The following is a 123,129-nucleotide window of genomic DNA, read 5'->3' on the forward strand; positions in this document are numbered from 1 at the left end:
ATAAAAATATATCGGATAAAAGGATAAGGTTCCTTTCCAATCGCCGCCCCATTTGCCAAGCAAAACCATGGGAGCAGCGCTAGCAGTTTTGGCTGGACAATGATGATTTTCGTATGTGCATCGCAAATATCGCGGAATTGCATTTTTTTTTTCATTTTCTTTTAAAAGAATTTTAAATATTTTTAATTATTAAAAAAAATTAAAAATTCTAAATTTATTAATAATTACTCCCTTAACTGTTAAGAAAAATGTAAAAAAAATTAAAATACATTTGGGAGTCACCCAATCATTTTCCGTTTTGGCCTCAACGGTCATAGTAATCTACCTAAAAGGCTAAAACGCCGAAAATATTGAGGAAGAGTTCTACTCAAAGTTTCACATCACACATCTGCTGAATAAAAATAGTGAGTGGTGTAGCTCTGTTGAATATAATTTTTTAATTTATAATTTGTATTATAAGGAATAAATTTATTTATTATCATCTTTTAATATATATTAATGTGTTATTAAATGATAGATTTATAAATAAAATATAATAAATAATTTTTAATTATTTAATATCACATCATAAATGATGAAAATAATGATAGAAAAAGATATGATGAGTACTATTATTCTATTTTTTTATTATAGAATTAGATTTTAAATTGAAGGTACTTATGTAAAACGATGATATTTTTATAAGTTATTTTATTAAAATACTCCTTACCACAAAATTGTATAATTATAAAAATAATTGTATGCATATAATTATTTAAGGAAAATGATATTTAAAGTTATAATTTTACTTTCATAATCATATGTGTTGGTGTATCAACTATTAAAAATTATGAAAATCTTGAAATTTTAAATTTTAAATTTTAAATTTTAAATTTAAATTAACAAATAAAACACAGATAAAATAAGACTGCTACTCAATATGTATAAAATTATACACATAATACTACTCTTTTCGAATTATTACATAATAACTAGACTCGATAGATTAACGTGAAGTTAGCTTCAAATTCAAGCCATTGGTTATTTTGAAAATTCAACAGTAAAATGAACATTACCAACTTTTTAAGTATTCTCTTTTTTTTTTCTGTAATAATTTATTAATTTGAGATAATTTGGATAATTCGATAAGAGAGATGTGAGATGTTTTGAGATATTCACATTTATGGGTAAGATTTTCGGAATATATATTAAGAAAAGAAAAATCTGAATTATTTAATTATAGGTAATAATTGTATATTTAAAAAATATTAATTTAAGACATTGGAGAAGGATATAGTTGCCATTTTACGGCGCGGTTTTTTTTTTTTTCGCCTATAAGGAGGGCTGGGGGAGACGGAAACTGAACGAAGTGCAGTGGGTGGAGACACTGGAGTGGAGGGTAGTGTCTTATTACGTGGCGGCTTCAACGGGGGGCAACGAAACAACGACGACTCCATTCTCTCTCTCTCTTTCTTCTTCTCGTTCATTGTTTTGCTTTCTCTGGTTTTCTTTTTCTTGGATGGGCTTTATTTTCCGGGAAAATACCCGGCCATGGGAAAGTCTTCGTTCAAGGATTCTCTGAAAGCGCTGGAAGCCGATATCCAGCACGCAAATACTCTGTAATCTCTCTCTTTCTTTTTGAGATACGAATTTTAAGATTTCTATTAACTGCTATTTTCTTTTGTTACCTCTGTGAATTGAAAGGGCTGCTTTTGCTCTTGTGCTGTTTGTATACATGGTGCGATTTTCAAAAGTAAATAGCAATGATCGAGTATTGAAAATTCAGATTCTGGCCTTCTTGGTTTGCGAAAGCAAAGCGCAGATTTTTCTTGTTTAGAGATAGAAATGGGACCTGATAAAGAATCTCATCTGTTTGTTGACTTGTTCTAATCCCAAGGAACCCATTCTTTCAGGTGGACCTTTATGGGCCCACTCTCTAATGCCTATAGGTGCGCGCAATTAAAGTAAACTTATTTACATATGCCATCGATGAGGATAATTTTCTCACTTTTTTTTTTTTTTTTAGCTTTTTAGCTTCACTTTTTGGACTTCGAAAATTGCAAGACTAGGCTGCTCATTGTGCTCAATTATTTTGCTCAATTATGTATAATGTGACATGGAACTTTTATAAAGAAGCTAAAACTTGATTGCTTTGGGTGTAACTTTTTGAAAGGACGATGGCATGAATCTATACTTTTTTGTTCTTATTTACTTTTCAAAATAACAATGAACGAGTATGAAAAATTTCACCAAGTTCATTTTCTCAGACTGGATAAAGGATGATTCAGTCCGATTGACAGCAAACTCGATTATTATGAAGCTTTGTTGAGTCGTATTTAGTATTCTTTATGGTATATGCAGAATAATATTCTGTCTGCACAGTTATGTTACACGTGTTTTTTAAGGTTGGTTTGTCATTTACCATATAAATTATGTAGTGGTTAAGCTGAACCGTAAGTTGCAAATATTACATATCCGTGCTATTCAAATAGTCTATGCCAAAGGCCTGTGCCTGATTGGCATAAATCTCCCGCCTCCAAAATGGAGGTCTGGCTTCGAAATCCACCCTCCCCAAATGTATTAAAAAAAAAAAAAAATAGTCTTTTAAACATTCCATATTAAATAAAGGCTCTAAATAACCTAGCTTATCTAGGATTCAAAATTGTATTCGGAATGTCGACAGTCCTAGGAGGAAAAACATGGTTACTAGAGAGGTACATTGGGAAGCGGCCTATATAGGGCCAAGTGGTGCAAAAGGATCCTTGTTCCCAACTCTAGTTAATAGTCATCAACTCAATGCCTATCTGTTTTTCTGATAATTGACTGCTTTAGAACTTTGCTGCTTGCATCAAAATCCTTCTGGTTTATGATTTGAAGAATCGGAACTCTCATGTATGATGGCAATGATGTTGAGATACTAGATCATCAATGCATTGTAAGGCTTCTGGTAGCTACATGATGATTGAAAAATTCTTTCTGCATTGTTAGCTTGTTTTTAGTCTGCATTATGGTCTTTAACAAGTTCTACTTGTTCAGTTCACGTACTTGAGTTTATATAATCTCCGATGATCGTTGCTGGATATCTGTTAATTGTGTGCTGTGCTGCCTTCTTTGCCTCTTGTTATTCCAGGGCTTTAGATTTTCCAAGGGAGAATGATGGAGCACTGGTTCAGATGAGACTGTCCTATAGTTCACTGGCTCACCTCTTTCTTTGCCTTGTTCAATGGACTGATTGTCACCTTGCTGGTGCACTTGGTTTACTTAGAATTCTTATATATATGGTATATTTCTCTGTTTATCCTTCTCGTTTCTGTTAGTTTCTGCTTTCATAGTTATGTGTACATACTCTCTTTCCTTCCCCCTTTTTGGTTCTTTGTCAGCTGTCCTTGTATTTGTCTGTGTTACTTTGCGCCCCATTCCCTTCAACGATGTAGTAATTCTATAATATGACTATGATTCCTTGTTGGTTGTGGCAATGTGATGGATTGGTGCAGACCCATGCAGATGGCAAGACCATTATGTCTGTTTATGAAAGGAAAGCAAGCATTAGAGAATTTTATGGTGAGTTTCACCTTCGCCAAATCTCTCTGTGTTGTTTTTTACCAATCAAAAAGAATTTGGAGGTGAAAATACTTAAATTTTGTGCATATATACATGTTCAACATTGATGTGACTAATTCTCTCTGGCGGAAAGACCTTATGAGGATGGCTTTCTGTCAACAGCGGTGATATTTCCTTCTTTGTTGCAACTTCAAAGAGGCATCACAGATTTAGAGGATCGGAAACAGAGAGAGGCATGCACTCTTAGATTCAGAAGAAATGATGAGTTGGAAAGGGGGAAACTCTCTGAAATTGACATAGAAAGAGAAGAGGAGTGTAGTATTTGCATGGAGGTGAACAGCAAGGTCGTATTGCCTAATTGCAGCCATTCTTTGTGTTTAAATTGTTATAGGAATTGGTAAGCCATCTTTCCTTCTCTGAGCTCATTCTGTATTATAAATATAAATGACATAAGCAGGAAACAAAAATATGACAATTGAAATTTGTAGCCTTTCATTCTTTTTTCTTGAAAAACTGGGCTTGGGAGGACCATTTTCTGAGTCCTCAAACATGGGGTCTTACCCCCCATTGGATAAGGCCATTTCTCCACCAATAAGTTGGTAGGCGATCTCTTTGGTCTCATGGATGAGATTTACATGGAAAGTTACATCCTTTGAAATTGGCAAATCCTTACCCGGTAATTAAATTTCTATTAATTAATACGTATTATGTCAGGCTCACGACTTGTTTTCTCTCTTTCTAACAATAATTGGGATCTAAATTCTAATATTGCATTTCCTTATTGTTTTCTCTAGGCATGGACGATCGCAGTCATGCCCCTTTTGTCGAGACAGCCTCAAAAGAGTAATGTCCGGTGACCTTTGGATCTATACAGATAAGTGTGATGTTGTTGACTTACCATCCATATTGAGAGAGAATAATAAGAGGCTGTTCATGTACATCGATAAATTGCCCCTTGTTATTCCTGATCCTGTGCTTGTTCAGTATGATCCTCATCTTAGGTGGGATGCAATGTATAGGCTTTGTGAACTGTATATATGATAAGCTTAAAGCTGGGTTGTATTTGTTTTCCGACCAAAATACAAATTGGAGATATTGATCCTTAAATTCAGTTCCAATTTCTCCAATACTATAGTAAGCACAACATTAAATGTACCTTATATTTACTAGTTTCATAATATTGTATGATTTTCCTATGTACTTCTCTTTCAAATCAAATTTCTGATTAAACAATAGAATTTGAACTCGTGCAGCATGAGAACTTTTTAACTATCCCTTATTTGCTGAGATGATTTTGTACAATAAATTAAAAATAAATAATAATTCATGGACCACATGCCAAATCACAAGCATACATGAGAATGGAATAGACACATGTACATGCAGCAGCAGATGAATCATGCCATTTGGGTCAGGACTGATCACTTTGGATACGTACGTAATCTGCGTAAAAGCGAGGTTGGTTTTCTTCTTGGTGAGCATAGGCATAGCCTCCATGGCTAGAGATATCAAGGCCTGCAACTTCCTCATCTATAGCGATTCTCAAAACCCTGAGCTTGTGTAAGGCATAGAAAAGAGGCCCCATTGTCAAACTAACCCAGGCCGCAATCACCAAAACCTCAACAACTTGGGCTCCAAGCAAGCCCCATCCTCCACCCATCAAGACGCCATAGGGCCTCTCCACGCCCGACTCACCGGAATTGTAGGCTTGGATTACAAATTCTTCTTTAGCAAACAAGCCGGTAAATATCAAACCCCAAGCACCACATCCACCGTGCAACTGGGTTGCCTCTAACGGGTCGTCAAACTTCAGTTTTAGGGCCAAAATATTGAGCCCAATCAAGACCCATGCAGCAAAGAACCCACACACGATAGCAGCCCATGGCTCAACAACTGAGCAGCCTGATGTGATTGCAACAAAACCACCAAGCACCCCATTACAAACATCCAATGCATCCCAATGGCCGATTAACAATCGTCGGCCGAATAGGGTTATGATTCCGGCGGTTGACCCCGCTAACGTAGTGGTGACTGCAGTCCGGCCCACTCCAGTCCAATTACCTTGGCCCGTTGTATTAGGATAAGCCACAAGAATCTTATCGAAAGAACCGGGATTGAAACCAAACCACCCAAACCACAGCAGAAATGTCCCAAGTACAACTAGAGTTGCATTGTGGCCTCGCATTTGTACGGGCCTGCCAAATGCATCGAACCGGCCTACTCTCGGACCTTCAATGAAAGAGCCCCAAAGCCCAGCAATCCCACCAACTAAATGCACGACACCGCTCCCAGCAAAGTCGATGGCACCTGACCCAAATAGCAACGCACTGGAACTGGCGCTGAGCCAACCACTCGACGACCAAACCCAGTGAGCAACGATTGGGTAAACGAACCCAGTGAGGAAAAAGGAGAAGATTAGGTAGGCAGTGAACTGAGTTCTTTCTGCTATTGAGCCACTGGTAATACCTGCGACGGCTATGGCGAAAGCCCATTGGTAAAGAAAGAAGCTGTAGTCGTATGTGTCGTTGGGTATGCTGAACAGCGCAAAGAAGCTCGTACCGATGAAAGGATTGGAATTGGAGCCTTCACCAAAGGCAAAAGCGAAGCCGAAGAGGTAGTAAGAGATGCTACCAACAACGGCATCGACAACGTTGGTGAGCATTATGTTCATGGCGTTCTTGGCTCGGACCGAGCCAGCACAGAGCATGGCAAAGCCAAGCTGCATTACAAAGACGAGATACGCTGAAAACAGGAGGTAAATGGTGTTGATTGAAGCCGTGACACTTTCTTCCCATGACGAGACCTCCATCTGTACCTTGAGAGAGAGAGAGAGAGAGAGAGAGAGAGAGAGAGAGAGAGGGGTTTTGGGGAGGGGAAATGGTTGGTGGTGGAGGGAGAGGGAAGATATAACTTCTCGTAGTTGTATCATCAATCATGGATGTAGATGCTAGGACGTTGAATGTTAGCTGTATTATTCGGGGTGGTGTAGCTTGGTCGTTCGGGTGTGCGGTGTTGACTAGTTGTGCATTCTACTTCAATGACTCCCGGTAGAATGGATAGGCTAAGAAGCCCGCCCGTCTTAATTCCCACTCAAGTCTTGGGGTCCTAAAGCGCTTGATATTTGGACGTTTCACTGCCCGATGGAGTTAAACCATACCGTTTTAGTGCCTTGCCAGCCTTTCTAAACAGAAAAAAATAAAAAAAAAAAATCAAGCCAAATAATGATAATACTTAGAAAATAAAAATTTTCACATCATATATTCACTATTCTAGACCCCCACGTCCTATAAAAAAATTATAAGTGTAGACCGAAAGAGTAAATAGTAACTAATGCATAATAAATCTCTACTTGAAAAATAAGTTGAGGGATATGAAGTTAGTTTTGTAGGTGCGGATGAGTTATAAGGCTAGAAACTGGACGTACTAGAAATTGGTACTGGGATTTGGTGGTTTTAGTCTAAATAGAGACTTTGATACAATTTGGATCCAGTTGGGGAATGCTAATTCGATGTGGGAAAGCAGCATATACTGCCCCAAAGAGTACTTGAATAATGAGTTGAATCTGATCCCAACCTTACTAAGAATGTAATGATACAGCAACACCTAGAATTACAACCAAAATGAAACCACTTATGGAGCCATTGCCGAATTAAAAACCTATGACAACTGAAATAAGTAGTTAAATATAATGCAGATTAATCACGACATTGGGTCAGGACCGATCATTTTGCATACGCACGTAATCTGCGTAAAACAAAAGTCGGTTTTCTTCGTAGTTAGAATAGGCATGGCGTCCATGCCTAGAGATATCAAGGCCTGCAATTTCCTCATCCACAGAGATTCTCAAAACCCCAACCTTGTGTAGGGCAAAGAAAAGAAGCCCCATTGTCAAACTAACCCAGATCACAATTGCCAAAACCTCGACCACTTGGGCTCCAAGCAAACCCCACCCTCCACCCATCAAGACACCATAGGATCTCACTATCAGAATAACACATAATCACCTTTGCTTTTAAGCGAATAGCTGGTGGGTGGAATATGCAACATTGTCAAAAACAAAACAACAACATCACGTTCCACGTCCGTTTACAACCAACAGCAAAATATTCTTTACAAATAACCGTAGAGAAATTTGTTGAGATTTTACCTCAAGTTATCAGATTTTATTTTCATTCTTTCATTCATTTTACTGTTGTGTATAAATGTAATCATATTCACTCAATGAGAAATAGACAAGTTTTTCACAAGTTTCTATTCTGCTAACTCGGTATCAGAGCCTTTGACTAAACATCAACCATGGCTACCATATCCTCTCCTTCTCCCTCCCTCTCTTCCTTCTCTCATATCATCACAACCAAATTAACCAATGAAAATTACCTCTTATGGAAAGTGATAATATCAGCTTATCTACGGGGTCAGGATCTGTACTCCTACGTTGATGGCACAAGTCTTCCTCCAACTGAAATTTTACTTGATTCATCTGGCTTAAATCCAAAAACCAACCCAGCTTATACCTTTTGGCAGCGGATTGATCAGCTCGTTCTGAGTATCATCTTCTCTTCTCTCTCAGACTCCTTGCTTGGTCATGTCCTGTCCTCTAAAACCGCTCGTGATCTCTGGTTTTTCTTGGCTTCCATGTTCGCATCTCACTCTTAGGCTAAGGAATTTCAAATCCAGTTTCAGCTCATAAATCTTTCCAAGGGTGACCAGGCCAAGACTGACTATTTCGACAAAGTTCGTTCTCTTTTGGAATCTTTAGTTGGCACATGTAACAATCTTCCTGATAAAGAGATAGTCACCTATCTTCTAAATGGGTTAGGCTCTTCTTATGACGCTTTTATCACTTCTGTTACCACACGGGCAGAGCCCATTTCATCTCATGAATTATACCAACTACTGTTAATTCATGAAAGTTGTGCATCTCACCAACGAAGGAGTACCAACTCCTCCCTTGAGCCTTCTGCTAATCTCAGTGTTGCTGGAAATCGTGATAATCATGGACGTGGTGTTTTTCTGAATGGACGTCAAGGACATGGCAGGGTTCGTCATTTTACAACAATCATGGGGGTCGTTCCTCTTCTCAGAACAACTCTTCACAGTAGCAGTACACCTCGCATCGACCAACCTGCCAAGTTTGCAACAAGTCAGGACACATAGCTCTCCAATGCAGATATAGATTTGATCATGCTTATCAGCTTGAAGCACCAAGATCTTTTTCTGCAAATTATACAGCTCCAGACTCACTATCTGATTCCTCTTGGTATCCTGACTCTGCTGCAACTCATCACATTACTAATGATTTTAATAACTTGAATGTTTCATCTGAACAGTATAGTGGTAGTGACTTAATTCGTGTTGGAGATGGTTCTGGCATACCCATCCAAAATTTCAGTGATTCCTGCCTCTCCTCTCCTTCTTCTTCTGTTTTTCTTCATAACTTACTCCATGTCCCAAATATTACCAAGAACTTAGTATTTGTTCTTCGTTTTTGCATTGACAACTCTTGCTACTTTGAATTTCATTCCTCTCATTTCAATGTGAAGGACAACAAGACCAACAAGGTGCTCCTCACAGGGCCAACACGTAATGGACTCTATGTTTTTCCCTTCAAGTCAGCACAGCCAAAAAATCCTACCACTCATCTTGGAGAAAGAACAACACTGGTCGAGTGGCATAGAAGACTAGGCCATTATTCCTTAGCTCGTCTCATGGATTCTACATGAAAAATGTCTACCAGTCTCTTCGTTTAAGTCAATTTTTTTTTGTTCCGAATGTCCACTTGCTAAGGCTCATCAATTACCCTTTTGTAATAGTCGGACCTCTTATTCTCAACCTCTTCAATTGCTGTGTGTTGATGTTTGGGGCCTAGCTCCATATGTTTCTCATTTGGGTTTCAAATACTATGTTTCATTTGTTGATCAATTCACGCATTACACTTGGCTATTACCACTCAAATTTAAATCAGATGTTGTTACTGTCTTTAACAATTTTTTGCCATATATTGAGAGGTTGTTTAATTCTAAACTTATCACTCTTCAAACAGATGGTGGGGGAGAATTTAAACCTTTAACTCAAATATGTTAAAAATTTGGTATTACACATCGATTTTCGTGTCCTCATACTCATCAACAAAATGGTCTTGTTAAGAGAAAACATCGACATATTGTCGAAACAGGCATTGCCTTGTTGGCTCACTCGTCCTTGCCATTTACTTATTGGGCCGATACTTTTGAAACAATTGTCTACTTGATTAACATGTTACCTTCTCCTACCATTAAAAATCAAACACCTTATTTTCTCGTTTACAATTGTGAACCTGATTATAAATTTCTAAAGGTGTTTGGTTGTGAATGTTGGCCACATATTCGGCCTTATCTTTCCAACAAGTTTAATTTTAAATTAGTTTCATGTTTGTTTCTTGGCTACAGCCTATGTTTGTTTCTGGGCTACAGCCCATCTCACAAAGGCTATAAATGTCTTAACTTAAACACAAATCGCCTCTACATTTCAAGGGACGTGATCTTTAATGAAGTCTCTTTTCCATGTTCAAAAACACGGATCACTTCATCTTCCAAGCCTCCACCCATTCAAACAGTTCCATTACCCATTTTTCAGCCTTCTATTCTTGGGCCTGGACCTGGATCCAGCCCATCTTCTTCAAGACATTTTTCTTCAACTCCATCATCTACCTCACGTCTACCCCCACCTTCCTTTGCAACTCCTTCATTTTCTGAATCCACCCAACCCGCTCCCTCTACTCAGCTCGCTCCTTCCACCCAACCTGCTCCTTTCACTCAACTTGCTCCCTCCACCCAACCCGCTCCCTCCACATCACTCATCCCGCCACGTTCACCCATTATAACTCGTGCTCAAACCCACTCTAAGAGACCACAAATATTTTCGGATGGCACCATACCATACTGCTCTAGGTATTGTTTTACTACTTCTCTTACAGTTCCTGATGAACCTTTGAGTTTTTCTGCAGCTGTAAAATTTCCTGAATGGTGGGATGCTATGCATCAAGAATTCACAGCACTGCAACAGAACCAGACCTGGAGTCTAGTTCTGTCCACACCCACGGCCAACATCCTTGGTTGTCGCTGGGTCTATCGCACTAAAACTCGTGCTGATGGATCATTTGAAAGAAGAAAAGCGAGATTAGTCGTAAAGGGTTATCACCAGCAGCATGGATTGGACTACACTGAGACTTTTAGTCCAGTAGTGAGCCGTCTACCATCAGATTAATCATCTCCATTGATGTTACACGTTCATGGCCACTAAGACAACTTGATATTCAAAATGCTTTCTTGCATGACTGTTTAACTGATGATGTTTTTATGCAGCAGGCTCAAGGTTTCGTGGATCCTGTCCATCCAAATTACATCTGTAAGCTCCACAAAGCCATTTACGGGCTCAAACAAGCCCCACGAGCATAGTTTGCTCAACTCTCTTCATGGCTACTGAATTATGGCTTCATGTCTTCCAAAGTAGATCCTTCTCTTAATTTTTATTCTACATCATTCTAACGTCCACATTTATTTTCTTGTGTATGTGGATGACATAGTCATCACCGCTTCCCAACAATCTGCTATTGATAATTTGATACATGACTTGGGTCGTGCCTTTCCAGTGAAGGATTTAGGAAGTCTCTCCTATTTTCTTGGCATTGAAGTTGATTATGCTCCTTCTGGCTTAATACTCTCTCAACGGAAGTATATCAAAGCTTTACTCACTCGAAGCAACATGCTCCTTGCTAAGCCCATTTCATCTCCCATGGCCGCCTCTCTCAAGCTGTCCAAATTTGATTCTCCTAAGTTTGAAGATGCAACTCTGTACTGAAGTATAGTTGGTGGTCTCTAGTACCTGTCACTAACAAGACCTAATATCTCCTTTGCTGTGAATAAAATCTGTCAATTTATTCACTCACCAAAGACTACTCACTGGAGTGTAGTTAAACGAGTGCTTCGATACCTCAAGGGCATTATTAATTTCGGTCTATTGTTCAAACCTCAACATGCTTTACATCTTCAGACTTATTGTGATGCCGACTGGGGGGGTTGTCCTGATGACCGAAGATCGACTAGTGGCTTCTATATTTATCTGGGCTCTCATTTGATCTCAGGAGCTCTAAAAAGCAGAGCACGGTTGCACGATCCTCTATTGAAGCAGAGTACAAGTCCCTTGCTTCCTCTGCAGCTGAAACAATTTGGCTTCAAACCGTGCTTCGTGAACTTGGCATCTCTCTCTCGCATGCTCCAACTCTGTGGTGCGACAACTTAGGAGCTAACTATCTCTCTGTAAATCCAGCTTTTCACTTCAAGACAAAGCATATGGACATAGACTTCCATTTCGTTAGGGACCGTGTAGCTGCCAAACTGTTACAAGTCTCCTTCTGCAGCACTCATGATCAAATTGCAAATGTCCTAACAAAGCCACTCGTGGCAGATAAGTTTCTTTGCTTTCGGTCGAGTCTCAACGTAGTGGACACTCTCTTGGACTCGAGGGGGCATATTAGAATAACAGAATCACCTTTGCTTTTAAGCAAATAGCTGGCGGGCGGAATATGCAACTTTGTCAAAAACAAAACAGCAACATCACGTTCCACGTCCGTTTACAACCAATAGCAGAATATTCTTTACAAATAACCGTAGAGAAATTTGTTGAGATTTTACCTCAAGTTATCAGATTTTATTTTCTTTCTTTCATTCATTTTACTGTTGTGTATAAATGTAATCGTATTCACTCAATGAGAAATAGACAAGTTTTTCACAAGTTTCTATTCTGCTAACTCACCCCTGACTCCCCTGAATCGTAGGTTTGAATCACAAATTCTTCTTTAGCAAACAATCCAGTGAACATCAAACCGCAAGCACCACAACTGGGCTGCCTCTAATGGGTCATCAAATCTCAATTTTAGAGCCAAGATATTGGGCCCAATCAAGACCCATGCAGCAAAAAATCCACACACAATTGCAGCCCATGGCTCAACAATCGAGCAACCCGATGTGATTGCAACAAACCCACCTAGCACCCCATTGCAAACATCCAATGCATCCCAATGACCGACGAGTAATCGGCGGATGAAGAGGATCACGATTCCCGCATTGAGCCGGCTATGGTAGTTGTGATTGCAGTTCTTCCCACAGCAGTCCAATTACCTTGGTCTGTTGTTGTTGGATAGGTGACAAGAATCTTAACAAACGAGCCGGGGTTGAACCCGTACCACCCAAACCACAACAAAAATGTCCCTAGAACAACCAGAGTTGCGTTGTGGCCTCGCGTTTGTACTGGCTTACCGGATGCATCAAAGCGGCCGAACCTCGGACCTTCGATGAAAGAGCCCCAGAGCCCTGCAATCCCACCAACTAAATGCACGACACCACTCCCAGCAAAGTCAATTGCACCTGAACCAAATAGCAACGAACTGGAACTAGGACTGAGCCAACCACTGGATGATCAAACCCAGTGAGCGACGATTAGGTACACAAATCCAGTGAGGAAAAAGAAGAAAATAAGGTCAGCAGTGAACTGGGTTCTTTCTGCTATGGAGCCACACTCGTAATAACTGCGGCGGCAATGGCGAAAGCCCATTGATAAAGAAAGAAGTTGTAGTCGTAAGAGCTATTGGGAATGCTGAACAGAGCAAAGAAGTTCGTACCAATGAAAGGGTTGGCACTGGAACCATCACCAAAGGCAAAAGCAAAGCCAAAGAGGTAATAAGAGATGCTACCAACAACCGCGTCAACTACGTTCGTAAGCATTATGTTCATCGTGTTCTAGGCCCGGACTGAGCCTGCATAGAGCATGGCAAAGCCAAGCTGCATCAAAAAGACGAGCTGACGAGGTACGCAGAAAACAGGAGGTAAACGATGTTGATAGAAGCCGTGACACTTTGTTCCCGTGAGGCCTCCATCTCCTTGCGTTATTTTTGGAGAGAGAGAGACGTTAATGGTGGTCAAGGGCGAGGCAAAATACATAGCTTTGGTAGAAGATATGTTGAACGGTAGCTGTAAGAAAAAGTAGCTGATGAATCTTTGGGTCACCTGTTCATGGAGCTCTACTTGAGCGATTCATGGTGAATGGGTAGACTTTCATGCCATTCATGCGCGGGTACTTGCTCTTACTATTTATAAAGGACGTACCGTAACGCACGCAATTCAAAATCGTACTTCTATATGAACTTCAACTGCAAGTCTGAATCTCGGTTTTAACTCTTATGGCTTGAAGTCTTCAAGGCTTCAAGCCGACTGCTAGTCTGCAACATATTTTTTTATTTATCAAATTAATGTTGAAGCATGTGCCTCACGAATTGATAGTGGGATGCACTAAGCATTTTTCTGGATAATGAAACTAATCGATTCCGATAAATTGGATCGGATTTTGTAGTTTTTTCTTCCGCAGTACCTCGACGTGACATGAGCGTGTAAGAGTATTAACATTGGTCTATGCACATACATATGCAAAGTTATATTTGCATAATATGGCCCTAAAATCATCCACATTAACTTATGCATATCCAAATATTTAGCTACTTATGAATAGTGCTTATCTAAATTTGGATAACCACTATTCACCCTACAAATCATATTTTAATAATTATTTATCTCTCCTCCCACTCTCTCTCACACAATCCTTTCATTTTCTCCTTCATTCAATAACAAAACAAACATTCACTTGCACATTCATTTTATTATTATAATATATTATTATTTTTTTTTCATTTTATTATATTTTTAATATATTATTATTAAAAAATTATATTTTTTATTATTACATTTGTATCATTAATGTCAAATGTATGTAGTGGATATTAATTGTAAAATATATAAAAAAAATTGATTTTAGCAAAAAAGTAATAATAACAAAATAATAATATTATTTTGTGTCAAATATGCATAAGCCAATGTGGGAATTTTACTTGAATGGCAAAGTGGATATGCAAAAGAGGTAATTTTGCATATGTATATGCATAAACCAATGCTAATGTTCTAAGGAGTTCAACAATCAGTTTTCTTTTTATAAGGGTTAAAATCATTTATTTTGACTTTTTGACCCCATATTATAGGATGGATCTCGAAAGATACGAAAGATCTCCCTCCAAACCGTACATACGACTTTCATCGAATATGATTTGGATTATTTAATTTATCTCATCTAATTATTATAATTTTTTAAAATTTTTAAATAAAATATAATAAATAATTTAATTTTTTTAAATTTTAAAATAAAAATAATATTTTATTTTATTTTTATTTCATCTTGCCTGACCGTTTAAATCCCTCCCAATTTTTCATTTGGTGGATTTTATTTTGGCAACCTATTATTGCCAGCGCTAAAGATCATCCCTAGTATAGGATTCGGTATATTACAGTAGTTGGTTCCCCCTCGAGAATCCTTTTAGGGAGCCCTCACCCCAATTTAATAATCCCTTTTGGCCGAATCATAAAATAATATTAATAATAATTAGCTTTTAAAAACTTTTAATTCCCTTACATAAAACGCTTTTTCATTCTAGAAAATTTAAAAGCTTTGAATTTGTTTTTTAAAAAGTGTTTTTCTTTGGTTCGGGTTTTAAATGATGTTATCGACAATTTCCCTATGCTAACGCTATTGAGAACTTCTTAAATCACCACTTTTAACTTTTAAGTATAGAGTTAAGATTTAAATTTAGAATTTCTATTGTGATAGTATATAAAATTATTACTTATTTAAAAGTTTAAACTATAGAAAAAATAGATTTAATTATTTGTATAATATTCTTAACATTCGACAAGATTCATTTGCGGGTTAATTATATTTTGTCTACTCGAACTTTCACTTAATTTACAATATGTCTAAAAAATTAATAATTGCATCAAAATAGACCCTTGAACTTTTAAAACTTCCCAATCTCTCCCTTTCGTCTACCAACAATGTTAAATCTAACAAAAATTCACTATACATGTTGTTCATGTGCATAACATTCACTGTAAAGATGTAATTTTCATATAATTTATTATCATTGATCATAAAAAATATAAAATAATATATGTTATCAATTAATAATAAATTCTTAATCATTAAATAATTTTTTTATTAATTTATATATAGTTAATGAATATCAAATAATTTTAACGTGTACATATAATATTTGTTCTTGCTTGCAAGTATAAAATAATTTTATATATGATTAATGATTTATTATTAATTGATAGCATATATTATTTTATCTTTTATATGATCAATAATAAAAAATTAAATAAAAATTACATATAATGAATTTCCGTTAGATTTAACGTTACTGATGGATGGAAGGGGAGGATTGAGAAATTTGAAAGTTCAAAAGTCTACTTTGATGTAATTATTAATTTCGAATGCACGTTATGAATTGAGTGAAAGTTCGAGAAAACAAAATTTATTAACCCTTCATTTGCTCTTTTTCCTTTGACAGATGGTCAAAACTTCGTCTCAATTCGAGTCAAAACTTCGTCTCAACTCAATCCTACTGCTGGGTTTCTTTAGAGATCAGAAATCGTTGAAGAAAGAGTATGTTTCTTTTGTAAAGCTTGTAGCTAAATGGGTTGGCGTCAATGTCATAGAGATAAAGATGTACGTGTATATATATATATATAGAAAGAGAGAGAGAGAGAGAGAGGGGGATTGTAACCCAAATTTTATACAACCGGCATTACTGAAGAAAAAACAATCAGTGGCTCCCTACGTAGAGACCATGGTCTCTAAGCATAACTCGGCTAGTCAGGGAAGGTCTCATTGTAACAATTGCAGACTCGTTGGCTCCAGCTTTAAGAGCAGCCTTTCCCGCTTCCAAGAACCTCTTGACTGCCTCTTCTGCGTACCGGTTGGCTTCACCCACTGTCATGCTTTTGCCGATATCTGGGTATGTATTCAGGACATAGTCACCATTGAGCTGGGATGCGAGCTGGATCAGTTCAACTTGAAATTCTGAGAGGCTAGCATCTTCTTTCGGTCCCCGTGGCCTCAGGGATATCTTAACCTCAGGAAGGGTTTCTGCAACCAGATTCCAAGATTGTTTTTTTTTTTTTCCTTCCTTTCAAAATAATCTATTGCGAGGAAGTAACTAAAACGTTCTAACGGTGCTAAAATTAAGTAAATGAATTGTATATCAGCTTATATTCCTCTACCATAAGTGAGAATTCCTAACAAAGGTAAGGGTTTCCGTCTGAAAAGGAAGCAAATAGATAGCATATAAGCTTTGGGTCCAATCCTTGGCTTCTTCAACTACAATAAGCAGCCACATGCTAGATTATATCTTTCATATCTCCTTGAGTTCTTATGAGCAGACCATGGTGGACCATCTGATGAACTTTTTCCAGACTTGCCATACCATTCAAAAGGACAGTTTTATACTCACAGTTCACTAAAGTGGTTGTTTTTTTTTTTTAACCAATAAAAAAAGCAACATTCTCGAAAGGGAATGTGCAGCTGCATACTCTTCTCTATAGGCACATCATACTACCCTCCCAACCCAAAGAAAAGGAAAGACAAATGATGATGGTCATGGCACGCTTTTTAGGTAATGGCACTGCCACACAATAATCATCATAAGTGTGGAAATCCAAGTAAAGATCTAGATCAACTTGTGAGAGGTAAGTTCCACCATTGTACTACAGAAAAGCCTTTTTTTTTTTTTTTTTTATATCTTTCACATTATGAAGTGTCAACTACTTAAAAGATGCAGTGAAAATGTGAGAATCAAAATCACTAAGCAAAAGTAACTTGATGCAATAAAGGACTGTGGTGCAAACCTGGACAATCATCACGGGGAGAATCAAGAATGTCAAAGTAATCCTCAAAAGTACCCGCCCATGCATCCCTTTTGGTCAGGAAGTTTGATTCCAAATTGAAAAGCTTCTTTACAGTTGCAGCGATAGAAGAATGCTCGTATTGCGAATGTTGTTTTGGTCCATCTGGCTCATGAATCACTGCAACAAACAATCAAGAGTCAGTGCAGGTCAAATGATTCAGACCCAATATGTAGTAAAAGATGGAAAGGTCAGAGGTGCATAATGGGTGCCGCTAGATAATGACAACTCTTTAGAATTAACCTCTGTTACTTGTACGCTGCGAAATAAAAAACTTATTACTTGTACAATATATACCTCCCTGAAAACTATAACTTCGACACAATGTATATCATAAAGAAGCTTCACAGAAGTATGGCAAAATGAAAATGCTGCACGTTTCATTTGCCAAGCATGACCAAAAAAAGATAACAATTAAAATCAGGCCATAGAGATAGATAATGCCTTTTGGCCAACTGTACATAAACCTAGAGTTCAAGGTCTTTCTGAACCCAGATATTTGGTTGGTTTGTCAGCCAATAAAAGACTGACAAAGAAGCCAATGTAGAGTTCAAGCTTGGTCTAAGCTACAAAGAGATGACACAAGCACTAAATCACAGCAGGACAAAGTTCTCCTTTTTGGATAGAGGGTAGGGGGATTAGTGGTAATATCTCAGCATGGCAGTTTTCATCTGTTTGACTCATTGCATGAATAACAAAGTAATCTTATTCACGACTCATCATCAGAAAGCATAAATTTCAAATCCATTTCATTTCACAATGTTTCTAAACCGTGTCTGTGTGTGACAGAGCATCTGTTGTTTGCCTATATATGATATGTCAGTCGGCAGTGAAGCAATTTATCCTCTGGCTTAGGATTTATCAAAAGCAGTGTTGCCATGAGAGTCTATGTTTTTTTTTTTTTTTTATCAGCAAATAAGAATTTTATTAAAATGGGCAAAGCCAAGTAAACAGGACATATACAAGAGCAACACATGCATGGCCACGAGAGCCATTGTTATGGCAGACTTGGAATTAAAATGACCGGGTTAGCTGGGAAAAGGATCTTACCGAACCCAAAGGTCATACATATATGGTTACAAATGCCCATAAAAAAAATTACATTTAGTTACATTGCAAATATCAAGATGTATGGGAGGTCTGGAAGTAAAATGCTGCCAAAACAGTTTCTTAATCTCCACATAATTCTACACGTCCGCCACAAATATTCAGAGCCAAATCACAATTACTCAGTATACCACAAGTTCTGAATCCTTCAAATTAGAAGTAAGTATAGGATGCCAATCCAACACAAGAAGCTGTAAAGTAACTAAAAAAAGCCATAGGAGGGTATATACAACAAACAAAATACCATATATAACATATACCATCTTAGAAACCAAAAACCCAACAACAATATCCTGCAACTTCGAAGCAAAATAATCTAATATGGGGGTCAGAAAAAGAAAAAACTCACCGGTGCCCTTCTCGACCCATGGTGAGACCAGAATGGTGGGAACCCGAACACCCAACCGGTCGAAACGGAAGTAATAGGGGTCAGGCCCAATTATCCCGTCAGGGTTAGGCACACCAGATACAGGTGTAGGCACGTGGTCATAGAACCCTCCATGCTCGTCGTAAGTTATCAACAAAGCCATCTCGTTCCACTGGGGGCTAGCCCTCAGAGTCTCGTACACCTCCTTCACGAACCTCTGCCCGATCGCCACGTCGTGAGACGGGTGGTCGTCGTTGGCCGGCATCAAATCCACGTCGAAGTACCTCTGCTCCAACACCACATAGTTGGGAAGCTTACCCAGCTTAGCATCGAGCTTAAACTTCAAGGAATAGCTATGGAAATTCGTCGCGTGCTTCAGCTTCCTCAAGCTTTTGAAGAAGAGAGTAGCGGGGATGTTTTGGTAATAAATACCGAAGGTAAGGCCGTTTTCGTCCAGAGAATCGAAGATCGTCCGCTGGGGGAACCCGTGGACAAGGTCCTTCCGTACGTTACTCATGGCGCCGTGTGAAGTCGCCGAATGGACGTAGAACCGGTTCGGCTGAGTCGACGCTGGGACCGAGGCGAACCACCGGTCGAACACTGCGAACTCGTTGGCCAACTCGGTGTAAACCGGTAGCACGGCCGGTTTGAACCCACTCATGACGGTTCTCGGCATGCTTTCACTCATGTTCTCCGCCTGCTGAACGAACCCGTTCATCAACGGCGGCTTCGAGCTATCGTCTGACCCGAATATCTGCTCACGGATCGCCTGAAACGAATGACCCGGATCCGAGTCCACGAACAGGGCGTCATCTGAGACGAAGACTTCCGGGGAGTCCGGGTCGGAGACTAGAATCCGGTTTGATTCTTCGCCTGTCAGGCCATCGATCTCGGGCCTGGTCGATTTGAGCCATCCTAGAACGTGGTCAAAGGAGCGGTTTTCCATGACCAGGACGACTAAGGTCTTGATGGGTCCGTCGATTTTGTGCTTCTCTTTGTGTGGCTTGAAGTCCAGAGATTGGGAAGAGACTATGAGGTAGAGGAAGAAAAACAAGGCTATGGGTGCTCGCCGGGAAGCCATTTCCCGGTGATCGGAAAAGGGTCAAGGTTGTTTCTCGTGGAAGACAGGTATCTATCAATCTCTCTATCAAAGGTTTTTGCTTTGAATCGGGACAACAAAAGTATTCTGATTTTGTAACTTTATATAAAATTGTAATGAAAAGTGACGGTAGATGTCTAAGAAATAAGGAATTAGAAGACAGTTATCAACTTTTTTTTTTTGGTTGAATTTGTGTGTTTTCTATATTATTAAGTGATTATTAGGTTGTGTCTTTTGTCTTTTTGCAAGAGCCAGAGGCGATTATCCACATGAATTTAAATTTTAAAGTGGTTTTTCCTGTTCAAGTGAGTCGGTTGGATTGCCCAGATAGCTCATGGATCATATATATCAAAGAAAGATTACTTTTTTTTATTTGCCGGAACCTCTTCAAGACAAGATCTTTTAGATTTATCGCTATAGAATAAATTTCAGCCTTGTACACCGTATTCTAAAAAAATTTTCATACATAAAGCTGGATAAATCACTGACTTCGTCAGAAAGTATAGTACCAAAAAATTATTTGCAGTTGTGAGATATCAATTTATTAGCTTGACCAAATTAAGAGGTTGGCTAAAATTTACATAATTGATGTAAAAACTATTTCATATTGAATTGGATAAATCTAAAATAATTTAGATTTTAGTTGTCAAATATGAAGAACTACAATTGATTTACCAAATATTAAAATATTAATTTCTCACTCTAAACAAATATTAAAATATTAACTTCTCACTCCAAGCAAAAATACTATTTGGTTTGTAATTAAAAAATTTAGATAGAATTTTAAATGAGTTTAATCAATTTTTTTTATTATCATTAAATGACTTTTGAAAATATGATTTTTTAATATTAATTTAATTAGAATATAATTATTATTAACATTTAATTGGTAGAGATACAAAATGTGATAAAAATAAATTAAATAAAAAATTATGAAATTAACAATATTTTATTATTATATAGAAAGTGAATGGATAATTCAATATGAGAGTTGAATTTAAATAGAATAGACAAATATAAAAAAATATGATATTGACTAAATTTTAAAAATGAATTTGGCCAAACCAATGAAGATGCGAACTATACCACAAAACCGAGGCTTCAACCACTCAGGCCAATCTCTCGAGGTTCAAAGAAAGATTATTATGTATTCATTATTGTCTTTACATCTTTTATCTCACTCTTTTACAAGATATTGTTTCGAAATTATTAATTTATTTTATTAAAATATATAAGTAAATAAAAAAATGATTTATGATATCTATTCTTAAGTCGATAATATATTATTTACATTATTTATTTATTTTTTAAATTTATCTTTTAAATTAAATTATATCATATAAATATTTTTTTTTAACAAAATGTAAGCATTTTACTAAAGGTGTTATCTATACCGACTTATAAAATATTTTCATAAATATTTTATAATATAAATATTATGTCATATATATATATACACATAGATATATCACATTTCGTATCTATAGAAGAAAAATGATATATATTAATATGGTTATAACATCACTCTTATTAAGATTGATTTTTGTTCACATACGTTTAACATTTTTCTTGCGTGGTCTTGGAATGCTATATCTTGGAAAATTTAGTGGAACTCATTATTACAATTTACAAATAAAAGGGTTACTTGCATATTAGTAAAAGTTTGAATATTACCCATCCTATGAAGTAATTACAATACGAATTAAGTTGCTCTCAAATTTTTATCCGAATTCAGTGTTTGAAGTGAGAGACATATACGTTGAATAAGCCTACAATATTTATTATTCATTGATATGGAGAACGATAAATGATGTAAATCTAGTTTGATATTATCTCTTACCCACCCTTTTTTTTTTTTTAATCTCTCACCCACTTAAAACCCACAAATTCCAATAAAATTTTGAGATTTTTTCTTTTGTCGCTGCCCACCCGCTTACACCACAATTCACATCTATTTTAATTTTATTTTTATTAAACTAATTAAATTCTTCTATTCATCGTCCTTATATCATATATTTGTTAAAAAATCAAAAATCAAAAGATAAAAAATCAAAATAAATATATGATATAAGAATTTCTATTAAACTAATTAAATTCTTTTATTCATAATCCTTATACCATATATTTATTAAAGGAAAAAAAAATCAAAAGATAAAAAATAAAAATAAATATATGATATAAGGCCGATGAGTATAATTTTTCGTTTTCCTCACTTTCACGTTCACTTATTGCTGTCATAATGTTACACTGCGGCTCACAGCACTGCGTTGAGGGTGGCATGCTGATCCTCCCAGCTTTGACACACATCTTAATTACTCGTCCCGCTGGGTGTTCCTTTTTTCATGCGCTTAAGGTGTAGAGCTTAGGCTAGCTAGTAGCAACCCAGCATTGAATTTCAGGCCGGTACTGAATAACATCAATCGAAAATAAAAATTCTATTCATGAGTCGGTATGAATTGTGTGATAATACATCTAGTGGGCTGGTAAAGTGCTTAATGACATAATTTAATTTAAAAAATAAATTTGAAAATTTAAATTTTATAAATTAAATACTATTTAATTTATGTAGATGATGTGTTCTAGATACCGACTTGATAATAGAATAACTGTAAAAAAAAATGACAAGAGAATGAGAGAGTGAGCAAATACTACAATCATGGATTTCTCAGCAGAACGGGGATTCAAGCTTACATCGGACATAAAGTAAGGCATTCATTGAACTTTGGGTTTGTAAAATTCCCATGGTCCAATCAGCATCTTGTTCTAGTCTCAACATAGCATGCCTAAAATAGATTAAGAGACATCTTGAGCTTGTTTTGTCTCCATTTAGGAAGCTCGTAGAAAGCTCCTTTTGTCATTCCAAATTTGCCTTGAAACTCTTCGTCTGATAAATATGCCTGAAGCCACAAGACAAGTGCAGATCTCCAGTTTAAAAGATTGATCGTAGAGTAGAGAGTGATGATATGAATGAATGTAAAATCCATGTAATCAAACTACAGATCATGGAAAAAAGAAGTAGACTTTCCGTAACAAAAAAGGGACCCTTGATCAAAATAATAAGCTGCTATAATATGCATCCTTTCTCGATTCTAGAACCTTAGGTAAGGTCATGCTGTGTCATTTTCCAACAATTATGTTACTGTCTATCCTAGAAGTGTGAAATGAAAGAATGAATCATAGATTTCACTGCCCTTCCATTATAATAAATACACATCAAATTTTCTATGAACAACATAGTTTCAGGGCAGTGATCTTAAGTTCAAATCCCAATTCTACTCCTATGGTTGCCATTATGCTGCAATCGCGTGATTCGTAGAAAAATAGAGAATTTTTTTCAATAGGTTTTCACGTGTTACTCGTTTGTTTTCGGAGATGAGATGAGATGAGATGCGATTAAAGTTAAAAAGTTGAATAAAATATTATTAGAGTATATTTTTTAATATTATTTTTGTTTTGGGATTTGAAAAAGTTGAATTGTTTATTTTATTTTGTATTGGAAGTTGGAAAAGTTGTAATGATTAGATGAGATGAAATGAGATGAGATGAAATGTTTTCTCAAAACAAACGAGAAGAAGGGACCAGATTTCTCTACGTAAAGAAGGAAGATGTATGTACCTCTCTTTTGGTCACATTTATGTCTGCTACCGGGTCATTAGACATCACTTTCAACCGTTCATATGGATATATCAAGAAATTTACACAATCCCCACTTCCATCAACTTGGATGTAACTCGCACTCTGAGAAGGTGACCTTTGCTCTGCTTCTGGAGAACCTGAAGACACCAGAGATTCATCTGCTCGGTGAAGTTGCAAGAAGAAAAAAGCAAGGTAATAAAACACGGAAAGGAAAGTCCCAGAAACTATTTACTGCAAAGGTAGCCCAAAAAGAAGCCATGCAACCCACCTTCCAATTCAAAGGCAGGGATGCACAACATCTTACACCACTTCAGATGTTCAAATTCAGCCTATGACTAATAGAAACAAATGGTTCAACTGGACAACCAAACCCAATATTTACACAGCTCTTACACCAATCATCTTATCTGTATCTTATTCATTGAACGCTACATATTGGGCTATTAAACTCATCCAATTTGTGCAGAAAAATATATTTAACTGGTTTTTGTATCGCTTCATGAGTAAATTTAAGAATTCTCCAATATGATCACTACCGTGAAGAGAAGATCCTGAAAAGAGCTTCCGGGCAATTGGGGCTGGTCTAGAAAACAGATGATTGCTTGAAGACATCGAATTTGAGCCTGAAACCCTTGTTGCAGGAGATGCACTGCTTCCCTGTCCATTGGAAATCACGGACTGGCTTCTCGAACTATCTGGTGTAGTCTCCCTGGAGTATGCCTTCCATGAGTTTCTTCTAGATACCTGAACGCTCATGCAAAGGAGTTAAAAAGAAAAAAGGGAAAAAATGTCCTTGAGTTGATCCAGTTAAAAAAAAAATCAGTTTTCTACACGAGATTGCTGGGCTTATTCATTTACATATTTAAAGAAAACCTGCAAATGAATCATCTGCCTGATGCAGAGGCAAGCTTCACTGTCCATGAAAGTACGACAATATTAGGTACCACATCAGTACTAATTCTGGCCAACCACTGAAGGTGATATAACCAATAAATTGATCACTCGATTGAAAATTAATCCAGTTGGTGAATTAGAGATCTTGGGTTTTTGTCCCGGACACTACTAGAGCAGTCACCAAAACTTAATTTTTTAGCATCAATGGAGCAACCCAAGCACATAGTACTTGAGCGGACTGTTGTGATACTTGGATATTGGCATTCAAAAAGATCAGAATATTACCTCATGCCAAAAGTCATAAATGTGTGCTAATAACAGTATTTATAGGCTATAAATGATAGACACCTCGAGTATTATGTAGATGCATGCCACATCACTCGACAATGTCGTGCTTAGACTATTCACTGAATCTGGCTCTACATTAACGTAATGGAAGTAACTGTAATTCCCATCAGTGACGGTGGCATGATGACTATATTACAGTGACATTCTTGTGGTTCAATGATATAATGTGCTTTCAGGAAATGGACAAAAGAAATTCATTGTCAAACCAATAGAACAGGATGATTAAACATAAAAGACTTAAAACGCCTCATATTACACGAAAGAAACCTTCAGTGGATTCACTCACTTCTAAATTCTGTGGTTTTCCCTTCAGAAGAGCAAGCTTCCGCTCAAATGAGTTCCCACGCATCTACAAGGAAACAATTCAGCTGAAATTGTTAACCAAACCTGATGGCACTACTACACTGCAAGCAGAAGTCAAGGTAATATCATAGATACCTTCCTCTATTTTACATGGACCCAGGACTCAACAAAGTAAGTCAGGTGCCAGGATATTTAATTTTACAATCATCCTCACATTCAGATGAACAAACATCCAAAACGGCTTTCAAGTTCCAGTTTTCCTTATTCAGTTTCATGATGACGTATCTACGACTATGTAACACAGGATGTTGAAAATTGGAAAAAAAATAATTATATGACCGTCTAGCAAATTGGGGATTCTCTCTCTCTCTCTCTCTCTGAACATGCTTGTTACATACATTTTCCAAGACATTTTCTAAGAAGAGTCAAGTTCAAAAATATTTGAAGGCATCTCATGCGTTAAAAGAGCACATGCCCAAAACATCTCAAACTCATGCATGTCCAAAACAAAGCCTGAATCAAGTAATTCATGAAATCTTTCTGCTGCCTCATGAAAGTAGTTGGCAAGATCATGAACAGTTGGCAAGATATATATACAAAAGAACTCAGTATGGGATCAACACGTATCATTTTAGGAAGGTTGTGATCTTACATTTGCCTTTGAGGAATCCCATTCAAAGAAGTGAGTGAAAAACGGTGGCTCATGCCCTTCCGTGACAATAAAGATAGGGGTCTCCAGAGATAGCCCTTCAACGAGAATGTCCATCTCAAGAAACTTCTGCCAAATTTGAGTGAGACTTTAATAAATGGGAACCTAGAGACAAATGAAGGGCATCAAGGCATTGTTAATTGAACTTTAAACTTTTACTTAGAGGCATAAGGGCTAACTAAATTTCCCGGCATACTAAATATATATATATATATATTTTTTGATAGGTAATCAAGAAGTTATATTCATAGAAATAGGCAAAGCCCAGGTACACAAGAAGTATACATGAGGAACACCTAGCTAGAGGTTACAATAGAAAGTAGAAGGACATGGACCCTTAGCCCATTACAAACTATGGCCCCCACCCATAAAAACAATGACTTGAGAAAGAAAACTTTTAGCTCATCCATAGTTCTCCCTTGATCTTCGAAACTTCTGGCATTTCTCACCCTCCAAATACACCAACATATACATATTGGGACCATTCTCCAAATTGCCGCTACCTTTGAATTGCCATGGAGTCCTCTCCAGCTTGCTAGGAAATCCACCAATCTAAGAGGCATGACCCAAAACAATCCGATTCTTGAGAAAAAATCATCCCACATGAACCTGGCCACCTCACAATGTAAAAGCATATGATCTATTGATTCCCCATGCTTCTTACACATACAACACCAATCAAGCACAATTACCCGTTGTTTTCTCAAATTATCTGTAGTAAGGATCTTATCCAAAGATGCTGTCCATACTAAATATATGGCACCCTTGCATTACAGGCATACCCTCTGAAACTATATGAGTAATCTGGATTCATATATATGCGAGTGTGGAGAAAAATACTTAAGTTGGGTGTTGGTAGCTGCATGGGCAGTTACATATTGTCCCAAGACAATGACCTTTAGTGCTGGAAAATTATATATAAATAGTTTAAAGCAAAAAATTTACCAGACCAAGAGTAAGAGCTTGTTGCTTTGATATAATATTTGAGTGGCATCCAATCCAGACGTATATTTCTCTGTGACAGTCCAGTACTAATACGTCTTCAGTAGTTAAATCATCCTGTGAAAAATTGTATATCTCTTTCACCTGAAAAAAGGAAAAAAAAAAAGAAAAAATCAGGCCACACTAAACATAGAATTTCTTAAACAGAACCAAAGGGGTATGGAGGAATATTTACTGACATCATAAAACCATATGAGAGTAATTGTCTGTAAGAACCATTACAGTTCCAATATACAAATAACAAAAATCTAGCCTAGATCCTGAACCCAGCTTCTTTATTTTTAGTTGGAATTTTCTGTGGGGGTAATGAATACAATACTAAATGAATTTTACAGAATAAACAGCCTGGAGAACCGTGCTTTCTTATTTGGTGTGGAGGATCTAGTTGGAGAAGAACGAGAGGCACTCAGAGGCAAAAAGTTCATAGGAGAGGTCAAAATGGATTTTCTCGAGGAATTATTAGTTGGGTTTGATTCATCCTCATATGGATAATTCATGTTCACCTTTAGAAGTATTGATCCTCTTAAATTCAAGGGCAGTTATTTCTACTTTTGTATTTATTTAGCTGGGGGGTCTTTTGTTACCTTGTGTAATTGGGTAGCAGTCTTTTTCTGTTTATGCTTCACTTATTCTATTTAGTTCCTAGAACTTTCTGAAAGGCCTTTAGACTGAATTTCACATCAAAGATTCTCCTAATAACATTCCTAGGGATTTGATGAAAGTCACTTTCCCAGAGAAGTATACTGGTCCTCGACTTCCTTGTAACTGGTTCTGAACTCCCAAGAATTTGATAAATCATACAATCAAATTTAAATTTCACTTCCAAGGAGAAATGAAATTTTTTTCCAGAAAGCATCTTGAAAAGTTTGTGTTAGCGGTGTATGAATGCTTATGAAGAGAATGTTAAGTGTACCTTGAATTCATCTGAAATGAGAAATTCCAACCATGTAGCAAAGGAACCAGAACCCGCCATTAGACATTTTTACATCTGAGATATTCTGAACCAAGGCAGAGTGACATTATCTCTGGACATGGGTGTTTTGCCTACCTTCACTGACGTTCACCACAAATAGATGTGGATCTTCTGTGTATCCTTTCATCTCTTTTTCCCTTGGATACTCTGCCTTCCCACCAAGTGCATTCCAGAAAATATCAGGTTCACTCCCTTCCCTCACAGAAGTGGGTTGCCATGTCGGCTGCAAACAGAAACAAGATAAATGAAGTTTCGATAAACAAATATCATAAAATCCATAAAGAAAAAAGTAGAGAAAATCTATCAAGCTCCAGATTAATCACGAGACAACTTTTCTTAATCACCTATGGAAGGCCAAGTCCTCCAATGAAAATAATTGCATTTCTTTTCATGGTCCTAATTCATAATTTTAATGTAAATAAAGATTGCAAAATCACATCCACGTTCAGACATGTCATTACATACATCTATCAGCTCCAGCATTCTGTCAAGGATATCATGGTCTTGGGTCGAAGAGAGATTCCCAATCCAAGTGAAGATAAATGTTTCAGTTTGCAGAATGTAACCATAGGATGAGTTCAGCGAGCTTGAAACCTGCAACAGCTTCACTCCGTAGTCAAAAGATACTCAAATCAAGGGGCTATGCATTTCTGGTACAGCGGTAATAAAGGACTAAGAGGAAAGAGACAAATGCACTATAGATTCTAATTCCATCATGGTAAGAGAAAACAGAGTTGCGCACGCCACATAACATCCAACGTTTGTATTAAAGATATAAATATGTCTAGGACACTTTTTGAGGGGGGGTCAGAAGTAGATAGAGGATCTAAAAAGAAGTGACCTACCCAACCGTGGGTAGCCCAAGTGGTAAGACAAGCTTGTGTGCATGAGCCCTATGTCACAGGTTCGATTCCCCCTGTGATCAAACTGCAATTTAAGTGGGAGTGTTAGGGACCCCGGTCTTGTCCCTAACACTGAGGTCCACAAGCTTGCCTTGGTGAAGATAACGACCGAGTGATCTTACCAACTTGTTTGGTCTTCCACAAAATGATGGTGTTTGAGTGATGGGATGATGATGTATTTGGGTAGGCTAAGTGTTTAGGCTAAGGGAAATCAATGTGGGCGGCTAGACTTGTTCTTGAGTGAAGTGTCAAGATGATAGAGGCTAGGGTTGAATAGGTGAGATGAGGTTAGGGTTCGGGTTGGAGGCAACTAGGGATGTTGTGGGTTATGGTAGAATTAGGGTTGGTGTGATCTTGGAAGATTGGCTTAGAATTATGGGTGTTTGATGCAGTGAGAATGGCTTAAGGGTTGCCCTTAATGCTTGGACAACTTGGATGGTGATTAGAGTAGGTATGGTGAAGCGTAGCTAGAGTTTTGTGGGGTGGCTAGGGTGGATTTCGAGATTTGCAAGAGTTGGCTTAGGGTTTGAGTTTACGATGATGCTAGGGTTTGGGAATGAGGTGGAAGAGTGAGACTATGGTTGCCGAAATGGTTAAGGTAGGATGAGGATTTTGGATGTTGGGTGGCTAAGATGAAGAGATTGGGTTGACTTGGTCTTTGGAAGGTTGGCTAGATTTTGGATGATTTGGAAATAGATATAGAAGTTTGAAAGATGAAGGGAATCTTTGAGGGAAGAAGAGAATTCGAATTTGGCTAGGATTTGTAGATAGAGATAATTGAGGAAAGATTCCTAAATGGTAGGAATCTTGAAGGAAATTGGAAATTCGAATTTGAATTGAGATGGTAAGTCAATAGTTGACTAGAGGGATTTTAGGAAGAGTGATTTAAGGAATTGAAGAGAATTTACAATTCCTTAAATTAAGGAATTTGAATTTGAATTTGAATTTGAATTAGAAGAAGTCAAGACTCCTAAAATGAATGGGTTTCCTTCTAGGGCTTGAGGTGGGCGGCTAGGGTTTATGGTGGATGACTTTAGGATGGCCGAATATGATAAGTGGATGGTGTGGCTAGGGTTTTATGACTATGATAGATGAAGAGAAATTATGGGAATGTGAGCTAATATGGAAAGTAGGGCAACACTAAGGTTGGCCGAATGGTATATGTGGGAGTGGAGGCTATGTGTATTTCGGCTAGGGCAAGGTGTATGGAGGGAACAATTTATAGAAAGTTGACAAACTTATGGAAAAGATGACAAAGACTATGGTGGTCAAGTATGTGGTATGGGATGGATCAAATGAGCAATGGAATGGATGAACACCAAGAACAAATGAAGAACACGATGAACAAGTGATAAATAATCAAGAACAAAGTGAACAAAAGATAGTCAATTCAACTATGATTCACGAATTGCACATAGATGAAATAAACCTCTTTATTGAGGAACTTGAAAATAACAAAGAGAACAACTTGAATTCACGAATTGCACCAAGTTGCAAGAACAAGATAGATTGAACCACACCTATTCACGAATTGCAAGGTGTGATCCTCTCTTAGGGGATTCACGTATTGCACCCCAAAGAGTCCAAGTGCCTTAGCACCGAATGGTGATCTCAAGAACAAAATAGTTTACCGACTAGGGAATTTGCCAAAAGATGTAAATGCAAAGCCTAAGAGTCCTATTTATAAGGATTACAACTTGAAAACCCTCATAAGGTCCCTTGGAAAATAAGTAATTAAATAAAAAAAATAATGAAAAATAACATAATTGACATGGGCCAAGTTGACCCATGACATGCATGAGCCCATGGGTGGACTAGGCTGGCCCATGGCCCATGGCTGGCATGGCTGTTGGCATGTGGCTGACATGCCCATGAGGCTGTTTTGGGGCTATCTAGCCTTGTCTCCACATGGCTAGTGACTTGGTCATGGGCCACAACACATGGGGTCCTATCAGGGAGGCCATGGTGATGGGTTGCTGTGCTAGTCTCCCCGGGGTTTTAGGTTCCATGGGTGGGTCCTAAGGGCTATACTGTGGGGTGGTTCCCCCATCATCCAAAAAATAAAAGTGACCTCAAAATAAATATCAACAAGTGTCATCACCCAAAAGGATGTTTAAGAATGCATGCATTAGCATGCGGGATGAGAGATCAAGATTGAAGTCTATAATTAGATAGATTGCACCTCGCTTATAAGTGAGTCAAAGGTGTCCCCATTAGGTACATTAATTTGTTCAAACTCACTGGATCAAGTTGGATGGCTTGCATATTGTGTGGACTTGTCCCTTGAACTCGGAAAAGAGCTGTTTTGTTTCCACCATAAGTTTCATCCGTCAAACCATTCTCTGCGATAAATTTCTTGTACCCTTTACTCATCCCTCCCTACAAAAAAGGAAAGATGGAAAAACCATCTCACACTTACAACAGATTATCTTGGGAAAAAAACTTTATCTGACTTAAAAAGTGAAAAATTAACCTTGAAAATGATCAATTTCTGGATAATCGAGAAAAATTGAACTGGCTCATTATCTCCAACCACTTGAGCCTGAATTATAACATTTGAGATAAATAAAAAATCTTTGTCCAAGCAATGGAAGATAGTCAATGTGTCAATAATCTACATGTGCAGCATATGGAAATGATCAAAACAAGCTAGCAAAGTCAAGAGATTATTATTATTATTATTATTGATAAGTAGCACAGCTGAGAGATTATTAATACTTGCACGTATCTTAATTCACATGTAGCACCAGGTTAGCCACTTAAATAAGCTACTATTATGTTTTTTGTGTTGGCAATTCAACAGATCATGCGCAAAACAATGCAAATTAGAACTAACCAAAACTGGATCCCCCTTGGTTGAATCAGCAATTGCATTCATATGGGAGATGGTGGCCTTTCTATCTTCCTGAAAGCATGACAAGAAACAAAATAATAGTAATGATGAGATGATGATGATATAATTCATATGCTTGTTAAGGGTTATTAGAAATGAAATTATTGACTCAGATGCATTATAGGGTTTTGCCAGAAAAAAGTCAGGAAAGAAAATTTAGAGCTAGTCTGGGTGAAGATATAGCTTGCAACTCAGACAGAAAATGTTTGCAAGACAAACCAGAGTTATGTCACTGGTCTTTCAAGTTGCAACCCATTAACACCAGTTATAATAGCCATTAGTTTCAATTGAACAAAAAAAACCTAGGAATAAATGATACACCATGTTTACCATTACACTGCTGCAACCAAGCCATGCAAAAAACAGATTCTCATCCCTATCGTTTCCAGCATACGTAAACTGCACTATATAGCAATCCCCACTGAAGAGTTTTGTCTGTTCTGGAACTGGAAGAAGGGATAACTCATCACCATTTACCCTCCAAACCTGAAATATTAAGACTAGATCAACACAACCTACAGGATCTCTTGAGCTGACATCCATAATTCAAAGAGAGCAGCACAGTTTTATTTGAGAAGCTACTTTTAGTGTGCCTCTGCAATTTATAAAAGGCTCGCAGTCTTCTTCAGGAAGTTCTTTCACATCATAACCCTGTTGCTTGAATATTGCTGCAAAAAATAAATTGAAGATTATAAATAATACAACTACAAAAATACTACTTTTTTGCAAATTGGCAAAAGGTACTAGACCTGCTACTTTCCCTCGACCTTCTTCATATAGCTTGGGTTCCACTTTTTGAGGCCAATCATCAAAGTATGACCTAAATATGGAACTTTCTAATCCTTCAGTTAGAAAGGTTAAATGGGTCCCAGTTGACCTGTTCTGATCTCTGAGGAAACCCTGCAAGGAATAAACCAGTAATCAGTAAGCATTCATTGAAAAGGAAGCCTTCGAGTGTATGCAACAAAATTTCCTTGTACCCAATGACATTACTTACAGATGCTCAACAATTTCACTTTTAAAGTGCTTTTAATTATTTCAACTGATTTTTGTTGCAGTTATTGTGCCATTGTATTGGTACAAAATTCTTTTTTACATCATGAAGCCTTGATGGAACCATATCATGATATAGGACAAGTGTAACCAGCCCCATCTGTTGTTAACAAGGTTGTGAACTTGCCTTCAAATTCTTAAGTTGCTGCCTAGACCAAAACAGTTATCTAAGCACAGGATATGTTAGTAATTTATGAAAAGACTAGAGTAGCGTATGAAATAGGTTAGGACAAAGTTGGCTCCACATGATCCAACTGAGGGCCAACTAATAGTTCCATGCCTCTCTTTAAAATTTCGATTCCCAATGAAACGGTTTCTTTTTTACTTCTTTTACTTTCCTCTCTTTTTTCGCCAATTAGCAGGGAAGACGAGATAACAAATTTTTTCATAATTCTCTTGACCGCTAACATATAACCAACAGTGACAACTTGAGCATTGCATCCAATGTGCAGATTGCTGACTTGGAAAAAAGATAAGGAAAGCTTTCTTTGATGATAAAGATAAATCCTTCTATTCCCAATCATTTCACAGATAAATTGTATGAATTCAAATAACATGTAATGTTAAACTACTGAACACAATGATGATAGCTAGTTGTAATTTAACAGTTTATATTAAAAATTTATTGGATGCAACGCCAAATTTGTTGGGCCAAAGTGTAAGATAAGCACAGAGCAGTTAATCAGATGACCATCATTATGAAAGCTTACGTGTGTTATGCAATGTGAGACGCATAATACATACATAACTATAATATGCGGAATGAAACATGATGAATGACATGCTTGCAAATATCATGACATGCATTAACGTAAACATTGGCTTCGAAAGAACTGGCTTTAATAATAATATATATAACTAGCTAACGTATGCTAATCTCAATTTATGATCAAGTTACTTACCTTGTAATATTGCTTCCTAAAATTTCCGACACAAAATTGATTACGGTGCTGGACTGGGAGATTTATGGTTTTTTTTCCAAATAACACACGGAAGAGAGAGATTTATAGAGAGATTTGGGAGAGGGTGATGACCAGTTTGAGTTGGACCCAGTTAAAGAGTTTTAACGTGAAGATGACTTGTAGAGTTGTATCCATTGAAATAGGATGCCGACAAGTTCGAATTCGAGTTGGACTCGGTCACGATCATTCAAGAAGAGAGTTTGAATTTAAAAACATGATCTAGTACTTCATTTAATATATTATTCGCAATGACTAAGACTGCATAGGGGACTTTAATCAGTGATATTTTAAATTGAAATAAATTTCTAATGACCGATCTTTAAATTCTAAAAGGAGTCTAACTCGTTTAATAAATAATAAATGAGATTTAATTAGTTATTGAGCCTAATTAAAATCCCTAATTAACATCAATAATTTATCGTTAGTGGGCTTATCCAATATGGCCCATTAAATATAATTTAGGCCCAATAAAAATTATTAATATCTCGACCTTAGAATTCTTGGGCCGAGTCGTTACACATTGTCCTTTCTGATAAGCTTTCCTCTCTGAGGTAAGCGCTGACTTTTCACAACAACTCAATGATCTGTCTTTCATGAGTGAAACTCCCATAAGAGGGGGAGAGGGATAGAGGGTGGAGAACTCATTCTTACCTCTGCTGCTGAGATTGATATCTTCCGTTCTGAAATCGAACTGTGTCTTCCCATCCAAACAAAAACCTCAGCACCACAGTCCAACAAGTAGCACTTGTCCGTCTCAAGCATTTTCTTATGCAATGAATCTGTTCCAGTTTGACATAGTTTGCCCTGTATGGTTATCCTGTAGATAAAAATACCTTAGAATATTACTCAGGAGCATGCTATTCTATGCAAAATCAATAAAGAGAAGACAAAGATGCACAAGAACAACTTTCTATCATCTGCAATCCAAACAAAACACATTTTCTGAGTCATGATTGATATTAGGAAAGTCCCGAGTCTGAAATACAAGGTATTTTGTATACTGTTTTTTCAGTATTCAAAGAATATACTATACATTCGCTTACTAGTATGAATATTTGCATCTCACTCCTCTTAGGCCTAAGTAAAATTGCTGGGTTTTTTAAATATCGAATTAAAAGAGATTGAACCAGCAAATGAATGTTGAAATGTTAAGGCAAACTCACCATGATAGTTTCACAGAAGGAGTATCAGACTGTTTCTGGAAAGAAGAAGGAGAATCCCGAGGAATGGGAGCAAAACCACCAAATAAACTCCAGAATTCACCCACATCAGAATCACCGACAAACTTTCCATCCTCTGCAGCATTTGAACAATTTGCAGCTGGAATATCTTTTCATTGAAAGGGGAAAAAAAGAAACGGAAAGAGGAAAAGGGACAAAAAGATCCCAACCTACAGTCGCCACCTCACATTTTCCGCCATGCTTATTCTCTTTGATATACTGAACAACCTCCAAACCTTTAGCCCTTTCTTGTATGGTAGAGTTGCACCCGCTGAAGAGGAAAACTTTTGATGCAGTGTCAAGAATGAATACATTATCATGGTTCAAAGATGACCTAGAAAAAGGCACCTGCGAACATGCATACCATGGAGAGTATACTCGTGACATTTTTCAACTAGACACATAGAATAAAGAAAACAGTCGGGATCTTTTAAGAAAATAAAATTGGAAAGTTAAACAATTTCGACAACTAGAACAGATTATTTAGACTTATCTTGATCACATAAATCGATTTCGTGCAAATTAACTAAATTACATGCATAATTAAAGTACATAACACACACAAACCATCACTTAATATAAAAAACATACCATAACAGTCACCAATGTTACGTCATATTGAATGATTAAAATGGTGATATAGAGCATCACAAACACTAAAGGATTTACTTTTAATGAGTTGGCCATGATAATGATTTGGCCCTTTTCCGGCACAGTAGGCTCTTTCAGCAAATAAATTATGATGGGTCATTCATTAGCTTCAAGTGAAGCTTACTTCTTTACTGTGAACAACATGGTCTCCCTTGTATGTTAACAAGCTAACTTTGTATGCATCATAACACAACTAAAGGATTTACTTCTAATGAGTTGGTCATGAGAATGATTTGGCCCTTTTAAGGCAAACAAGAAGGCTCCTTCAGTGAAAAAAATTATGACGGGTCATTCATTAGCTTCAAATAAAGCTTACTTCTTTAATGTGAACAACATGGTCTCCCTTGCAAGTTAACAAGCTAACTTTGTATGTATCACCGTTTAAGTGCGCTTCTTGCGAAGAGTATGCTCCTTCAAGAGGTATAATACAAGGTTTGAAGTATGACAAAAACTTTTCCGTTTCCAGGCCTTGAAGCTCCTTATATTGGACAGTGCAGGACCCAAGAGAAGCATCCAATTCGAGTGCCTTGTCAGATGCCATCGCTAAGTCTACCTGCCATTACAGCATGCAAGAGCAAAAGACTCAGAACCAATATCTGTCACCATATCCAAAGTATTTTCTGATTTTTCTCTACTGTTACTGCCTTTGAATTTATTGCCAAATACATATAATGTACATGAAGATCATCTGGACAACAACTGGCCAGTAAATTCTCACCAATCTCCTAGGTCAAATTCTTATCATATCGTGCGTGGGGTACTGTCCTTTTTTTCAGAAAAAATAATTCTCATGTATGCACCAACGTTTCTTAAAATTTAGGCAGTCTGCTTAGCAGATATTTCTTACACCCACGCTTGCTCTGCCTTCCCCTTTTATGTCTAAATGGGGAACAAAATTGATGGAATTAAATTCTGACTGTCGATTGATATTTTGTTTAACCTAATAAATTTCTTTAATATGACTCTGTGGTTCAGCAGAGCAGTATGTCCACCCAATTCTGTTAAATGTGCATCGATAGTCATAATATCTAAAGCTGGTTCACTGCTCGATAACTAAAAGTTGTAGGTGCAATGTTGAACTTTACCAAGTCAATGGATAAAGCGAGAGGATGGTGTGAATACCTCCTTTGTATCATTTCCCAGCCAATAATGCACGTCGTGCTGAGGAGGGCCATTTTTGCGCAAAATTGTCTGAATCAAGCACAAACAAGTGAAAAAGTCAAGTTCATTGCACACTAAATAAAGCAAAAGACTATTCTTGTCCACATATGCCAGCACTAAAGTTACAATACTCTGAAAAAGAATTCAATCACCAGCGGAATGAACTTTAACTTTTTTTTTATAAGTAATAATCTTTATTGATGTGAATGAAACTAAGCGATGCCTAAGTACACAGGAAGTATACAAAGTGAGACACCTAATTACATTCTAGTAGGCTAGAAAGAAGATAAAAACTCATGAACATTCCCTCCCTTCAATACGATAGCAGAAAACCACTGGAAAATAGAGAATACAAAAAAATTCCAGATTTCCCCCGCTGCGCGCTCCTTGTTATTAAAGCACCTGTCATTCCTTTCAGACCATAAACACCACATTAAGCACAACAGAATCATCCGCCACACGGCTGCTAGTTGGACACTACTATGAGATCTTTTCCAGCATGCTAATAGATCCACCACACTCTTGGGCATAGCCCAACTCAGCCCAGCTCTACTAAGAATACCAGCCCATAGCTCCCCAGCCACCTCACAATGTAAGAGCAAGTGATCTATCGATTCCCCACTCTTTTTACACATGTAGCACCACTCCGTGACCATCATACCCCGCTTTCTTAAATTATCAATCGTCAAAATCTTCCCATGAGCAGCTGTCCAAGTAAAAAAAGCAACTTTAGATGGAACTAATGCCTTCCATATACTCTTCCATGGAAAGAAAGTGGGTTGTAGGACTGTCAAGACCTTGTAGAAGGATTTAACAGTAAACTTTTCTTTCATCGTGTGAGTCCACAACATACGGTCACCCCCATTGGCCCCTAGCTTTGCTGAATACAAGTAACTGTAAAAATTTGCCAGCTCTTCAAGTTCTCAGTCTTGAGCATTTCTTGTAAAAGTGACATTCCAAGTGACCATCCCATTGGCACGACATAGAATTTCTGAAACTGGAACTTGCTGATTTCCAGCCAAGTTAAAAACAACTGGGAAAGCCATGCAAAGAGGACTCTCCCCACTCCATACATCGAACCAAAAGCGGTTATGTGTTCCATCACCCACCTCAAACTTGAGATGTTTTTCAAAGGTGTTCCACCCCTTATGAATTTCCACAGGCTTACTCCATAAGACCCCCTACCCTCTTTAAAGCACCATCCCCCCCACTCACAACCATACTTATGATCAATAATCTCTCTCCACAGTGAGTTCCCTTTCATTTGGTACCTCCACAACCATTTCCCTAATAGTGCCTTGTTAAATTCACACAAATTTCGCACCCCTAATCCCCCATTCGCAAACGGACAGCACACCCATTGCCAACTCACAAGGTGAAATTTGAATTCCTCCCCCATGCCACCCCACAAGAAAGCTCTAAACAACTTTTCTATCCGGTTTGCCACACCCACCGGTAATGGAAATAGAGAACGATAGTAAGTGGGAAGGTTGAAAAGAGTGCTTTTGATGAGGGTTAATCTCCCCCCTTTCGATAGATATAGCCGCTTCTAGCCTGATAGTCGTTGCTCAACCTTCTCTACCTCCATCCCAAATACTCTTTGCTTTGAAAGACGCCCCCAAGGAGAGTCCAAGATATTTCATAGGGAGAGAGGCAATTTTATAACCTAGTAACTCCACTAAGGAGGCTATATTATTCACCTCCCCCACCGGAACCAACTCCAACTTCCCCAAGTTCACCTTGAGTCCTGAAACAGCTTCAAAACACAACAAAACTCCCCTTAAAGCTTGAATCTGGCCACTGACAGTATCACAAAAAATGAGCGTATCATCTGCAAATAGTAGGTGAGAAATGGAGCTGGTATTACTATTGGAGCTGGTATTACTATTGCTGCCCACTGAAAAACCAGCAAGAAATCCCCCCCTTACGGCGGCCTCCACCATACGACTCAATGCCTTCATTACAATAACAAAAAGGAAAGGAGATAGCAGGTCCCCCCATCTCAAACCCCTTGAAGATTGAAAAAAACCACATGGTCTTCCATTGACTAGAACTGAGAACCGAGCGGTCGAGACGCAATGTTTAATCCATTCACACCACCTATCCCCGAAACCACATCTTCTAAGCATACAGAGGAGAAAATCCCAACACACATGGTCATAGGCTTTTTCCATGTCGAGCTTGCAAAGAACCCCCGGGGTGCCATCTCTTAACTGACTATCCAAGCACTCATTTGCTATCAAAACTGAATCCAAGATTTACTGACCCCTACAAATGCATTTTGAGGTTTGGAAATGAGTTTGTCCATCACCAAACTCATACGATTAGCTAACACCTTTGATATGATTTTATATATCCCACCTACCAAACTAATAGGCCGGAAGTCTTTCAATTCATACGCACCAACTATTTTCAGAATAAGAGCAATGAAAGTGGCGTTTAGTGACTTCTCAAACTTTTTGACTAGAATGAAAAGCATGAAAAATCTGCATCACTTCCTCCTTCATTATGTCGCAACTCTCTTGAAAGAAAGCCATAGAAAAACCTCAGAGGCTTTTCTCTACACATACTTCTCACCACGAGATGCACCTCCTCTTCGTCAAACGGCCTCTCCAACCAACCTGCTACATCCGAATCCAGCTGATCAAAGAGTAAATCATCTAGTTTGGGGCGCCATTCTTCTTTTTCAGCAAGGAGATCCTCATAATACTGCACTATGTGGTCTTGGATTTCTTCGAAAGAATGTAACACATTTGAACCAGAATGGAGGACTTCAATAACATTGTTGCGCCTATGTGAATTAGCCACCTTGTGAAAGAACTTAGTGCATTTATCCTCCTCCTTCAACCAAAGTGCTCTTTATTTTTGCCTCCAAGATATTTCTTCCAACAACAAAACTTTCTCAATTTCGGTCACCATCACTTTCTTCCTTAATAAAGAATCCGCATTAACTACCCCTTCCTCCAAAGTCTGCAACTCATCCCAAAGGATATTTTTCAGCACTTCCGTATGTCTAAATTCTTCTTCATTTCACTTCTTTAAATCATACTTAAGGGCTTTAAGTTTACCCGCCACTATGAAGCTAGGGTTACCATCAAAAAAATAATTGTCCCACCAAGCCCTTACCTTCTCCACAAATCCTTCAACTTCCAGCCACATATTCTCAAATTTGAAGGAACGTCTACTCCCACGAATACCACCACAATCAAGCAAAATTGAGAAATGATCGGAGCAAACACGTGACAGCCTTTTCTGACATAGGTCCGAAAATTGCATCTCCCAAGAAGAAGAGACAAGAAATCTGTCCAGCCGGGACCCCCCTCGGCTATTGGACCAAGTGTAGGCCCCCCCAACCAGCGGAAGATCCACAAGATTCAGGTCAAAGATCAACTCTGAAAAGGCTTCCATTGCACCTGACGACGTAGAAGCCCATACTCTCACTAGTGAACATAACAATATTAAAATCTCCACAAAAAACCCAAGGTAAATCCCCTAAGGAATGAAGACCCGCCAATTCCTCCCACAAAAAGCTTCTATCTCTATCTACATTGGGCCCATACACACCCGCTAATGCCCACAACTACCCATCCTCAATATTCTTAAAAGATACAGCCATTGAGAACACCCCCATACAATCCTCGACCATCTCCACCACTCTCTTATCCCACATCACCAACACACCTCTTGAAGCCCCCGATGAAGCTAAATAACACCACCCCACAAGCTAAGAATTATATATCTATTAACGCCACACAACTTAGTCTCTTGAAGGAAGACAATGTCAACCTTCCAACTACGGAGGAGGGATCTAATGCGGAGACGTTTATTCACATCACTGATCCCCCTTACATTCTAAAAAAGGATTTTAGGCTTCATTAAATGACGAAGTCCCCTTACCCTTCAACCTCTCCCTCCCCACACTTCCCTCCTTGTTATCGTAATTAATAGAGCTTTTGATATGTTTCAACTCCCGTACTCGTTTCACTGCTAATTTCAGAACTGTAGGTCTCCCTGCCTCCATCGCAATCAAAAGGACCTTAAACTGGTCTTCATACCCAGCAAACGATATTCCCACGCACTCTTGAACTTCCTCTACTTTTTTTAATAGCCAATCGGTTGTTAAATTGTACACTGGCTTTGGAGTGATAGTGCGTAAGAGCATTAGCATTGGTTTATGCATATGCATATGCAAAATTACCTCTTTTGCATATTCATTTTGCCATTCAAGCAAAATTCCCACATTGGCTTATGCATATTTGAGACAAAATAATAATAAAATATTATTATTTTATTATTATTACTTTTTTGCTAAAATCAATTTTTTATATATATTTTGCAATTAACATCCACTACATACATTTGAGATTAATAATACAAATGTAAAAATAAAAAATATAATTTTTTAATAATAATATATTAAAAATATAATAAAATGAAAAATATATATATAATATATTATAATAATAAAATGAATGTACAAGTGAAGGTTTGTTTTGTTGTTGAAGGAGGGAGAAAATGAAAAGATTGTGTGAGAGAGAGTGGGAGGAGAGAGAAATAATTATTTAAATATGATTTGTAGGGTGAATAGTGGTTATCCAAATTTGGATAAGCATTATTCATAAGTAACTAAATATTTAGATATGCATAAGCCAATGTGGAAGATTTTAGAGTCATATTATGCAAATATGACTTTGCATATGCATATGCATAGACCAATGCTAATGCTCTAATGGGATAGGGCTTTCCAACTCATCCTTATCACCCTCAATGTCGCTGACCATAAGCTGATCCACTGATTGAGCCATAGAGTCAACTGATGATGACCCAGGACCCCCATCAATCCCCCCTTCCATATCCACCACCCACAGCTCCAGAGTGATACACCCCTCATCCAACTCCCCATCCTCCAAAATCTTCCCAAAGGACCCACCTTTTTCAACCTCCAGTGCCTCCAAAACCCCCTCTGCCACTTCCGACGCCAGGGGCATTGCCTGATCTACACCTGGAGGTTCGACAGTGACCGGCGGCATGATCTATGCGCACCCTAACTTCCCCGACGAGAGAATGGTCTGCGATACATACTGGATTCGCAGCCATCTCCCCTGAAACTTCACTCCCCAATGGACAGAGCCGCTGCAATGACGTCAAGGGGACATCGGCGACCTCCGTCGCACCTTTCTGTGCATGTCCTGATGATTGGATAGCAGGTACACCATCGGCGACCTCCATCGAACCTTTCTGTGAGGGTTCATCGTCCACTGTAGATGGCGTCAACGGCATCGTGGTTGCCACCAAAGGAGCGACGGCCTGCGGCGAGGTCACCTGAGGCCTCGTCAGTGACGATGGGCCAACCACAGGCTGCAGCTTCCTACGCTAGACGTGGCCTCCATCTCCAGGCTGCATCCCTATGGGCTGAGGCCCATCGCCTAGGCCCACTTCCCCTTCCCCTCCAGACAAGACCTTTCCCTTCCCCTTCAGTGCCTCAAAGGGCTCTCTGGGTTGACCCTGGCCCATTTCACTAAAGGCCCCTGATTGATTAGAACTGAGGCCCACAAATTCCTGCCCCAAGACACATCGTTTCAGCCACTGAACTTTATCAGTCAGCTCACCCATCTGTCTTTCCATAACTGACAGGACATATATAATTTCCTTATACAAACCAACAACTCTGTCTTCCCCTTCGCGCCTCTGACCCCCTACCAGAAATGCAACACCGCCTGGCCTGGGCAAACCTGCCAGTTCAACCCTCTTCACGTCTCGAGGCCCCTCTAGTGCCTCCCTATACGAGGAACGATACTCCCCATATGACAGCAGAGTTAACTCAGACCTCACCTTCAGACCAGAACCACCACCTCCACCGACTTCCTGCAATGCTGCCATTAAGTTCCTCCAACCCACACCATTTCTATCTTCTGGGATGAAGATGAAGCTCCGCCGCCCTCCTCCTCCATATTCCACCAAGGCCAAGTATGCACCTCTGGGGTTGGAACATCATTGCGCAGTATAACCCCTGTCCCCATCCCTGTGGGCAGAATAATACCCCTTGCCTGCTGCCTTCAAACACCCTTCCAAACTCTGTGAAACCACCGAGCTGTTTCCAACCCCACTCTCATATTCTTCACCACTTTCCATCCTTTTTCACACAATAGAACATATTGACCATCCCTTCTCACCTCAAACAACTTAGACTCAATCACTACACGTTTCATGGAGAGCATTGACGAGGATGTAGATAACCCTTAGCAAAAATTACCAACGGCAAAAAAACAACATTTTTTCTCAAGTGTACGGAGAGCAAATGTACCATTACTATCCAAAATATTTATTGGTATGAACTTTAACTGAAGATAGAAGAAGTAATTTCTAGGAGAAAAACTTGAATCTCTAACTGTTGGGTAAAATATCGAGTTTTTTGAAGTTTTGAGTGTGTATGATTGAGGGATTTGACAGTTTGGGCAGAAACATCGTTGAGTATGAAAGCTAGACTTACTCCAAGGCGATACAAGTCTTGATTAAGCGGGCATGTTCCATATGATGGCTTCTAAAATATCTATAAAGAAATAAAATGGACAAAGCATGCAACGACTTACATTCAAAACTACATATGCATTTCCAGCATAAAACTTTCCATGAGAAGATTTTGGGACGCGAACAAGCCGAAGGTTCTCGATACACCAGATCTCTAAACCCCTAAAATAAGAAAGTCAAGGATACAGAAATAAACTTGAATGATGAAACATAATGCACAATCAGTTGGTAAAACATATTCCACGCCAATTTTCCTTTTCAAGAGCTCCAATGAAAATTTGTGAACTGAAGTTGTATCTGCATTGATTAGGAAGAAAGTGCCCATCTTTGATACATGTGCAAGTATTTTTTACAAATGCACAAGCTAAAAAATAATTGAAGTATTTATTGGCATCTTTTATAAGAGCAGAAAAGAAAAGTCACCATGTTGCACAATTCAAAAACTTTGATCAGAAACAAAGAAGTGTTATCAAAGTCAAGTCATGAATTCTATTATAACTAATAAAAGAAACGAATTTTATTATAAAGAAATGCAAAAATAAATTGCTTATAAGGATACGCCTTTGATCCTGCACCCTCGAATGCTGAGTCAATGTCTTTACTGAGAAGAGACATCGTCTTTCACAAAGACCTTGTTACTCCACAAAATGCCAACTGGAAACTTGCAATTAGTTCTGCAGTCCAGGCTTTGAGTTTCACTATTGCAAATGCAGATATGAGGTTCGCCTTTTTACATCAATAATATTTTTTATGAGAAAAACGTTAATGCTTTCTCATTTATAATCCAATCAAATGATATGCGTTAAGTCATCTTAGATGAGATGAAAATCAACTAAATTTGTCTCATATGGCAATTAGATTAAGACTATCTACGAGTTCGGAATTATACAAAAAAGATTCTGATATGTTGCCCAAGCATGATACAATCACTTGGACCCTGAAGTTCTTGGGTTTTATGGCTTTAATGTAGTATCAAAGCTAGATCATCATCTCGAGATTGGAAAATGTAGAAATGTAAAGTAGAGCAATGATAATACATCGTAATTGGCATCATAACCCCCCGTCTTAAACTTTGAATCTACTAAATACTTTTTGGGTTATCATCGTATATATGATAGCCCATATATCTGAAGTCATATGTTCTCTTAGCAACGTAGCTCCTATATTTTATACCTTGATATCACCCATCTTCGAAAAGAAACCTAAGCATCAATTAAGGAGTGCGAGCAGAACTAACATATCCCTACAAAAGGTCAGCCTGCAAAAAAAACTGTAACATATTCCTCCATATTCACAGAAGCAAGTTATAGAAACGGACAGAGACCCAATGTTTCAGCATGGAATTACTACCCTATCTCCATAAGCCATCATGCACAAACGAACAGGATTTGAAAGACAATACAGAAAACCCCAGTTTTGCCAACGCCAAAAATTTTCAAGGATCCGTGGAATGGTTGTGGGTCTGAATGAAAAGGTAGAGCACTGAAAGTCTGATCAAGTTCAAGATAAATTGAAAAAATAATAAGCAGAATTCAGTGAGTAAATCTTACCAATATCCTCTGTCATAAACAGGGAGGATCAAAACTAGGATATTCCCGTTTCTATTAGCCCTTTGAAAAAAAACAAAAAAAAAAAAAAGGAAAAATGTCGGGGGAATATGTATACTGCTTGAAAAAGTGGAGAATTGAAAATGTTAGTAACCGAAAGAAACAGAGGTCAGAGAGAGAGAGAGAGAGAGAGGCATGCTTGACTTTATCGTCCAGCTAACAAGAGGGGCCCACGAAAGACAAGCTTTTTTCTGTTCATGGCGTCTTGCTTTGTGCCCACTGCCCAGACTGTCGTGTCAAAACACTGTTTTCCCGCTCCTCTGGACCCCGACTTTGGTCAAACGAGCTAACGACTGGATAGTATCTAACCGGCGATGTAAGGAAAATGTAAGGTCTGTAACGTTTAATTGAGATAAAAATTAAAAATTAAATAAAATATTATTTTTTAATATTATTATTATTTAAAAATTAAAAAAATAAATTATTTATTATATTTTATATTATAATTTAAAAAAATTATAATAATTAAATAAAATAAATTGATATGAATTTAGGATCTAAACATACCTTAAATATTAATGGACCGATATTTGAAAAAAGTATATCGATGAGGGTAAATATATATTTTTTATTTTTATTTTTTTTAATTATTTTTTATACAATTTTAAATATTTTTTAATTATTAAGTAAAAAAATTAAAAATTAAAAATTAAAACTCAATCGATTATTTTTATCAGTTATTAACTTATTTTTATTGGTTCAATTAGTATTTTTTAAGAAAAATAAATATTATTTCTAATTGAATATCATAGTATGTCGTTTTAGTACTATTTATTTATAAAATATAATTTCTTAAAATACATCACTATATTATATTCTAAACTATCTGAAAGTCAAATTATTTTTAGTACGAACAATAATTAAAATAATGAAGAGTTTCTGGTATGATTATTTAATACATCTCTTTATCTCAAAGAGAAGACAACCTTTGCAGGATTGTTTATTATTAGATAAGAAAAAATCTACACAACTTTCACATAACATATTTTTTTTAATTTTTAATTTTTTTTTTTTTATAAAAATTTAATATATGAATATTAAATAAAAAAATTGAATTAATTTAAAAAAAATAAACTAAAAAAAATTTTAAAAACTTTTAAAAATTTTAAAAAATATAATGTATAGAAGTTAGGAGGTTGTGTAGCATTATCCATTAAATAATGACTATTTTTTATGCATTTCGATTATAAAAATTCACTCAACTCAATGTCAATCAGCCTATCACGCACCACATACCTGCTATTCATCAATTTGGTTCATCCCCACGTCACGGTCTGCCTTTCTCCCTCACTCCCTTCTCTGCGCAGCACTCCCTGATGAAGACCACCACCAAAGCCCTCAATCCTCACAGTGCTCATAAAGTAAAAAGATATGAGAAATGTTACACAACCTCTCATCTTTCATATATTATACTTTTTTAAAATTTAAAAATTTTTTAAAATTTTTTTTAAATTTTTTTTTAAGTTTATTTTTTTAAAACTAATTCAATTTTTCTATTCATTATTCATATATTAAATATTTGATAAAAGAAAAAAATAATAAAAATTTAAAAAAATATAGTGTGTAGAGGTTGTGTAAATTTTTTGAAAAGATTATATAACAAGAGATCAAACTTACTTCATATTCGAAATTTATCTCAATTCATCTCATCTCGTTATTATAATTTTTTTAAATTTTTATATAAAATATAATAAATAATTTAATTTTTTCAAAATTTAAAATAATAATAATATTTAAAATAATATTTTATTTAAAATTATCTCAACTCATCTTAAATCTAAACGGTCGAAAAAATAGACACTTGATTAGGGTCTACATATACAGAAACTGACATGACCAACATCACTCCAATGAAAGGAACAAAAAGAACAGAAGATTGCTGTCTAATTTTTTCTGAAAAGTTCATCACTCTATGAACACCGCCAGAGTATTTCTTCAATTTGAAGAAAGAAATTATGTTTAGAGGCTCCATCAGTATTTCCACAATTTCTTGGTATGTTACCGGTATTTGTCCTTCTAAACATTATGAGACTCCGCAAACGAGCTTTTGCATTCCTTGTGGGAAAAGATTTCCATGGAAGCACCTGGAAAGGGTCCAATTGGAAGATGCAACCACCTGCTTGAATGGATTTAATCCAAAAACAAAAATTGCATAAAGAACTATATACTGCAGACTGTGGGACGAAGTCGTACGGAAGAAAACCTGCAACTGGGATGAGAAAGATGGAGGGAGGGGGGAACGCAGGTGGAGGTTGTGCTATAAAAAAAATACCCGGTGTGTGGAGGTTGTTCTATAGTGGGAGGTTGTATAACAATACTCTTTTGATTGAAAAAATCTATTCATTATTTTAATTTTTATCATCCTCTCATTATTTCATAATGTAATATTAAATGATAGGTTCACAAATAAAATATAATAAATAATTTTCAATCATTTAATGCTATATCATAGGATGATGAGAGGATGATAGAAGTTGGGATGATGATTAGCATTACTCCGCGCGCACATATGTATCTAAATATTTATTAAATCATCTTTTTATCTCAATAACAAATATAGGATATATTTAACTGATATATATATTTAAGGATATTTAGAGAATGAGATGAGATAAAAAAAAATTTTGAATAACAGTAAAATAGTTTGTGAATATAAGTGAAATAGTTTAAGTTAATATATTTTATTAGATTCTAAAAAATAAGAGAGAAAAAATTGAATAATAATATTATAAAGTTAAAATATTATTAGACTATAATTTTTTAATATTATTTTTATTTTAAGATTTGAAAAATTATATTATTTTTTGTGTTTTATTTTGAAATTTAAAAAATTTGTAATAATTAGCTAATGATTATATACAAAATTTGAAAATTTGAAATTGAAAAGTAATTGTGTTTGAGTGATGTTTGTGAAGGAAATAAAATAAAAAATCTTGAGATGGGATGAGATGAAACATCTCTATTCCCAAACAATGGGAGATTTAGATGGTGAGTTTAGATGACAGTTGAATAAAATATTATTAGAATATTATTTATTAATATTATTATTATTTTAGTATTTGAAAAAATTAAATTATTTATTATATTTTGTGTGAAAATTTGTAAAAATTATAATGATTAAATGAGATGAATTGAGATGAGTTTGAGAAATTTTTATATCCAAATGGAGCTATTTCAAATTTATTTGAAAGTTGAATACTCAATAGTAAGATTTTGAATTTTGATTTATGTCAACAAAATTTAGTAGAAATTCGATTTTGCACTTGAATTTTCCCAACGAAGTTTGCAGCTCGTAATGGCGTAGTAAATGGTGCTGAGGGGACCGTGATCCCAAAATCTTGTTTGAAATTTTCCAAAATCAAGTCCACTGTTATTATTTTCCTTTTGAGGATTTGTTTCTACGTGTACAGGTTTTTCCCTTCTGCCTTTTGTATCTTTTTTTAGAGTCACCGAATGTTGTGTCCCGCTTCATCCCGACGAATATTTTTTTATTTAGTGATTAAAAAATATTTTTTTAATGATGTTGTGAATTTAAAAAATATATATTTTAAGAATATAAAAAAATCACACAAAATAAAAAAAACACTTTTTGTTCTTGTCGAGACAGGTCTCGTGCTAGCACTGCTCTTTCTTTTCTCCAAATATAATTTCCACAATATCTTTTAGACATACAAAAGCATGCATATTTTTAAATATTAAAGGGTTTAAACGGTTTCTTACAATCTCTCAGAAGGAAAAAGAACTCCAAAATCACTTCAAGAGTATGAGATGAGATCTTCACAGCAAATGCTTTCCATATTCACCAATAATCCATACATGAGCAATACCCTTCTCTAAAATGGTGAAATCGATAACGATCTCTCAGAAGTATCTCTCTACCGTAAAACATAGATACGAGCTTAGCAACTGAGTGGCAGTCCCCACAAATATGGAGATTCTTCACAACCCGAATTGGTGGAGATGGGACCATAGTAATAAGCCCAAAGGCAATTGCTAACTTCTCACTGTGAAGGTTTAGGGCTTGCTCCTTCATGTCTTCTTCTTCAACAAGTTGCAGGAGGTAAGATTTGTTTGGTACATAACCAATTGATTTCAATCTTGCTGAAATCTCATCCAACTTAGAGTAGATTTCCATGGATAATGGATGAGAACTATCACTTGCTAGAAACTCATGAACAATACCGTTGACTTCGATTGAGCTACAACCAGGTTCTTTCTTTAGACCAGAATCTCTCATGACCTTCCTTAATCCTGAAACTCTATCCCACTTCCCTATTTTAGCATAAATGTCTGATAAAAGCACATAGGCTCCATGATTTCTAGGGTCCAAATTAATTCAAGCAGATTGCTACAAGCCTTTTCAGCGAGCTCAAGATTCCCATGAAGTCTACAGGCCCCAAGCAGAGCCTCCCATACAGAAGCAGTACAAGCTATGGGCATTTTTTCTGTCAGTTTGACTACTTCATCCAGAAGGCCTGACCGGCCTAGAATATCAACCATGTAAGCATAGTGCTTTTCTCCAGGCACAACCCCATGAACTGACTGCATTTGATAGAATAAGGTTCGTCCCTCATTTACTAATCCTGTGTGGCTACAGGCGCATAACGCATTGGTAAAAGTCACAGCATTAGGCTGGACCTTAGCTTCTAACATTTTCGAGAACAAATCTACTGTAGCTCTCCCATGCCCATGCATTGCCAGACCAGCAATCATGCATGGCACTCCAAACAAATACATCTTTGCTTTCCGCTTAATAGAATACCTCGAGTGCCTTCTTTAGATCCCCACCCTTAGAATACATGTCAATGAGTGAGGTCGCGAGATGACAATTTAACTTAATCCCCCGCTTCTTTATATTCACGTGGATCCACCTGCCTAAATCCATGCATGGCTCCCAACTGAGCAGAAGTTGACAGAGCACACACAAGAGTGACCTCATCTGGTTTTGCATCCTTTCTTAGCTGTAATTCGCGGAAAATAGCCCAAGCCTCCTTTGGCTTACTATTCTGTTCATAAGCAGAAATGAGAGCATTCCATGTAGCAATATCTTGACAAGGCATTGCATCAAAAACACGACAAGCCTCGTCATACTCCCCTAACTTAGCATATCCATCAAGTATAGTTGTCCAAGTGAAAATATCTCTCTCTTGCATCCCATCAAACCATTTTTTTGCCTCTTCAACACTTCCACGTTTCATATACATATCAAGTATTGCATTACTCAAAGTCAAGCTCACACACTAAGGTATGGTAAGGTATAAAAAATAAAGCATTCTACTGGATGTGGGTACGGTAAGGTATTTAAAACAGTAGAACTTGCAAATGGGTACTCTGCTAAGGTCTCTATTAGCCTTTTTTACATGCATGATGCATTTATCACCTTGCTTCATACTTTACTTCAAAAGATATCAGATGCAAGTTTTATTTTATAAATATTAGGTTGAGCTGAAAATGGATTGACAACATTTATTATCTAGTCTTGGATGACCTTTTAGATGAATCATAATTTATAAAATATCATAAACATGAAAGAAATGATAGTGGAGTCTTACTTCCATCTCAAACATAGTTAATGGCTTTATTCAAGGAAAGGGCGCAAAAAAAAAAAAGAAAAAAAAAAACGTTTTATGCCATGCCAAGGGATAGGACAAGAAATTATACAGAAACATATTTAAATGATATTCTTTATACATAAACATATTTAAATGATATTCTTTTGTAGGTTTGGACAGTGAAGTGATCTCAAATATTTTATAAATATTAATAAATAAAAAAATAGTAAATCGTAGTTAATAATAATAAAAAGAAACGATAAAGTAATGAATAGTACCTATGACTGAGATATTAGATATTAGCCCCAAAAGACTGAGAAGCTAACATATTTTTGGTACCTATGACTAATATTTTTATTTTATTTTTTATTGATACGAAAATCAGGTATGAATCAAACTTAATTCATTGAAAAGATTGTTGAAGATGTTTCCAATAAAGTAAAGCCCGTTGACTTACTTATCTGTTGCTAAACACACAGTAGGAGTAAACTCTCGTGTTCAAGTGATGAAAACTTGGATAAATCTGGGAACAAATGATGTTCGTGCTGTGGGCATCTATGGAATTGGTGGTGTAGGGAAAACAACTATAGCAACAGCTGTCTATAACAAAATATATGATATAATGATAGATTTAAAGCTAGCAGTTATCTCTCAGACATTAAAGAAATTCACTACAAGAAATAAAACCTTTTTCAAGAAAAAAGATTGTCGTTAAAAATTGAATCTTCGTTGTAAATTGTTTTCTGCAAGGAAAAAAAAAATCGTCACACATTCGTCAGAAATATCTCGTTGTTGACAGTTATTAATGACGATAAAAGCATACCGTTGCAAAAGATACTGCATTTAGCGACGATATTTTTGTCGCAAGAATGGTCTAATACTTGCTCCCAAAAAGTCTCCATAAAACAAAAATCATTGCAAAAATTAACGCAATTGTGACGAAATATTTGTTCATCATTAATATTAGACAATTAATTCGTCGCAGATATGAACATTATAGCGATCAAAATAACTGTCACTAATAGAAAACTATTTGTGAGGAAGTATTGTCATCGCTAAGCTAATTTTTGCCATCAAAATTTATTTGTCACAAATAATACAATAAGAGCCAGGTGTCTAGCATAGGTAACGAGTTAAATTTGTCGCTATTGTTTACTATTGGTGACGACTAACTCTCGTCACTACACACTATGATTTAGAATTAGCCACAAATTTTTATCATCACAAATGGTGACATGCATCTAGAATTAGTGAAAAATATATTTCATCACATATGATTGCACACTTCTTCATTCTTTATAAATAGAATACCAAATAATCATTAATATTAAAAAATAATTAATAACAAATTCTAGTGCTACAACAAAATGCATAAAATTAAAGTCATCATTTAAATCTAATACCATTATTCATAAAAACACTCAAATAAAGTTTGTTATTTGCAAACTAAAATAGAAATGTGAAATTGTATGTCTCTTTAGGACTCTCTATGAATTTCTAATTGTGCCATAATTTCTAAGAGGCGACAATCATATTCACTTTGTTTCTCTATCATATTGTTGATATTTGATTGCATAGATTTTGCCCTTTGCATCGACTCCTCCCATTTCTCCTTATAAACCTCCATCTCATTCTTGTATTTCTCTACTTGTTGAGTGAGTTGGATGACTTTGGATGAACGTGAAGATGATGGAATAGATATGACATAATTTCCCAATCATTTGACATATCCAGATTTATGCCCCAAAACTTTGTTGAAAATATTTTCTGCAGTCCGTGATGACTCAGCAGCATTTCTCTCATTCCATAAATCTTTCATCCAATGCTGCATAAGCAAGAGCAAGTTTTTCTTAGAAAAGTAAGTTAGTATATATATGCATTGTGCTTGTCTAAGTCCAATGCATAACCCAAGTAAAATAATATCAATTAAGCTTAAGAAATCAAATATCACAAAAGAAAAAACAAACATCAGTAACATCTTAAAGTTGAAATTGACTTTTTATTTTTGTTCATTGTTGTACAGTATAGTTTACAACCATGGTTAATATAAGTGAGCAAGAGGTCTCATCTCAGGTTTCTAATACATTATTTTAAAATAATCATAATAATCAATAATGCAATAACATTCTAATTACATGGTGCCATAAAACACCAAATCTAAAAACTAAAAAACAACAATGTAAATATCAAACTCTTGCACATAAAAAATAATTCTGCATATAATGTTTAAGTTACCTGTATCAGTTCATTTATGAACTATAGTAAATAAATAATGCAAGATGGCATATTCTAACTCTAACTCAAAATGGAACTCTATATAATAACTTAGACAAAGAAAATGACAAAAAGAATATTAGATTCCTTAGACCAATAAAAAAAAAAAACTAGAAATATAACGTCTACATGGTATTATAGTTACGATAAAAAATCAAGACTCAAGTTGAAGTAAGGTATTTCACTAAGAAAAATGTATTACTTACATAATTTTCTTATGCTATAGGAGTTGTGAAAGAGTCATTTTTCGAGTGTGTGAGTTTATAAAAATCAATCAGAGTAATATCCTCCCCACACTTCAACAGATTAAAAAAAATTAAAAAAACTCTCTAATATTAAAAATCACAATGTATAAATGACAATTAAAAAATACATTTTCTCCGAGAAGTCGAGCAAATGATTTTGATCCAGCCACGTGATTAATTTTCAAGTTGCTTCTATTCAAAGCATTTTGATCACACAATTTCCATATATATATGTAGAGGAAAAAAAAAAACCAAAAAATGCAAGTTAATTTTAGGAGTAAAAATATAAAGAAAAAAAAAAGAATTGCAAGGTTTATGAGTAGGTAACAACTAGCCTCTTTGTCCATCCTAACTCAATATTTATTTTATTTAGAAATAGAACTAGTACCAACCAACTAGTTCTACCGTTAACATATATACACATTTTTAAACTCCAATTCCATCACAAGCCTACTATATATACAACACCCACCATAAATTTCAAGTTTACATTATTTGTAAATAATATAGACATCAATTTACATTTATTTTCTCATGAAGAAAACAATTTTTTATGCATGTTTGTTATTGACGAAATTTATACTAACTAATACAATAGCTTATGAATATATACGTAACAAACTTTAACATTGAGATACCTTCTATTTTGGGTCTGCCCATCGATCGTGGTTGATCCGTAGAAGCATCTCTTGAAGTCAATCGGGATGATTGTCCTCCATGTCCTCTAAATAGTAATTGGAGCCATAATTACTAAAAAAATATACATACAAAAGCTTCATGATATTGATTCAATAGAGATATTAGTGTTAAACAATTAGAAAGTAAGAATTAGAACAATTTATAGAGATTTACCTGGAAATGATAAAGTGATCGATGGAGTGTAGTAGTAATTAAGATAGAAAAAGACAAAGAAAGGTTAATGAATACATAAAAAAAAATGCAATGAGAATTGGTAGAGAAAGAAACTAAAGGTAAGGAATACGTACAAAAAGGCAAATGAATAAGCTCTGAAAATGGTGGGATATGGAAATAAAGACAAGGAATAAAAATGAGATCTAGAGGGAAAAAAAGTGCTAGCCGAATTGACATTGCCGCCAACTTCATTTGTTGAACTTGTCAACCCAGTGAACCCACTCACTTAAGAGAAAATGAAGGACTAACGTGCCATGTCTTTTTCCCTTATTCAATGCATGGTTGGTCATAAAATCACTTGAATCCATGATATAATAAATTAGAAATTATATATATTATATAATAAATATATAAAATATTTTTTTTATAAGTAATTTTATGAAAATTTAATTCATATGGAAGCGTGCGTAACTCAGACTTATAGAATTACTCGTTCAAATCAGGGCTTTAAACACCACCTATTTATATATAAAATATTATAAATACAAAATATAAATTGATCATGTCATGTATTCTCGAATTAAAATAAAAAAAAGATATTTAAAGAAAATGTAGGATTATTGATCTGCCTCTTTTTTTAATCTGTTAACTCAACATATGATAAAATCATATGCCATTTTTTTCTTATTTTTCAAATGTAATCTATGTTCTCCTAAAATCTAGATATTTCGTTACAATCATGCTGGCAAATATATCATTAGTTAATTAGAAATAAATATGAAGATGCCATTAAGATGCATGTTTTTTTGTGGAGAGTGGATTATATGGTTTTAAAAGAATTCTCACCTACTATATATTAATATTTCTTTATAACTAAAAAATTATTAACATCAATATGTGTAACCAAATACACTGGATGATAGGTTTCAAAAAAAAAAAAAAAAAGTACACTGGATGATAAAGAAACAAGGCTATAATAAGTCAACTATACTTGATGGAAAAGGCTTTTACATCAGCGTTACGTTCAGTGCATAAAAAATTGAGTATATAATTTTATTTTATTTTATTTTTTTAAGAATTTTGCGCGCACAACTTGTTATAAATAGATTTCTTGGGCCTTGTTTGATGGGCTTCAGTTAGCCTAGCCCAAACAGAAGGGCTGCAAATGACCCCGAAGCCTTTCATTTTGAAGACCCAAAAGCAGATATTTTGTTGAATAATTGGGGAAATTTGAGAGACTAGCGAGCCGAGTAGTAGCATCGACGATCAAAGCAAGCGATGAACCCGTTAACCCTAGTTAAACGCCTTCAGAAGATCAATTCGAAAGAAGCGGAGTTAGGGATATCCGACGAAGCATCATGGCACGCCAAGTACAAAGAATCAGCTTATGTCTTCGCTGGTGGCATTCCCTTCGATCTCACTGAAGGCGATCTCCTCGCCGTTTTCGCCCAGTAAGTCCCGTGTTAAATCTTTTTCGAATTTTGGAATCTGGAATCCTTCAATTCCTCAAGAACATTTGGAACTCCCTTAATGATTTTCAGGTACGGGGAGGTTGTTGATGTCAACCTTGTTAGAGACAAAGGCACTGGTAAATCCAAAGGCTTTGCATTTATTGCATATGAGGACCAGAGAAGTACAAATCTCGCTGTAGGTTGGTTTGTTTCTCTTTGTCTCTTCTTTTTTCACTCTTTGGAGATTGTGAGAAGAGATTACCTGGCTCAATATTAATTATTTTTTTGTTGTTTGCGCTTTCTTAGATAATTTGAACGGAGCACAGATATTAGGCCGAATTATTAGGGTGGATCATGTTAGTAATTATAAAAAGAAAGAGGAAGAAGACGAGGAGACCGAGCGGAAGAAGAGGGAGGAGCGAGGTGTGTGCCGTGCTTTTCAAAGAGGCGACTGTACTCGTGGAGCCGGATGCAAATTTTCTCACGACGAACAGGTACATTCCTTCGAGGTTTTAGAGAAGGATATCAAAGTAGTTCCATGGTTTGATATTCATCTTTGAAATCTAGATATGGTTTTGATTGTTTTAATGAGTATTTTTGGCTTTTTATTGTTAGTTCGTTTTAAAGGTATACATAGGATCTTATATTCTTGATGAAAATAACTTGGGGGCTATTACTAGATATTGTTCTATTGAGCTACGGAATTGGAGCCAAACCCTCACTTCATGTCATGTCTAAATGTAGCTGTGTGTGCTGGATAAATTTAGCTAAACTTTACTTTTATGGGGCGAATTGGTGATTTGAACAATAGATGTTATGGGGGACTTTTTCAGCCTATTACATTTATTGGGGACTACTAGGGCACAGCATGATAGCTTGAAGTGGAGGTCCAGGGAGCATAAGTTATGTGCTGTTAAGGTGTATTATAAACTTTTGATAACACAGGACCATACTTCATTCCCTTGGAAGAACATTTGGAGGTCTCGTGTGCCTTCCAAAGTTGCTTTCTTTGTTTGGAATGCCGCTCTTGGGAAGACCTTGACCACGGACAATTTGAGGAAGAGAGGATGTGTAGTGATGGATTGGTGCTACATGTGCAAAAAGAATGGAGAATCGGTGGATCACCTATTACTACATTGTGAGGTAGCGAGGGTGTTGTGGGATGAGATCTTTCGGAGGGTTGGTGTCGCTTGGGTAATGCCTTTGAGGGTGGTGGATTTGATGGGCTGTTGGAGCAAATTGTAGGGCTGTCATCAAGTGGTAGCAGTTTGGAAGATGATTCCGTTGTGTATCATGTGGTGCATTTGGATGGAAAGGAACGCGCCTTGTTTTGAAGACAAGGAACGCGCAATGGTGGAGCTGAAGAATTTCTTTCTAAATACCTTATTGCTTTGGTTTTCTGCTATTGTTTTAATTGGGGATAATATTCATGATTTCTTGTCTTTAGTTCATCGCTCTTAGAATGTATTTAGGTGTCTTGTAGTATACTTCCTGTGTACATGGTTTAGGCCTATTTCATTCATATTAATAAAATTTATCTCTTACGTATAAAAAAAAAAAGAAAAGATGTTATGGGGGACCATTAATCTTCTAGTTCTAAAAGGCAATTTTTGGCATTTCAAAAGTTGTTAATGCGTGAGTTGTCATATATCTGGATCATACCCTGTGATCCCTGTGCATTACATTTCTAAATAGGTGTTATCTTTTGTATAACCCCTTGTGTACTTGGGTTATGCCTATTCTTATTAATAAAATCGTTTACATGTAAAAAAAATATATCTTGTGCATTACATGCTTGTTGACTGAATGAGATATTGGATTCTGTGGATGATAATGTTTTTTTTTATCGGTTAGTAGAGATAATCTTTTCCCTTCTCCATTGTGTTTGTGTTCCTGGTTTTATATGATTGCTAACATGTTGGTTGTCAAAGAGAGGGCTTGTACTTAAGTAGGGACAGCTATAATAATTTGAGAAATGCTTTAGCCATAAAAGGATTACACAAAAGTAAACTAAAAAACTGATGTGACTTAATGTGGTACGTCTGATTGTGAAGTTACTTTTATTGTAAAGTAGATCTAATAGATTACATGAAACCACGTCAGTTTATAAGTTTATTTTTGTGAAATCCTTTTGTGTTTGTAGCACTTTTCTAATAATTTATTAATGTAGTAGATAATTTTTTTTGTGGTTGATCCAAAAACTGACGCATTTAATTTCTCCACCACAAGATGAGGAACATTACGAGTGGTTTGGGAATGGGGTTTGGATGCTTGATGTAATTAATGGTTAGACTTGGTTTGAGACTAGGAGTGAGAATAATACCTGAAGGAGACTACAGAATAATGGGATATATATATATGTATGTATGTATGCATACCTAACCCAGGAGTGCATCACACATTTCAGTGAATTTTAACTGGTCCAAGTCTCAGCTTGCTCAGCAATTTACTGATTTCCAGATTCATTGTTTTCCATGCAAAGTCTAGATAAATGATGCATGAGCACCTTTTAAGGGTAGGGGGTTGGTTTTCTTGTGTTTTAATACATTTTGAAGTGAGGATTCTGTGCAGAACCAATCGTACTAAGCTTATTTTTTCATTTTTGCCATGTTTGGTGCTCATATGTGCTTTGTTCTTTCTATTCCCAGAGAGCTGCAAATACAGGTTGGGGTCCTGAGAATGCAGCAAGTTCAAGATGGGGACATGACAAGTTTGAGGGTCCGAAATGGGGTGAGAAACGATCTGACAACAATCCATCAAGTCCTGTTCAGGAGCCTATGATTCAAGATGGTTTTAGACGGGATGATAAGGATTCACGCTCTAGATCAAAGGCCAAGGAGAGGCCCTTAGAGAGCAACCCCAGGCTAAGTGATAGGAGGGAGGAAAACAGACTGAGAAGGCATGATGATGAGGAGTTTGAGCCAAAGTTGAGAGAAGATCATGATGGGAGGCAGGATAAGAGACCGGGAAGGCACAACGATAGTGAATTTGAATTGAAGTCAAGAGACCTTAGGAGAGAAGAAAGAAAATCTAGAGGACATGATGATAACGGGTTTCAGCCAAACTCGAGAGAAGTTTGTGATTGGAGGGAAGAAAAGAGATTGAGAAGGCACGATGGTGATGAATTTGAACCGAAGTCAAGAGAGGATGCAAGAGAAGAAAAGAGATTAAGGCTGCAAGATGCAGGTGACTTGGAGCTGAAGTCAAGAGGTGGAAGGGAAGAAAAGAGATCAAGAAGGCGTGATGATGATGAATTTACGCCAAAGTTGAGAGAAGATGGAATCGAAGAAAAGAAATTGAGAAGGCATGGTGATGATGAATTTGAGCCGAAGTTGAGAGAAGATAGAAGGGAAGAAAAGAAATTGAGAAAGCATGAGTCAGATCCCCATCTAGAAGAAAAACGAGATAAAGGTGGGGATTTGAAGTCAACTCATCATAGGGATTCCGCATCTCATCCAAAGAGAGGGAGAGAAGAATACAGCCGGCATAGATCAGATAGATAGGGATATTCATTAAATGACAACGGGGATAAACTCTCTTTGGAATCACTACTCTCTGTGCAACTGGATCATTTCCGTGTACAATCTAATGTTGTGATTCTAATTCGTCAGGCTTGGCTGAGGTCTCTTTTGTGCTTCGTCTGCGTTGTTTCCCTCTGCCGCACGTGGCTGGCAGGTGTAGCTAGAACCTCGACAGGTAATGTTCATAGATATGGACATTTACGTACCTGCCAAGTGGACTTGGAATGTTTGATTAATTGTGGAGTTATTGCAATCCTCTAATGATGAAGATTTCGTTTGTCACCATTTTCATAAAGTTTGAAAATGCCATATTTGAACATTTCATTAAAGTTTTAACCGAAATTTAAGATTTGTGAAATAAATAAGAGATAAAATAGACTTTGCACCATGCACAGCCCATTGACATGAGTACAGACGTGCTTGGTAATTTTGAGACTCGAGATAGAATCGATGGGTTGATGCATTGTCTATTTTATTGTGCGGATCGAGTCGGAAAGGTTCCGAACTCTTAAATCATATTATGGGCAGAACCTTTTCTTTGGTAGATTTCTACTTATGGGGGTTTGACAGAAAACGTGATTATTACACGTGGTCAAAGTCCACGTAACAACTGCGGTGTCCACATTATGAGAGTATTGGTTTGGTAGAGAGGATGTTTGCTGAATACTAGATACAGTTAGTTATGAGGTGGAAAAAACTCAAGACCGGGTGACTCGTTTGTTTTTACACCAGCCAATACCAATGCACCACGTAGGAGGTATAGGAAAGACACATCTACATTCGCACGCATATTCTTCTTCCCCTCCCTTCCTTCCCTTCCTTCTCCCTTCACACGAATTCTTTAAGCGAGTCTTCACCCCCTCCAAACAAACTGGTTATCTCCCACGATAGGGACAAGCTGAAGAGTTTTGGTGGAGATGGGATATTGGACCGAGAGAAGACGTTGGGTCTAGAGAGATATGAGGAGATGAAGGCTCAGAATTATGAAGTGGACCGGAGTTAGGCAGTGTTGGAGTAGAATGAGTAGATGAAGGGAGACCTACACTAGTAGCAAAGGGAAACTTATTTTCATCAAAGTAGACATCCCTAGAAATATAAATGCGTCTAGTGGGTAGATGAAGACAGTTATACCCTTTGTGATCAGCTGTGTAGCCAAGAAAAATACATAGTTTAGAGCGCATGTCCATTTATGATGATTAAAGGGACGTAAATTAGGCTAGCAAGCGGAGTCAAAAATACGTAAAAAAGAATAATCAGGGACTTTATGAAAAAGAGTTTGAAAAGGAGAGTGATGTTGTAAAATGGGAGTTGGCATGCGATTGATAAGAAACACAATGGTTTGAAAAGCATCAACCCAATATTTGATAGGAGCCAAAGACTGAGATAACAAAGACAATCCGGTTTCTACAATATGACGATGACGATGTTCAATACTACAATTTTGAGAATGAGAATAGGGACATGTGATGCGATGAGAGATTCCAAAATTTTAAAGTATTTTTGGAAAGGGGCGAAATTCACCTCCACAATCAGTTTGTATTTCTATAATTTTGGATGAAAAGGTGTTCAAGACATATTTAATAAAAGTTAGAAATATGGGGATAACATCAGATTTGACACGAAGAGGGAAAAACCAAATGTATTTACTAAAATCATCAACAATAGACAAATAAAAGCGAAAATCACTAGAGGAGAGCATAGGCGTTGGTCCCAAAATATCTAAAAATAAAAGTTGGAAAGGTTGAGTAGAACGAGTTGATGATGATGGATGTGGAAGAGCATGAGATTTGGCATGGAGACATGCAGAGCACGGTGAGACAGTATCTTTAGTAGTAACTAGAAGTTGAAATTGCCGAATAGTAAAAGCTATAATACGTGGGGAAGGATGACCAAGCCAGGAGTGCCAAATTTGAGAGGAAGTGCGTTCACCAATGAGGGCTTGTTTGGATGGGTTAGACACAGCCTGAGCATCATCGGGAAGCACATATAAGCCTTCTTTAACGGGACCATAAAGGAGGACCGCCTGAGTGCGCAAATCCTTCACAAAAAAATCAGAAGAATTAAATTCAAAGAATACATTATTATCTAAACAAAACTGATGAACTGATAATAAATTGTGAGAAATGGAAGGAACGTGAAGTAAATGACGAAGAAGAAAGTTTCCATGTGGGGTGGGGAGGATGCCATTGCAAGAGTGCTGGATGGGAAGTGAAGAGCCATCTCCAATGCATACTTGGTCAGTGCCTTGATACGGAGAAGAGCCCAAACTTAAGTTAGAAAAATCAGCTGTAAAATGATTGATAGCTGCAGTATTAGGAAACCAACAGTTCGGGTTACTGGGCGAAGGAGAATAAGTAGTGTTGTTTGCCGAGAAGGACTGTGGGGGAGAGGATTGGTAGGAATGATTAAACCGATGGTGACAGTCTAAGGCTGTGTGACCCATCTTATGGCAAACCTGACACATAGGGCGATTTGAAAATGATGAATGAAAGAAATTAGAAGAGGAAGGTGCACATCCCCCACCCCGTCCATGTTGAAAGTCACGACCACAGCTTTCGGTTTGGTGAAAATGGAGAAGAGGGAGACCGAACATATGTGGAGTGCGAAGCTAGTGGACTGCCAGTGAGAAGAGAGTTTGTTTGATGAGTAAGGTGCGATTCATGATTGAGAAGGTAGCTGAAGATTTGAGAAGAGGTGAGTGGATTGGGTCTGGTGGAGATAGATGTGACCAACGATTCATAGTCAGATCCAAGACTAGCCAGAAGATAGACATTAAATTCAGTAGAAGAGATAGGAAAACCAGTGGCAGTGAGGGAAGAAGAGAGTGCCGTAGCTTTATTGAAGTACTCGGCAATAGACTCATTTCCCTTTTTGAGAGTGGCCAACTGGAGGTGTGTTTGCATGAGATGAGCATGGGTTTGAGTAAAGAAGAGGCCATGGAGAGTCGTCCATACCTCATGAGAGGTGGATCGACCCAAGACCTGTGCTAGAACACTATCGGTGAGAGTGGCAGTAAGAGCATATATTAATAATTGATCCTGAAGAACCCATTTTTCATAGTTCGGGTTAGGAGCATCATCAATAGTGGGAGGGGGTATGGGGTACGATCCATCCACAAAGGCATAGAGTTGCTTGCCATAAAATATAGTTGGTAGAGGTAAGTTTGACTGTGATGGTATGAGCGGCGAAAGAGGTGATATTGGGGTTAGGTTTTGGAAGAGCTTGAAGAGCCATGAGAAAAATGAGATAGAGATGGACAGGGGTCCTAATGGTTGACTGATACCATGTTGAAAATATAAACACAGAGTTGCATTGTATCTATTTGATAAAATGCCACAGAGAGGAATTTGAACTAAAAGGAGTTCATTTCATAACTTGTGTTTTCCTTCTTACAATATAACCAACACAGTGCAGTATTTATAGACTTCATTTAGTCTATATTCCAGAATGAAAGAAAAATAGAAAATGAAAATGAACAATAGCAATTTCCAGATTTATTCCTCACGTCCTTTGTACGGGTGTGTTGAGCAATGGGAATTTATTTCAGCACATCCTCTGTACAAGTTTGTTGAGAATTTGTTGGAGAAGATTCCTTTGATGATGAGTCACTATTTGCTCTATTACAACCTTATGTATCTGGGTCTCCAGACAACCATCTAGTGCAACAAATACCTTTTGAACTTGGCTCTTTGTCCAAACTCAAGAATCTATATCTTGCCAAAAACCAGTTAAGTGGAAAGTTCCCACCTTCTCTGGGAAACCTGTCTTTTCTCCAACAGCTTTGGTTTTCATATAACAATTTGGAGGGAGAAATTCCATATACATTATCCCAGATAATAAGCTTGGAAAATTTTCTGGTGTGTTTCCACCTTTCCTTTACAATTTTTCATCAATCAAAATCATTTCCTTAGCTTTCAACAACTTTTCTAGTGACCTCAAGCCTGACTTAGGCATTGCACTTCCAAATCTTCAAAAGCTTGGTATGGCAGGAAACAAATTTACAGGAAGCATTCCAGCTGCATTGTCCAATGCTTCAGATTTTCAAGAAATTGATATCCCTACGAATTATTTTACAGGAAACATACCTATGGAGCTTGGTAATCTAGGAAATCTTACATGGCTTAATGCAAACATGAATCTTCTTGGAAATTATTCAGTTGATGATTTGAGTTTTCTTAGACCTTTGACCAATTGCAGCCAGTTACAGACACTCGATATCAGCTACAACCGGCTTGGAGGTGAGCTGCCTGATGCGATAACAAACTTCTCAACCCAAATAACATGGCTACAGCTAGGAGGGAATTTCAATGGGGGAAGCATACCTACAAAGGTATCAAATCTAGTTAGCCTAAGGGTACGTTTGGAAACTAAACCAAACTCAACTAATCTCAACTCATCTCAACTCATCATTACAACTTTTTCAAATTTCAACACAAAATATAATAAACAATTCAACTTTTTCGAATCCTAAAATAATAATAATATTTAAAAATAATATTCTAATAATATTTTATCATCTCAACTCAATTCAACTCAGTTCAACATCCAAACGTACCTAAACTCAACTTGGTCTAGAACATAATTTGTTAACGGGAAATATTCCAGCTTCAATTGGTGAGCTCTCAAACTTAAAAAGATTGTACTTATGTGAAACAACTTGATAGGGGAGATCCCGACTTCTCTTGGCAACATGACTCAATTGTTGGAGCTCTATTTGTATAATAACAGTTTGGAAGGAATCATACCCTCAAGTCTTGGATTGTGTAGCCACCTGCAAGATGTTCAACTTTTCCATAATAAACTAAATGGCACTATACCCAAGAAACTCCTTAGTCTTCTAGCCCTTTTTCGAGTCCTTAGTGTGTCTCATAACTCTTTGAGAGGAAGCTTGCCACCAGTAGTTGGAAACTTGAACATTCTTGTTTACCTAGATGTTTCCTTCAACAAATTTTCCAAAGAGATTCCTGCAGAACTAGGGGATTGTTTGGGGTTGGAAGCACTTTATGTGCAAGGGAACTTCTTTGAAGGAACCATTCCGGATTTAAGTAAGTTAAGGGGTATTCAATATCTTGATCTTTCCCACAACTTGACTAGCCAAATTGAAGCTATATGGTTAGTTTTTCCATGTTGATAAACTTGAATCTGTCTATCAACAATCTTGAGGGAGAGGTGCCCATACAGGGGGGTCTTCAGAAATGCAACTGTAATTGAAGTATATGGCAACAGTGGGCTTGTGGGGGAATCCAAGAATTGCAGTTGCGCGCATGTTCCAATAAGCATAGAAATTGTGTTGTTTTTAAGTTGATTCTGGCAATAGGCATTCCTGCTTTCTCCGTGGTGGTGTTGTCTTTGATTTCCCTGTGCTGGTTGAAAAAGTCAATAAAAATTGTCTTCCCACTTCTACCTTTGAGCACTTCTACCAAAAGATTTCTTATCAAGAACTACTCAATGCAACCGATGGATTCTCTGAGATGAATTTGATTGGTTCAGGTAATTTTGGTAATGTCTATAAAGGAAAGCTTGGTCTCGATGAAGTCAGTGTCGCAGTCAAGGTACTCAACCTAAAAAAGAAGGGAGCGTCCAGAAGCTTCATCGCTGAATGCCAAGCCTTAAGGAGCATCCGGCATCGAAACCTAGTAAATATTTTAACTGCTTGCTCAAGTATTGACTATGGGGACCAAGATTTCAAAGCTTTAGTATATGAGTTCATGCCAAATGGGAACTTGGACAGGTGGTTGCATCTAGAAGATGGGCTCAGGCATCTGAGAAATTTAAGCCTTCTTCAGAGAGTAAACATTGCAATAGATGTGGCTTCTGCTTTGCTTTATCTTCATCATGAATGCCATATACCTATTATTCACTGTGATTTAAAGCCAAGCAATATTCTTCTCGATGATGAGCTGACTGCTCGTATAAGTGATTTTGGTTTGGCACGACTCCTTTTAGAATCGAGTAAGCATGCTTTTCTTAGTCAATTAAACTCAGTTCAATCATCACATTGATTGACTGAACTTGTTTTTTGGTGCTTAAATAATTATTTAGCCATTGCCAAAATCACTTCAAGAGTATGAGATGAGATCTTCATAGCAAATGCTTTCCATATTCACCAATAATCCATACATGAGCAATACCTTTCTCTAAAATGGTGAAATCGATAACAATCTCTCAGAAGTATCTCTCTACCGTAAAGCCTAGATGTAAGACCCAGCCTGCTACCAAGCCCGGGCCCATGGAAGTGTTTCTAGAACACGTCGCATATTTCGCGCCCTCTTTGCCATTTTCATGCATGCCCTTTTTCATCCTCGTCCTCTAGGTTTTTCTCTTTACTACTTATATCTTATATTTAATTGTATTTATCATCCTTAACCCTAGTTTATGTGCCACTCGACCTCTTCACAGTCAAACAAGAACTCCACTTCACTGCGCTAGTTGCTGTCAACCACACCCTCCATCACCGAAGCAGAGCCTCACCTACAGCCACCCTAACCCCTCGGTACCACCTGCTGCAGCTCACCTGCGTCCATTGGAGTGCACCACAACACCCTTAGCCCTTGCGCATCCCTGCGAAATCAAGCGCCCCCCCATCACGGAAAGCTCTATTCCCGCACCAAGAAACAAAGGAGTGTTTCTCCTCCACGTGAGCGTTCAAACTGCCCACCCACGGAGCCTGCTGTCGTCCCATCACTCTCAACCCACTACGCGCCAACTCAGCCTCTCGGTAAGCCACCAACCTCCCTCGTTGCATCTCCCCCTCTCGGCTTTGCTCTCTTCCGTCTCTTCTCTCACATTAGCTCCCTCTCTCTCGGTTTCAGCTTTCTCTCTTCCTCTCTCTCCCTGTGCGACGCCGTCTAGGAAGTCACCACCACCTCAGCCTATCATCCGGTGTGCTCCCGCGGTGCCACTGCCTCGGTTTTCCATGGGTAAGCTCTTGTCACCGCTCACGTTTTGAGCCTCTGCATGTTTTTATTTTCGGTAGCTGTTGATAGTTGTTTAAAAAGGAAACTTATGGTGTATATATATATATATATATATATATATATATATATATATATATCGGTGAACCCTGTAGGAAGAAGAGTGTGTTTTGGTTTTGACCTTTCTACCATTTTTATTAAAGGCATGCTTTAATTTTTGGAAAGACTTTTAATGGACTACAAGACTTATACCGATGGACTCAGTTTTATTTGATTGGTGTTTAAATCAAGTGAGTTATTTTTTTCTAGTGGGCTCGGCTTGAGATTAATTAGATATACATCATTTTGATAAACTTGTTTATTTTTATTAGACGTGATTTCATTATGTTTGATAAACTGTTTTAATAATTTTATTGGACTGAGATATTTTTTAGCAAGCTAAAGTTTCACTGTTATAGATATGAGTAGTTGGACTCAAATTCTTTTTATAATTATATTATCTAGTAGGAGATTTTATAGTTACACTACAATAGTAAGTAAGTTAGATTTTTTTATGTCTAGTCGAAGTATTAAAGAGACATCGATGATTTTAGAAAGTGATGATATATTTTGAGGTTATGAGAATTTTAAGTTTTGAGGAATTAAAATAAGTTATTCGAGAAGTTTAGGTTTAAAAATTGAAATACATGTTCAATTGAAATTTACGTGAATTATGTGATTACCTTATAGGTGATGATTAATAATTGTTCGACATTGGGAGGAAATTTTTGGAAAAGCTAACAAGTCCAGGTAAGCGGAGTTCCTATGCTAGATTTGCATAAAAAGAAATGAACTGATGTTGGTTTGTAAAAAAAATGTGCATGTTGTTTTAAAAATAAAAGGTGAAAAACAACCTCAGTATATGTTTTGAATTCACTCATGAGATATGTATGAAAGAGAAAAAAAAATATTTTTGACATGAATAGTGTAGACATGAGTAATATTTGACATGTTTCTGAAATATGCAAAAGAGCGAATATGATATCATTGAGATTTTTATGCATGTGATATGAAATGATTTGGATATGTTTTTGATCAAATGGAAATGATATAAATATGTTTCGCACGCGTTTTAATATGATATGGATATGATAAAACTTTGGCATACTTATCTGTTCTGAATCTGATTCTGAATATGGTTCTGATATGATGATACTGGTTCACGTGATATGGTTGGTACCAACATGATATGATATGAGTGCACCCACTTTGGAAACAAATTGGTCTTTTTACGTGTTCTTTCCTGTGTACACACTCGGGACTCCGAGATTGAAAAAATGGAAGTTCACCATATGACACTGCTTAGTTTGGCCACTGGGGATAGCACAACCCTACCACATGGGTTAAACATGGTATATGATTTGATACGATGTGATATGATAAGATGAAGATGTTCAGTTATGTTATGCCAAATCATTTTTTTTTTTAATATGAAACGGATCTTTAAATATGAATAGTTGATTTTGAGTATGAAAATATTGAAAAGTCACTCTGATTTTCTGATAACACGTTTTTCTGAGATCTGCATATAAAAATAAAATATTTTGTTTCTGCATACTGAACTTTCTGAAAAGGCTCATGTTTACATACTAGCATATGTTCTCTGCTTACCGAGTTGTGGATAACTCACCCCTTATCTTCATATATTTTTAGATGACATTGATTTCCCAGCTGGGGGTCTGGATTAGAGATTGGAGCTTGATTTGATATGGATAGAAGATTGAGTCCCATTGTTAGTAGAAGGGTATAACTCGAGTATTTGAAATACTTTGAGTTGTTTGGACCTATTGAGAATTTAAAAGATGTGTCATTTTATTTCGTTGAGATTATTGGAAAATTTGGACCCCTTTGGTTTATGCTATTTTGTAATGATGATTTATGAAGTTTGTATTATGGTTATTTGGAAATATGAGATTGTGTGTTATTTATGAAGTCTTTGGAGTTTTAGGTGCTTGGAGAGACAAGTTCATAAGTGATAGGTAGTAATTCTCCAACCCTTTCGAGTACGGGGCGTTACACTAGTTATGAGCTTATCAACTGAGTGGCAGTCCCCACAAATACAGAGATTCTTCACAAAACGAAATTGGTTGAGATGGGACCATAGTAATAAGCCCGAAGGCAATTGCTAACTTCTCACTATGAAGGTTTAGGTCTTGCTCCTTCATGTCTTCTTCAGCAACAAGTTGCAGAAGGTAAGACTTATTTGGTACATAACCAATTGATTTCAATCTTGCTGCAACTTCATCCAACTTAGAGTAGATTTCCATGGATAATGAATGAGAACTATTACCTGCCAGAAACTCATGAACAATACCATTGACCTCGATTGAGCTACAACCAGGTTCTTTCTTTAGACCAGAATCTCTCATGACCTTCCTTAACCCTGAAACTCTATCCCACTTCCCTATTTTAGCATAAATGTTTGATAAAAGCACATAGGCTCCATGATTTCTAGGGTCCAACTCAAGCAAATTGCTACAAGCCTTTTCAGCAAGCTCAAGATTCCCATGAAGTCTACAGGCCCCAAGCAGAGCCCCCCATACAGAAGCAGTACGAGCTATGGGCCTTTTTTCTATCAGTTCAACTGCTTCATCCAGAAGGCCTGACCGACCAAGAATATCAACCATACAAGCATAGTGCTTTTCTCCAGGCACAACCCCATGAACTGACTGCATTTGATAGAATAAGCTTCGTCCCTCATTTTCTAATCCTGTGTGGCTACAGGCGCATAACATCATTGGTAAAAGTCACAGCATTGGGCTGGACCTTCGCTTCTAACATTTTCGAGAACAAATCTATTGCAGCTTTCCCATGCCCATGCAATGCCAAACCAGCAATCATGGCACTCCAAACAAACACATCTTTGCTTTCCGCTGAATAGAATACCTCGAGTGCCTTCTCTATATCCCCACCCTTAGACTACATGTCAATGAGTGAGGTTGTGAGATGACGATTTAACTTAATCCCCCGCTTCTTTATATAAACGTGGATCCACCTGCCTAAATCGATGGCTCCAAATGAGCAAAAGCTGACAGAGCACACACAAGAGTGACCTCATCTGGTTTTGCATCCTTTTAGAGCTGTAATTGGCGGAAAATAGCCAAAGCCTCATTTGGCTTACTATTCTGTTCATAAGAAAAATGTGAGTGTTCCATGCAACAATATCTTGACAAGGCATTGCATCAAAAACATGCTGAGCCTCGTCATACTCCCCTAACTTAGCATATCCATCAAGTATAGTTGTCCAAGTGAAAATATCTCTCTCTTGCATCCCATCAAACCATTTTTTTGCCTCTTCAACACTTCCACATTTCATATACATATCAAGTATTGCATACTCAAAGTCAAGCTCACACTAACCTCATTCTTTTCAATATACGAACACACCCACCTCCCAAACTCCAAATCCAACTTCTTTGCACAAGCCGAAAGGATACCTACCATCGTCACATCATTTGGCTTCACATTCTCCTTTGTCATTCTCCTAAATACGTCTAGTGCCTCTTCGGGATAACCTCCTCGGGCAAACCCATGATGATAGAATTCCAAGAAACAACATCTTTCCGTGGAATCTTTACAAACACCCCATAAGCCAAATCCAAATTCCCACACGAACCATAAATATGCACGAGCGAATTGAGAACAAAGATATCCAAACTTAGGGATGCTTTAATCACCATCCCATGAAACACTCTGCCAACCTGAAAAGCTTTAAGCTTCGAAGCTGCCTTGAGTAAGAAAGGAAAAGTAAATTTATTCGGGAGATGTTCACATTGAAGACACATTTGCAGAAAGAGTAAGAGGCTCTGAGTAGGGTCAGGTCTGGACGCGTAAGCGCGAATGAGGGTGTTCCAAGTGTAGAGATTTGGTCGGGGAATTTGATCGAATAATTGGCGAGCGTCGTCGAGGCTCGAGAACGCTGATAAGGCACCCGCTGTGATGAGCTTACTAGCAGCGAAAGGGTCGAAGAAGATGCCACTACGGAGCATTTGAGCATGGACTTGCTTTAGGCTCTTTAAACTTGTGCATTAGTTGATTAGTAAAACTGTCGTGTGGTTTGCGAAATACCGGTCGTCATTGATTGTTGGGGAGGTAGAGTTTGGGAGGTTGGTGTGACGTGGGAGAGAAAGAGGTGGGGTAATAAGAGTTGCCATGGGTGGTTTCTGGGTCCTTTGCCTAAAGGCTTCCTTCTTATATCACTCGTCTTTGGTTTCTGGCCGAGGGTCTCTGTTGCGGGTTGATGAAATGCCTCGACATGAAGAAGCTCTGGTTTTGTATACTTTTATTAGATTCAAGCTCATTGGCTAGGTACGTAAGTTTGATCAGATCTGTTATGTTTTGCCATAAATTCTATCTTGAAAGATGTTTCCTTTTTGCCCCGAAAAAATTGATTGCAGGGGCTACCCTCGATCTGTTAGGACCCTTGTAATTCGCTCTGCAACTTACTGTAATGTAATGGAATTGGGTAGAACAAAATGGATGCTGCGATGCACTAAGGAGAGAATGCGCTGCAGTTGTTTGATAAAATGGAACAGAGACAATCAGAATGACGAAATACTGAACTTATTATATGTGCAACAATTTTGTGTTGATAACCATGTATATTTTAAATTTCACGAAAAATATTTTCTTGTGAAGGACTACTCAGGGAAGGTCCATCATCAAGGCCAACTCAGTAATGGACTCTATCAATTCAACTCCACTTCTCGTCGCCCTCATATTTTCTCCAGTGTCCATGCCTCCACTCGCGAATGGCATTGTCGTCTTGGACATGCATCCCAACCCGTTCTCAACAAAGTCCTCCTCAATAATAAACTTTCGGCTAGAACCAATAAAAGGTCATCATCCATTAGATTTAATTTTCAACAATGTATGGGGACTTGCCTCTGTGGCTTCTACCACTGGTGCTAAATATTATGTTAGTTTCCTTGATGATTATTCAAAATTTGCGTGGATGTTTCCAATCAAATTGAAATCTGACGTTGAACAAATTTTTCTTCAATTCCAAGACTATGTTGAAAAACATTTTGAAAATAAAATTAAATCAATTTAATCCGATTGGGGTGGTGAATATCGCCGATTACATACCTATTTTCAACATCATGGAATAAATCATCGGGTGGCTTGTCCTTACACCCACCAACAAAATGGATCAATTGAACGTAAATATTGACATATTGTCGAAGTTGGTCTAAGTTTGTTGGCTACTCAAAACTTCCTTTTATCTATTGGGAAGATGGCTTCAACACAACAACATACATCATAAATCGTCTTCCAACACCTGTCCTCCAAAATAAATCTCTTTTTGAATTAATGTATCATTGTGTGCCCGATTACTCATTCATGTGTGTATTTGGTTGTGCTTGTTGGCCAAACATGAGACCCTATAACAAAAATAAACTCAATTTTCGATCTCAAACCTGCATCTTCCTCGGCTATAGTTTGGGTCATCATGGATACAAATGCTTTGATCCCTCTACAGGTAAAACTTACATTTCAAGGCACGTAATTTTTGACGAAACTCTTTTTCCAACTTTCTAGCAAGTCCAGCCCGAGACACCTTCCACTTCGTCCGTGTCTCTTCCATCTATCATCACTATCTCTTCTCCTCCAAACACCACTCCCATGCAACCTAGTTCATTTCTTGCAAGAACACGATCTACACATTGCTCTTCTTCTTTTGCACGAACAGGAGATGTGATCTTGCCCAATTTCCCTCCTGATAGTGATGCTCCTTTGGACCAAGCAGTTACTCAAGATTGTTCTACATCCCAGCATGCTGTTAATAGCCATCCTATGGTCACGAGATCCAAAAATAATATTCGTCAACCACGGAAATATTCGTTACCCACTTCCAAAAGTGCTAATCACATAAACAATCATTGAAGCTCACGAACCAACCTCCTTTACGACAGCCATCAAACATAGCCATTGGCGTGATGCTATGAATAAAGAATTTGATGCACTTCTCCAAAATGGTACGTGGTCACTTGTTACACCCCCATCTCGAGCTAATATAGTTGGATGTTGCTGGGTATATCGAATCAAATAGAAAGCCGATGGAACTATTAGGCGCTACAAAGCTCGTTTGGTTGCCAAAGGCTTTCATCAACAGGAAGGGATTGATTTCACGGAAACTTTCAGTCCAGTTGTGAAGCATGCAACCATTCGGCTAGTTTTATCTATTGTCGTAACTTATGAGTGGCCTATCATTCAACTTGATGTACAAAATGCATTTTTGCATGGAGATTTACAAGAAGCGGTGTTCATGACTCAACCTCAAGGTTCTATTCACCCATAATATCCGCATCATGTATTCAAACTCCACAAGTCATTATATGGCTTGCGCCAAGCCCCAAGAGCTTGGTTTTCAAAGCTATCTGATAAACTCAAGGCACTCAACTTCTATGAAAGCAAGGCTGATAACTCTCTGTTTGTATTAAAGACCACCAACGAGGTACTTTACATTTTAATATATGTTAATGATATATTAATTACAGGGTCAAGTTCTCATACTATCAACCGAATAATTCAAAGTCTCAAAGCTTCATTTGCTGTCAAAAAACTGGGCAATCTTCACTTTTTCCTTGGAGTAGAAGCAATCCATAGCTCTGAAGGACTCTATCTCACTCAAAGAAAATATATTGTTGATTTATTAAAGAGGAGTAAAATGGACAAAGCTAAGCCGTGTACCACCCCAATGACTTCTAATTGTCATTTGGTTGCTAACGATGGATCACCATGCACTGATGTTAGCCTCTATCGAAGTATTGTAGGCAGCATGCAATACTTGGCATTTACACAGCCAGATTTGGCTTTTGCCATTCACAAAGTTAGTAAGTTCATGCACAAGCCCATGGACTCTCATTGGCAACCCGTCAAGAGAATATTGCGGTACTTAAAGCACACGGTTTCAACTGGTCTCCTCATCACCAAAGCTAATAACTTGAGAATTCAAGCATACTCTGACTCTGATTGGGCTGCGGATAGAGATGACCGAAGATTAGTTGGTGCATATTGTATTTTTCAAGGACCCAATCTAATCTCATGGAACTGTAAACAACAGCAAACCATGGCCCGAAGTAGCACTGAGGCTGAATATAAATCACTTGCAAACACAACTGCCAAAATAATATGGATCCGCTCCCTTTTGTCTGAGTTACGGCTCCCTATTTGCCAAACTCCTGTGCTTTGGTGTGTTAATATTGGAGCGACGTATCTCTCATCCAATCCAGTATTTCACGCATGAACAAAACACATTGAAATTGATTTTCATTTTGTTAGATATCAAGTATCTAGCAAGCAACTAGCAGTGCAATTTATTTCAAGCTGCAATCAACTAGCAAATGCCTTGACAAAACCGCTGCCACCTATCAAATTCAAGGATGTGCAATTCAATTTGAATATCCGTGCTCTTCCCTTCAGATTGAGGGGACATGTAGAAAATCAAGTAGATATTGCGACTAATAGATGGTTTGAAACCTCCTGATTTTCAGCCGCAAAATCTACTTGATCTTCTACGGGAACTATTCGAGGTTGTCCCTTCCTCTAGCTACAAGCTTACTACTATGGAAATAATCTCACAATCCAGAATGCCCCTTGCACAGGTCCTCTCTCGCCTCATAACCGATTCTGTAACAACCTTTCCCAGGCAAAGCTACAGTCACCCCTCTGGAATAAAAGACAGAACACATTGTTTTGGTTTGTGCACACTGCGTATAGCCTAGAGATAAAAGCCCATTTACATTCTGGAACACAAAAAAGAACGTACTAATTCAAACGCACCGTTTTGGCTTGTAAATGCCAAAACGGTGTGTTTTAACAACTGAAATATAAAGACTCTAATAAACGGGACGCACCGTTTTGGCTTATACATGCCAAAACGCTGCGTCTTACACTTATTCCCCTAAACGCAGGCTGCCTGAGTCTGCTTCAACGACGTCGTCCAGATTCACTTCAGACCACTTCGCAACACTCCACTTCACTGCTGCACTACATGTCTTCCAGTTAGCCCTAAGTTCCCCTTCTTCACGCGGTGCCCTAACAGGCTAACACGATCTACTATCGATTTGTGACTTGTCTTCTTGTTTGTTTGGTCAAACTCAACCACAACAAGCTCGCGTTTTCTATGGCTGCTCAAAGTACCCTTCCATCAGCTTCTAAAACTCATTGGGATCATGACGTATTCCTGAGTTTCAGAGGTGAAGAAACTCGCAAGAACTTCACTGATCACCTCTACTCTGCCTTGATGCAAGCCGGGATTCTCACCTTCCGGGATGACGATGGGCTTGGAAGAGGGGAGAACATCTCTTCTGGATTACTCAACGCAATTCGTGGATCGAGGATTTCAATCGTTGTTTTCTCTAAAGACTATGCTTCTTCTAGGTGGTGCCTTGACGAGCTTGTGGAGATCGTGAAATGTAAGAACACCACAGGCCACACTCTTGTTCCGATATTTTATAATGTAGATCCTTCGGATGTTCGAAAACAGACTGGAACTTTTGCCGAGGCATTCATCAGGCATGAAGAACGATTTCGGATGGATATGGAAAGGGTGCAGAGGTGGAGAGCAGCTCTTACTGAAGCTGCAAACTGTTCTGGTTGGGATCTCTTGAGTGTTGCAAATGGGTACTCTGCTAGGGTCTCTATTAGGCTTTTTTACATGCATTTTTCAGTTTGCTTCGTACTTTACTTCAAAAGATATCAGATGCAAGTTTTATTTTATATATATTAGGTTGAGCTGAAAATGGATTGACAACGTTTATTATCTAGTCTTGGATGACCTTTTAGATGAATCATAATTTATAAAATATCATAAACATGAAAGAAATGATAGTGGAGTCTTCTTCCATCTCAGACACAGTTAATGGCTTTATTCAGGAAAAGGGCGCCAAAAAAAAAAAAAAGGAAAAAAAAAAAAGAAGTTTTATGCCATGCCAAGGGATAGGACAAGAAATTATACAGAAATATATTTAAATGATATTTCTTTATGTAACTTAAATTACCTAGTTTGCTTTCCATGAGATATTAGCACCAAAAGAATGAGAAGCTAACATATTTTTGGTACCTATGACTAATATTTTTATTTTATTTTTTTATTGATACAAAAATCAGGTATGAATCAAACTTCATTGAAAAGATTGTCGAAGATGTTTCCAATAAAGTAAAGTCCGTTGACTTATTTGTTGCTAAACACCCAGTAGGAGTAAACTCTCGTGTTCAAGAGATGAAAGCTTTGATAAATCTGGGAACAAATGATGTTCGTGTTGTGGGCATCTATGGAATGGGTGGTGTAGGGAAAACAACTATAGCAAAAGCTGTCTATAACGAAATATATGATAGATTTAAAGCTAGCAGTTATCTCTCAGACATTAAAGAAAAATCAAAAAGTTGTGATGGTATAGTTCGCTTGCAGGAACAGCTTCTTTCTAATATCTTGAAAATGAAGAATTTGAAGATTGACAGTGTTGATGGAGGAATCAGATTGATCCAGGAAAAAATTCACGGTAAAAGAATTCTTGTTGTTCTTGATGATGTAGATGACTTGGACCAAGTACACAAATTAGTTGGAAACTTCAAGGGGTTTGGTCTGGGAAGTAGATTGATTTTAACCACAAGAGATGAACATTTGCTAACTCAACTAAAAGTATCTGAAAAATATAAGGTGGGAAATTTGAATCCATCAGAATCTCTTCAACTTTTTAGTTGGTATGCCTTTGAGATGACCGATCCAAGAGGAAGTTATTCAGAACTTTCAGATAGAGCAGTGAAATATGCTGGGGGACTCCCATTAGCTCTTGAGGTTTTGGGATCTTTTCTAAAGAGAAGAAGCGTTAGTGAATGGACAAGTGAATTGGAGAAATTACAACGAGTTCCGCACAACAAGATTCAAAAGATACTTAGAATAAGCTTTGATTCACTAGATGTTAAAACGATGGATATATTCCTTGATATTGCATGTTTCTTTATCGGTATGGATAAAGAATATGTCAACAAAATTCTCCATGGGTGTGATCTCTTTCCAGATATTGGTATTAGCATTCTCATTCAGAGGTCTCTTGTGACAATTGACCGCAAACATAAGTTGAGAATGCATGATCTTATTCGAGATATGGGAAGGGAGATTGTTCGAGAAAGATCACAAGGTTATGTAGAGAAAAGTTGTAGATTGTGGTTTCACGATGATGTGTTAAAAGTGCTAACTCAACATAAGGTAAGAGTCATTTGGACTTATGCATAACCATGCACACATATCTTTGTTATGCAGGTATGTTTAAGATTATTGTCTTTTTGTCAAGCTTACATCATTGCCTATATGATTTAGCAACACATTGACATGATCTTAAATCCAGAGTTTCTTAAAAATCAAGTAAACATCTGACATTTCACAAAGTTTTAAGGAATCTATTACTATATATAAAAGCAGAGTCATATAATTCCGACGTGACATTCTACCCATAAAAGTAGGCATTCTATTCGTTAGATTTGAAGTGTTATGTTTATGAAACGGTAGACCTTTTAATAGTAATGTTTCGTTATGAATCATTATAACTTTTAAGTTTTAATGCTTTATTATAAACGGTTGTAACTTTTAAGTTTCATTTCATTTCTTATATATAAAGATATAAACCGATTCAAGTCTCCACCCAAAGGCACTATTTCAACCTTTATATTGTTTCATCAAATAAACTGCCTTATAAACCGTTTCGAATTTCTCCGCTATAAAACCTGGTCTCTCTCTAAATCTCTCTCCCTCATACACAACATACACAACCATATGCGCATTGTACAGGTTATAGTCTTGTTCTAATAATGTCCAAATTACTCGTGTTTTTCGTTGGTTACATGTGCTGAGGACATTTAGAACTACAATTTAAAGATGTTCTAGTTTTAAACAGGTTGAAGATATATGCGATATGCGTTGCTAATCCAACTTTCTGTTTTGTTAGGGATCGGATGCAGTGAAGGGTCTTGTCCTAAATCCTCCTGTACTCAAAGATTTACATTTGAAAACAGAGGCATTTGCCAACATGAAGAATTTGATGTTGCTCCAGATCAATAATGTAATTTTAAATCTTGAAGGATGTTTCGAGAATATTTCCAAAGAACTAAGATGGCTTCAGTGGAATAAGTGTCCTCTGAAATATCTACCTTCAAAGATTCATCTAGGGAACCTTGTTGTGCTTGACATGCAACATAGTAGCATTAAACAAGTCTGGAAGGAGAATGGAGTATGACAACTCTTACTATATGTATATTTTATTCCTTTTCAATAACTTTTTTTTTTCCTTTTTTCTGTAAATTTACAAATGTATAATTTTGTTTCACAGATACTTCAGAAGTTGAAAATCCTTAATCTCAGCTATTCCAAAAATCTTACCAAATCACCATGCTTCATACAAGTCCCACATCTGGAGATGTTGATATTTGAAGGCTGCACAAGCTTGGTTGAGGTTCATGAGTCCATTGGACATTTGGAAAGACTTGTTTTGCTGAATTTAGAAGGATGCAAGAATCTAAAGAATCTTCCGAGAAGCATTCCTAACTTGGTATCTCTTGAAACCCTTAACTTAACTGGTTGCTTAAAACTTGACAAGTTACCTGAGCAACTGGGGAATATGATTGCATTAAGAGAGCTGCTTGCAGATAGAACTGCTATTAAGCAATTACCGTCCTCTGTTGGTCTTTTGAAGAATCTAAAGATTGTATCATTATCTGCCTGTGAAGGAGAACCCTCAAATTCTTGGTTCTCGTGTTTTTCATTGTGGATGTCACCGAAAAGCTCGATCTGTTCAAGTTTGTTGCCAGCTTCTATTTCTGCATTATGCTTTCTTCAAAGACTAGTTCTTAGGCAGTGCAATTTGTCTGAAGATGGATTTCCCGTTAACCTTGGGAGTTTATTTTTTCTCCGAGATTTGGATTTATCAAGAAATGATTTTCGTTACCTACCTTATTGCATCAGTCAGCTTCCAAAAGTACTATATCTGTATTTGAATGAATGCTCGACTCTTCAATCAATTTCAGGACTCCCCGCAAATGTAAGGGTGGTATATGCAAATGACTGCACATCAGTAGAAAGACTCTCCCTTTTGTCAAACGTGGAAAGTAGATGCTTTTTTTTCCTTAAAAACTGCCACAAACTGGTCGAGATTGAAGGCTTGGAGAGTTTGGAAACTTCATCAGTCATTCACATGGAAGGATGCAACAATTTGGCCTATGATTTTAGGAACAGTCTTCTCCAGGTTGGCTCTCTGTCTCTCTGTCTCTGTCTCTCTCTCTCTCTCTCTCATCTTGTGATGTGAGTTTCTCTCTTGAATTAGTGTCCATCGACCAAGCATGCCAATCTGTGTGGTGCCATTTTCCTCCCTGGAAGTGAGGTTCCAGATTGGTTCAACTATCAAAACGTTGGATCTTCCATATCCTTTCATGTACCTTCCCTTTCAAAGGGTGAAATCCGGGGCTTGCTGGTTTGCGCTGTTTATGCAGCAGAGGAAGAACCCGAAAGGGAAAGTGCTACTGGCTGTCACATGAAAATCAATAACAGAACTAGAGGCTTCAGATACACTGATTGGAAAACATTGAGTGCCATTTCTATAACTTGTGAAGATCATTTCTTTGTATACCATGCACCACTTCTAAGAAATAAATTGGACATGAAAAGTGGAGACGAAATGGAGGTTTCCATTGAACCATGGAGGGCAGTTAAAGTGGAGAAGTGTGGAATTCATCTAATTGTTGATGAGCCAATTGCAGAAGATGAACCTGGAAGTATGGTCCAACATGTTGATTCGGATGCTTATAAGAGTAATTCTATACAACTACCTACTGTGCCGCAACTTCCACACACCAGTTGACCTGGATTTTTTTTTCTTTTTTAATAATGAAACTCTCGTTTTGGAGTTTAGTAGAACCAAATTAACCAATTGAAATCAAAATACAATTCTCCCCCTCCTTGCGTTCGCCCCTCCCCACCCTTCCGCCCAAGTTTGTCTCTCTTTCGCACGGTTTTGTCGCACTGCTCGTCCTCCGAACGCTGCCATCTGGTGTCATCGACAAGGGTAAGAACCGACCGAAAGAATTTTTTTTTTTTCTCTCCATTATGTTTCTTATTTTGTGTGTTTTGGATCTGTGATACACTGTTTTACTGGATCTGTATTTTTTGTGTATTTTGGTTGCTGATTTTGGGTATTTTCTCAGTTTCTTCTCGGCCACTATTTTTTTCTGGTTTTGGATACGTATTGGGTTGTTAAGAAAATGTAGGGAAGATCTCAATCCAAATTCTATGTTTGGTGGTGGTTCCCTTTTTATGTTCTTGTTTTAGTGGATGCCAAACATTTGCTTACATACTACAAACATATAACATTTTTTGTTCAATTCAAAACCTTTTTTCTTGGACTTCTCTTCTTCTTTGAGTGTGGTGTTGAAATAGAAGAAAAATTCTTTGAAATTGTGCTATTCATTATTTCCCCTTTTTCTTTTAGAAAAGAGGTAAAGGATAAAAAAAATGCAAGAGATTGGTATTTCGATTCCATAGAAGGTGATATGATGCTAAATATGGACTATCCATTAGTTTATAATGGTATTTGCACTATTTCTATTTTAGAGGAATAAATTTGTACAAGAATTATAGATGAGATTTAACTACCCAAATAAACGTTATATTAGAATTGGCCTTAAAAACTGTGTGGTAGATGAGAAAAAGAAATGGAAATTGACTGTAGGTGCCAATTACATTGTGTAATTAAATTTCTGCCGTTGTATTTCACTTATATAAAAAAAAAAGTGTAATTAAATACTAGTCATTTATACAAGATGCTACTTCTGTTCAAAGGGGTGGGGAAAACTCATCTAGCATGGTAGTTCTATTCATCAGTCTCAAATGGAATTTGGATTTTAATGCATGAACATATTTTATTATTTTGAACCTTGATCATTTTAATGTGGAGAAGGCTGAAACCAAGAGAAAGAAAATACAGGTACTAAGTTTTTTTCTATTAATTGTATATATGTGATGTCTACTGTTTGTGTCCTTTCTAATAGATGTGTATTTTCATTTTGAAAATTAGACTTGCAGGAAAATATTTGACGATGAACAAGTTGGTGAGGTGCCATACAGTCAAGTTGGTGAGGTCCCATATAGTCAAGCTGGTGGGGTTCCATACAGTCAAGTTGGTGCTAACATTGAAGATGTTGCTGTTGGAACCCAATGTAGTACTGTCACACAACAAATACCATTGGACAATGATGAAATGTGAGGTTGTGATTGAAAATCATTATCCTATTTTTGTTGGGTTTCTTGAAGTATGTTGTGAAAATCTGGAGGCTTTCTTTTGTAGGTTGTGGTTGTAAAAAATGTACAGATTTTGTGAAAATCTGGAGGCTTTCTTTTGTAAGTTGTTGTAAAAAATGTGAATTTGTTTTTACACCGTGTGAATGGCTGTAATTATTTCATTTATGAGGTGTGTTTTTATTTCTAGGCTATTATAAATGATGTTGCCTCTGAGGCTTACTCTTTATTTTTAGATATGGCCTCTGTAACTGCTATGACTTCGCAGAAACCAACTTGAAAACACTTGTCATAGTGACTCTGCATATTGAAAACACTTGTCATAGTGATGGAACTACAGCATATAGCATATTGATGTCTATGGTTTCCTGTTGGACTACAGTCTACGGCATATAGGATGAGAGTGGGATTGATTGGTAATTATCCAGTGTAGATGAAAACTTTTATCTTCTTTATTTAGGTAACTAGCTGATGTTGGAGAAATGATAAAGATATGAAAAAGCATTTATCATTTGAACAATAGATTAGAACCAAAGGAAATTTAACCTGAGGAAAATTTAATTCTTAGCACTGTGCATTCTGGTGAAGTCAATAAAAGAGGCTTTTGGAATGCTTAATCCTTTTTTATGATATTGTTAGATAAATCATTAAATGATAGTTCTTATTGGCGAGGATCCATTTGATTGGCAAGCCAAAGAAGATTAGAAATTCTATTTGCAGTCTCCACTTAAGGATTGTATATTCAGACATTTTATTAAATGAAAAAAAGTATCATTTTATGAGAGATATTTTTGTAATTTTAAAGATAAAATTACTTAGACTTGCATAAATAGGGACTGCACGTAACATTGCTCGAAGAAGATATTGTCAAACAGTTTGGCTTCTCTCCTCCAGGATTATTAATTCTATTTTTTCCCTGCCACGCAAATTGTTTTGGGGCAATTATTTTCTGCCTCAAATTTGCTGCTGCAAGTAGTTTTGTTCCATTACAAAATAAATGGTATAAGTACCAAACAAATCTCCATTATCGCAACCACCAGTACATGTACAGTACCATTCTCACAAATAAAATTTTTAACATCCATTACCATACTCAAGTCTTATCACATTTATAATATTCATTTACAATTAATTGTAACACGATACATATATCATCCGAACTAACAAAAAACTACTAGAATAGAACACATCCAATACAAACACAAAAATATACATGCATATCTATAAATCAAATGCTTGGGAAGATGCTTCTGTGCCAGCAAAGGACTATGACTAAAGACATCAGGGAGGTGGTTACCAGCATAACGATTATAACTGCCAAACATGTTCAAAAGAAGAAGATTATGTAAAAGTGATGATGATTAGAGCCCATGAAACATTATGTTCATGATTAGAACTCACAAAAGCTTATACACGAGGCCAAAATTAGAAGGCTACCAAAGAATCGTGTGATAAAAATCCCACCAGATACAAAGAAAAAGGAAGAAAAATAGGGAGATACAGAATAAGACAAAGAACAACTTGATGTAAACGTTTTGTGTGAACAACTTGGAAAGCAACCCAAAGTAGAGCACTGTTTGATAATAGAGAAAGTTCCAGTAATGATGGCTTGGCTTCCCACCACGGCCGCAAGTATGGCTATTCCCAGAACATGCCATCTCATTTTCTCTATCTCATTTTCTCTGAAAGAATAAGGTCAGTACTTCAAATTAGTCAATTCCCAAAGCAAGAGTTAAACTGGATGCCTATTGACCATACATAAAATGATATTTCACAACAAATAGAGTATCTATGGCAATTGAAGTCTTCAATTACTTGTAGACTTGTAGTGATGTGGCGGCAGTGATAGTCTCACTTCTAGAAAGCCCATTGGAAAGTTTGGGGTGGTAAAGAGCACATTCAATTAAGAGTAATTCTATATACAATTGTAAAGTGCGTAAATGTCGCGTAATCGCTTTAAAAAAAAGTGAGGTCTACTATTAAAAAAATTAATTTTTCTCATGTGGATCCCATGCTTTATTCATTTTTTTTCAAAGTAATTACGCGGTGGTTGCACAATTCACGGTTGCAAATATATTTTATCTTCAATTAAATTCATATGTTTTGCATCATTCGAACCAGATATTGAACTTTTTGCTGAACTGCAGCTAAGACAAGTATTTGATTATCAAACATTTATTTTTCCCAACTTTTGCGGCAAACAGATTTAGGTCATGATTCTCTTTGATTTTTCTTATAATTATATCATTCTATCATTGTTAAGAAAATATTGTCTAAAAAGATTGCTTGTTTGGACTGAGTACTTTTCATGATTTATGGACACTTTTTTTACCTCTTTTTTTCCCTTTCAAGCAAGTACCGAAAAACACCATTCTTACTTGATGCATATTGGTTGTGTCTATGAATATTCTCTTTGAATATGATCAAGTGTCCACAATATGATTGCAGATTTTTAGAAAATAGAAAACCCACATCAGAAATCACCTCCAAAATTACATAGAAATTATAAGCGAAGGGTCAAAAGCCTCCTTGAAAAGTAGAGAACCCGAAAGAATCAAGGGATTTTCTAATTGGGATGAGCAGGTTAAATGGTACAGGCATATTTCCAATTATGCATTTGTAGATCAACGTCTGGTGTTCTAAATCCATCCATTGAGATGGAGTGAATGGCCCTCAGGCTAAAAAACCATGCAGCATGCTTGAACCATCCAAGCTCCCATGGCTATAGCTTGAAAACGAAAAACCAAAAATTGGGGACTCACGTGGAAAGTAGTTCATAGATGAGGAAGATGATCGTTGTGGAGAGAGAGATTTTTCCTTAAGCATTCATGGGGGAAGAGTGGATGAGGTTTAGCTACTGACCCGGAATGTAAGTAAACCGAGTTTGCCGCATCAGTGTTCGTGCGTCCTGTGATAAAAAACTGGGTGAAGATTAGATTTTTCTTGCTTATAAAAATGGTGTTGCCATGGAGGGAAGATTTCCGATAGCGATTTTGAATATTTAGAGGTTTGGATTTAGAGATGAGATAATTTTAAATAAAAAATAAAATTTTAAAAAAATATTATTTTTTAATATTATTATTATTTTAAAATTTAAAAAAATTAAATTATTTATTATATTTTATATAAAAAATTTAAAAAAATTATAATAACTAGATAAAATAAAATAAAATATTTTCTAATACATCCTAAATATAAGTTTAGAGCCTGCCATAAACTCTTCTTTTAAAAAGTTGGACCACTAGTAAAAGTCCGAATTAGCCATCATTATTTACAAATCGTTTTGTAATGGGATGGGTATCCTTTCTGTTTATATATTTATAAAAAATGCTAATATTTGTAATTTTATTTACATAAGTACATATACTGATATGTTAGTTATTGAAAATAATAAAAATTTTAGAATTTAAATCAAATAAAAAAACATTGATAACATGAGAGTATGATTAGTACGTATAATATTATATGTAAAATTGTACGTACTATAACGTTACTTCTGTTGGGACAAAACATTTATAATAAGACTCGACTAGATGATATTAATAGAAATGATATTAATATAGCATTTTTATAATTTTATTTTAATAAAATGAAACGTCGTTTTTATAAAATTTGAATTTCAGATAAAAAATTATTGTCTATGATGAAATGTTATTATTATTTTAGTTGATGGAAAAGGCTTTTACATCAGCGTTACGTTCAGTGCATAAAAATCTGAGTATAATTTTTTTTTTTTTTTTTGGTTTAAGAATTTTGTGCACAGAATTTGTAATAAATAGATTTTTTGGGCCTTGTTTGATGGGTTTCAGTTAGGCTAGCCCAAACAGAAGGGCTGCAAATGACCCCGAAGCCTTTCATTTTAAAGACCCAAAGGCAGATCTTTTTGAATAATTGGGAAAATTTGAGAGACTAGTGAGCGGAGTAGCATCGACGATCAAAGCAAGCGATGAATCCGTTAGGGGTGCAACCCACCCCCTACGCGGGGCAGGCTCCCCCGCCCCCCGCCCTTGCATGGGCAGGGGTTTGATTATTTTACCCGTACCTCGCCCCCGCCCATGCGGGGCGGGGTACCTTGTCCGTTCGACGGGGGGTGGGGGTGCACCCCAATCCGTCCACCCCCTACTGGGCCTTTGGCCCATTACATTTTTCTGGGTTCTAAATGGCCCAAAATCTATTTTTGGACTCCTTTGGTCCCAGAATTTGTTTTTGGGCACATAATTTAACTAAAAAAATTAAATATATTTAAAAATTAAAAAAATATATAGTATATACATATATATATATAGAACTATATACTAAATTTCAACTATTAACTACTAAGCTATTACAATTTACAACTTACAATTATACAAATTAAGACTCTAAGAGAACTAATAAACTTAAACTATTACAAACTCTTCTAAAAATATTAAATATTACAAATTGTAGAAACATTACACTTAATTGTAAATTAACAATTATAACTCATAGCTTTTCAATTTGATCAATTTGAGATGGTGGCATGACGTTGTGTAGGAGTGAATTCACTGAGTGGTGAGTTGTGTCGACTGTTGTGAGATTGAAAATCAAGATCATAAACATTAATAAGTTATAAAAAGGCTGAAATATTAATAAGTTAAAAATAAAACAAATTAGACTTATAAAGTTATAAAATGAAACAAAAATTAAAAAAATTAAAATACAAAATATTAAAAATACTAACCAAATAAGATTGGGAATGAGCAATTGGAATTTGAGATGAAGATGAGGCAGATGAGCATAGATCGGTCATTAGGATTGGGCACATGATCTTATCCTTTCGTATTAATTACGTGATACAAAAGTTTTTCAAAATGATCTATATACTAGCATTTAATTAATTCCAACTTGCAAAAAGAGATCTAAGAAATTAATTAGAAACTAAAATTTTTTATCAGTGCCTTTTTTTTTCTGTTAAGTTTCAAACTTGCTGAGTTCAAGTACTATATTTCCTGATCAGTCATGTTGGTTAAGTAGAAAATCTACTAAATGTACAAAAAAGATGGGAGAGAACAAATGAATATGGCTTCACGCATGCATGACTCAGGATAAGCGAAGAGTACTAGCTACCATTTGCAGCATGGGGAGGGGTCTTCAGCAGGTTCATGCATCTACCATATATATAATATTAGACCATATATAGATGTACCCCCAACCCCAAAACACCCACCCACACACACAAATATATATATATATATATATATATATATATAAATGCACAAATTAAGAGCTGATTGTTAAAAAGGAGGGGTATTAATAGTTTCATATATATTTGTGTAAATAAATAAACCAATCACACACGAAAACCCTCAACATAGAGTCAACACACTAATCAAGTGAACCACATGCACAATCAAGTCTCCACAACACACAATTCACAAAATCCCATCTTCCATCTCCGATTAAACCCCATCCTTCCTCCAATCTCCATTCCATAAAATAAACTATACAAAAAATTGTAGTAGATGATGGGTTTCTTACCTTTGGGCCTCGGCGACGGAGATGAATACAAGGAGTCACGGAAGGCTGCGGCGACGGCGAGCAAAGGAGCGAGCTGCGAGACACCAAGAGAGAGAGAGAGAGAGAGAGAGAGAGAGAGAGAGTCGAGTGGGAGGGAGGGTGATCGCAAGGAGGGGTTCTAAACAAAAAGGAAACGACGTCGTTTCCTAATGGGTATTTAAAAAAAAAAACCCAGGCATGAAACGATGTCGTTTCATGCCTGGGTTATATATATATATATATATATATATGGGTATTGGGTAATACGGGGCGGGGAGGGGTATTTACGGGGCGGGGGTTGCCCCTATCCAGCCCCCGCCCCCACCATGGGGGTCAGATGCTGGCGTGGCCACCCGCCCCCCGCATTTGACGGATAGGGGGCTCCGCCCCATTGACCGGGGGCGGAGCAGAAGCGAGGCGGGCCAGCGGCGACCCGTTAACCCTAGTTAAAGGCCTTCAGAAGATCAATTTGAAAGAAGCGGAGTTAGGGATATCCGAAGAAGCATCATGGCATGCCAAGTACAAAGAATCAGCTTATGTCTTCGCCGGTGGCATTCCTTTTGATCTCATCGAAGGCGATCACCTTGCCATTTTCACCCAGTAAGTCCTGTGTTAAATCTTTTTCGTTTGAATTTTGGAATTTGGAATCCTTCAATTCCTCTAGAACATTTGGAACTCCCTTAATGGTTTTCAGGTACGAGGAGATTATGGTAGGGACCTCGATCAAGACCCTAGACACCAAGCTGTTGTGCCCCTCCTTGTGCCATGATGACCGAAATGGTCTACCACTTGCTTGACTGTGATGGCTATGGATGGTGTTGGATTAACTCGAATGAGTGTTCAAAGGATGTTGTTGGGCGAAATGCTTGTGGGCGTGCATGCTTGCATGCATGTGTAGAGCAGTTGGGTGGTTTTAAGCAGTTAAGTGGGTGGTTGGCTGTGAGTTGGCTAAGTGGGTGGTTGGCTAAGGTAATTTATGATGCTTGCGGTTACTTCCTACAAAGTAGGGAGGCGATTATGGCTGGACAAGTGTCTAAGTCTGGGCGTGTGGCTTGGGCAGTTACAATAACTGTCGTGCTTGTCTCTGTCATTGCTCCAACTCGACTATGGTGGCCTGGTGTAGGCTGAGTGCCCTTTAATGGCCACTTGCGGTTTTACGTGTTGCCCCACTCGAGTAATGCAAAATGATTAGCAAGCAAAGGAAAATGCAATGCAATAGACAATAATCCATGATACTGAAATATCTTAGAATTGCATTAACATAGGGAAAACAAAGATAGCAATGGGTTATCCTGATTCACGAATTGCACAGGGTTAGCCTTCTCCTTTGGGTTTCACATATTGCACCCAGTGGAGCCTAAGTGTTAGAGCACATGAGTGCCTTCAAAGCTTACAAGTCAAATTGTCCAAATGTTCCAAAAAGATAAAAATATGCAATGGCCTAGTGCATTACTTATACTAGCATTCAAATAACAATAATTACAAAGAAGGTAACAGTTGCTGGTTCCATGTCTCTTAGTTGAGGCCTCATACTGCTGGTGAGCCATGGGTGGCCTGGATGAGCCCACAGCATGGGCTGCTTGCTGATGTGCGTGGGTATTCAGGTTGGCCTGCTGGGTTGGCCTTGGCTAGTCCTTGGTCCCTGCATGTGTGGCCCAAGTTGTGTGGGCTGGGCATTGTTGGTGTGATGCTGGGTTGAACCGTGGTGGACTTGTGCGTGGCAAGCTACTGCATGGCCCAGGCCAGAGGGGCTTGAGCATTGGTCTGCATGGCCCAGACTAATGGTGCTTGGGCGTTGAACATCATGGCCCTGGCCGTGTGGCCTGGGCGTTGGTTGGCATGGCCGGCGTTGAGCAGCAAGGCCCTGGTCAAGGCCAGGGAGTTGAGTGGCATGCCAGCCTGCGTGGGCCTGCTGGGCAGCCGCGCCGTCAATTCCAATTTGGATGTGCATGCGCGCGGTATGTGCACGTTGCGTGCGCGCACTAGGCGTGCGTGTAGTCTGGCCTCAGGCTGAGCAAGGTGTGACAACCTCGCTCGCGCGCGCTGACTGTGCACTGCCTGCTTGAGGGTGACCGTGGCCTAACATTCTCCAAGGGCTCAGTCTGTGGGCAATCAAGCCATGCCAATAGAGCCCCCGATGGGTTGTCTGGGCATGATAGGGTGCTTGTCAAGGCATGGCCCATGGCCTCTTGCCTTGGGGTTTTGACAGATTGTTGATGTCAACCTTGTTAGAGACAAAGGCACTGGTAAGTCCAAAGGCTTTGCATTTATTGCATATAAGGACTAGAGAAGAACAAATCTCGCTATAGGTTGGTTTGTCTCTCTTTGTCTCTTCTTTTTTCACTCTTCGGAGATTGTGAGAAGAAATTACCTGGCTCAATATATATTTTTTGTTTGCGCTTTCTTAGATAATTTGAACGGAGCACAGATATTAGGTCAAATTATTAGGGTGGATCATGTTAGTAATTATAAAAAGAAAGAGGAAGAAGATGAGGAGACTGAGCGGAAGAAGAGGGAGAAGCGAGGTGTGTGCCGTGTTTTTCAAAGAGGTGACTGTACTCGTGGAGCCGGATGCAAATTTTCTCACGACGAACAGGTACATTCATTCGAAGTTTTAGAGAAGGATATCAAAGCATGTTTTAACATATACTACTTTTTTGCCAAGAGGAACTATGGTCAGAAAAAATATATACTTAGTGACAAAAAGTTTTTTCTCACCAAATTGGTCCGTGGCAGCTTGGTGGCATATAACTGGTGAAGTAAGTCTCTTTTTCTACCAAAAGTTCAATTCATGACAAAAAAAGTATTTTTCTCCACGACGTTAATGGCGGAGAAAATATACAAAATTTCGTGACAAATAGTACTAGACCTTCCCTCAGCTCGTGAGAAATGAGTGAATTTCCCATGAAATTCAATGGTGGATTTCACACTTGGTCAGACAATATCTAGCACATGATCCTTGAATTTCAAAAGAGGACTGCCATGCCAGTTTTTACAGCTGTTAAAACAGGTTGTTAAAACAGGACTACTATGCACCATAATCATAGGGATAGTATTAAGTTAAATCAAAACTAAAATTATGGCAGTGAAACGCTCTCCACTTGACAATATTAGTGTTCCCAACATCAGTGTTCCCCATAAAAAATGTTACATCAATAATCATTTTAATTATTTACTATATAAGAACAAAATCATATGAGTAGGATATACATGAATACATCCAAGTCATAACTATACAAAATTATATTACAAATATTTAAATGTAGGTATTATATTACCTATGTGGTTGGCAACTTGATGGATCTTTGTGGCTTTTAGAACACTCAATCATTCAACTTCTAGCTCAACAAGAAACAATATATAAAGCAACACTAAAAGTTCCATTGTATCGTCTTAATTTTATGCAATTTCATCAAAAGGGAAGTAAAGGACTGGACTGTTAAGGTATTAGTAGTATATATGGTAATCTAGAATTTGTTAGCAACTGAAAGTTATAAATTACTTTTATCATGGCGGAGTGAAAGCATCCAAAAGAAACAATGGCACTCTACACAAAATAGATATAATAAAGAAGAATTGGAAAATCAGAGAACACATACCTCTGGAATGTTGTACAGGGCAATGGCCAAGGCCAAATTGACACCAACACGAAGACCCTGTAAAAGAAGCATGACAATGTTCATAAACACCCAATTCCTGTGAAATGACACATCATTTTAACTTAATGAATTCAGAAGCACACATTAGCAGTCTCAGGTTGCACACATAACAGGTTGTACGGCATCAAGTTAATTTAGTATTCAACTAAATCAATATGCACTCATATACATAACTCAATTTAGAAGGCATATCAACATGCGTATCGCCCATGTAATCCAATCCAACATAAATATACATCTTCTATCACCTAACACTTGAGTTCAATACAACTCATTACACAAAATATAATCATCTAAACCTCATATTACATTCAGTATGCATAAAACTCATAAAAATTCAACACTTACAAATACGTGAGAAAAATGCTGAGCAAGGGTTGTTTGGAGGGGCTGAGAGAGGCATTGGGGTTGGGGGTGTCGAGTGCTCTGCATAGAAGAAAGGGAGTGGCGGAAAGGTGGGCTTTTGGATGCGGATCTGGGTGGTGGAGACCCATGAGAGAAAATGGAGTTATGGGGAAGGGAGAGATCGTGGGGGAGCTGGGGGATGAACGGAGGGAGCCTGCGAGGGCCTGTCAGTGCTGTCGACAACGAACGGCTGTGGCTTGGGTGCAGGTTGCGATGGCGACTTGGAGAAGCCGAGAGGGAAAGAGGCTTGTTTCAGGGGAGGAGGAGAGGGAGAGAGAGGCGTAGTGGGGGGAGGCTGGGTTCGGCGAGGGGTGGTCGCCGGTGAAGTGGTGGTGGCTTGGCACTACAGTGGTGGCCGGTGGCTGGGCTGTGGCTGAAGGAGAAGAGAGGGAAGAGAGGAGGGGTTCCATCAGTGCAAGGGGGAGGGAGGAGAGAGAGGGAAAAGAGAAGTGAGGGGGAAAAGAGAGAGTGAGGTTTTAATTTAGGCTCTTCATCTTTGGTCTTCAAATTGGTATGACGGTGAATATTAGATTCATTTGCGTCGATAGAACGTCGCTGAAAATATTTTCGTTGCAAAATCCCCAAAGTATGGTTTTACTCACTGCATAATCTGATGGTAAAAAATGTTTTTTTTTCCCCACGAACAAATTTCGTGAGAAAAGATAATATTTAATTTTATTATTATTTTGGTTGGTATTTATCGCCACAAAATTAATAATGACGTTGCAAATACTAATAATCCAAAATTAAAAAAAGTTTGGCAAACAAGATTATTTCTGGCGATAACACGTCTCCGAAAATAGATAACAACTTTGTCGCAAAAAACGAATAACCCATGATTTCTGGAAAGTTTATTTGCGGCGAATTTTTATCGCCAAAAAAAACATTTTTGTCTTGGCAAAAAGTTATTTCCCACAACTTTTTACTTGCCGAAGTGATCTCGTGGCAAAAAACTTGTTTTTTTTCCCACGAACAATTTTTGTGTCATTAGCACACTATTTGCCACGATCGTATATCTTGGAAAAAGAATTCGTGGGAAAAGCCCATATTTGTTGTAGTGGCAGTTCCATGGTTCGATATTCATCTTTGAAATCTAGAGATGGTTTTTATTGTTTTAATGAGTATTTTTGGCTTTTTTTTGTTAGTTAGTCATAAAGGTATACATATGATCTTATATTATTGATGAAAATAACTTGGGGGATATTACTAGATATTGTTCTATTGAGCTATGGAATTGGTGCCAAATCCTCACCTCATATCATCTCTAAATGTAGCTGAGTGTGCTGGATAAATTTAGCTAAACCGTAGTACTTTTATGCGACGAATTGGTGATATGACAATAGATGTTATGGTGGACCATTAATCTTCTAGTTCTTAAAGGCAATTTGTTGTATTTCAAAAGTTGTTAATGCGTGAGTTGTCATATATCTGGATCATACCTTGTGCATTACATTTCTCAATAGATGTTATCTTTTGTATATCCTCTTATGTACTTGGGCTATGCCTATTGTTATTAATGCAATCATTTACTTGTAAAAAAAGTATATCTTGTGCATTACATGCTTGTTGAGTGAATGAGATATTGGATTCTGTGGATGATACTGTATTTTCTTTTTTTGATCGGTTAGTAGAGATAATCTTTTCCCTTCTCCATTGTGTTTGTGTTCCTGGTTTTATATGATTGCTAACATGTTGGTTGTCAAAGAGAGGGCTTGTACTTAAGTAGGGACAGCTATAATAATTTGAGAAATGTTTTAGCCATAAAAGAATTACACAAAACTAAACTAAAAAATTGATATTGCTTGATGTGGTACATCAGATTGTGAAGTTACTTTTATTGTAAAGTAGATCTAATGGATTACATGAAACCACATCAGTTTATAAGTTTACTTTTGTGAAATCCCTTTGTGTTTGTAGTACTTTTCTAATAATTTATTAATGTAGTAGATCATTTTTTTTGTGGTTGATCCAAAAACTGACGCATTTAATTTCTCCACCAAAAGATGAGGAACATTACGAGTGGTTTGGGAATGGGGTTTGGATGCTTGATGTAATTAATGGTTAGACTTGGTTTGAGACTAGAGGCGAGAAAAATAGCTGAAGGAGACTACACAATAATGGGATATATATATATATATATATATATATGTATGTATGCATGCATACCTAACCCAGGAGTGCATCACACATTTCAGTGAATTTTAACTGGTCCAAGTCTCAGCTTGCTCAACAATTTACTGATTTCCAGATTCATTCTTTTCCATGCAAAGTCTAGATAAATGATGCATGAGCACCTTTTAAGGGTAGGGGTTGGTTTTCTTGTGTTTTAATACATTTTGAAGTGAGGATTCTGTGAAGAACCAATCGTACTAAGCTTATTTTTTCATTTTTGCCATGTTTGGTGCTCATATGTGCTTTGTTCTTTCTATTCCCAGAGAGCTGCAAATACAGGTTGGGGTCCTGAGAATGCAGCAAGTTCAAGATGGGGACATGACAAGTTTGAGGGTCCGAAATGGGGTGAGAAACGATCAGACAACAATCCATCAAGTCCTGTTCAGGAGCCTATGATTCAAGATGGTTTTAGACGGGATGATAAGGATCATTCACGCTCTAGATCAAAGGCAAAGGAGAGGCCCTTAGAGAGCAACCCCAGGCTAAGTGATAGGAGGGAGGAAAACAGACTGAGAAGGCATGATGATGAGGAGTTTGAGCCAAAGTTGAGAGAAGATCATGATAGGAGGCAGGATAAGAGACCGGGAAGGCACAACGATAGTGAATTTGAATTGAAGTCAAGAGACCTAGCTTAAATCATATTATGGGCAGAACCTTTTCTTTGGTAGATTTCTACTTATTGGGGTTTGAATCAATGTCCACGTAACAACTGCGGTGCCCACATTATGAGAGTAATGGTTTGGTAGAGAGGATGTTGTGTGATGAGTAATACTAGATAAAGTTATCAGTTATATAAGTGTAAAAGTGTCGTACATTTGTTTTTTTTTAAAAATTAATGTTTATTATTAAAAAATTAATTTTTTTTTTATTTAGATATTATATTTATTCATTTTCTTCAAAAATAAGGCATGACACTTGCACACTTATGACTACAAATATAGTTTCTCATTCAGTAAGGAGCCAAAAATTTTAATAGGAGCCAAAAATGTTGATGTCAAGGTGATCTTTTCACATGATTTACATTGAGAATCCGAAATGTTACAAAAAACTGTGATCCACTCTTGAATCTTTACCTAGCTCCTCCACATGACATGGATAAATAGAGTTGTTCAAATGCTAAAGAAGGGCCAAACACGAGTTTCAAATGGGTTATAAAGATATAAAAACTTGGTACAATTTCTGATAGGAGAGAAAGAAGAAGTCTGTGAAAGGTCAACACTTTGGAAGATCTGCCGGCGGATGAAGCAGCTTCTGATTTGGAAGCTTTCCATCTAAGACCAACCAACCCATCTTTAAGCCCCAGCTGGTGTGGATCTCCAGGTGGCAATGCATGAACCAAACCCCTGTTACCACATAATTAATTGTTGTCGTGGTCATCATCACAAGGCAAAAACATTTAATGATGTTAATGTAAATTAATGACAGCAGACAGAACATTTCACAACATCACTAATATTAGTTGAATATGATAGATTAATTGTTTATCATAAACATATGGAATTAACTTAATTAACCGTATGATAATATTATGGTCTTCTTCCTGCTCACCTGGGTTATCCGCGAGAAAACGGATGGCCACCCAACCCCCTGAGGGAACACCAACTGTGTTTCTTTCAATAGGATCAACAAGATTGAACTCCGCCGGGTCTTTATTAGGATCAAAGTTTCCAAACCCTTGCCCAACAACAAAGAAATTAAATCCATGCAGGTGGAGAGGGTGGCTCTCAGCACCAAGAATGCTTGTGTCCTGCATCACAAGCTCCACACTAGTGTTAAAAGCCAAGACTACCAGCTTTGTCTCATTGCTCACCATAGTGTTGTTTGGTGGGGTACCCGTATAATTAAAGGGAAAAATAGGACTGATTGGAAAGTCAGAGGTGTAAACACCCTTAGATTTCCCAAAGAAGTGAGACTGGAGGAGGGCAGTGGTTGGGAGTGCAAAGGATATGTTGTTAACAGAAGCAGCGAACCTTGTTCCATTAGGACCTTGGCAGGTCTGGTTATGTTGGCAGGGGCTTGTTCCAAGGCCTACCGTGAAGAAAAAACGCTTATCAACTTTTTGAGGGACATTTGCAGGGAATTGAGCACTTGCCAAGCTACGAAGTCTGTTCGAAAAATTTGTAGCAAAGGACGTGTCATTGAGAGGAGGAAGAACAGGTTTGAAAAGCTGAAGCTTTCGAAAATGATCAGAAGCAACTGAATGAAGGGTTTGGGGTGGAAATTCATATTCTAGTATACCGGCAACAGTGGAGTTGTCAAAAGTGCCTAGGCCAGTCACATATGGTCTAGCAGTCATGACAAATGTGGCATTGGGGAAGTCTGCTTTGGTCTTTAGAAGAACATTCGTGGTCTGTCCTGGGGCTATGAGAACTATGTTAGTCTCAAAAGGTTTAACGTAGATAGCATCAGCTTCGACAACTGTGAGCGTGTGGTTTGAAATGCTGAAGAAGAGCTCGTCGTTGAGTGCAGCATTGATCAATCGGAGAAGGTAAGTCTTCCCGGGCTTTACTTTCAGCTTGAATGTGTCTGTCATTTACATGAAATCAAAATATTGAATCTATTAGGATGATATATATAACGTCCTATTTTCTTGAAAGTGCAACATGATCGACAATATATATAAAGCATTTGACACCTTTGGCAGAACAGTTATAGAGTGGCCCTGGAAGTCCATTAATGGTATACGCATCAGAGACATTTGGACCGCCTCCTGTTTGCATGGCTTGGTTAATTACTGCCTCAGTATCTACGTTCCACCATTCTCCTGAAATGATACATTAATATCCATTAATTTATTGGTATCAAAGTTTGTATTCAGGTACCGTATTATATATAGCTCAGCTTGGACCACAAAATTAAGATTACTAGATCAAAATATATATTATAATCGAAACTCTTTCAAAAACTCTATTTACTATGTATATATAATAACTAAAGGTATGCTAATTTAGTTAAGTAAGTGCTCTTTATTCCAAAAAAATGTTATAGCTGCAAAAAGAAGTTAGCAATAAATCATCGACATGCATGGTTTCATCATATGATACGACGTTAGATCTATTTTACAATAAAAATAAATTTATAATCTAACGTACGTACTACATCAAATCACTTCAATTTGTAGATTTATTTTTGTGATATTTTTTTATGACTAAAACATGCATATAATATCTTCCAAATTATAAATTGTAACTATTTTTGTGAATCTAGTAATTAGTTTACGAGTAGTTAATATAAAGATTAGAGCGCAGAATTGCAGAATAATTAATAGAGAAATGATACTTGTAGTCATGAGTGTGTAAGTGCTGTATAGTCGCTTTGAAAAAGGTGAATAAATATGAGACCTACATAAAAAGAAATTAATTTTTTAATAATAAACCATACTTTTTTTCAAAACGACTGTACAATATTTATATATTTTACGATTGTATGTAGTATTACTATAATTAATAAGTTTAGTCATGCAGGTGTAAGTACTAAATTTGAGATCGCTAATTAATTAGTAATTACGTACCGAAGATGATTGGAACTAATTCCTTGTAGGGTTTGGCAAATGGGTAAGGAAAACCATGCTTGGGAAGAATGATAAGAGGACCATATACAGTTGACCTAAGCCACGATATGTGGGCATGCCAGAAAAGAGTGCCTCTCTGGCCTACAATGGTGAAGTTGTACACGTAGCTCTGGCTAGTTTGAATGGGACATTGAGTTACATATGCTGGACCATCAGCCCACCCTGTTTGAAGCTGTCGAATGCCATGCCTGTTTCAAAGAAATTAATATTTTACCATATATAATCACATGCATGATTTAGATATCACTCGTACGTACGTACCAACTGGATGGTGTATATATATAACCATGCATGAAACTGTATTAATTACCAGTGGATGGAGATATTGTTCTGGACATGATTAACCACTTTGATAAGAAGTTGGTCACCCTCCCTAGCTACAATGCGAGGCCCAGGAAACTGCCCGTTTACTGTCACAATGCTCTTTGTGTGGCACAGTCGCGTCACATTTTGCAGTTTGATCTGCAAAATATTCCAGAAATTAGTACTGTTAAAAGAAACAAAAATCAGCTAGCTGGTGCAAGCTTTCTGTATATATGTTAGACGCTAGCTGAGGCATGCATGCAGCACATACATCAAACTTGTAGTGCCTGGTTATGCCAGCAAGTGCAATCTCAGGAACGAGACACAACGTAGTGAATGAGAAAAGAAAGAATACTGCCGGAAATATTGCTGGCGATGAAAGAAGAGGAACACCCATTGTTTGCGCCTTGAGTGTGCTAGCTTTTCTTGTGCAAATTAAGCAAGGCACTGGAGTAAGCGTGTATTGCTCGAAGCTATCCTGGGAGTGATTTTATATGCAGGTGGGAGAAAAGGTTTGGTTGAGTAGGTTATGGGAATTATTAGGCTAAGTTGGCAAAAGTTTGACAGAAGATCAGAATCAGAATGAAATGCTATTTTAGGAAGGCCAGTTGTTAGAACAGCTTTTGAGTGGTTTTAAAGACAATCAATTTCCTTTTGACCTCCTTTCTGTACAAGTCAAAGCTTTTCCTTCCAATAAAATAACATCCCTGTAATGTGGTGCTTCTCAAAATTCAGTAAAAATTAGTGATTTTGATCCTGCCTGCCATGGTGAGCAACAAGTACGGATGATGACAAGATCAGGGAATTAAGAGAGGCTCCTTTTCTGCAAGACTTTCGTTGTAAAATATGTTGTAAGTTTACATAATTTTCTTTTTCTTTTTCCTTTGTATATAATAACATCTCGAGGCTTTTATATTTTCACAGTTTGAAATGAAGTTTTCACCAAGCTTGAAGCATTAAATGAAATTGTTATCATGTAGCTTTCTCACCAGATATCTATTCTTAATATGTAAGAAAACAAGTACAAAGTAGTTCTCTCCAGCAGTCGTTCTGAAGGCAGATGCATATGGCATTTTTTAAGCTGTTTTCACAATCGAGGACATGAGATCGACGACTGACAGATCATAATAATATTAGATGCATACAGGGGTGTAGGGAGTTGGTCCAGACCGGAAAACTGAACTCTAGATCGGTCGGTCTCGGTCTCATAAATTGTGGACCAAATAAATTCAGTCTAATCTCAGAGTTTATAAATTTTAGACCGGACCTCGATCTCATAAATTGTGGACCAAAAAAATTTAGTCTGATCTCGGAGTTTATAAATTTTGGACCGGACCGGACTGGACCTGACCGAACTCTTATATATATTTTAAAAATATTTTTAATAATTTAATATATTTTTTATATAGTAATTATATAAATTAATGATATACGTAATTTTTATCTAATTTATTATTATTAACTAATGATTTAGTTACATAATTTATATTAATAAATCACTTAATTTTAATTTAATAATTTAAATAATTTTTATTATTCATTAATTTAAAAATAAAAAATAATTAGATCGGATCGAACGAATCGACCGGACCAAAGACAACCGGTCTGATCCAGAAAAAATGATTTTAGGTCCATCAATCCCAGACCAGACGATTTACACCCCTAGATGCATAGTTAAGAAACCTCAACGCGTACGATGCTTCTAGCTAGCTCTCTTTCAAGCATGCAAAAATAAAAGCAAACTACTATAAAAGGACAGCGAAACTGAATATATAATTAGTACGGAAAAATATAGATGCATGGTATTTGATTTTGAAGTTTCTTGCAATCTTAACAAAATTGAAGTTTTGAATGTCTTGGCCTGGGTACGTACGTTGCACCCACCTACGGCCTCCTTTATCGTGCAGCCTCTCTACCTTCAACAAATAGAGAACGGCTTGTAGGACGAAGAACTTTTTGGGGCATGACAACGAGAGGGATGAAAGCCAAAAGGGACGGTGGAGAGCGGTGGAGAAACTAGAGAGAAAGAACGTTGAGCCTGATGGAAGACAAGGAAGACCTCTGAAAAAGGGGGCAGGAAGCAAAGAGAGAGGGAATGATCAAATGCAGAGAAGTGAAGGAGGAGAACAGCTTATATAGGCTCGTACACTGATCGAGGAACAACTTGATGTTACGGGTTGGTGACCTCGGGAAGGCCAAACCGTGCAGAACGACAGGAAAGGGGAAACCTTACAATGGTCGTGTGGAGTGCAGGGCCAATAGGGACTCGAGGCGTAGGCAAGTGTGACCTGCATGACACAGCCATCGAAGACGAGAGAGCATCGAGAATCCAAATGGCAGGGATCCCAGGAGTTAATGACAGGGATAGTTGGCTTCGAGAAGCCCAAATAGCAAGGGATGACGTGGTACGAAGAGACGCAGAGCAGGTGACGTCAGCACTAATGATGACCCCCGTCCATAGGCCGTCGTGCACTGGCCTCCCTAATCGTCGGAAGACGAAGTGGAACTGAAACCAAGGTGGTCTCAGGAGGCACGAACAACTAGGGATGGGCAAGCTTCGGGAGCGAACCAAGGAAGACGCCGCTCGAAACCAAAGGCCTAGCGCTGGGTAGGTGATGGACATGACGATCGCACTAAGTGCAAGGGGGAGAAGATCTTCTGGAAATTTCCACCATATATGTGTGCTAGAAATTCGCAGGGTACTGTAAGGGGAGAAATCCCCAAAGGGCCTGGGCTCCCGTGCAAGGGCCGGGATAAAGCAAAAAGCCCAAGGGGGAAATCGTAGGACAAGAGTCCTAACAAGTAGGGCTGGGGACCGCACTGCCTGCCAAGGTATCACTAATCTTGAAACAGGGGTGGACTGACATCTGAAGTGGCCAACCATCAGAGACATGCAGATCCTAACACCACAAGTCAACAAGGATAGGGAGCTCGTCCGAAGACCGTGCCACATTAATGATGCAGAAGCAGGTGCGCAGGGTAGGGTCACATCGCATTCAGTGCGCCTAGAAGGACGGCACGCCACATGAGGCCTGATAGAACTGGTGGGGGGTAGAAGCTCAACAGGGACGTGCGATCCCAGTACGGAGCCGCGTATGGATCAAGGTATAAATACCCCTCACTCTACTGAGAGAGGGGTTACTCGCTCTCTCACGCTTGAACATTGTTGCTATCTCATTCTAATCTTTATTCTATCTTCTTCTTCCACAACCTTAGACTAACTTGAGCGTCGGAGGTATCACGACCTCCGAGCTCCCATGTTCTCCTCCTTGCAGAGAAACGCCCCAGCGCTGCCAGCGTGGAGTGGCCTAAGCACGCAAACACGACCTCAATAGGACTGAACACCAGACCAATCGGTTTCGGTCCCATAAATTGTGGACGAAAAAATTTAGTTCGGTCTCAGGGTCTCTAAACTTTGGACCGAATCGGACCGAACTCCTATATATATTTTTAAAATATTTTTAATAAATTATAATATTATTTTTATATAGTAATTATAAAAGTTAATGATGTAATTTTTATATAATTTATTATCGTAGACCATATAAATATTTTTTAAGAGAAGTAGTTACATAATCCACATTAATAAATCCCTTAATTTTAATTTAGTAATTTAAATAATTTTTTATTAATTTATTTAAAAATAATAATTGGACTGGACCGAACGAACCAACTAGACCGATAGCTCGATCCAGTCAAAAAAAAAATGATGGATTGAAAATTTTGATCCATCAACTCTAGACTAGACTGGACCGATTTACACCCCTAGATGCATAGTTAAGAAACCTCAACGACTATGATGCTTCTAGCTCTCTTTCAAGCATGCAAAAATAAAAGAAAGCTTCTAGAAAAGGACGGCCAAAAACTGAATAAGTACGGAAAAATACAGATGCATGATAATTGATTTTGAAGTTTCATGCAATCTTAACAGCGTTGAAGTTTTGAACGTCGTGCAGCCTCTCTACCTTCAACAAATAGACAAAAATATTGAGCATGGTGATCATAATAGGCCAAGCTTATAATAAATTGTCTTGATCATATCTTCAAACTAGAGTAGTAGTTTCACTTAAAGATGCATTATGAGCTAGTAACCTCAGGAATGATGCATTATATATTTTCCTCGAAATAGCCACAGGATTAATGATCGTATTGATGATCAAGCTAGGGGAGAAATTAAGAGAAGAAGGTGAAGTAGTTCTATATATATATATATATATATATATATATATTATATGTACCATCGATCGGACTTGGTCTGGTTATATGATCTGATTCTGGGGATTGATTTAATTGAAGTATTATTTTGAGACCTTTTGTATTGCCAATCTTAAACCAATATTTCAAGTAGAAATCGATGGTCGGTATTTAATTAAATGTCGTGTGAGTCATTTTCATAGACGTAATGATCATGATCTCATATATATGAGATGATCATGATCATCATCTCCATCTTCTAATTTGACTTTACACCGTCGTATCATTTTCACCGACACAATAACGGATGAGAGATCATGAGACGAGCACATTAATGCAAACATGATCAATATATATATATATTATATGTACCATCGGACTTGGTCAGGTTTAATTATGATCTGATTCTGGGGATTTAAATATTGAAGTATTATTTTGAGACCTTTTTTATGGCCAATGATCAGCTTAAACCATTTCAAGTAGAAATCAATGCGGTCGGTATTTAATTAATTAAATGTCGTGTGAGTAATTTTCATAGACGTAATGATCATCTCCTAGATATTAATTCATGAATCTCTATCTTCTAATTTGACTTTACTCGATCGTATCATTTTCAGTACTGAGACAATAACGGATGTGAGATCATGAGACGAGCACATTAATATTGCAAACAGGGTGTGACCTGGTCGTGAAGATATCATCATATTGATGATCATGAAGAGAAAAAGTAGAAGAGCCTTGATTTTGGATTACCTAAAATTAATTAATATTGTACGTACGTACGTACTTGATTGTTATTTTCTCATGTCACGTTCAACAAGATCAATATATGCAATAAATTAGTGAAATCTCTATCACCAAGTCATGAAGAGAAGAGGTAAAAGGAACTTGAAATTAACATTAATAGATCAGATAATATCATGTAATATTAAAAGGTGATTGCTTCTAAATTAAGACTCTAAACCATTTCAACGAATTCAAAAGTCTTGCATATAATATATTAATGTGCAGTAGTTGCGTGAGTACCAAGCTGAGAAAAGAAACAAATTATATATTAAGTGGATTATCTTGCATTGTTTCATCAGATAATAGATCGATGTCAGCTGATTCATAAGCATGCATGCATGCATGCATGAACCACTAAAATGCGCCGAGAATTTATAATTACGTATAGGCACTCTCTTTTCTGGAAATTATACTTTCTTTTGAAACTCAAAACAGATTTATTTCCTAATGGTAGTACTGATATTTTCCTACTGATGTGCTTGTTCTAAATATTTCTTGGGCAAAACAAATTTCCATACATATTGCGCTTCTCTTTTATCATTAAGAGTGTTTTCTACTTCTGTTTCTTATGTCACCATCATACATATATATATATATATATATATATGTTTTAACTTCTGCATGCCATAATAGTATTCCAGAAAATTAATTAATTAGTGCACTAAATGATAGACCTGTTATGGGATTCGGAACAGAAGCAAGGTAATCTCGAGTTAAAACTCAAACTAAACGACATCAGATCATAACAAAGATGGAAAGTTCTCAAGATTAGAAATGGCCAACTCTGATCAATTAATTATAATACGAGAAGTTCCACCTAAAATGTTGTTAGGTAATTTGTTCCCTATATATATAATATATATATATATATAGATAGGCACACACCCAAACATATAGATATACATGTTGGAGTTCTCTTATCCCACTTCAGCTTCACCCTGTGGCAGCAACTTTCTTCCTCCTACATGGAGCGTTCTGTTATGAGTTTAAGGCAATACTTGTCAATAACCTTCTGTTACATCCTTCTCCTGTTCCTTTCCTTGTCAGCTCGAAAGGTTTCCACGGCTACCACATTTTCAAACGAGACTGACAAACTTGCACTGCTCGAATTCAAGTCCCACGTAGATCAGGACCCCCTCATCAGTGTCCTGGCTGCTTGGAATGAGTCTTTCCATTTCTGCCACTGGCTTGGGGTCACCTGTGGCAACAAACACCAAAGAGTCATTGGTTTGGACCTAAAAGACAAGAACTTGGTTGGCACCATATCACCCTACATTGGAAATCTTTCTTTCCTTCGATCCCTCAACCTCGCAATTAACTCCTTCTATGGTCGAATCCCCTCGGAAGCTGGTCGCTTGATCAGGCTTCAGAATTTAAACCTGAGTTTTAACTCATTGGAAGGAGAAATTCCTGTCAATCTGTCTCACTGTTCCAACCTTATGTATCTTGGTCTCCAGTACAACCATCTAGTGCAACAAATACCATCTGAACTTGGCTCTTTGTCCAAACTCAAGAATCTATATCTTGCCAAAAACCAGTTAAGTGGAAAGTTGCCACCTTCTCTGGGAAACCTGTCTTCTCTCCAACACCTTTGGTTTCCATATAACAATTTGGAGGGAGAAATTCCAGATACATTATCCCAGATGATAAGCTTGGAAAGTTTTCAAGTAGGAAAGAATAATCTTTCTGGTGTGTTTCCACCTTTCCTTTACAATTTTTCATCAATCAAAGTCATTTCCTTGGCTTTCAACAACTTTTCTGGTGACCTCAGGCCCGACTTAGGCATTGCACTTCCAAATCTTCAAAAGCTTGGTATGGGAGGAAACAAATTTACAGGAAGCATTCCAGCTGCATTGTCCAATGCTTCAGGTTTTCAAGAAATTGATATCCCTACAAATTATTTTACGGGAAACATACCTATGGAGTTTGGTAATCTACGAAATCTTACATGGCTTAATGCAAACGGGAATCTTCTTGGAAATTATTCAGCTGATGATTTGAGTTTTCTTAGACCTTTGACCAATTGCAGCCAGTTACAGACACTCGATATCAGCTACAACCGGCTTGGAGGTGAGCTGCCTGATGCGATAACAAACTTCTCAACCCAAATAACATGGCTACAACTAGGAGGGAATTTTATTGGGGGAAGCATACCTACGAAGGTATCAAATCTAGTTAGACTAACTCAACTTGGTCTGGAACAGAATTTGTTAACGGGAAATATTCCAGCTTCAATTGGGGAGCTCTCAAACTTGAACAGATTGTACTTATATGGAAACAACTTGACAGGGGAGATCCCGACTTCTCTTGGCAACATGACTCAATTGTTGGAGCTCTATTTGTATAATAACAGCTTGGAAGGAAGCATACCCTCGAGTCTTGGAATGTGTAGCTACCTGCAAGATGTACAACTTTTCCATAATAAACTAAATGGCACTATACCCAAGAAACTCCTTAGTCTTCCAGCCCTTTCTCGAGAACTTAATGTGTCTCATAACTCTTTGACAGGAAGCTTGCCCCCAGAAGTTGGAAACCTGAAGACTCTTGTTTATCTAGATGTTTCATTCAACAAATTTTCCAAAGAGATTCCCGCGGAACTAGGGGATTGTTTGGGATTGGAAGCACTTTATGTGCAAGGGAACTTCTTTGAAGGAACCATTCCGGATTTAAGTAAGTTAAGGGGTATTCAATATCTTGATCTTTCCAACAACAACTTGACTGGCCAAATTCCAAGCTACATGGTTAGTTTTTCCATGTTGATAAACTTGAATCTGTCTATCAACAATCTTGAGGGAGAGGTGCCCATACATGGGGTCTTCAGAAATGCAACTGCAATTGAAGTATATGGCAACGATGGGCTTTGTGGGGGGATCCAAGAGCTGCAGTTGCGCGCATGTTCCAATAAGCATAGAAATCGTGTTGCTTTTAAGTTGATTCTGAAAATAGGCATTCCTGTTTTCTCCGTGGTGGTGTTGTCTTTGATTTCCCTCATGTGCTGGTTGAGAAAGTCAACAAAAAATGTCATCCCACTTCTTCCTTTGGGCACTACCTTTGGGCCCTTCTACCAAAAGATTTCTTATCAAGAACTACTCAATGCAACCGATGGATTCTCAGAGATGAATTTGATTGGTTCAGGTAATTTTGGTACTGTCTATAAAGGAAAGCTTGGTCTCGATGAAGTCAGTGTCGCAGTCAAGGTACTCAACCTAAAAAAGAAGGGAGCGTCCAGAAGCTTCATCGCTGAATGCGAAGCCTTAAGGAGCATCCGGCATCGAAACCTAGTAAATATTTTAACTGCTTGCTCAAGTATTGACTATGGGGGCCAAGATTTCAAAGCTTTAGTATATGAGTTCATGCCAAATGGGAACTTGGACATGTGGTTGCATCCAGAAAATGGGCTCAAGCAGCTGAGAAATTTAAGCCTTCTTCAGAGAGTAAACATTGCAATAGATGTGGCTTCTGCTTTGCTTTATCTTCATCATGAATGCCATATACCTATTATTCACTGTGATTTAAAGCCAAGCAATATTCTTCTCGATGATGAGCTGACTGCTCGTGTAAGTGATTTTGGTTTGGCACGACTCCTTTCAGAATCGAATAAGCACGCTTTTCCTAGTCAATTAAGCTCAGCTGGGATTAAAGGAACCATTGGGTATGCTGCTCCAGGTACTATTTCATGATTTCTCATTTGTTTAGTGTCAAATGATAAAGGAAAAAGGAAATAAAGAACAAAAACAATTGGATGTTAATGATATTGGATTTACTTCTATACAAATTGAGCGAAAGAAGTCATCAATAATCAAAACAAGGAAGCCCACCAAAAAAATGTGTCACCCATTATTACCTTGATGACAATCACCATAAGAGCTTGTTGTTGGCTTGTCAGAGTTCTTTAAATTCTTGCAGAGTACGGAATGGGAGGTCAGCTGTCAGCCAATGGAGATGTGTACAGCTTTGGGATCCTCTTGTTGGAGATGTTCTCTGGAAGAAGACCCACAGATGAACTTTTCAAAGACGACCTGAACCTCCACAAATTAGTCAAACTGGCATTGCCGGGACGAGTGATGGAGATTCTGGACGAATCAGTTTTGAACGAAGTAGGCGAAACTAAGAATTTGGTTACATGTAGGAGTGACTGGACAAGCTGTGAACAGACTGAAGGCTTGATATTGGTCTTTCAGATTGGCCTTGCATGTTCAGCAGAATCTCCAAAGGACAGAATGAACATGAGAAGAGCTGCAACGGAATTGCTTTCAATCAGAGACAAACTCCTTGGGAACGCAGACCAGAACGTGCATAATGGAAATGAGAAAAGCCGATCAGTTAAAGTTTCTGAAAAATGTCAATGAGGGTAGTTTTCCATTTTCTACAAGTCAAGTGGGTTAGAACATTGTTCTTTGTCTAATATACAGAAAATAACATACTCTTGGCGCCGTTTAGAAGCAGCATATCCTGATGAAGCAGCAACTATGCGCTTGGTGATGTTGTAAATTAATTAAATAGATGCAGCAAAGTTAAGATACTTTCACTGTTGTTTATTTTCCTTTCCTTTCCAGGATTTGTTTCTACGTATACAGGTTTTTCCCTTCTACCTTTTATATATTTTTTCTCCAAATATAATTTCCACAATATCTATTAGACATCCAAAATGATGCATATTTTTAAATATTGAAGGGTTTAAAGGGTTTCTTACAATCTCTCAAAAGGAAAAAGAACTCCAAAAATGCTCCTGATTGACAAATTTTTTTTTTTTTTTCCTTTCTACAAGAACAAATTTTCATTCTTCCTAAATTTATCCTGCTAATCAACTTGATATTTCCTGAGACTTGTGGCCAAGCTCAATCATCATATTGATTGACTGAACTTGCTTTTTGGTGCTTAACTAATTATTTAGCCATTGCCAAAATCACTTCAAGAGTATGGGATGAGATCTTCACAGCAAATGCTTTCCATATTCACCAATAATCCATACATGAGCAATACCCTTCTCTAAAATGGTGAAATCGGTAACGATCTCTTAGAAGTATCTCTCTACCGTAAAGCCTAGATACGAGCTTAGCAACTGAGTGGCAGTCCCCACAAATACGGAGATTCTTCACAACCCGAATTGGTTGAGATGGGACCATAGTAATAAGCCCAAAGGCAATTGCTAACTTCTCACTGTGAAGGTTTAGGGCCTGCTCCTTCATGTCTTCTTCTTCAACAAGTTGCAGGAGGTAAGACTTGTTTGGTACATAACCAATTGATTTCAATCTTGCTGCAACCTCATCCAACTTAGAGTAGATTTCCATGGATAATGGATGAGAACTATCGCCTGCCAGAAACTCATGAACAATACCGTTGACCTCGATTGAGCTACAACCAGGTTCTTTCTTTAGACCAGAATCTCTCATGACCTTCCTTAACCCTGAAACTCTATCCCACTTCCCTGTTTTAGCATAAATGTTTGATAAAAGCACATAGGCTCCATGATTTCTAGGGTCCAACTCAAGCAAATTGCTACAAGCCTTTTCAGCAAGCTCAAGATTCCCATGAAGTCTACAGGCCCCAAGCAGAGCCCCCCATACAGAAGCAGTACGAGCTATGGGCATTTTTTCTATTAGTTCGACTGCTTCATCCAGAAGGCCTGACCGGCCAAGAATATCAACCATGCAAGCATAGTGCTTTTCTCCAGGCACAACCCCATGAACTGACTGCATTTGATAGAACAAGGTTCGTCCCTCATTTACTAATCCTGTGTGGCTACAGGCGCATAACACATTGGTAAAAGTCACAGCATTGGGCTGGACCTTCGCTTCTAACATTTTTGAGAACAAATCTATTGCAGCTCTCCCATGCCCATGCATTGCCAGACCAGCAATCATGGCACTCCAAACAAACACATCTTTGCTTTCCGCTGAATAGAATACCTCGAGTGCCTTCTCTAGATCCCCACCCTTAGAATACATGTCAATGAGTGAGGTCGTGAGATGACAATTTAACTTAATCCCCCGCTTCTTTATATACACGTGGATCCACCTGCCTAAATCCATGGCTCCCAACTGAGCAGAAGCTGACAGAGCACACACAAGAGTGACCTCATCTGGTTTTGCATCCTTTCTGAGCTGTAATTCGCGGAAAATAGCCAAGGCCTCCTTTGGCTTACTATTCTGTTCATAAGCAGAAATGAGAGCGTTCCATGCTGCAATATCTTGACAAGGCATTGCATCAAAAACACGCCGAGCCTCGTCATACTCCCCTAACTTAGCATATCCATCAAGTATAGTTGTCCAAGTGAAAATATCTCTCTCTTGCATCCCATCAAACCATTTTTTTGCCTCTTCAACACTTCCACATTTCATATACATATCAAGTATTGCATTACTCAAAGTCAAGCTCACACAAATCTCATTCTTTTCAATATACGAACACACCCACCTCCCAAACTCCAAATCCAACTTCTTCGCGCAAGCCGAAAGGATACCCACCATCGTCACATCATTTGGCTTCACATTCTCCTTCTCCATTCTCCTAAATACGTCCAGTGCCTCTTCGGGATAACCTCCTCGGGCAAAACCCATGATGATAGAATTCCAAGAAACAACATCTTTCCGTGGAATCTTTACAAACACCCCATAAGCCAAATCCAAATTCCCACACGAACCATAAAAATGCACGAGCGAATTGAGAACAAAGATATCCAAACTTAGGGATGCTTTAATCACCATCCCATGAAACACTCTGCCAACCCGAAAAGCTTTAAGCTCCGAAGCTGCCTTGAGTAAGAAAGGAAAAGTAAATTTATCCGGGAGATGTTCACCTTGAAGACGCATTTGCAGAAAGAGTAAGAGGCTTTGAGTAGGGTCGGGGCTGGAAGCGTAAGCGCGAATGAGGGTGTTCCAAGTGTAGAGATTCGGTTGGGGAATTTGATCGAATACTTGGCGAGCGTAGTCGAGGCTCGAGAACGGTGATAAGGCACTCGCTGTGATGAGCTTACTGGCAGAGAAAGGGTCGAAGAAGATGCCACTACGGAGCATTTGAGCATGAACTTGCTTTAGGCTCTTTAAACTTGTGCATTGGCTTATTACTAAAACTGTCGGGTGGTTTGCGAAATACCGGTCGTCATCGATTGTTGGGGAGGTAGAGTTTGGGAGGTTGGTGTGACGTGGGAGAGAAAGAGGTGGGGTAATATGAGTTGCCATGGGTGGTTTCTGGGTCCTTTGCTCTAAGCTTTAGGGCTTCCTTTTTATATCACTCGTCTTCGGTTTTAGTATGAGAGCAGTTAATAATAAATTAATATTTTCAATTGTTTAATATATATATATATATATATATTATTTTATATTTGGTGAAAATAAAGTGAAGAAAAAGGTATGGATTTATGAATGGATACGTATGTATTACTATGAATAATAAAATAAAATATTAATATTAGATATAGTAATAGGATGTTAAAGTATAAAAATAATAATTTTTTTATATAAATTTTTGATTTATTCACTTTTTAAAAAATAATATTCAAGTGTTGTAAAAAATCTTCCTTTTTGAAAAAAATTTATATTTCAACAAGTTCACGAATATTGTAGTTCTTCTTCTTTATCTTCGACAACAATGAAAACTAACCCAAAATGCAACGCTCTATGGTCTATAAGAGCACCAGTAGTGAGATGGTTATAGATAAATTTTGGCCAAAATTTAATGACCACATGAAATTCAATAAATCTACAGTATTTTTAACCAACACCGAAGTTTAATATGTCGACTTCAATAAAAATTCAACAAAAATATATATCGACTTCTCCCATACAAGTGTTTTCACTATAAGGTGTAAAAATTTGCAGGTGAACATAATAAGAATCGAACAAGGTAAATATATTCCAGTGAAAACTGGAGAGTTTGTTATTTTAATAGAACAACTATTACAATTAAATTAAATAAATAAAAATATCAAAATTAATATTTTAATAGAATAATGATTGATTTAAAAAGTTTATTATATAATATTGTTAAAGAGTGGCTAGCTAAATTTATAAAAATAAGCAGATTTCTTAATTAAAATTTGGTGAAACTTTAGCTAGGCCACTTCTAGTGCTGTAATCACTGCTGCCTTACCATATGCTCGATGAGATGTCCAAAAGAGATGGAGGAAGATCCACCATCGATCACAGCCTTTCTTGCCTTCTCTCCAATCTCCTTCACCTTATTCCTAACCTCATTATCACCGTCCATTACGCGTCTTATACCTCTCTCAATCTCATCAGACATCACCAGATCAGCACCAATCCTATAGTCCAACCTCATCTCCACCGCTAATCCCAACTCCCTCACCATCCAAAATGCATTGAACTGCTGCTCTGCATATAAAGGCCATGTTACAATAGGCACGCCATGCCACAAGCTCTCCAGTATTGAGTTCCATCCGCAGTGAGATACAAACCCTCCTATTGCTTTGTGGGCTAGGATCTCCACCTGGGGAACCCAATCATAACATATCATCCCTTTTCCATTGATACGTTCCAAGAAACCTTTCGGCATGATGTCCTTTAAAGGGGCTGACCGTAATGCCCACAAGAACCGATGCCCACTTCTCTCCAGCCCAAGAGCTATCTCTTTCACTTGTGTTCTACCAAAGCTTCCCATGCTTCCAAAGCATAGAAACACGACGGATGATGGAGGATGATCATCAAGCCATTTCATGATGTTGTCACGATGAGCCTGATCCAAACCGGGGTCTGGCCCCTTGAGGTCGAGCACTGGTCCAACAGCGTACACAGGAGGGGTTTGGCCATCGGAAAACGAGTCTAGAGCACGTTGCTCCATCTCTGTGAACGTATTTACTATGATTCCCTTGGTTTCTCTGAACTTTTTAGCAAGCTTAATGAAAGTGCTGTAGCCATCCCTGTTGAACACAGATGAGGGCAGAACACCTGGAGGTACCGCATTGACAAAGCCAGGGATTGACAATTCAGGATCCGAGTCAGTAAACTCGGTGCTGATTTGGTTATGGCGAGTTGGGAGGTGGAGCATAAAACCAAGAAATCCTGCATTGAAGGTTAAGAACAAGTAAGAAGGGAGCCCGAGCTCCGTGCCCACATCTATCATGGACAGGCAGAAAAAATCAAGAACCAACGCCGCAACTCGAGCCGAATCCGAGTTTGAGCTGGAAGATATAATCTTTCTGACAGTATCCTTGATTTTGGGTACGTGATTTTCTACGAAGGCATAAATAAATTTTTCAGGCGAGTTTAATAGCTCTGATGGAGGTGGGTCTACTCGGGGGAGATATACGAGTTGGATTCGAGGCTGAGAATCAGCGATTGATCTGGTGTATAATTCTGCAAGGGGAGTGGAGGGGGACTTCATGTAAACGATCGTGATCAAAATTCGATCATCACGATCAATCAGGCGGTTTGCGAATTCGAGGGTCGACACCAGGTGACTGACTCCAGGTGCTGGGATGAAGATGAGTTGTTCTTGCCTCATCTTTGCTCGTTGACCTTTCTTGCTCCTCGTACCAACTCCCCAGGAGGCTGTCTGGTTGAGACTATTTCCTTACCCTCAAATTGGCTGTGTTCCAATTTCCCGGAACTTTGATGCGATATTTCCGCTCATCCAGAGAAAAAAGTTCACCATGAGATGCGAATAAGCTGTGGTTTTTTTAGACAGGAGACAACAAAGCACACCGGCCTTCAACGCATTCCAAATTATGTGATGAAAGGAGTAGTGGGGGTCGGAGAAAAGAAAGCAGACTTGCTTCGCATGCCAAATTAATTAATTAATACATTCGAAATGGTTGGAGCTATTACTACTTTTTTATTTCTATTTTATGTGAAGCTTCTAAAATATGGTTGTACACTTGTACTTAATAAACAGAAGCTGAAAATGGTATCTTCCACCCTCTACCACATATTTCCTCCTAATTCCTACACCTCCTTCCTCGCGTTACAACCAACATCCATAATTCCATTACACATCTCGATGCTCTGTGGATCTCCGGCATCATATGACCACCACCATCCCTATGATCCAATCCCATCTCTGTTGCTATTACCAATTCCCTCAGTCTCAAGCGCATTGAGTGGTTGTTTTCCGCATATATAGTTGTTACCATGAGTAGATTATATATACCACAAGCTCGTGGAGTTGTGGGGTTCCCACTCAGTGAGATCACCGGTGCTCCAAATCCTTCAACACTCGTACCATTCCCCTTTGATTCATCCCAAGAATCCTTCTTACAATATGTCCTCCTGATTGTTGTGATCACTGTGCAATGGCTCATTTTTTGTGGTCACATGGATACTGCGGTCCATGCCTACTCTGCTCAATCGCAAGCACCACCGGGCACCAGGGAAGAAGGCTAATCATCAAGCCATTTCATGAAGTTTTCACTCTGCCAAGTCCAGAATGGGGTGAAGCTGAATCTTAAGGTCAATAATTGATCCAACCGTGTAGAGGGGAGGGTTTTGGCCATAAAAAAATGTGTACCACCATAAGAATTCAAATAATTAAACATATTCACTACGATCCCCTTGGTTGGGCAAACTCAAGAAAAAGGCATAACAATATCCTTATCAAACACAGTGAATACCAAGTGATGTAAGGCTTCCAATGCCTCGAGTCTGTCTTCTTGTGTTCACGATATTCTGTCTCCCAAGACCAGAACAATCAAAGGGTGCTCTGCTAGAAAGGAGCCACAAAAGGAAGCAGTCAATGCGAACCACTTGCTTGCCAACTTATATTTATTACTCTCTTTTTTTTAACAATTTGACTAAAAGTTTACCATTTTCTCCAATGATGATGATCCCCCCACAGCTTCTGCATATCCATGCAGTCACTGGTCTTTCTTTCTATCAATTACACAGTGAAGCTTGCTCTACATATCATGGGGCAATTATGGAAGTGAAAGCTAGTTGGACCTGGCTTAGGAAATCCTGTGTCTCAACTAGATACAACTTCCAAAACTTGAAAGAACCAAGCGGTAATTGAGAACGTGGATAAGAACAAGAACGCCATCCTGATCAACAGTTAGAGAAAACTGTTGTGCAAGTATTGGTCAACAGTTAGCAAAGAGCAGTGTGCAAACCAAGATTCACTGGTGTAAAATGGGCTCAGAAACTAGAAAGACATTAGATACAACCATTTGCATGATGGAAACCTAATTGGAACATCAGCCGGGCTAGTGAACATGCAGACTATAGGCTTTGATCTGCAAGGAATTCACCCTCTGAGTCGAAGTCAAACCCGGTTAAGTTTTTCTAAGCCAACCACCTCCAGCTGTTTTCCAATGTAGACAACATTGTTTTCTCTAGCACACACCTAAAACTACTAATTCAGAGTGATGTAAAAAATGTGTTCAGTATCACATATAAATACGGGGAAAACAAATGGATCGCACAGTATGAAATTAAATCAAGAAAAAAAGAAACAGCCGAGTGTATGCTTTTCACAACAGGAGCAACAAGAGTTTAGTGGTCACTGTCGAAAATGAATGATGCTGCAAACTGAGAGAATAGGTGAGACAGCAAGAACTGTTGTACAGAACCAAATTACCAGATAAAATGAGCCACGAGATATGATTCACAACTAAGGTTGTTCGACTTTCATAGAAAATGAGTGGATATGAAAGCGTGCACATAAGGGCAGGATTTAGTTCTCCATCTACAAACATGATCATCTGACATGACAAACTAATATTTGTTACAAGCTCAAGAGAAAGGAAAGAGTTCGACTCACAAACCCACCATTATCATGTAATAAACACAAAGTGTGGCACAAAAATTTGAAAATCATGTCCGGAATCACATAATACTTAGATTATTAGAATTAGATGACCCCTAAACACATCCTTATACCAGATTTCTTTTAGCTTTAGAATATGGAGATTCAGCTCCAATAAATTTATCTAGCCTCAAGCGAAGTCAATGACATCGGAGCATTCAATCTTTACTCCTTGGAGTATAGTTTGATCTCACTGGAAGAGCTAAATTGCTAATACTGGGTATCTCCCCAAGCAAAAGTAACTTGAAACGAAGGGAGATGATCTAATGAACATGAGCATGCAGAAATTCACAAAGGCCGATCTTTGAATCCTCTATCCAAGCACTTACAAATTCAGCAAAACGAACCTGCAAAGCTCTTCCTCCTATGGTCAATTAAGCCATCAATTACAAAGAACAGAATCTCGAAATCCAATTCATTACAAGAAATAGATCTTTCGGTTTTTCAAGGAAAAAATAGTAAGTCACTATTTCGCAATGATCTCCATTCAAATTCAAGGGATAATCATAAATCAGCCCCAATTACTAAAATTCTTGAATTGCAATTATTATGCACTAAACATGAAAATTTTTACGAATTTGAACCCACAAAACAACGCAATTAACAAATAACACCTCGATCTGATGATAATTAGAAAACTAGAGGGAGATCCTCAAAATCAATAGCTTTTTACTGTATCGAAGTACACCGTCTCACAAACAAGAAAGCATCTTTAACAGATTATACACAAATTGACAACCAAACGAAACTGCACCTCTCAGTGTACAAACAAGAGAGAAAAACCCATTTCCAAGCGAATCGAGATCAGCGTCTGCTAACGTAATCGACGATCTCGGAATCGGTAACAGATCGCGAGTGCTGCACGATGGAACGACCGATCGAGTTGATCCACTCCTCCTTCTCCTTCTCGGAGTCGGCGACGAAGTACATGGTGTCCTGGTTGGAGGAAAGCTCGAATGCGCAGGGCTTGTGGAGGACGTCCTCGGCGCCCTTGACAGTGAGGCAAGTGCCTACGGGGACAACGCCACGCGGGGTGGAGAATCGGGTGATGTGGGAGTCCTTGAACCAAAGGAGCTTGCCCTGTTTGAGGACGAACCAGCGGCGGCGCCAGGTCTTGATGTACTCGCCTTGCTTGGTAAGCCAGCCGGCGCGCTCGGGGTTAGACCAGAACTCGACGCCGCTGTAGTCCTCCGGACTAGGGTCTTGTCCCGTCGCTGCTCGCCAGAGATTCTCCATTTTCTTCTGTGTCTTCTGCACCTCAACGAAACTAATAAATTCTCAAGAGTTATCGGTTTGGTTTGGAATTGTCAACTGAATTTGTTGGGAAGGGGCTTGGCCTTTGGCCAGCTTCCGTTTTGTGTCCTAAATCCCAATAATAAACAGTCAGTTGCACTGTCATGCTACGACGTCGTTTACGTCATATTTCTCATTTTTTCATCGTTGTAACTTGTAACTTGTAGAGAGTTTTTCTTTCACTTTTATGTGCTTTTTACGTCTCTCTAACTCTAAATTCTAAAACACATCAAATCAGATCACTTGTAAGGCTGCTAGCAAAAAATGCAAAGGTGGAAGAATTAATAAATGAGAAAAATCACAGCTGGAATGAAGACCTAATACAAGACATTTTTAACATAGAAGAAGCAATTTAGATATGCAGTATCCCATTGAGCAAGAGAGGAGGGGTAGACAAAGCTGTTTGGGGGTATACAAAAGATGGGAGATACACAATGAGAAGTGCTTATTATGAAAAAAAAAAGGAAAAAATGTAGCTATGGGGGAAAGCTTAAACTGGCAGATTACAAAACAAATGTGGAACTTGAATGTGCCAAGGAAAGTAAAACATTTCATGTGGAAAGTTTTGCAATCAGTCTTGCCGACAAAATTGAATCTGTGGAAAAGGAATGTGGTGGAAGATGCAACTTGTCCTATTTGTAAAAAGGAGGAGGAATCAATTCAACATGTTTTGTGGACCTGTCCAACAGCCAGTGATGTATTGGCTGAGAGATCTAGTGACTTGCATAAATGGTGCTGTGAAGAAGTAGACTTTATTCAACTCTGGCAGAGACTAATGAAGACATTGGAAAAAGAGAAGTTGAAGAGAGTAGTAGTAATACTGGCAGGCATTTGGTTTAGAAGAAATAAATTTGTTTTTAATGAAAAGTTTGATGGTCCAAGTCGGGTAATGAAACAAGTTGAATTGATGATGGAAATGCTTCATAAAGCAAAAGAAAAACAAGGTGATCATAGAAGAGACATGAGAATAAGCAGGATAAATACAAAGTGGTTGCCACCTAATGATTATTTCATGAAAATTAACTATGACGCCTCTGTTAAAGAAGATGGAAATTGGGATGGCAGCCAGAAATCATGTAGGAGAAATTCTTTTTTCATGTTGTGTTGTAAGGAAATTTGTGGGGGGAAATTGAAGTTACTGAAATGCTAATTTTATGGAAGGCAATGGAGACAGTTGCAGAACTAAATTTGCAATGAGTTGTCTTTGAAGGGGATGCACAGACAATAGCAAAAGCAGTGAACAGTAAATATGTTTATCATGAGTGGATAGATCAACAAGTTTTGGATATTAAAGAGGTTCTATCACATAGGCCATATTGGTCTGTACAATCCTTCTTCAGAGAAGGTAATAATGTAACACATATGTTGGCAAAGAGAGCTATGCAGAGAGGTGAGGAATCATTTTGAATGGAAGAAATTCCTAGTGAGTTTGTATCTATAGTAGAAATGGAGAAACCTTGTAATGGGCTATGCTCTGTTATTTCTTAATGAAATGTGATCTAGTGATGTTGTTTCAAAAAAAAAAAAAACTCTAAATTCTAAAATATAGATAATATTTTTTTAAAAAAATCTGAATCCCACATAAACCCCTTTTGATTTCTTGTGTCCAATTCTTGTCACGGCGCCACTCCAATCATAAAGCAAATTTCGAGAACTTTTCTATAAGGCCTTTTATCAGGTGAGCGTTAGGGTCTTGACTAGGATATGTGTTACGAAATATAGTAGAAATAAGAGAATACATGGTATTATATATATATATGTATATATATGAAAAATTTTACCCATTATTCTCACACTATATATCACACATAATTTTTTATTTTTTTAATTTTTTCTTTTATCAAATATGTAGTGTATTAATGATAAATATAATAATTCAATTAATTTAAGAAGAACAAAATCAAAAAAATAAAAAATAAATATAGTGTATGATATACAAAAATGATGAATAACAAAGCGATGTATATATAGCAAGAAAACATTAAATGAAAGTAAAAGTTTAAAAAAAAAAAGAAAAAAAGAAGGAGATAAGTTGGAAAAATTGGTACTATTGATGCAGTTCTTCAATTGCGGAGACCCAACACTATAGTTGGATAACTCTCTCGTTTGAATGTTGAGATAATACGAAAAATCGGTAAATAGTAATAAAATAATTTGTAAATAATAGCGAAATAATTTGAATTAAGTTATTTTATGAAATTTTAGAGAATAAGAGAGAAAGTTAAATAAAAAATTATAAAGTCAAAATATTATTAGTATATAATTTTTTTAATATTATTTTTATTTTGAAATTTGAAAAAATTTAATTATTTTTTATGTTTTGTTTGAAAATTAAAAAAAAAAATTGTAATGATTATGTAAAGAGTAAATGAAAAAGCTGAATATTTAAAATTAAAAAATATTTATATTTAAGTGATGTTTGTATGTTGAGATGAGACAGATTTTTCTCAACATCTAGACTAGCCTGAGCAGTGGTACTTTGTGAGGGTAGTGTTTGAAGTTTTCGTCCATAACTAGTTTAAGAAAATTGACTTAAAATAAGTAAGGCAATAGTTTATATGGTTTGACATTAAAAATTATATTAAGAGGTCTTGAATATCAAATCTATTGCCTAAGAGTTTGGTGGCCTAATATATACGGTTAGGTTCTCCAAATGAAAAACCTGAGTTCAAAATTTCCACTCCCATTGTATAAAAAAAAAATAATATCAAATCTACTATAAATATAGTCGAATAAGCTCACATTCTTCTTTAAGATTTGATCAGTTACAATGGCTTGAAATATTGGAGAGATCGAAGATGACCTCCCCCGCCCGCTCCACTTCTTTCCCAAGTAAAAAAGCCCCCATTCTCTTGGTCATAGCTCTACCACAATGATCCTAACGGTTACAAATTAAAAAATTAGAAACAAATAAAACTGAAAGAGCCTGAATCCCACCAAAAATCAAGGGAAAAAAAAAGTCATGAAAGGGATGAAATATCTCGAGCCCAAATGCACCAGGTCCAATCCACCACAAGAGGCATCAGGGTGCAATAAAAAGAGAGAGTAAAGGAAGTGGAGAGACTACGACCGATGAAAGAAGATAAAGTTGTCAGAAGGGAGTGACGAAAATGAGAGAAAAATAGAGAAAATGTAAAAGAATACAAGATAGAAAGTGTTTGAATAAATTATGTATTGATTCAATATTGAGCTTGCAGTTTACAACAGTATATATAAAAACAATTGTAACGGATTTCCTAAATATTTGCAACACGTCTATACAGCTATACAATTATCTTTAAATATCAGCAAGAATCTCGTGGGGATAATTGTTGTGTTATCTTTGGTTACATGCAGGTATAGCAGACTTGATTTCCTAGTCTTCAGTAGGATCTTTATTGGAATGATTCTTTTGATCTTTAGAAGTGATTTCAGATGAAATCACTTGATCTTCTACACGCCCCCTCAATCTGAAGGGGAGATCACGAATATTCAGATTGTTCTTGACATCTGCAAATTTCTTTGGTGATAGGGGCTTTGTGAGTGAATCTGTGAGCTGGTCACGGCTTGAAATGACCTGAACTTTCAATTGTTTCTGATTAACTTGATCTCAAACAAAGTGGAAGTCAATCTCTATGTGTTTTGTTTTGGCATGGAATACCGGATTTGATGTAAGATATGTAGCACCAATGTTGTCGCGCTAAAGAGTAGGTGGTTGCTGAAGTGAAATTCCCAGTTCATGTAAAATTGATTTTATCCACATTAGCTCAGCTGCCATGTTTGCTAAAGTTTTGTATTCAGCCTCAGTGCTGCTACGTGTCACTATTGGTTGTTGCTTATAGCTCCATGAGATCAAATTTGGTCCTTGAAAAATGCAATGAGCTCCTACTGATCTTCTGTCATCGCGGTCTATTGCCCAGTCCGAGTCAGAGAAAGCTTGAAGATCAAGATTTGTAGCTTTTGAGATTAGCCGGCCTGTTCAAACAGTATATTTGAGATAGCGAAGTACAACTTGATAGTGTGTTTCAAGAGAATTATGCATAAACTTACTAACTTTGTGGACTGCAAAGGCGAGGTCAGGCCTTGTAAAAGCAAGATATTGCATACTTCCAACCATGTTTTTGTAAATAGTTGCATCAGCATATGGTTTGCCATCTGAGGCAGTAAGAGTGCAAGTTGAAGCCATCGGACTAGAGCATGGGTTGCTTGATCCATGTTGCTCTTTTTGAGCAAATCAACTATGTATTTCCTTTGTGTGAGATAAATACTTTCTTGGCATCTGAGAGTTTCAACACCAAGAAAGTAATTAAGCGGCCCCAATTATTTGACAACAAAGTCTATATTCAAGCTTTGAATGACTCGGTTGATGACGAGTGAACTCAATCAAGTTATTAATATATCATCGACATAAGTTAAAACATAAACAGTAGTAGTTTTTGTTTAAAAATGAACAATGATGTATCAGCTTTGCTTTCATGAAAATGTAATGATTTGAGCTTGTCTGAGAGTTTAGAAAACCAAGCTCTTGGAGCTTGCCATAATCCATACAATGATTTATGCAACTTACAGACATTGTTTGGAAATTGAGGATGAATAAAACCTTATGGTTGTGTCATGAAGACTTCCTCGTGTAGATTACCGTGCAAAAATGCATTTTGCACATCAATTTGTTGTTAGGCCAGTCCTGAGTGACCGCAATTGAAAGAACCAATCTAATTGTAGCATGCTTGATAACTGGACTAAAGGTTTCTGAAAAATCAATACCTTCTTGTTGGTGAAAACCTTTGGTGACTAGTCGAGCTTTGTGATGCTCTATAGTCCCATCAGCTTTCTTTTTGATTCGGTAAACCCACCAACAACACACAATATTTGCATTTGGTGATTTTGGAACCAAGGACCAAGTTCCATTTTGAAGCAATGCATTGAATTATTTGTTCATGGCTTCTCTCCAATAATTTGATTTGGATGCTTTAGTAAAGCAGGTTGGTTTTGTGGCTGTGAAGCTTTTGGCCAGCAATGCTCAAGGTAGAGGATGTCAACTATAGTCATCTAAAGTGCTTGCGAGGTTTGTGAATATTGTTCTTGGATCTTGTTTTCATCGGATGGTGATTGGAGATAGCAGGCACATCGGATGGGGAAGATGTTCTATTTTATGGCAGATCCGAGACCAAGTCAGTATGGTGTAGTGGAGCCGTGACATCCTAAATGGTGATTGCTTCAGCTGGACCTGTAGGAAGAGACAAACAAGGTCATAAACATTTCTAATAGGACAATGGTTAGATTGCAAATCACTAGAATTGAGAGAATGTGAGATATTGATGTTATGAGGCATTGGAACAGAATGATGTTAAGAGAGTGGAGAAACGTTTTCTTTTGTGTAAGGGAAGAGATTCTCATAAAAAATTACATGCCTTGAGACATAGATTTTACCAATAGATAAATCAAGACATCTGTAACCTTGATGACCAAGACTATAGTCAGTGAAGAGACATGTTTTGGATAGAATGTTCAGCTTGTTTGAATTATAAGAGTGTAGATTAGGCCAACATGCGCAACTAAAAACACGCATAAAGGAAAATTTTGGCATGCGATTATAAAGAATTTCAAATAGAGATTTTTTTATTTAAAACGGGTGTTGGTAGCCTATTTATGATGAAGGTTGCGGTTTGGAAAGCTTCTTCCCAGTAAAGCATGGGTAAATATGAGTGTGCTAACATGTTGAGGCCAACCTCAACAATATGATGGTGTTTGCGTTCGACGGAACCATTTTGCTGATGAGTGTAAGGGCATGCTAGTCTATGAGTTATTTCAATTTATTAAAAATAATTGTGGAGATGTTGAAACTCACCTCCCCATTCAAATTGGACAAATTTAATTTTGCGTTCAAAGTGTTTTTCAACATACGCTTGAAATTTAAAAAAATATAAATTCAACATCGGATTTGAGTTTCATTGGAAATAACCACACAAACTTGGAATGATTATCAAGAAAGCTAACATAATATTTAGCACCATTAGTAGAAACAATGGATGCTGGTCCCCATACATCAGTAAAAATTAAACCAAGAGGATAAGAAGAAACATTAGAAAAATGATATAAATGGTAAGTCATGACTTTTTGCCATTTGACATTCGGGGCAAACTGAGTGCTTTTTATTGGACTCGACTGGAACTTTGATGAATGAGAGGACTTTATTAACAACTGGTGTGGATGCATGTCCAAGACGACGATTCCAATCACAATGAGAAACACGAACGGTAGAGAAAGCTTGCAGACGATGAGATTGAGATGTGAATTGGTAGAGTCCATTAATGAGATGGCCTTGATGATGGACCTTTCCCGAGTAATTCTTTACAATAAAGAATTTGTCACGAAACTCAAAATAGACATGATTATCAATACAAAACTTTTGGACAAATAACAAGTTCTTATGAATTTCAGGAACTAGAAGCAATTGATTAAGAACAAAAGTAGAATTGGACGTAGAAATTTTAGAGGAACCAGTTTTTGAGATTTGCAAACCTTGGCCATTGCCTACTTGAACCTGATTTGTACCTTGATAGTCATTATTCCAAAGGTTCAGATTGTTGAGATTATTAGTGACGTGATGCCTGACACCAATGTCAGCATGCCATTCAGTGTCCCAAGTGCCAGTAGCAAAAATGGCTTGTTTATTTTCTAGTTTTGGATCTCGGTAAGACAGATCAAACTGAAAATAGCATTTCCGAGTTGAGTGTCCTGGTTTATTACAAACCTGACGTATTACTGAATTGTGATCAATATTACATGTGGTATTGTTGTAACCAGCACGATTTGAATGACCCTGTCCCCTAGAGCTGCCTCTGCCACGATTTTGGGATGGATTGTATTGTCGTTGGGCAACGTTGACAGGGGTAGGTTGAGCGGGAGATGACATCTGGTGGCGAGAAAGTTTGGCTTTCGTGGTGAGCAAAAGTGAGTAAATTTCCTCCATTGTGACTTTGTCAGTGCGAGCCAAGATTGAGGCAACAAAGATGTCATATTCATGGCCTAATCTTGCAAGAACATAAGTGATGACATCTTCACAACTCATAGGTTATCCTACAACAGCTAATTCATCAGTGAGTTTCTTAATAAAGAGAAAATATTTTGTGGCAAACTTGCTGCCTTTTGTTGTTGTTGCTAGTTGGGTTCAGATCTGCACAGTTCGTGCATGAGATCAGGATGAAAAGTTTTCATCCAAAGCATGCCACACAGCAGACGAAGTAGTGTGATTTACTACTTGAGCAAGCACTCCTTCAGTTAGAGACGACATGAGGGTACTAAGGATAATATTATCTTGGCGCAGCCAATAAGAATAGATAGGATTGGGTGTTTCGGACATGACACGAGTTTCTGGATGGGAAACGGAGACAAATTTAGGAGGAGGTTTGGGAATGGTACCATGAAGATATCCAAAGATGTATTGAACAAGAAAATATGACACCATTTGTGCCTTCCAAAGAATGTAATTATCAAGGCTAAGTTTGACAATTACTATATTGAATATAGTAAGAACAGTGGGAGATTGAGAGCATTGAATATTAACGGTGGTAAAGGAATCAGAAGAAAAGGAAGACATGACTTGTAGACGTTGGTCTTTTGACGACTAATCTGATACCATGTAAAGGAATACAAGATAGAAAGTGTTTGAATGAATTCTGTATTGATTCAATATTGAGCTTGCAGTTTACAATAGTATATATAAAAACAATTGTAACAGATTTCCTAAATATTTGCAACATGTCTATACAGCTATACAATTATCTTTAAATATTAGCAAGAATCTCGTGGGGATAATTGATGTGTTATCTTCAGTTACATGCAGGCATGGCAGACTTGATTTTCTAGTCTTCAGCAGGACCTTTACTAGAATGATTCTCCTAATCTTCAGCAGTGATTTCAGATGAAATCACTGGATCTTCTCCAGAGAATGGTGGTCAAGCATGCAAAGTGGACAATGAAGTGACATAAAGCCAATTTCTTGACCAACCATTGATAGGGGCTTGATAGAAGGGATTTGAGATCAGATACAATCAGGCACTTCTTCTAGGAAACTTGAGGCGAGAGCTTATTCAATCTCCAGATGAAAGCTCTAGTTTTTTTTCTCTCCAAGTAGCAGGGGTCACCGTATAAGGGAAACAAGTGTGGATTCTGCTCAATCAAACCAGAGCATGTTCAGCCTAAAATCATGACAAACATTTGGTCATAAATTCCATACGTGTAACTGATTTCATTCTTGTATTGTACAGCTGTCCACTGTAATCTCTAGCACAATTCTAGCATTCCCATTTATGTATTTCCTAAATTAGTTTTTCTTATACTTGTATATAACTACACAGAATCACTATCAATAAAGTGTGGGAAAATATTCATTGAATCCTCTGCAGTGCTTATCCTCTATATGGTATCAGAAGAGCCGATCTCCACCGAGCCACCAATCCAAGTAACTACAATGTCTTCATCCTCCGATCAAACTCCCAATTTTAATCTCAACACCCAACCCCCTTCCGCATCCGAAAAACCCCTTATCGCTCTCAACATCACTGCCCAAATCAATGAAAAATTGACTCCCTCCACTTTTCCTCAATGGCGTGCTCAATTTGAAGCACTTCTTATTGGTTATGATCTTCTCAACTATGTTGAAGGCACCTTTCGGTGTCCCTCTTCAGATGGCACCCCAACTGAAGAACTGCGCAAGACCCACTGGGTCCGACAGGATAAGCTTATCCTGAGCGCGATCTTAGCCTCTACCTCTCCGTCCATCACACCGCTCATTGCTACAGCTAAATCCTCCTATGAAGCTTGGAAAAAGCTCACTCATCTTTATGCTAGCCGATCTCGAACTCGTGCAATGCAATTAAAGGAGGAACTTACCTTAATCCAGCGTGGAAACAGGACCATCACCGAGTATCTCCATGCTGTGAAGATTGTAGCTGATGAATTAGCCATCATAGATCATTCCATTTCGGATGATGACCTAACACTTTATGTGTTAAATGGCTTAGGTCCCGATTTTCGGGAGATTGCAGCGCCGATTCGTGCCCGCGAGTCATCTCTGACCTTTGAGGAGCTGCACGACCTGCTGGTTGGTCACGAGGCTTATCTGAGGCGGCTGGAAGCTGCGACGCAAAACCTAGTTGTGTTTGCCAATTTTACGAAGACGAAGACGTCTGCAAATGGGGGAAGTCATCAGCGCTTCTCTAAACACAATGATCATTCCCGTGGGCCTCAAGGCTCAAGTCCAAACCGGTACTCAAATGGAGCCCAACGTGATGGACGCCGCCCCAATACAAGTGCTGGTAAGCCCAATAACTCCAACCGGCGTTATCAACCCAAGTGCCAACTGTGTGACCAGTTGGGCCATATTGCCAAGGCCTGCCCCCAGTTTCATTCTCATAATGTCTCTATTAATTGTGCTACCACTTCTACGGGAAAAGATAAAAATTGGCTACTTGATTCAGCCGCTTCTCATAATATCACGGGTGATCTTTCAAATTTATCTATTCATTCCGAATATGATGGAACCGATGAAGTAATTCTCGGTGATGGTTCAGGTTTG

General features: G+C 37.6%; 12 protein-coding genes, 1 long non-coding RNA gene and 3 pseudogenes across 16 annotated transcripts; 6 read left to right on the plus strand and 10 right to left on the minus strand.

Moving 5' to 3' along the window:
• Window positions 1–1,336: 1,336 nt before the first annotated feature.
• LOC109009017 (E3 ubiquitin-protein ligase AIRP2-like) lies at window positions 1,337–4,695 on the plus strand. Its single transcript, XM_018989340.2, has 5 exons — window positions 1,337–1,598; window positions 3,110–3,260; window positions 3,474–3,540; window positions 3,703–3,937; window positions 4,335–4,695. The coding sequence occupies exons 1-5, from the start codon at window positions 1,531–1,533 to the stop codon at window positions 4,579–4,581; spliced, it is 768 nt and encodes a 255-aa protein (XP_018844885.2). The 5' UTR covers window positions 1,337–1,530; the 3' UTR covers window positions 4,582–4,695.
• A 97-nt stretch (window positions 4,696–4,792) lies between these two features.
• LOC118344481 (ammonium transporter 1 member 3-like) lies at window positions 4,793–6,588 on the minus strand. The gene has a single exon (XM_035685110.1). It carries the CDS (start codon window positions 6,467–6,469, stop codon window positions 4,952–4,954), a length of 1,518 nt encoding a protein of 505 aa, XP_035541003.1. The 5' UTR covers window positions 6,470–6,588; the 3' UTR covers window positions 4,793–4,951.
• A 664-nt stretch (window positions 6,589–7,252) lies between these two features.
• LOC118344482 lies at window positions 7,253–13,453 on the minus strand (annotated as a pseudogene).
• Window positions 13,454–16,112: 2,659 nt separating this feature from the next.
• Window positions 16,113–20,058, minus strand: LOC109015953 (non-specific phospholipase C1-like). The gene is made up of 3 exons (XM_035685109.1): window positions 18,820–20,058; window positions 17,307–17,483; window positions 16,113–16,548 (listed from the first exon to the last, which is right to left on the minus strand). The coding sequence occupies exons 1-3, from the start codon at window positions 19,916–19,918 to the stop codon at window positions 16,226–16,228; spliced, it is 1,599 nt and encodes a 532-aa protein (XP_035541002.1). The 5' UTR covers window positions 19,919–20,058; the 3' UTR covers window positions 16,113–16,225.
• Window positions 20,059–22,510: 2,452 nt separating this feature from the next.
• LOC109009013 (villin-1) lies at window positions 22,511–44,688 on the minus strand. 4 transcript variants are annotated; one of them, XM_035685106.1, is made up of 23 exons: window positions 44,345–44,685; window positions 43,731–43,897; window positions 43,234–43,333; window positions 36,605–36,673; window positions 35,799–36,035; window positions 35,002–35,179; window positions 34,775–34,907; window positions 34,263–34,428; window positions 32,346–32,496; window positions 32,179–32,264; window positions 31,927–32,082; window positions 31,540–31,608; window positions 31,177–31,245; window positions 30,945–31,082; window positions 28,267–28,404; window positions 27,877–28,024; window positions 27,742–27,752; window positions 26,772–26,912; window positions 25,770–25,892; window positions 25,101–25,163; window positions 24,109–24,316; window positions 23,552–23,709; window positions 22,511–22,833 (listed from the first exon to the last, which is right to left on the minus strand). In XM_035685106.1, exons 2-23 carry the CDS (start codon window positions 43,784–43,786, stop codon window positions 22,720–22,722), a joined length of 2,712 nt encoding a protein of 903 aa, XP_035540999.1. In that variant the 5' UTR covers window positions 43,787–43,897; window positions 44,345–44,685; the 3' UTR covers window positions 22,511–22,719. The 4 variants fall into 4 exon arrangements, with proteins under 4 accessions (XP_035540999.1, XP_035540998.1, XP_035541000.1 ...); XM_035685105.1 differs by having other exon boundaries at window positions 25,770–25,895; XM_035685107.1 differs by having other exon boundaries at window positions 25,770–25,895; window positions 28,267–28,395; window positions 44,345–44,684.
• Window positions 44,689–48,556: 3,868 nt separating this feature from the next.
• Window positions 48,557–69,780, minus strand: LOC109009001 (annotated as a pseudogene).
• On the plus strand, window positions 54,919–58,958 carry LOC109009012 (zinc finger CCCH domain-containing protein 25-like). The gene is made up of 4 exons (XM_018989330.2): window positions 54,919–55,152; window positions 55,243–55,352; window positions 55,459–55,646; window positions 57,801–58,958. Exons 1-4 carry the CDS (start codon window positions 54,980–54,982, stop codon window positions 58,653–58,655), a joined length of 1,326 nt encoding a protein of 441 aa, XP_018844875.2. The 5' UTR covers window positions 54,919–54,979; the 3' UTR covers window positions 58,656–58,958.
• On the plus strand, window positions 64,686–67,523 carry LOC118344483. Its single transcript, XR_004798279.1, has 4 exons — window positions 64,686–65,391; window positions 65,486–65,593; window positions 66,317–66,376; window positions 67,280–67,523. It is a non-coding gene; the product is annotated as an uncharacterized LOC118344483 (long non-coding RNA).
• A 3,974-nt stretch (window positions 69,781–73,754) lies between the features above and the next one.
• LOC109009010 (disease resistance protein RUN1-like) lies at window positions 73,755–80,064 on the plus strand. Its single transcript, XM_035685558.1, has 5 exons — window positions 73,755–74,254; window positions 74,741–75,839; window positions 76,576–76,857; window positions 76,957–77,868; window positions 79,693–80,064. Exons 1-5 carry the CDS (start codon window positions 73,755–73,757, stop codon window positions 79,879–79,881), a joined length of 2,982 nt encoding a protein of 993 aa, XP_035541451.1. The 3' UTR covers window positions 79,882–80,064.
• A 5,335-nt stretch (window positions 80,065–85,399) lies between these two features.
• On the plus strand, window positions 85,400–92,301 carry LOC109008998 (annotated as a pseudogene).
• Window positions 92,302–92,592: 291 nt separating this feature from the next.
• LOC109009009 (laccase-17-like) lies at window positions 92,593–95,998 on the minus strand. Its single transcript, XM_018989328.2, has 6 exons — window positions 95,812–95,998; window positions 95,548–95,699; window positions 95,178–95,425; window positions 94,302–94,430; window positions 93,215–94,192; window positions 92,593–93,009 (listed from the first exon to the last, which is right to left on the minus strand). The coding sequence occupies exons 1-6, from the start codon at window positions 95,935–95,937 to the stop codon at window positions 92,879–92,881; spliced, it is 1,764 nt and encodes a 587-aa protein (XP_018844873.2). The 5' UTR covers window positions 95,938–95,998; the 3' UTR covers window positions 92,593–92,878.
• A 5,487-nt stretch (window positions 95,999–101,485) lies between these two features.
• Window positions 101,486–104,869, plus strand: LOC109008997 (putative receptor-like protein kinase At3g47110). The gene is made up of 2 exons (XM_035685559.1): window positions 101,486–104,186; window positions 104,427–104,869. The coding sequence occupies exons 1-2, from the start codon at window positions 101,486–101,488 to the stop codon at window positions 104,867–104,869; spliced, it is 3,144 nt and encodes a 1,047-aa protein (XP_035541452.1).
• A 292-nt stretch (window positions 104,870–105,161) lies between these two features.
• LOC109009008 (pentatricopeptide repeat-containing protein At2g29760, chloroplastic) lies at window positions 105,162–107,741 on the minus strand. The gene has a single exon (XM_018989327.2). The coding sequence runs from the start codon at window positions 107,699–107,701 to the stop codon at window positions 105,476–105,478; it is 2,226 nt and encodes a 741-aa protein (XP_018844872.1). The 5' UTR covers window positions 107,702–107,741; the 3' UTR covers window positions 105,162–105,475.
• A 637-nt stretch (window positions 107,742–108,378) lies between these two features.
• On the minus strand, window positions 108,379–110,279 carry LOC109009006 (UDP-glycosyltransferase 71K1-like). The gene has a single exon (XM_018989325.2). It carries the CDS (start codon window positions 109,980–109,982, stop codon window positions 108,597–108,599), a length of 1,386 nt encoding a protein of 461 aa, XP_018844870.2. The 5' UTR covers window positions 109,983–110,279; the 3' UTR covers window positions 108,379–108,596.
• A 2,523-nt stretch (window positions 110,280–112,802) lies between these two features.
• Window positions 112,803–113,634, minus strand: LOC109009005 (pleckstrin homology domain-containing protein 1). Its single transcript, XM_018989324.2, has one exon. The coding sequence runs from the start codon at window positions 113,511–113,513 to the stop codon at window positions 113,082–113,084; it is 432 nt and encodes a 143-aa protein (XP_018844869.1). The 5' UTR covers window positions 113,514–113,634; the 3' UTR covers window positions 112,803–113,081.
• A 3,615-nt stretch (window positions 113,635–117,249) lies between these two features.
• LOC109008996 (uncharacterized mitochondrial protein AtMg00810-like) lies at window positions 117,250–117,735 on the minus strand. Its single transcript, XM_018989317.2, has 2 exons — window positions 117,600–117,735; window positions 117,250–117,524 (listed from the first exon to the last, which is right to left on the minus strand). Exons 1-2 carry the CDS (start codon window positions 117,733–117,735, stop codon window positions 117,250–117,252), a joined length of 411 nt encoding a protein of 136 aa, XP_018844862.2.
• Window positions 117,736–123,129: the final 5,394 nt, after the last annotated feature.

This window comes from Juglans regia, chromosome 14 (genome assembly GCF_001411555.2).
Source record: "Juglans regia cultivar Chandler chromosome 14, Walnut 2.0, whole genome shotgun sequence".
NCBI classification, from domain to species: domain Eukaryota; kingdom Viridiplantae; phylum Streptophyta; class Magnoliopsida; order Fagales; family Juglandaceae; genus Juglans; species Juglans regia.

Bases quoted from the DNA above. Each gene is read 5' to 3' on its own strand.
- LOC109009013 (XM_035685105.1), bottom strand. From the start codon at position 43,786: ATGTCTCTTCTCAGTAAAGACATTGACTCAGCATTCGAGGGTGCAGGA. The intron at 34,908-35,001 runs GTTGGGATCTTT...CAAATGCTGCAG, and splicing joins ATGTGAGGTGGCGACTGTAG to AGGATGGAAAGTTTGTCGGT. The intron at 31,609-31,926 runs GTAAACATGGTG...TCATGCTTTCAG, and splicing joins TTGGTTGCAGCAGTGTAATG to GAAGATAGAAAGGCCACCAT.
- LOC109009009 (XM_018989328.2), bottom strand. From the start codon at position 95,937: ATGGGTGTTCCTCTTCTTTCATCGCCAGCAATATTTCCGGCAGTATTC. The intron at 94,431-95,177 runs GTACGTAATTAC...GTATCATTTCAG, and splicing joins ATTAGTTCCAATCATCTTCG to GAGAATGGTGGAACGTAGAT. The intron at 94,193-94,301 runs GTGTCAAATGCT...TGTAAATGACAG, and splicing joins CTATAACTGTTCTGCCAAAG to ACACATTCAAGCTGAAAGTA.
- LOC109008997 (XM_035685559.1), top strand. From the start codon at position 101,486: ATGGAGCGTTCTGTTATGAGTTTAAGGCAATACTTGTCAATAACCTTC. The intron at 104,187-104,426 runs GTACTATTTCAT...AAATTCTTGCAG, and splicing joins CATTGGGTATGCTGCTCCAG to AGTACGGAATGGGAGGTCAG.
- LOC118344481 (XM_035685110.1), bottom strand. From the start codon at position 6,469: ATGATACAACTACGAGAAGTTATATCTTCCCTCTCCCTCCACCACCAA.
- LOC109009010 (XM_035685558.1), top strand. From the start codon at position 73,755: ATGGCTGCTCAAAGTACCCTTCCATCAGCTTCTAAAACTCATTGGGAT. The intron at 75,840-76,575 runs GTAAGAGTCATT...CTGTTTTGTTAG, and splicing joins AAGTGCTAACTCAACATAAG to GGATCGGATGCAGTGAAGGG. The intron at 76,858-76,956 runs GTATGACAACTC...TTTGTTTCACAG, and splicing joins AAGTCTGGAAGGAGAATGGA to ATACTTCAGAAGTTGAAAAT.
- LOC109009006 (XM_018989325.2), bottom strand. From the start codon at position 109,982: ATGAGGCAAGAACAACTCATCTTCATCCCAGCACCTGGAGTCAGTCAC.
- LOC109009012 (XM_018989330.2), top strand. From the start codon at position 54,980: ATGAACCCGTTAACCCTAGTTAAACGCCTTCAGAAGATCAATTCGAAA. The intron at 55,153-55,242 runs GTAAGTCCCGTG...AATGATTTTCAG, and splicing joins CTCCTCGCCGTTTTCGCCCA to GTACGGGGAGGTTGTTGATG. The intron at 55,647-57,800 runs GTACATTCCTTC...TTCTATTCCCAG, and splicing joins AATTTTCTCACGACGAACAG to AGAGCTGCAAATACAGGTTG.
- LOC109008996 (XM_018989317.2), bottom strand. From the start codon at position 117,735: ATGGCTTCAACTTGCACTCTTACTGCCTCAGATGGCAAACCATATGCT. The intron at 117,525-117,599 runs GTAAGTTTATGC...CTGTTTGAACAG, and splicing joins CTTTGCAGTCCACAAAGTTA to GCCGGCTAATCTCAAAAGCT.
- LOC109015953 (XM_035685109.1), bottom strand. From the start codon at position 19,918: ATGGCTTCCCGGCGAGCACCCATAGCCTTGTTTTTCTTCCTCTACCTC. The intron at 17,484-18,819 runs GTGAGTTTTTTC...TGTTTGTTGCAG, and splicing joins ATGGGTCGAGAAGGGCACCG to TGATTCATGAGCCAGATGGA. The intron at 16,549-17,306 runs GTTTGCACCACA...ATCTGGTTGCAG, and splicing joins TCCCCGTGATGATTGTCCAG to AAACCCTTCCTGAGGTTAAG.
- LOC109009017 (XM_018989340.2), top strand. From the start codon at position 1,531: ATGGGAAAGTCTTCGTTCAAGGATTCTCTGAAAGCGCTGGAAGCCGAT. The intron at 3,541-3,702 runs GTGAGTTTCACC...TTCTGTCAACAG, and splicing joins AAGCATTAGAGAATTTTATG to CGGTGATATTTCCTTCTTTG. The intron at 3,938-4,334 runs GTAAGCCATCTT...TGTTTTCTCTAG, and splicing joins TTAAATTGTTATAGGAATTG to GCATGGACGATCGCAGTCAT.
- LOC109009005 (XM_018989324.2), bottom strand. From the start codon at position 113,513: ATGGAGAATCTCTGGCGAGCAGCGACGGGACAAGACCCTAGTCCGGAG.
- LOC109009008 (XM_018989327.2), bottom strand. From the start codon at position 107,701: ATGGCAACTCATATTACCCCACCTCTTTCTCTCCCACGTCACACCAAC.